Genomic DNA, 143,639 nt, shown 5'->3' on the forward strand with positions numbered 1-143,639 from the left:
CGCTCTGGATAAGAGCGTCTGCTAAATGACTTAAATGTAAATGTAAATATAATAGGATACTATATACCACTAGTATAATATTAATATATTAATTATATAATAGGATACTATCTACCACTAGTATAATATTAATATATTAATTATATAAATACAAAGTATAATGTTAATATAATAGTATAATGTTAGTATAATATTAATATGTTAATTATATAATAGGATACTATATACCACTAGTATAATATTAATATGTTAATTATATAATAGGATACTATATACCACTAGTATTTTATTAACATATTAATTATATAATAGGATACTATATACCACAACCACAACATTTCTAATTTTTGTTGTAGGTTTTGTTCCGTCATTAAATCCTTGTGAAAGAAAAATGTTCTCCATTTGGTGGTTAGTCTCTAATGTGTTAATGCTAAGTACTAACTTGTCAATAATCAGAACCAGTCATGCAGAACAATGAGTTCAACGTTTCCAACGTTTGCTGTAGCACGTAACCCTTTTTTTTTTTATGTCCCGCCCCATCCAGGCTGTGATTGCTCGGTTCACGAAAAGTGACATTGACGAGCGTTTGTTTCAACAAAAAGGCACCCAATATATAGCTAAATAGCCAGCTAGCCAAACCCAAACGTTGCTTATCTTATCCCTATTGTCTTCTGTCTTACCACTTCAGCTGCAAAATCCTTTAACTGACAGTTGAACTGGTATCGCTGGGCTCAATGGGTTGCTCTCTCTGCTCTCTCTCTCTCCTCTCTGCTGCCAGTGCCTTCAGGCTCACTAGGCTGAGATGATTGATTGGTAACGGCGCCAAATGAATAATTTGCCATTTTAAAACTGGATCAGCCTCAAGGGACTGCAACCTCTTTTCTCTCATATTAGGGTATGGAACCAGTAGAGCCACAGAAATAGTTCAGAAATAGACCTGTACTCGCCTTAAGCCAGGTTCATGCATGTAGGAACCATAATAACAATCCTTGGCACTTTACAGAAATAACCATACGTGTTATCCTGCTAACTCCTCTGAAAGGGACACCCATGTTCTGGAAAAGACCCAAGAGGTGTAACCATAGCAACAGTACATAGTTGGCCACAACACAGTTACAAGAACAACCAGTCATGTCTACACCCCAGACAGGTGCATGTCTAATGGTGTCTAATGACACAGAGCACATATATCTAATGACACAGAGCACATATATCTAATGACACAGAGCACATATATCTAATGACACAGAGCACATATATCTAATGACGCAGAGCACATATAGAGTGCACTAGTGTCACCTCCTGACCATAGAGAGCTTGTATTTTTCTATGGTAGAGTAGGTCAGGGCGTGACTGGGGGGTTTGGTCTAGTTTATTTTTTCTATGTTGGGTTTTTTGTCTAGTTTAAATGTTCTATGTTGTGTTCTAGGTTATTTTTTCTAGGTTGGGGTTTACGTATGATTCCCAATTAGAGGCAGCGGGTCATCATTGTCTCTAATTGGGGATCATATTTAAGTTGTTGTTTTTCCCACTAGTGTTTGTGGGAGATTATTTTGAGTTTGTGTATGTTGCACCTCTTAGTCACGTTTTTGTTTTTGTTTTTGTTTATTCGTTTATTGTATGTCTTGCATAGTTTCACAGTTAAATAAAGATGTGGAACGATACACACGCTGCGCTTTGGTCTCATTCATATGACAACCGTGACAACTAGTTTTGCTGGCTCCTTCTGAAATAAATAATTGCCACATATGTACTGAAAAATTCACAATACACCACCTTTAAGTTTCTCTTTTTGTTTTGTCCATCTTGCTCCACTGTTTATCCAAATGTCACCATTTAAACAGAGATGGGAAAGGGGCGGGGCCCAGGTAAAGTTAGAATGGACTGGTCAGTCAGACACACAGCACTTGGTTGTTTATATTTTGCATTGTATCGGCCCCAATTGTCAAGCAGCCCACCGGGAAAACTCCCAATGCTCCAGATGGCAAGTCCGTTATTGGTTCTGAGAGAAGATGTCGCAGCTGGACCCTATATAGGGCATAGAGAGTTAGACTACTCTGAGGTATGACTGCTCTGAGAGAAGACGTCGCAGCTGGACCCTATATAGGGCATATAGAGTTAGAGACCCTGAGGTATGACTGCTCTGAGAGATGACGTCGCAGCTGGACCCTATATAGGGCATAGAGAGTTAGAGACCCTGAGGTATGACTGCTCTGAGAGATGACGTCGCAGCTGGACCCTATATAGGGCATAGAGAGTCAAAGTGCTCTGAGAGAAGACGTCGCAGCTGGACCCTATATAGGCCATATAGAGTTAGAGACCCTGAGGTATGACTGCTCTGAGAGATGACGTCGCAGCTGGACCCTATATAGGGCATAGAGAGTTAGACTGCTCTGAGAGATGACGTTGCAGCTGGACCCTATATAGGGCATATATTTACATTTACATTTAAGTCATTTAGCAGACGCTCTTATCCAGAGCGACTTACAAAATGGTGCATTCACCTTATGATATCCAGTGGAACAACCACTTTACAATAGTGCATCTAAATCTTTTAAGGGGGGGGGTTAGAAGGATTACTTTATCCTATCCTAGGTATTCCTTAAAGAGGTGGGGTTTCAGGTGTCTCCGGAAGGTGGTGATTGACTCCGCTGTCCTGGCGTCGTGAGGGAGCTTGTTCCACCATTGGGGTGCCAGAGAAGCGAACAGTTTTGACTGGGCTGAGCGGGAACTGTGTTTCCTCAGAGGTAGGGGGGCCAGCAGGCCAGTGGTGGATGAACGCAGTGCCCTTGTTTGGGTGTAGGGCCTGATCAGAGCCTGAAGGTATGGAGGTGCCGTTCCCTTCACAGCTCTGTAGGCACTCACCATGGTCTTGTAGTGGATGCGAGCTTCAACTGGAAGGCATAGAGAGTTAGACTGCTCTGAGAGATGACGTCGCAGCTGGACCCTATATAGGGCATAGAGAGTTAGACTGCTCTGAGAGATGACGTCGCAGCTGGACCCTATATAAATTATTTTTCTTTTCGGTGACACATACCAACTTGACGTCATAACAAAATGGCAGCCTACTTGAGCCGGTTGCACCACATTTCACTCCACGTTACAAACGTGGATAAAATAGCGTATGAACTTGTTTCTAAATTTAAGTTTAATTTATTTGTTGCGAGGCTGACGGAGAAGTCTAAACAGTTGGCTTTCAGAAAAGGAGCGGCAGTTTTCGTCGTCAATGAAAGACCAAACAAGTCCCCTCTTGAATTGAACGGAGTAACGCTATCGACCGAGAGAGGGATATCTCCTTCACAATCGGAACCGGGACGGACTAACAACATTCAACAGGGGGAAAACAACGACAATGATCCGAACTGTCTTTACGATGTCCACCCACATTATCCCGTCGATACCGCGTCTAACGTCTGTTTCGAAGTGGAAGATGTGGAAAGGTCATTTAAGTCTCTTCGAAACCTCGGCTGCGATTTCTTGGTTCCCCCGACAGAGGTGTGTGACGAGAAGGGACTTGTCACCTATTCAGTCGTCAAATCAATCTTGGGAAATGTGAACCACACGCTCGTTGACACGAGTAAATATAACGGGAGCTTCTTACCCGGGTTTCAGGAGTTTGAAAACGTGGCTAAGAGTACAGAGTCATGTCCAATCACTCATTTTGATCACATTACCTATGCTTGTCCAACACGGTGCACACCGCAGGTGATGAGCTGGTATGAGCGACACTTTGGCTTCCAGAGGTTCTTCATTGACAGGTTAAGTGGCTTTGTTAAAAAATGGTTCTGCAATTGAAAATATGAATTGTTAGATGATTATTGATCATGCATCCCTATACAAAGTGATATGAATAAAAGTTACTGTAAGTTATTGTGAGTATAGAACATGTTTGTTTGGGTTGGACACCAGACCTGTTAGTGCTGTCATGCCACTCTGTGTCATAAGCCAAACATATGACAGAGTGGAATGATGGCACAAACCGGGTTTGGTACCCAGGCTAAGTTATAAGGATAAACCATATCATTAGGCATTTTAATACTAATTAAATAGTATGTCTATGGGATCAACAATTAAGAAAAATAGATACTCTTTCTGTAAGTGTTTTTTTTCTTCATCTGGGACAAATAAATGGATTCTGTCTGTTTCCCTGAGCAGTAATGAGGATGTGGATGAGGGCTATGTTCTGAACAAGGAGGGCATTGGACTGCGTCTCACAGCCATGGAGTATTGGAAATGCAGCGAAACAGGAATCAAGCTTCCCTTCACAGATAGGAAACAACCGGACTGCAAGTTTGTCATTGCAGAGTCGCTGCCTGAACAAGGTCATTGCTTTCAAATAGTTATACTGCTCATTTCTTCATATTTTTTTTTCTTTTTCCCACGGTTCCTCAAATCCTCTCTTCTCCTCTTTCTCACCTGTTTTGGAAGAGAAGGTCAAAGGTCTCTCGTCTTCAATTTGATTTGAGCAGGTTAGGTATAGAGGTTGACACGGGAATGAAAATTCAATTTAAAAAAATTCCCCCTGTACTGCCCTGACCCGGCAACAGTTCTATAACCCCAGAACTTTCCTGTCCCTTCCTGATAAAAGTCCGTCCCGTGCGCAGAAATATGTAGGCTATTTTGTTTGTTTAGGAAGTATTACAAATAATGTAATATTACGACTGTGATATGTGGTTGTATTGCCTAATTTTAGTTAAATGTTCAGACTGTAGGCCTAAATCTCTCTGGATGAGAAGGTATTCTATATGACCTAAATGGATGGATGAGGACAGCGCCCCCTGCAGGATGGTCTGTTCACTAGTGTAAATCTGTAGCCTGACATCTGAGCACTGCACACAATTAACATTTACGTCAACCTAAAAAAAAAAAAAACATTAAAATACAAGAACACCTAAACCGACAGTACAGCACAAGTCAATCTATTTTCATTTCACTCTTCACCTTAAATGTCACTGGTTTTTAGTTAAATACTCAAACAATTGGTCTTGATGGTAAAGTTGTTGTGGGTAGAGCAGCTCTGCCGCTTGTCCCGCTCTGCGGTTGGTAGACTATTTGATTGAAACGCAGCATTTGTGGGGTTTTTTTTTTACAAGCCGTGTACTCGGGTTTCTTTGTTGTCAAAGACAACTCCCATCAAATTTAGCTTAAACGTCGCTCTTTCCTTGGCTGTAATGTTAGCGATGGGACCTTGTTATGCAACAAGACATTGTAATTCCTTCATGGAAGACTTCATAATTTAGCCTGCTAATCGGTTAGCATCTGAGGTAACCTAATGACTTACGCGAGCGTGAGCCGCGGGGGAAATTACCTTATTTTAAATTTTACTCAAATTGCTACACTGTTGTTGTTTTGAAGAAATGCTCCACACATGACATATTTCTGCCCCCAAAAAAACTCAGTTTATAACTATTTGTATAGACTGTCGATCCTGTCCCGAAATGGACTCGAGAACTTCACTTCCTGTTCCGGTGTCAACCTCCTAGTTAGGAGAGATGATGTGAGGAATAGATGGATTGCGAGAAAGAGGTTTTACATTTACCCATGACCAATTTTCATTCTAATGAATTCCCACCAGGCGAGACCTGAATCTTGTCTATCTCTGTCTGTGTGCCAGGCAGGAACCAGGTGGACACCTTCCTGGAGCAGCACAGAGGCCCAGGGATCCAGCACATTGGATTGTACACACAGGACATAGTATCCACAGCACAGACCATGGGCCAGGCAGGAGTACACTTCTTCTCTCCTCCACCTGCCTACTACACGGAGGTTTGTCTCACTCAGTCACCATAGCACCCAATGGCTCATCCCAAATGGAACCCCTAGAGGATTTGATTGGTATAAGCAATATGGTGAAACTTCCACTTAGCCTATCAGAGAGCAGGGTGGAGCTACTACCATATTGATTGCAGCTATAAATAAATAAATAAATAATTGAAATTTTATAGCACTTTTCATAATAATCTAAAATCTCTCACTCATGTCCGTCCATCTCTCTCTCACGTCCCCCTCTCACTCATGTCCGTCCCCCTCTCACTCATGTCCGTCCCCCTCTCTCTCACGTCCCCCTCATGTCCCCCTCTCTCCCTCATGTCCCCCTCTAACTTGTGACTGAAACAGGTGTGTGAGATGCCCCAATGCATTGTGGTTCCAGTACATGTATCATTCAAAGGAACCCAAACAGTCCTCTGTAGCTCTACATGCATCTACAGGAAGTTGTTTTCTGGAAGTAGGAAGTTGTAGTGTGATTGAACACTACAGGAACTTGTTTTCAGGAAGTAGGAAGTTGTAGCGTGATTGAACACTACAGGAACTTGTTTTCAGGAAGTAGGAAGTTGTAGCATGATTGAACACTACAGGAAGTTGTTTTCTGGAAGTAGGAACTTGTAGCGTGATTGAACACTATTAGTGTTGTTGGTTGATTTCCTCTAGACTACATTGCGGACGCGTCCCAGATCTTACAGCTCCTTGGTAGGTATTTAACATGTCAGCTAACCACATCGTATGACGTAGCCATCTGATGCCCGTCTGCACAATGGATGACGTGGCACGCAACCATTGGTTAAAACCTGTTTAGGATAGGGGGCAGTATTTTCACGGCCGGATAAAAAACGTACCCGATTTAATCTGGTTATTACTCCTGCCCAGAAACTAGAATATGCATATAATTGTTTGATTTGGATAGAAAACACCCTAAAGTTTCTAAAACTGTTTGAATGGTGTCTGTGAGTATAACAGAACTCATATGGCAGGCCAAAACCTGAGAAGATTGCATACAGGAAGTGCCCTCTCTGACCATTTCTTGGCCTTCTAGGGCATCTTTATCGAAAACAGAGGATCTCTGCTGTAATGTGACATTTTCTAAGGCTCCCATAGGCTCTCAGAAGGCGCCAGAACATTGAATGATGACTCTGCAGTCCCTGGCTGAAAAACAGTAGCGCATTTGGATAGTGGTCGATCTGAGAACAATGAAACAGGTGCGCGCGTGTACGTGAAGAGTCCATTTTACATTTTCAGTCTTTGAACGAAAACAACGTCGCCCGGTCCGAATATTATCGCTATTTTACGAGAAAAATCGCATAAAAATTGATTTTAAACAGCGTTTGACATGCTTCGAAGTACGGTAATGGAATATTTTGAATTTTTTTGTCACGATACGCGCCGGCGCGTCACCCTTCAGATAGTGTCTTGAACGCAAGAACAAACGCAGCTATTTGGATATAACTATGGATTATTTGGAACCAAACCAACATTTGTTGTTGAAGTAGAAGTCCTGGGAGTGCATTCTGACGAAGAACAGCAAAGGTAATCCAATTTTTCTTATAGTAAATCTGAATTTGGTGAGTGCCAAACTTGGTGGGTGTCAAAATAGCTAGCCATGATGGCCGGGCTATCTACTCAGAATATTGCAAAATGTGCTTTCACCGAAAAGCTATTTTAAAATCGGACATAGCGATTGCATAAAGGAGTTCTGTATCTATAATTCTTAAAATAATTGTTATGTTTTTTGTGAACGTTTATCGTGAGTAATTTAGTAAAATGTTAGCGAATTCCCCGGAAGTTTGCGGGGGGTATGCTAGTTCTGAACGTCACATGCTAATGTAAAAAGCTGGTTTTTGATATAAATATGAACTTGATTGAACAAAACATGCATGTATTGTATAACATAATGTCCTAGGAGTGTCATCTGATGAAGATCATCAAAGGTTAGTGCTGCATTTAGCTGTGGTTTTGGTTTTTGTGACATTATATGCTAGCTTGAAAAATGGGTATGTGATTATTTCTGGCTGGGTACTCTCCTGACATAATCTAATGTTTTGCTTTCGTTGTAAAGCCTTTTTGAAATCGGACAATGTGGTTAGATAAAGGAGAGTCTTGTCTTTAAAATGGTGTAAAATAGTCATATGTTTGAAAAATTGAAGTTTTGGGATTTTTGAGGAATTTGTAATTCGCGCCACGCCCTATCATTGGATATTGGAGCGGTGTTCCGCTAGCGGAACATCTAGATGTAAGAGGTTAATGAAACGCCTGCACATCTAGTCAGGCAGGAAGTCAAGCGTAATGTCTACTACCACTGTGCTCGTTAACCCCCTGTGTCTGTTCTGTGGCAGGAAGTCAAGCGTAACGTCTACTACCACTGACCTCGTTGACCCCTGTGTCTGTCCTGTGGCAGGTGGGTAAGCAGCAGGAGATGGAGGACGTAGGTTACGACCCCCAGATGCTGTCTCAGCACGGCATCCTCCTTGACACAGACCTGCGCCAGGCCCAGACGGACCCTTCCTGTCAGACTACGGACACGCAGAAGAAAAGGTACCAGATTCATTAGCTAGCCTGTAGGTATCAAATGCTAGTGTTCCTCAAAGACTGTCAAGGGTTTTCAATATAGTACTTTATTTCACTTCATTTAACCGATGTTTTCCTCTCTTCTCATTCCCTCTCAACAGATACAGTTGAAGTCGGAAGTTTACATACCCCTTTAAACTCAGTTTTTCACAATTCCTGACATTTAATCATAGTAAAAATGCCCTGTCTTAGGTCAGTTAGGATCACCACTTTATTTTAAGAATGTGAAATGTCAGAATAATAGTAGAGTGATTTATTTCAGCTTTTCTTTCTTTCATCACATTCCCAGTGGGTCAGAAGTTTACATTCACTCAATTAGTATTTGGTAGCATTGCCTTTAAATTGTTTAACTTGGGTCAAATGTTTCAGGTAGCCTTCCACAAGCTTCCCACAATAAGTTGGGTGAATTTTGGCCCATTCCTCCTGACAGCTGGTGTAACTGAGTCAGGTTTGTAGGCCTCCTTGCTCCCACATGCTTTTTCAGTTCTGCCCACATATTTTCTATAGGATTGAGGTCAGGGCTTCGTGATGGCCACGCCAATACCTTGACTTTGCTGTCCTTAAGCCATTTTGCCACAACTTTGGAAGTATGCTTGGGGTCATTGTCTATTTGGAAGACTCATTTGCGACCAAGCAGTAACTTCCTGACTAATGTCTTGAGATGTTGCTTCAATATATCCACATAATTTTCCATCCTCATGATGCCATCTATTTTGTGAAGTGCACCAGTCCCTCCTGCAGCAAAGCACCCCCACAACATGATGCTGCCACCCCTGTGCTTCGCGGTTGGGATGGTGTTCTTCGGCTTGCAAGCCTCCCCCTTTTTACTCCAAACATAACGATGGTCATTATCTCCAAAAAGTATGATCTTTGTCCCCACGTGCAGTTGCAAACCGTAGTCTGGCTATTTTATGGCGGTTTTGGAGCAGTGGCTTCTTCCTTGCTGAGCGGCCTTTCAGGTTATGTCGATATCGGACTCGTTTTATTGTGGATATAGATACTTTTGTACCTGTTTCCTCCAGCATCTTCACAAGGTCCTTTGCTGTTGTTCTGGGATTGATTTGCACTTTTCACACAAAAGTATATTCATCTCTAGGAGACAGAACACGTCTCCTTCCTGAGCGGTATGACGGCTGCGTGGTCCCATGGTGTTTATACTTGCGTACCATTGTTTGTACAGATGATCGTGGTACCTTCAGGCGTTTGGAAATTGCTCCCAAGGATGAACCAGACTTGTGGAGGTCTACAATTTTTTTTCTGATGTCTTAGCTGATTTCTTTGATTTTCCCATGATGTCAAGCAACGAGGAACTGAGTTTGAAGGTAGCCCTTGAAATACATCCACAGGTACATCTCCAATTGACTCAAATGATGTCAATTAGCCTATCACAAGCTTCTAAAGCCATGTCATCATTTTCTGGAATGTTCCAAGCTGTTTAAAGGCACAGTCAACTTAGTGTATGTAAACTTCTGACCCACTGGAATTGTGATGCAGTGAATTATAATTGAAATAATCTGTCTGTAAACAATTGTTGGAAAAATTACTTGTGTCATGCACAAAGTAGATGTCCTCACCGACTTGCCATAACTATAGTTTGTTTACAAGAAATTTGTGGAGTGGTTGAAAAACGAGTTTTAATGACACCAACATAAGTGTATGTAAACTTCCGATTTCAACTGTACCTGTTCCAGGTGTTCACCAAGTCCATCTTCTCATTCCCTCTAAACAGATACCTGCTTCAGGTGTTCACCAAGCCCATCTTCTCAGAGGACACTTTCTTCCTGGAGCTAATAGAGAGGAGAGGTGCGTCAGGGTTCGGAGAGGGGAACATCCAAGCCCTGTGGAGGTCTGTCCAGGCATACATGGACACAGAGAGGGCAGAGACTGAGGCACAAGGAGAGAACACAACTCAACCACAGAACATAACCCCAGAACCAAAGCACTGCCACAACGCGTAACATCTTACAGCGAACACTGCAGCAGAAGCGAACTCCTTCCTTCCTCCTACTCTTTCGTCTGTTTGAGGCTACAATACACTGAGGTTCCCCGGGAAGCTGTGAAGCGCTGGGGAAGCATGATTGAATGATTGTGTTTGAGTCTGTTATTAAATGTTTATGTTTAATGATTTTTTTCATTAAATCATGTATGACTACAAATATTTGTGTGGTTTATATAAATTATTATACAGTACCGGTCAAAAGTTTGGGTTTTTCTTTATTTTTACTATTTTATACATTGTATAATAATAGTGAAGACATCAAAACTATAAAATAACACATATGGAATCATGTAGTAAACAACAACAAAGTGTTAAACACATTAAAATATATTTTAGATTCTTCAAAGTAGCTTCCATTTGCTTTACCTCTACTAAAAAGAAGAGGATCCTATCAGCTTTCTATAGGCTAGGCCTACTATATTTATTTCTCAACTTTCCTAATATTAAGCACATTGATCATATTTACAACAGGAGTATAGCCTACCAAGCTCGCATGAAAATGAACCACAGGAAAAGCGTCCTCCATTCGCTATTTAAGTGCGTAGATGAGATTTATTTTTTCCCTTGCCCCTGTTTTGAGGCAGGTGAATGATAATGGTCTATTCTAAATCAAAACTAATTCCACATGGTCATGGCTCATATCAACACCATCATCCCAGAAACCCTAGACCCACTCCAATTCGCATACCGCCACAACAGATCCACAGATGATGCAATCTCAGTCGCACTCCACACTGCCCTTTCCCACCCGGACAAAAAGGAACACCTATGTGAGAATGCTGTTCATTGACTACAGCTCAGCGTTCAACACCATAGTGCCCACAAAGCTCATCACTAAGCTAAGGACCCTGGGACTAAACACCTCCCTCTACAACTGGATCCTGGACTTCCTCACGGGCCACCCCCAGGTGGTAAGTTTATACAACAACACATCTGCCAGTCCCATCCTGTCCATCGTAGTCCCATCCTGTACTCCCTGTTCACCCACGACTGCGTTGCCAAGCACGACTCCATCACCATTAAGTTAGCTGACGACACAAGTGGTAGGCCTAATCCCTGACAACGATGAGACAGCCTATACGGAGGAGGTCAGAGACCTGGCAGTGTGGTGCCAGGACAACAACCTCTCCCTCAATGTGAGCAAGACAAAGATTGTGGACAAAAGGAAAAGGAGGGCCGAACAAGCCCCCATTAACAATGACAAGTTTATTTATATAGCCCTTTTTACATCAGCTGATATCTCAAAGTGCTGTACAGAAACCCAGCCTAAAACCCCAAACAGCAAGCAATGCAGGTGTAGAAGCACGGTGGCTAGGAAAAACTCTCTTGAAAGGCCAAAACCTAGGAAGAAACCTAGAGAGGAACCAGGCTATGAGGGGTGGCCAGTCCTCTTCTGGCTGTGCCGGGTGGAGATTATAACAGCACATGGCCTAGATGTTCAAATGTTCATAAATGACCAGCATTGTCAAATAATAATCATAGTAGTTGTTGAGGGTGCAACAAGTCAGTAACACAAGAGTAAGTGTCAGTTGGCTTTTTCATAGCCGATCTTTGAGAGTATCTCTACCGCTCCTGCTATCTCTAGAGAGTTGAAAACAGCAGGTCTGGGACAGGTAGCACGTCCGGTGAACAGGTCAGGGTTCCATAGCTGCAGGCAGAACAGTTGGAACTGGAGCAGCAGCATGGCCAGGTGAACTGGGGACAGCAAGGAGTCATCAAGCCAGGTAGTCCTGAGGCATGGTCCTAGGGCTCAGGTCCTCCGAGAGAGAGAAAGAAAGAAAGAAAGAAAGAAAGAGAAAGAGAGAATTAGAGAGAGCATATTAAAATTCACACAGGACACCGGAAAAGACAAGAGAAATACTCCAGATGTGACAGACTGACCCTAGCCCCCCGACACATAAACTACTGCAGCATAAATACTGGAGGCTGAGACATCACCAACAAACTATCATGGTCCAAACACACCAAGACAGTCGTGAAGAGGGCACGACAACACCTTTTCCCCCTCAGGAGACTGAAAAGATTTGGCATGGGTCTCCAGATCCTCAAAAAGTTCTACAGCTGCACCATCAAGAGCATCTTAACCGGTAACTGGCAACTGCTCGGCATAAATGTAGATAAAATGTAGCATTGTTTTGTTTGATAAAATCTATTTTTATGTTCAAATGTAGGAACTGGGGTCTACAGTTTGAACCCCAATGCTGTCTCTGGCTCCACACCCACCCCGCCCGGCCATCTAGATGTGTGAAAGTTAGTCTATAAGCTAATGATCCATCACGTACGACATTCCTGGGAGTGTGTAAACATACATTTTTTTATGAACATAGCATTTTGTATGTTCTCTGTAGTTATGTACTTGAAAATGTATCATGTTGACTAATTCGTCACATTTGGGCAAACTCCTGGCAGACTAATTCTTCACTGGATCAGTCTGAAACTTTGCACACATACTGCTGCCATCTGGTGGCTAAAATCTAAATTACACCTAGACTCCTATCTGAAGGTATGGCCTTTCTCTTGCATTTCAAAGATGATGAGAAAAAAAAATAGAAAACGCATGTTTTTTTGGTTTGTATTATCTTTTACCAGATCTATATTCTCTTACATTAATTTCACATTTCCACAAACTTCAAAGTGTTTCCTTTCAAATGGTATCAAGAATATGCATATCCTTGCTTCAGGTCCTGAGCTACAGGCAGTTAGATATGGGTATGTCATTTTAGGCGAAAACTGAAAATAAGGGTACGATCCTTGGGTAAGCACGGTAAGGTCTACACCTGTTGTATTCGGCATCCTTGGGTAAGCACGGTAAGGTCTACACCTGTTGTATTCGGCATCCTTGGGTAAGCACTAAAGTGGTACCTGTTGTATTCGGCACATGTGACAAATAAAATTTGATTTGAGGGCAGACACAACAGGGACAGAGCACTCCTAACATTACAATGCAAATGTGTCAATATTAACTACCTGCAAAGCCTTTTAACTTAAACAAAATATTCCACTATCATTTTATCTAGTTACCCAGAGTCCGATGAACTCATGGATTCCATTTTTATGTCTTTACATGCGGTATGAAGGAAGTTACAGGTAGTTTTGCGCTCCAATGTTCACAAGCTTACAGCAATGACAGGAAGTCTACCGGTACAGAGAAGGCAGAGACACAACAAGGACGGGGACAGAGCACTCCTAACGTTACTAGCCAAACTAGTCAACATTAACAATCAAACTATTTATAAAAACACATATTTACACTTTGTGACCAGTTGTAATTTTTAAATAAATACAATACCATAAATAAATCATTTATCATCTATAAGTTATAAATGTGTTTTTATAAATTGTACTTTATGAATTCAATGTCATTTCACTGCATCTCAATTATACACTGAACAAAAATATAAACACAACATGTAAAGTGTTGGTTCCATGTTTCATGAGCTGAAATAAAAGATCCCAGAAATGTTCCATACGTACAAAAACCTTATTTGTCTCAAATTTTGCACACAAGTTTGTTAACATCCCTGTTAGTGAGCATTTCTCCTTTGCCAGCATGATCATTACACAGGTGCACCTTGTGCTGGAGACAATAAATGTGCAGTTTTGTCACACAACACAATGCCACAGATGTCTCAAGTCTTGAGGGAACATGCAATTGGCATGCTGACTGCAGGAATGTCCACCAGAGCTGTTGCCTGAGAATTTAATATTAATTTCTCTACCATAAACCACATCCAACCTCGTTTTAGAGAATTTGGCGGTACGTCCAACCGGCCTCACAACCGCAGACCACATTTATGGTGTTGTGTTGCTGATGTCAACGTTGTGAACAGAGTGCCCCATGGTGGCGGTGGGGTTATGATGTGGGCAGGCATAATCTACGGACAATAATCACAATTGCATTTTATTGATGGTAATTTGAATGCACAGAGATACCATGACGAGATCCTGAGGCCCAGTGTTGTGCCATTCATCAGCCGCCATCACCTCATGTTTCAGCATGATAATGCACGGCCCCATGTCGCAAGGATCTGTACACAATTCCTGGAAGCTGAAAATGTCCCAGTTCTTCCATGGCCTGCATGCCCACCAGACATGTCACCCATTGAGCATGTTTGGGATGCTCTGGATCGACCTGTACGACAGCGTCTTCCAATTCCCGCCAATATCCAGCAACTTCGGACAGCCGTTAAAGAGGAGTGGGACAACATTCCACAGGCCACAATCAACTCACAGGCCTGATCAACTCAATGCGAATGAGATGTGTCGCCCTGCATGAGGCAAATGGTGGTCACACCAGATACTGACAGTTTTTTTTTATCCACGCCCCTACTTTATGAAATCCATAGATACATTTATTTCAATTGACTGATTTCCTTATATGAACTGTAACTCAGTAAAATCTTTGAAATTGTTGCATTTTCTATTTGTTTTGTTGTTCGGTATACAATGAACACATTCAGAAGATGAATTTTCTAATTTGATTTGATTTGTGTCAAAAACCAATTTAGAGGTCGGTACTCTATGTTATTGTATATGAGGAGGACTGACTTGACCAAAGAAATGCAGCCACACTGAAACTGTAAACAAATAGTGGTACCTCAAGTCATTACTGTAATTGATCATAGTGGTACCTCAAGTCATTACTGTAATTGATCATAAAGTGGTAGCGCAAGTCATTACTGTAATTGATCATAAAGTGGTAGCGCAAGTCATTACTGTAATTGATCATAAAGTGGTACCTCAAGTCATTACTGTAATTGATCATAAAGGGGTACCTTAAGTCATTACTGTAATTGATCATAAAGTGGTACCTCAAGTCATTACTGTAATTGATCATAAAGTGTTACCGCAAGTCATTACTGTAATTGATCATAGTGGTACCTCAAGTTATTACTGTAATTGATCATAAAGCGGTACCTTAAGTCATTACTGGAATTGATCATAAAGTGGTACCGCAAGTCATTACTGTAATTGATCATAAAGTGGTACCTCAAGTCATTACTGTAATTGATCATAAAGTGGTACCTTAAGTCATTACTGTAATTGATCATAAAGTGGTACCTCAAGTCATTACTGTAATTGATCATGAAGTGGTACCGCAAGTCATTACTGTAATTGATCATGTCTTTGGTCAACTGTTTCCATGACAACAGTTGAACGCTAGTACATTTCCCATTTGGTCAACTGTTTCCATGACAACAGTTGAACGCTAGTACATTTCCCATTTGGTCAACTGTTTCCATGACAACAGTTGAATGCTAGTACATTTCCCATTTGGTCAACTGTTTCCATGACAACAGTTGAACGCTAGTACATTTCCCATTTGATCAATTGTCAAAACTACTAATTGGTGATTCCACTCAGCAAAAAGAGTTGCTCAACAGATGTCATTCATATGGATGTAGTTCTGCAACTCTGCCAGTTGGTGTCCCTGTTTTCCTTTCACTTAAATGTTGTCTTGTCTGTAGTAGCCTGCCTTGTCTCGATTTGTAATAAAAGAGATTATACTTAGCTTTGATGGTCTAATACGGGTAAGGGCCCTTTATTGGTAGATGGCTAACTGCAACACACAATCCTCAGTTAGCACCAGTACACCGGCTACGGTAGTGAAGATTAGTGTGTCACGTCCTGACCCTAGTAAGATGTCATTTTCTATAGTAGAGTTGGTCAGGGCGTGACAGGGGGTGCTTTGGGGTTTTCTATGTTTTCTATTTCTATGTTTAAGTTCTAGTTTTTCTATTTCTATGTTGGGATTGTTTGGGTTGATCTCTAATTGGAGGCAGCTGAACCTCGTTACCTCTAATTAGATATCATATTTAAGTAGGGGTTTTTCTTCCTGGGTTTTGTGGGTAGTTGTTTGCTGTGTAGTGTATGTTCACCTGACGGAACTGTTGTTGGTTGTTTTGTTCTAGTGTCTTCATAATAAAAGTGAATATGAGCACTATACACGCTGCGCCTTGGTCCCCTTTATACGACTAGTGACAGTTTGTGCATTCAAAATTTGTAACCTGGACCGCAAATTACTTACAGTGCAATAAAATGTTTGTTACAGCAAAGACAAGACACCAAGACAGACATGAAATGGCAAGAATGACCGTGTAGAATTGTATCAACTTATTTTAAATAGGTTTTTGTTTTTTGCTTTTGTTTTATTGATGAGAGGTGGATTGCTTTTTTTGAGAGCTTTTAGATCAAAAATAGGCTCCTGTATGTTTCAATTAATGATTAATGAGGTTCTGGAGCTAGGATCATTACTTCCTGCATGAGGCTCGAGCTAGGATCATTACTTCCTGCATGGGGTTCTGGAGCTAGGATCATTACTTCCTGCATGGGGTTCTGGAGCTAGGATCATTACTTCCTGTATGGGGTTCTGGAGCTAGGACCATTACTTCCTGCATGGGGTTCTGGAGCTAGGATCATTACTTCCTGCATGATGACAATCGTTGAACCTGTTTTTCTTTTACACAAAGTGCACAGTTGGGTTCCAGACTGATCCCCTGGTCATGAACGGATGCTGGGACCTAGCAGAAGAAGCAAAGGTGGGTATCATAACATGTCCAGCAATGTGATTTGCAATGGTTTATAGCGACCTCCAAAAAATTATTTAACTCACTCTTCACTTGCTATTTTCATAGCTTGTCAGGCGAGACCTCAGAATACAAGTGTGTCATGCGACACAAGTATCCTTGTGACACCTCCTCCGCCCTCGACTCCTATGAAAAGGAAACATCATGGCCTCTGATAGTGACCTGAGTTTACTGCCCCTGATGACACATACAGCTTCATCAACAACGACAGGTAAATGCTTGTTATATGAAAAGTTGTATTAATATAAATACCCAGCTTGATAAAATAGTAGGCTAATTCCCCAGCCAAGCAACTATGCAGCGTATAGAAGATCAGCAAAGGGGAACTCTCCTCATTAGCATCATGCAGACATGCCCTCGCTGTGAACATTCCTATGAATGGAAGTCAGCCACATGTTTGCACAGTATCCGTCCAGCAACCATCACCTGTCAGCGGCAACAGCTTTCACAGGCTCATCATTTGTACAAATACAGAAGGTAACCCACTCCATTATTTTGATACGTTTGATAACATAATTGTGAAACGCTAATTGATGTAAACTGACATTATTTGTTGCTTATTTTGTACTTCTTAGATGATATAATGTCAAGGGTATAACCTAGCCTGGTGGAACCAGCCTGATCGCTGTGTTCACCATATAATGTCCAGGGTATAACCTAGCCTGGTGGAACCAGCCTGATCGCTGTGTTCACCATATAATGTCCAGGGTATAACCTAGCCTGGCGGAACCAGCCTGATCGGTGTGTTCACCATATAATGTCCAGGGTATAACCTAGCCTGGCGGAACCAGCCTGATCGCTGTGTTCACCATATAATGTCCAGGGTATAACCTATCCTGGCGGAACCAGCCTGATCGCTGTGTTCACCATATTATGTCCAGGGTATAACCTAGCCTGGTGAAACCAGCCTGATTGCTGTGTTCACCATATAATGTCCAGGGTATAACCTAGCCTGGCGGAACCAGCCTGATCGGTGTGTTCGCCATATAATGTCCAGGGTATAACCTAGCCTGGCGGAACCAGCCTGATCGGTGTGTTCACCATATAATGTCCAGGGTATAACCTAGCCTGGCGGAACCAGCCTGATCGGTGTGTTCGCCATATAATGTCCAGGGTATAACCTAGCCTGGCGGAACCAGCCTGATCGCTGTGTTCACCATATAATGTCCAGGGTATAACCTAGCCTGGCGGAACCAGCCTGAACCAGCCCGAAATACAATTCTATCACATTAACATCAGTACAATAGCATCTCATGTGTATTATAAAAGCTTTATCCTTATTAATACATTCTATACAACCATTATGTTGCAAGTCTCAAGCTGATGCTATTATATAAACAGTTTTATGGTAATATGGCTATATTGTCTCTTCTGAGTATCACAAAATTGTACCAAGCGGATCAGTTCGTAGCTGGATTCTTAACCAATCTTCCATACCTTCTCCAGCACACACATGTCGCTCGGTTCTCCAATTCTATGAGTTGGAAGAATTTCCTTTGTCTCTCTATGGGCCATGTGGCCAGAGACTCTCCTGGAATTTTAGAGTTTTTACAACCCTTTACACACCGGGTGGATTGGGGGGAAGATAGGTCGGGTGGTGGTGCAAAAGGGAGGGGGTCAACTGTCCTCCCTGTACCAAAAGAGGCCAACGTCATGACACCATGCAGGAAGTAATGATCCTAGCTCCAGAACCCCATGCAGGAAGTAATGGTCCTTGCTCCAGAACCCCATGCAGGAGGTAATGGTCCAAGCTCCAGAACCTCATGCAGGAAGTAATGATCCTAGCTCCAGAACCCCATGCAGGAAGTAATGGTCTTAGCTCCAAAACCCCATGCAGGAAGTAATGGTCCTTGCTCCAGAACCTCATGTAGGAAGTAATGATCCTAGCTCCATGTATGGAGCCAGCACATGGAGACTAGCAAGATGATGTGATGAAGTTCAGACTGACAGATGGGTCTGATACTGATGTCTCTGAATGGACAGAGACCTGGTACTCTGTGTGTTCACCATATAATGTCCAGGGTATAACCTAGCCTGGCGGAACCAGCCTGATCGGTGTGTTCACCATATAATGTCCAGGGTATAACCTAGCCTGGCGGAACCAGCCTGATCGCTGTGTTCACCATATAATGTCCAGGGTATAACCTAGCCTGGCGGAACCAGCCTGATCGCTGTGTTCACCATATAATGTCCAGGGTATAACCTAGCCTGGCGGAACCAGCCTGACCAGCCTGATCAGGCTGGTTCCGCCAGGCTAGGTTATACCCTGGACATTATATAGGAACACAGTGATCAGGCTGGTTCCACCAGGCTAGGTTATACCCTGGACATTATATGGTGAACACACCGATCAGGCTGGTTCCGCCAGGCTAGGTTATACCCTGGACATTATATGGTGAACACAGTGATCAGGCTGGTTCCACCAGGCTAAATTATACCCTGGACATTATATGGTGAACACAGCAATCAGGCTGGTTCCACCAGGCTGGGTTATACCCTGGACATTATATGGGAACACAGTGATCAGGCTGGTTCCACCAGGCTAGGTTATACCCTGGACATTATATGGTGAACACACCGATCAGGCTGGTTCCGCCAGGCTAGGTTATACCCTGGACATTATATGGTGAACACAGCGATCAGGCTGGTTTCACCAGGCTAGGTTATACCCTTGACATTATATGGTGTACACAGCGATCAGGCTGGTTCCACCAGGCTAGGTTATACCCTGGACATTATATCATCTAAGAAGTAGAAAATAAGCAACAAATAATGTCAGTTTACATCAATTAGGGTTTCACAATTATGTTATCAAACGTATCAAAATAATGAAGTGGGTTACCTTCTGTATTTGTACAAATGATGAGCCTGTGAAAGCTGTTGCCGCTGACAGGTGATGGTTGCTGGACGGATACTGTGCAAACATGTGGCTGACTTCCATTCATAGGAATGTTCACAGCGAGGGCATGTCTGCATGATGCTAATGAGGAGAGTTCCCCTTTGCTGATCTTCTATACGCTGCATAGTTGCTTGGCTGGGGAATTAGCCTACTATTTTATCAAGCTGGGTATTTATATTAATACAACTTTTCATATAACAAGCATTTACCTGTCGTTGTTGATGAAGCTGTATGTGTCATCAGGGGCAGTAAACTCAGGTCACTATCAGAGGCCATGATGTTTCCTTTTCATAGGAGTCGAGGGCGGAGGAGGTGTCACAAGGATACTTGTGTCGCATGACACACTAGTATTCTGAGGTCTCGCCTGACAAGCTATGAAAATAGCAAGTGAAGAGTGAGTTAAATTATTTTTTGGAGGTCGCTATAAACCATTGCAAATCACATTGCTGGACATGTTATGATACCCACCTTTGCTTCTTCTGCTAGGTCCCAGCATCCGTTCATGACCAGGGGATCAGTCTGGAACCCAACTGTGCACTTTGTGTAAAAGAAAAACAGGTTCAACGATTGTCATCATGCAGGAAGTAATGATCCTAGCTCCAGAACCCCATGCAGGAAGTAATGGTCCTAGCTCCAGAACCCCATACAGGAAGTAATGATCCTAGCTCCAGAACCCCATGCAGGAAGTAATGATCCTAGCTCCAGAACCCCATGCAGGAAGTAATGATCCTAGCTCCAGATCCCCATGGAGGAAGTAATAGTCCTAGCTCCAGAACCCCATGCAGGAAGTAATGGTCCTAGCTCCAGAACCCCATTGTCGTGTCTTTGGGGGTACCATTAAACTGAAGATATGTTTATCAATTAGCACCCTGTAATTATTATCACGCGATTAAACTGATTAATCGTTTAATTGTAATTAACTAGGAGATCGGGGCACCAAGGAGAATATTCAGATTACAAAGCTATAATTTTCCTACTATAACTTTCCTGTACTATAATATTATATCCTATTATAGTATAGGCCGATTATCTTCTGGTTTAAATGGTGTATTTTACCTCGAGTCCAGTCTCATTCCAAACGTCGTAAATTGTTGTATCTGCACGAACCCAGTCTTTACTAAAATCATCCATACATCAATTGTCTTAAAATCATTTATTTACTACACTAAGTAATTAACAGAAAACATACAAACAGTAATTATCGTCACAAAGGATTGGTAGAGGAATGTGCCCTTGTGGGCTAAACAGGCAGGTCGGCCTGTTGAACAATGGATCATAAAAGGTCAGCTGTGGCACACAGAGTTCATTAATATTAACAATTGACAATTGAAGGCTCACTCATTCGGGAACAATTGCAATCAATATATATTTACGCTCAGTGTGTCGTTCTGATTCTTGTTGGAGAGTTGTTCTGATGGAGAGTCTCTCTCTCGGTTAGAATGGATCTTTCAAAGCGACATTCATTAATGTCGTTGTAGAATGGATGTTTCGTTGGTCTTCGCGTTCAATGATATAATTTACTTAGCTGCAGACTAATAATTAATATCAAAGACTTGTTCTTATTCTGTCAGTATCAATAGCCTAAAGGTTAACCACGTGGTATAGTTCACTTTCAGTAGAGTACTTGGATGGTCAAACCTATTGGCCCACTTCTCGCAATGGAGTGGAGGCCTGGTCTGAAGAAATGTAAATCAGGGGGTGTTTTATAGTGCCCATCGAACAGGCTTGTCAAATGACGCCTGGTCCTGTATGTGTCCCTGGGGCGTGCCTATGACTGAGCTAGACTTGGTTACAGAAATACAATTCTATCACATTAACATCAGTACAATAGCATCTCATGTGTATTATAAAAGCTTTATCCTTATTAATACATTCTATACAACCATTATGTTGCAAGTCTCAAGCTGATGCTATTATATAAACAGTTTTATGGTAATATGGCTATATTGTCTCTTCTGAGTATCACAAAATTGTACCAAGCGGATCAGTTCGTAACTAGATTCTTCACCAATCTTCCATACCTTCTCCAGCACACACATGTCGCTCGGTTCTCCAATTCTATGAGTTGGAAGAATTTCCTTTGTCTCTCTATGGGCCATGTGGCCAGAGACTCTCCTGGAATTTTAGAGTTTTTACAACCCTTTACACACCGGGTGGATTGGGGGGAAGATAGGTCGGGTGGTGGTGCAAAAGGGAGGGGGTCAACTGTCCTCCCTGTACCAAAAGAGGCCAACGTCATGACACCATGCAGGAAGTAATGATCCTAGCTCCAGAACCCCATGCAGGAAGTAATGGTCCTTGCTCCAGAACCCCATGCAGGAGGTAATGGTCCAAGCTCCAGAACCTCATGCAGGAAGTAATGATCCTAGCTCCAGAACCCCATGCAGGAAGTAATGGTCTTAGCTCCAAAACCCCATGCAGGAAGTAATGGTCCTTGCTCCAGAACCTCATGTAGGAAGTAATGATCCTAGCTCCATGTATGGAGCCAGCACATGGAGACTAGCAAGATGATGTGATGAAGTTCAGACTGACAGATGGGTCTGATACTGATGTCTCTGAATGGACAGAGACCTGGTACTCTGACAGACAGGCTTGATACTGATGTCTCTGAATGGAGAGAGACCTGGTACTCTGACTGACAGGCTTGATACTGATGTCTCTGAGTGGAGAGAGACCTGGTACGCTGACAGACAGGCTTGATACTGATGTCTCTGAATGGAGAGAGACCTGGTACTCTGACAGACAGGCTTGATACTGATGTCTCTGAGTGGAGAGAGACCTGGTACTCTGACAGACAGGCTTGATACTGATGTCTCTGAATGGAGAGAGACCTGGTACTCTGACAGACAGGCTTGATACTGATGTCTCTGAGTGGAGAGAGACCTGGTACTCTGACAGATGGGTCTGATACTGATGTCTTTGAATGGACAGAGACCTGGCACTCGGCATAAAATAATTTACTGGGCAACTTTTACTTGTATTCTGTTTTTTTAAATTATTATTGAATTTAATTTTATCAGTCAGTATGGGGAGGGAGAAACCCTGTGTATTCTGAACCAGGATCAGAGAACTCCTGTGATATGGGACACCAGACAGGAAGGTATGACCACTCTGACATGTTACCATGGTAACCCCATTACCACCAGACAGGAAGGTATGACCACTCTGACATGTTACCATGGTAGCCCCATTACCACCAGACAGGAAGGTATGACCACTCTGACATGTTACCATGGTAGCCCCATTACCACCAGACAGGAAGGTATGACCACTCTGACATGTTACCAAGGTAACCCCATTACCGCCATATAAAATGCAGATAGGCAGAGCATCAGGGAATGGCAATGAAAGGTGAAAGGTGCACATTGTTATATAAGTAGATCACTGATTCTATGGTATTCTGTAAAGGGTTGTTTATTCTTCATGGACCTTAGTTTAGATTCAGCAATTGCATTCTCATATTACTGTTGGCTACTGACCTATTCAAAGCTTCCGCCGGCATCTCGCCACACATCTGCTTGTCAAAAGTAGTGCACTACATAGGGAATAGGGTGCCATTTTGGATGCATTCCATGACTCACGCTATGAGGACCAATGATGTATATAAACCCTGGATTTCTGATGCTATGCATTGGCCAATAAGATGTTTTGAAAGCTATCGGTCAGCCATGTTGGAACTCAGAAAAGCAGTCCTTCATAGGAATTAATGGAAATCTACAGTATTTCATTGAAATGTTTCAAGGATAAAATTACATGCATTTTAAGTATTTCTGTTGTTGTAGTGGGGACAATAATTTTCGTACTTTCTAAAAATTATAGGTTTTTATATATTTTATTTGTATGTTTAGCTCACATAATATAATTTTAAAGTATGTATTAAGGTGTCTATAACCAAATAAACGTGTCAAGAACAAATGTAGACATTAATAAATGTATTTCTATAGGTTTCTAAATATTCTTTACGTCTGGTGGGGGAGTGGCAAGATGGAGGCATGGTGGATTCAAAACAGCGCTCCCTGGCAAGTCTTCTAGTGTAATTTATAAATCATTGATTAGGACACATCTCATCATTCTGGACAGCAAAAACTGGTCATTCACAAGACCTTTCTATTCAAATCAAACTTTATTTGTCACATGTGCCGAATACAACAGGTGTAGACCTTACAGTTAAATGCTTACCTACAAGCCCATAACCAACAATGCAGTTTTAAGAAAATTAAAAAAAAATATAAATATTACAAATAGTTAAGGAGCAACAATAAAATAACAATGGCGAGGCTATATATACAGGGGGTTCCGGTACAGAGTCAATGTGGAGGCTATATACAGGGGGTTCCGGTACAGAGTCAATGTGGAGGCTATATACAGGGGGTTCCGGTACAGAGTCAATGTGGAGGCTATATACAGGGGGTACCGGTACAGAGTCAATGTGGAGACTATATACAGGGGGTTCCGGTACAGAGTCAATGTGTGGGGGCACCGGTTAGTCAAAGTAATTGAGGTAATATGTACATGTAGGTAGAGGTAAAGTGACTTTGCACAGATAATAAACAGACAGTAGCAGCAACGTAAAAATGGGTCGGTGGGGTGGGCACAATGCAAATAGTCCGCGTAGCCATTTGATGAACTGTTCTAGAGTCTTATGGCTTTGGGGGGTAGAAGTCTTTTAGGACCTAGAATTGGCGCCCCGCTACTCCTCTAATCCGACAATTAGAATATATAATCAAACATGACTAGTGGTGAAATGCAGTTAACCCTCAAATAAATTGGACCACATTTGCAACTTTTCCTGGACCAAAAACAAGTGTTCTATTGACATACTACATTATATTATGCAAATATCTGGTGGTATTCCAGTGACATCATCCCAACCCATAATGCTTTTAGGTTATTTGAAAACACTTTAAAATAAACTTCCACTGTCAGACTATTTGCTCAGAAAGTAAAAAAAAAAAACACATTTCAGTAGTTTTGGCAATATAACTATGGTTATTAACCAATCCTTCATCGTGGTTTACACATACTTGTGCATTGTGTAATCTTTGTACATATTACCACATTTTTCACAAAGTTGCTTACGGTCAGACAACAACTATTACAAACATTAAATCTGACTTATTTTTTGTATATGTGCTTTCGATTACAGCGGTGTGGATGAGACCATAGTTTAGGTGAGGCGGCCGCTATGTGATTGGTAAACGTCTGGTACAGTATCTCTCACTATCTTTACAAAAGTTTTGATTATTGACCGTATCAAAACTTTCATAACCACATAATGTATCGCTAAATGGTGCGACAGCCTTGTTGATGATATTAATCAGTAGACCGACCACCCCCCCTACGAGTTATAAACGGTTCGCTCCAAAGTGCATGTTGTCACATGTAGACTCTGGCTCAGTGTCTGGTAGTTGTGAGTTCAGTCTCCTGCTTGTGTGCAACACGGGAACTTTCAACTCACTGCTTAAGTCTTTTTTTTGTTGGTTTGGTTGTTGTTGCAGTAGCTATGTTTTTGCAACAGAAAAACAACAACTTAAAAGACGATTTAGCATTTCTAACTTTAAGTTGGTGTGTTAGTTTGTCAGGTATTGGACCATCGAGGTGTGCAGCTTGATTCTCGTGAGTTATAACACTGTTTAGCTACTATAGTAACATTGTTTAGCTACTATAGTTACACTGTTTAGCTACTATAGTTACACTGTTTAGCTACTATAGTTACACTGTTTAGCTACTATAGTTACACTGTTTAGCTACTATAGTTACACTGTTTAGCTACTATAGTTATAACACTGTTTAGCTACTATAGTTACACTGTTTAGCTACTATAGTTACACTGTTTAGCTACTATAGTTACACTGTTTAGCTACTATAGTAACACTGTTTAGCTACTATAGTAACACTGTTTAGCTACTATAGTAACACTGTTTAGCTACTATAGTTACACTGTTTAGCTACTATAGTTACACTGTTTAGCTACTATAGTAACACTGTTTAGCTACTATAGTAACACTGTTTAGCTACTATAGTTACACTGTTTAGCTACTATAGTAACACTGTTTAGCTACTATAGTTACACTGTTTAGCTACTATAGTAACACTGTTTAGCTACTATAGTTACACATTTGAGCTAGTATAGTTACACTGTTTAGCTACTATAGTTACACTGTTTAGCTACTATAGTTACACATTTGAGCTACTATAGTTACACTGTTTAGCTACTATAGTAACACTGTTTAGCTACTATAGTTACACTGTTTAGCTACTATAGTTACACTATTTAGCTACTATAGTAACACTGTTTAGCTACTATAGTAACACTGTTTAGCTACTATAGTTACACTGTTTAGCTACTATAGTTACACTGTTTAGCTACTATAGTAACACTGTTTAGCTACTATAGTAACACTGTTTAGCTACTATAGTGACACTGTTTAGCTACTATAGTAACACTGTTTAGCTACTATAGTAACACTGTTTAGCTACTATAGTTACACTGTTTAGCTACTATAGTAACACTGTTTAGCTACTATAGTTACACATTTGAGCTAGTATAGTTACACTGTTTAGCAACTATAGTTACACTGTTTAGCTACTATAGTTTCACATTTGAGCTACTATAGTTACACTGTTTAGCTACTATAGTAACACTGTTTAGCTACTATAGTAACACTGTTTAGCTACTATAGTTATAACACTGTTTAGCTACTATAGTAACACTGTTTAGCTACTATAGTAACACTGTTTAGCTACTATAGTTACACTGTTTAGCTACCATAGTAACACTGTTTAGCTACCATAGTTACACATTTGAGCTACCATAGTTACATGTTAGCTAGGAGAGTCTAGGTTAGCATGCTAGGTAGCTGTGCTGCTAGGCTACCAAGCCATCTAGCTGGCTGCATAGAAAGCTAGCTAGTAGTAAACGTGCTTACCCCGAGGTAGGCTTATGTCAAAGACAAATATTTGTGTGTTTGTATGATTTAACAAGTTATTATTCAGTCATTAAGCTTGCTATGTAACTATGTCTGATAGGAAGGAAACTGTTACAGCTACAAAGTTTGCTACTTTGCTCCCTTTTGTCTAGCCAGTTGTTCAGCCCTAGTTAGTAAGCATAGAAAAACAACTGGTATACTAGCAAAGATGTTCATGAGATAACTGGTTGATTAAAATGGTCTCATTTGTCAAATTAGTTAGCAATTGATGTGTGAAAATGTTGCTACATTTCATCACAACTGTCAAAGAAATGGAGGTTGAATGTTCTTTATTGTACTGCGGATAACACTTTTCTGTAAAACTAACTAAAATGTGTTTACTAGCTCTGCCTTCGAGGAACATGGCTTGGACTCAGTAGTAGCTAGTTTTTATGGGTATCTACTACTACCAACTAGCCTCTACTATAGCAGTCTGCTAGCTAGTGGTGTTATGTTGGAAAGTCCTGCTCTGCGAAATGCCTTTCTCTTTTCAAAACCATGTCATTGTGTTAAGCGACTTTATCCAGGAGAGATTTTGTCGGGTCTGAACTTGGCTTTTGTACTGCTGCGTTGCTGTCCCCTTAAATCAAATCAATCCAGAATGAACTGTAGGAAATAGGGGAGTTGTTGGTAACTTTTTAATGGCTGTTGTAATTAATTGGGCGCATTGTTACTATCATTTTCATCCCATGACTTTAACAAGCAGATCCTGTGGCAGGAATATGTATCTTTGAGCTATAAAGTATCAAGCAGCATTTATAGATCTTAACATTTCACTTATTCAGAACTTATTTTACCATAAGAGAATGTTCATAATGACTAATGTTCCTCTCAGGTAGGTCGGGTTGACATGCTATCCAATATAACGTGGACCCATAATGTGGTCAACGACAGGATGTTGGCTTGCTATTTAACTTTCTCTATTAACAATGTGTAGGACCATGATATTTAGCCTGTATCTCAATACTGTACTATTTCTTGCTGATCAACATCAGTTGTCAGATGAGAGAGCGAGGGATCCAATAAGGTGATTGCTACGCCAACTAGATTTTAGAAGCAGGTCTCTTCATATTGTGTTATTACTGTATATAGCAGTTTGTGGCCTTTTCCCCCCCAAGGTTAAAACGCGTGTGTGTGTGTGTGCGGGTGGGTGTGTGTGTGTGTGTGTGTGTGTGTGTGTGTGTGTGTGTGTGTGTGTGTGTGTGTGTGTGTGTGTGTGGGTGTGTGTGTGTGTGTGTGTGTGTGTGTGTGTGTGTGTGTGTGTGCGTGTAACATTCGGTGGTCTTCTGCAACACCAACCTGCCTGCCAAACTCCTTTCCTTTTCAGAGGGACTTTGGAAACAACCAGACCTAGATAGTTTATGTGTGTTGCTTGGGCCATATTTAGATAGTTAAGCCTTATCATAGTCATTTGAGGAAGTGGAGCCAGAGAAGGGGATCGTTCATGGTAAACAGTCAGGCGTTTTGAGTCATACGTTAACATGTGGTATTACACCTCTTGATCTTTATCACAACTGGATGTGAGAATATGTCGACAGTTGTGGTTTAGTTATTACAGTCACAGGGCTCCGTTTAGCTGAGGCAGCAGGACAGAGTGTTGCGATGACTCTTGCGGTTATTGTCCATGTACGCTATTAAATAGCTCAGTGACAATGCAGTTAGACGTGTTTTATTTTTTTTAATTTAAGGTTGATTGGGAGTGTCTCGAGATTACTCACAGAACCTCACCTTCCCGTGGACTAGATATTTGGCCTAATGCTGACAAGCCTAACATTTTAGAAAAGGGACTTTTAAGACTGTGTCCTAAGTCGTTCCCTATTCCCTTTATAGTGTACTACTTTTGGGCCCATAGGGGCTCAAAGTAGTGGACGATATAGGGAATAGGATGCCGCTTGGGATGCAACCTTCTTCCCATGTTATCTTATGACATTCAATAGGCCTGCCCTACCTGCAGTGTAGGTTGGCCCTGTTACTTTAATGGGCATGCATATTCATGTCGACATTGACAGGGCTGGTGGAAAGACATGTTGTTTAAACACCTCCACCATTCTCTCGTTTCTGAACCATGGAGGCCTGTATAGACGTCAACCAACCCGGTGCTGTTGTTTCCTAACCCACGGTGTTGTTGTTGTTTCCTAACCCACAGTGTTGTTGTTGATTCCTAACCCACGGTGGTGGTGTTGTTGTTTCCTAACCCACGGTGCTGTTGTTTCCTAACCCACGGTGTTGTTGCTGTTTCCTAACCCACGGTGTTGTTTCCTAACCCACGGTGTTGTTGTTGTTTCCTAACCCACGGTGTTGTTGTTGTTTCCTAACCCACGGTGCTGTTGTTGTTTCCTAACCCACGGTGGTATTTCCTAACCCACGGTGGTGCTGTTGTTGTTTCCTAACCCACGGTGTTGTTTCCTAACCCACGGTGGTGTTGTTGTTGTTTCCTAACCCACGGTGGTGTTGTTGTTGTTTCCTAACCCACGGTGCTGTTGTTGTTGTTTCCTAACCCACGGTGCTGTTGTTGTTGTTTCCTAACCCACAGTGTTGTTGTTGTTTCCTAACCCACGGTGTTGTTGTTGTTTCCTAACCCACGGTGCTGTTATTGTTTTCTAACCCACGGTGGTGTTTCCTAACCCACGGTGGTGTTTCCTAACCCACGGGGGTGCTGTTGTTGTTTCCTAACCCACGGTGTTGTTTCCTAACCCACGGTGGTGTTGTTGTTGTTTCCTAACCCACGGTGCTGTTGTTGTTGTTTCCTAACCCACGGTGGTGGTGTTGTTGTTGTTTCCTAACCCACGGTGCTGTTGTTGTTTCCTAACACACGGTGCTGTTGTTGTTGTTTCCTAACCCACGGTGGTGTTTCCTTACCCACGGTGGTGGTGTTGTTGTTTCCAAACCCACGGTACTGTTGTTGTTTCCTAACCCACGGTGTTGTTGTTGTTTCCTAACCCACGGTGTTGTTGTTGTTTCCTGACCCACGGTGCTGTTGTTGTTTCCTAACACACGGTGTTGATGTTGTTTCCTAACCCACGGTGCTGTTATTGTTTTCTAACCCACGGTGGTGTTTCCTAACCCACGGTGGTGTTTCCTAACCCACGGTGGTGCTGTTGTTGTTTCCTAACCCACGGTGTTGTTTCCTAACCCACGGTGGTGTTGTTGTTGTTTCCTAACCCACGGTGCTGTTGTTGTTGTTTCCTAACCCACGGTGTTGTTGTTGTTTCCTAACCCACGGTGTTGTTGTTGTTTCCTAACACACGGTGGTGTTTCCTAACCCACGGTGGTGCTGTTGTTGTTTCCTAACCCACGGTGCTGTTGTTGTTGTTTCCTAACCCACGGTGGTGGTGTTGTTTCCTAACCCACGGTGCTGTTGTTGTTTCCTAACCCACGGTGTTGCTGTTGTTGTTGTTTCTTAACCCATGGTGTTGTTGTTTCCTAACCCACGGTGTTGTTGTTGTTTCCTAACACACGGTGCTGTTGTTGTTGTTTCTTAACCCACGGTGGTGTTGTTGTTGTTGTTTCCTAGCCCACGGTGCTGTTGTTGTTTCCTAACCCACAGTGTTGCTGTTGTTGTTGTTTCTTAACCCACGGTGCTGGTGCTGTTGTTGTTTCCTAGCCCACGGTGCTGTTGTTGTTTCCTAACCCATGGTGTTGTTGTTGTTATTGTTTCCTAACCCACGGTGCTGCTGTTGTTGTTTCCTAACCCATGTATACGGTGCTGTTGATGTTTCCTAACCCACGGTGCTGTTGTTGTTTCCTAACCCACGGTGCTGTTGTTGTTTCCTAACCCACGGTGCTGTTGCTGTTTCCTAACCCACGGTGGTGGTGTTGTTGTTGCTGTTTCCTAACCCACTGTGGTGTTGTTGTTGTTGCTGTTTCCTAACCCACGGTGTTGTTGTTGTTTCCTAACCCACGATGCTGTTGTTGTTTCCTAACCCACGGTGTTGTTGTTGTTTCCTAACCAACAGTGCAGTTGTTGTTTCCTAGCCCACGGTGGTGGTGTTGTTGTTGTTGTTTCCTAACCCACGGTGTTGTTGCTGTTTCCTAACCCACGGTGGTGGTGTTGTTGTTTCCTAACCCACGGTGTTGTTGCTGTTTCCTAACCCACGGTGGTGGTGTTGTTGATTCCTAACCCACGGTGTTGTTGCTGTTTCCTAACCCACGGTGGTGGTGTTGTTGTTTCCTAACCCACGGTGCTGTTGTTGTCTCCTGACCCACGGTGTTGTTGTTTCCTAACCCACGGTGTTGTTGCTGTTTCCTAACCCACGGTGCTGTTGTTGTTTCCTAACCCACGGTGTTGCTGTTGTTGTTGTTTCTTAACCCATGGTGTTGTTGTTGTTGTTTCCTAACCCACGGTGTTGTTGTTATTTCCTAACACACGGTGCTGTTGTTGTTGTTTCTTAACCCACGGTGGTGTTGTTGTTGTTGTTTCCTAGCCCACGGTGCTGTTGTTGTTTCCTAACCCACGGTGTTGCTGTTGTTTCTTAACCCACGGTGCTGGTGCTGTTGTTGTTTCCTAGCCCACGGTGCTGTTGTTGTTTCCTAACCCATGGTGTTGTTGTTGTTTCCTAACCCACGGTGTTGTTGTTGTTATTGTTTCCTAACCCACGGTGCTGCTGTTGTTGTTTCCTAACCCATGTATACGGTGCTGTTGATGTTTCCTAACCCACGGTGCTGTTTTTGTTTCCTAACCCACGGTGCTGTTGTTGTTTCCTAACCCACGGTGCTGTTGCTGTTTCCTAACCCACGGTGGTGGTGTTGTTGTTGCTGTTTCCTAACCCACTGTGGTGTTGTTGTTGTTGATGTTTCCTAACCCACGGTGTTGTTGTTGTTTCCTAACCCACGGTGCTGTTGTTGTTTCCTAACCCACAGTGCTGTTGTTGTTTCCTAACCCACGGTGTTGTTGTTGTTTCCTAACCAACAGTGCTGTTGTTGTTTCCTAGCCCACGGTGGTGGTGTTGTTGTTGTTGTTTCCTAACCCACGGTGTTGTTGCTGTTTCCTAACCCACGGTGGTGGTGTTGTTGTTTCCAAACCCATGGTGTTGTTGTTGTTTCTTAACTCACGGTGGTGGTGTTGTTGATTCCTAACCCACGGTGTTGTTGCTGTTTCCTAACCCACGGTGGTGGTGTTGTTGTTTCCTAACCCACGGTGCTGTTGTTGTCTCCTGACCCACGGTGTTGTTGTTTCCTAACCCACGGTGTTGTTGCTGTTTCCTAACCCATGGTGGTGGTGTTGTTGTTTCCTAACCCACGGTGTTGTTGCTGTTTCCTAACCCACGGTGCTCTTGTTGTTTCCTAACCCACGGTGGTGGTGTTGTTGTTGTTGTTGTTTCCTAACCCACGGTGTTGTTGTTGTTTCCTAACACACGGTGCTGTTGTTGTTGTTTCTTAACCCACGGTGGTGTTGTTGTTGTTGTTTCCTAACCCACGGTGCTGTTGTTGTTTCCTAACCCACGTTGTTGTTGTTGATTCCTAACCCACGGTACTGTTGTTGTTTCCTAACCCACGGTACTGTTGTTGTTCCCTAACTCACGGTGCTGTTGTTGTTTTCTAACCCACGGTGCTGGTGTTGTTTCCTAACCCACGGTGTTGTTGTTGTTTCCTAACCCACGGCGTTGTTGTTTCCTAACCCATGTATACAGTGCTGTTGTTGCAGTCTGTAGGCCTTCTTTATATAAAGTAAACCCACTAAAAAGCAGGCCTCTTTGCCTTGGCTGCCATGCATAGGCTTGCTAGGTGGGTCTTTGTGTTTATGGTAAGTGGCTGGGGCAGCTGCATGCTTATGAAACCATTACTGTGTCCCACTAGTCTCTCAGACACGGCTCAGGGTCTCCTAAACCCTAAACCATTACTGTGTCCCACTAGTCTCTCAGACACGGCTCAGGGCCTCCTAAACCCTAAACCATTACTGTGTCCCACTAGTCTCTCTGACACGGCTCAGGGCCTCCTAAACCCTAAACCATTACTGTGTCCCACTAGTCTCTCAGACACGGCTCAGGGCCTAAACCCTAAACCATTACTGTGTCCCACTAGTCTCTCAGACACGGCTCAGGGCCTCCACAACCCTAAACCATTACTGTGTCCCACTAGTCTCTCAGACACGGCTCAGGGCCTCCACAACCCTAAACCATTACTGTGTCCCACTAGTCTCTCAGACACGGCTCAGGGCCTCCTAAACCATTACTGTCTCCCACTAGTCTCTCAGACACGGCTCAGGGCCTCCTAAACCCTAAACCATTACTGTGTCCCACTAGTCTCTCAGACACGGCTCAGGGCCTCCTAAACCCTAAACCATTACTGTGTCCCACTAGTCTCTCAGACACGGCTCAGGGCCTCCTAAACCATTACTGTGTCCCACTAGTCTCTCAGACACGGCTCAGGGCCTCCTAAACCCTAAACCATTACTGTCTCCCACTAGTCTCTCAGACACGGCTCAAATTGTTTTTGACGCACAAAACAATTTAGGCAACAGGGGATCTTGATTCAGAAGGGGGTTGAATATCTGCTGTAACCATGAAGCTTGATCTTGACATGTAGCCGCTTAGCTAGCAAGTTAGCAAACCAGATGCATAGCTGGAACCCTCTTAGATGTCCTATAGTTTTATAAAGCAGTAGTGTAGCTCGCAGTACCGCATGATGAGGGTGCACCCAACCTAGATGTTTCAGTATGGTAGAATGGCACTCCAATGGGAGAATTATAGTGTCATGTCCCCAAGTCAACTTCAGGGAAACCTAAGACGATGCCTAGTCGTCTCCTGTCTGTAATGTGGTCATCTCCTCTCTGTAATAAGCCTTTAGCCGGCCAAAAATAGGACTAATTGATGTACTGTTATCTCCAGAGCACTTTAACCACCAAAATCCTGCTTTGACAAATTTGAATACTTTTCACCAACCCAGGCCTAGCTGTCAAGGTTCTGTATCGTACAACCCGTTCACCAACCCAGGCCTAACTGTCAAGGTTCTGTATCGTACAACCCGTTCACCAACCCAGGCCTAACTGTCAAGGTTCTGTATCGTACAACCCGTTCACCAACCCAGGCCTAACTGTCAAGGTTCTGTATCGTACAACCCGTTCACCAACCCAGGCCTAACTGTCAAGGTTCTGTATCGTACAACCCGTTCACCAACCCAGGCCTAACTGTCAAGGTTCTGTATCATACAACCCGTTCACCAACCCAGGCCTAACTGTCAAGGTTCTGTATCGTACAACCCGTTCACCAACCCAGGCCTAACTTGTCAAGTCTCAAGGTTCTGTATCGTACAACCCGTTCACCAACCCAGGCCTAACTGTCAAGGTTCTGTATTGTACAACCTGTTCACCAACCCAGGCCTAACTGTCAAGGTTCTGTATCATACAACACGTTCACCAACCCAGGCCTAACTGTCAAGGTTCTGTATCATACAACCCGTTCACCAACCCAGGCCTAACTGTCAAGGTTCTGTATCGTACAACCCGTTCACCAACCCAGGCCTAACTGTCAAGGTTATGTATCGTACAACCCGTTCACCAACCCAGGCCTAACTTGTCAAGTCTCAAGGTTCTGTATCGTACGGGTATTTTAATAGTGAAGATTTTGTGATGTAGCAACAAGAGTTCTGAACCGGTTTTCTTTTCTCAGTCTTTTTAGTGTTCCCACTGTTCCTGTCCTGTCCTGTATACCATGTCAACATAGACCATCAGGACATAGGAAGACGTCTAGGGCATATGAACCGAGGTACATGAGATGCCGTGTGGATCATTTCCAAGCTGAATGCAGCGCTGAAAGGAATGTCCCAGCAGCCAATAGCTAAGGGACAGAGTTAGCTAGTAGAGCCATTTCAAGAACATGACTGGTTCTTCTCAAGCACTAGCCTCTGGTCCCAGATCTGTTTCTGCTGTTTTGCCAACTCCTATGGTCATTCTCACATGCATGACAATGACCATAGAGGTTGGCAAGACAGCAGAAACTGATCTGGGACCAGGCTACTTGATCACCAGCTAGCAGTAGTATAAATGGGTGATTTGGGCTAGACTTCATCCCCGGGGTGGAGTTGTTGGGCCTGCCTCAGGTGCTCACTGCCTAGCTAGCAGACACTAGGATTAAGCTACAGTACAGACGAGGGCTACAATCCTGAGACCATTTGACCCAGTCCCTGGGGCCCTGGTGGAACACAGCCGGGTCTTTGTTGGAACACAGCCGGGTCTCTGGTGGAACACAGCCGGGGCCCTGGTGGAACACAGCCGGGTCTCTGGTGGGACACAGCCGGGGCCCTGGTGGAACACAGCCGGGTCTTTGTTGGAACACAGCCGGGTCTCTGGTGGGACAGCCGGGTCTCTGGTGGAACACAGCCGGGTGTCTGGTGGAACACAGCCGGGTGTCTGGTGGGACACAGCCGGGTGTCTGGTGGGACACAGCCGGATCTCTGGTGGGACACAGCCGGGGCCCTGGTGGGACACAGCCGGGTATCTGGTGGAACACAGCCGGGTCTCTGGTGGGACACAGCCGGGTCTCTGGTGGGACACAGCCGGGTCTCTGGTGGAACACAGCCGGGGCCCTGGTGGAACACAGCCGGATCTCTGGTGGAACACAGCTGGGTCTCTGGTGGAACACAACCGGGTCTATGTTGGGACCCAGCCGGGTCTCTGTTGGGACCCAGCCGGGTCTCTGGTGGAACACTTACCCAGCGTCAGATGAACTAGTGGATACTGTTTGTATATGTCTCTGTGTGCAGTATGAAGGAAGTAAGGGGTAGTTTTGCGAGCCAATGCTAACTAGCCAGAATCTCACATTTATCCCTTTTTTAAAAGTTGTACATTAGATCTGATGCTTACAGCTTCTGGTCACCAATAAGCTTCCTACTAATGACCAGTGGAGTTATCCTACTGTAGACCTATATAGGCTACTTTATTGTCCCATCGATTTCAGTTAGGGGGCTATTGTCAAATGTGGAGTCAGAGTATCACGGGCTCTGGTCAAAAGTAGTGCACTATATTGGGAAAAAATACGGTGCCATTTTGGGCCTCAGACGTTGTATGTAGGTCAGTTCTCAGTTTGAAATGGTTTCAGAATATTGAATGATTTGATCCTGTGAACTAGTCTGTTGGGTGTTTTCTAATAAGGTAATCACAGAAATCCAGTAGGTTCTGGGGAGAGATGAGGGGGGGATCTGAACTGAATGACTACCGACCGGGTAGCGCTCTCTTCCGTTGTCATGAAGTGCTTCGAGAGGCTAGTCAAAGACCACATCACCTCCTCCGTCCTCCCCGACACACTCGACCCTCTCCAATTCATCTACCGCCCTGGCAGCTCCACTGATGACACAATCGCAATATCACTGCACGCTGCCCTCACCCACCTGGATAAAAGGAACGTATATGTGAGGATGCTGTTCGTTGACTTCAGCTCGGCCTTCAATACCATAGTGTCCTATCGGTTCGTTACAAAGCTCATGGCCCTGGGTCTGAACTCCTCCCTGTGCAACTGGGTCCTGGGCTTCCTGACGGGCCGCCCCCAGGTGGTGAAGGTAGGAAACATTACCTCGTCTACACTGATCCTCAACACGGGGGCCCCACAAGGTTGTGTCATCAGTCCCCCCCTGTATAACTACGACTGCGTGGCCTCACACCGTTCCAACTCCATCATCAAGTTGGCTGACGACGTGACAATAGTAGACCTGATTACCAACAATGACCAGACGGCCTACAGGGAGGAAGTAGGCACTCTGACGGCGTGGTGCCAGGTAAACAACCTCTCTCTCAACGTTAACAAAACAAAGGAGCTGATTGTGGACTTCAAGAGGAACAAAGCTGGACACGCCTCCATCCTCATCAACGGGGCCACCGTGGAAACGGTCAATAACTTCAAATTCCTCGGCGTACACATCTCAGAGAAGCTGAAATGGTCTAACCACACGGACACCGTAGTAAAGTGACAACAGCGACTCTTCAACCTCTGGATGCTGAAGAATTCCGGCCTGTCCCTGAGGGCCCTCAGTGTTCTACAGGAGCACCATCGAGAGCATACTGTCGGGCTGCATCACAGCCTGGTACGGCAACTCTACCTCCGCGGATCGTAAGGCTCTTCAGAGGGTTACACGTGCAGCCGAACACACCATTGGTCCCTACAGGACACCTACAACACCAGGTGTCACAAGAAGGCCAAGAACATCATCAGGGACCCCAGCCACCAGAGCCACGCCCTGTTCTCCCTGCTTCAATCACTCAGACAAGGGCAGTACAGGAGCATCATGGCAAAAACTGAAAGACTGGCCAATAGTTTCTACTCTCAGACCATCAGACTGCTGAATAGCCACCACTATCTGTCTCCTAGAGATGAACATACATTGGTGCGAAAAGTGCAACTCAATCCCAGAACAACAGCAAAGGACCTTGTGAAGATGCTGGAGGAAACAGGTACAAATGTATCTATATCCACAGTAAAATTTGTCCTATATTGACATAACCTGAAAGGCCACTCAGCAAGGAAGAAGCCAATGCTCCAAAACTGCCATACTACGGTTTGCAACTGCACATGGGGACAAAGGTCGTACTTTTTGGAGAAATGTCCTCTGGTCTGATGACACAAAAATATAACTGTTTGGCCATAATGACCGTCGTTATGTTATAGGAAAAAGGGGGAGGCTTGCAAGCCGAAGAACACCATCCCAACCATGAAGCACGGGGGTGGCAGCATCATGTTGTGGGGGTGCTTTGCTGCAGGAGGGACTGGTGCTCTTCACAAAATAGATCACATTATGAGGAGGGAAAATTATGTGGATATATTGAAGCAAAATCTCAAGACGTCAGTCAGGAAGTTAAAGCTGGTCGCAAATGGGTTTTCCAAATGGACAATGAGGTAGGCCTTGAAATACATCCACAGGTACACCTCCAATTGACTCAAATTATGTCAATTAGCCTACCAGAAGGTTCTAAAGCCATGACATAATTTTCTGGAATTTTCCAAGCTGTTAACAGGCACGGTCAACTTAGTGTATGTAAACTTCTGACCCACTAGAATTGTGATACAGTGAAATAATCTGTCTGTAAACAATTGTGCATGACAAGTCATTTTTCCAACAAAAGTAGATGTCCTAACCGACTTGCCAAAACTATAGAAATTTGTGGAGTGGTTGAAAAACAAGTTTTAGTGGTTAGAGCGTTGGGCCAGTAACCGAAAGGTTGCTGGATCAAATCCCCGAGCTGACAAGGTAAAAATCTGTCGTTCTGCCCCTGAACAAGGCAGTTCTGTTCCCTGGTAGGCCGTCATAGTAAATATGAATTAGTTGTTAAGTGGCTAAATAAAGGTTAAAAGTTGGGGGGTTTTGTAATTATTTTACCCCTTTTTTCTCCCCAATTTTGTGCTTGTTACAGTCTTGTCTCATCGCTGCCACTCCCGTACGGACTTGGGAGAGGTGAAGGTCGAGAGCCATGTGTCCTCCGAAACACAACCCAACCTAGCCGCACTGCTTCTTGACACAATGCCCATCCAAACCGGAAGCCATCCGCACCAATGTGTCGGAGGAAACACCGTACACCTGGTTAGCGTGCACTCCGCCCGGCCCGCCACAGGAGTCGCTAGTGTGCGATGAGACAAGGATATCCCTGCCGGCCAAACCCTCCCTAACCCGGACAACAGGGCCTGGGCTCAAACCCACAATCTCTGGTGGCACAGCTAGCACTGCGATGCAGTGCCTTAGACCACTGCACCACCCGGGAGGCCAAGGATAAGAAAGTTAGGCAGTTCTAGAGCAATAATAAACTTAAAGGAAAGATTTAACCATTTTTTATTATTATCATTGCATCATATGATGCAAAACATCATACGACTGTATTTCTGCCTGCTAGCTCAGATACCATGAGACCATGAGATGACCCTGGGAATCGATGCTAGCTCAGATACCATGAGATGACCCTGGGAATCGATGCTAGCTCAGATACCATGAGACCATGAGATGACCCTGGGAATCGATGCTAGCTCAGATACCATGAGACCATGAGATGACCCTGGGAATCGATGCTAGCTCAGATACCATGAGACCATGAGATGACCCTGGGAATCGATGCTAGCTCAGATACCATGAGACCATGAGATGACCCTGGGAATCGATGCTAGCTCAGATACCATGAGATGACCCTGAGAATCGATGCTAGCTCGGAGACCATGAGATGACCCTGGGAATCGATGCTAGCTCAGATACCATGAGATGACCCTGGGAATCGATGCTAGCTCAGATACCATGAGACCATGAGATGACCCTGGGAATCGATGCTAGCTCTGATACCATGAGACCATGAGATGACCCTGGGAATCGATGCTAGCTCAGATACCATGAGACCATGAGATGACCCTGGGAATCGATGCTAGTTCAGATACCATGAGACCATGAGATGACCCTGGGAATCGATGCTAGCTCAGATACCATGAGACCATGAGATGACCCTGGGAATCGATGCTAGCTCAGATACCATGAGATGACCCTGGGAATCGATGCTAGCTCGGAGACCATGAGATGACCCTGGGAATCGATGCTAGCTCAGATACCATGAGATGACCCTGTGAATCGATAGAACATTTCTGAGACACAAATATGATGTAACATTTTTTTTTAAGGCTCTCTTAAACTGCAGTCTCAACTTGTTCTCTACAGGATCACACTAACGCATAATGCAATTCTTCTAACTGAATAGCCTACCCATTTCTCAATTTGTTCTGTACTGAACACAGAAACCTTGCAGCTCTCCTCCCATCAGCCCCAGAACAGCTCAGAGTGACCCAGCTCTGCTCCTATCAGTTCCAGAACAGCTCAGGGCAACCCAGCTCTGGTCCTATCAGCCCCAGAACAGCTCAGGGTGACCCAGCTCTGCTCCTATCAGCTCCAGAACAGCTCAGGGTGACTCAGTTCAGAGTATTCTACACTGTTGTGTATATCCATACTCCTGTCCTCATTTGGCACTGTGGTTTCCTCTAGACCCAGTTGTTTCTCTCTGGTGTTTTAATGCACAAGATGGCCTTAGCTGTTTCAGCAACTTTATACACCTCAGAAATGCCACTGTTGAAAGGCTGACTGTGACCACAGAGGAAGTCTTTGTCTCTGTTCTCCATCACTAATCAAGCCCAATACTGCAGAGAGACGTCGCAACTTCTAACACCCCAAAATAGTATTCCGCGGTCGAGAGGCTCGCTGGTTAAAACTGGCACATTTACAGACCTGTTTATTAATGTGCACTGTCCCTGTAAAAACTAAATAAAGTAACAGACAGCACTAGCAGCATGTCTAGGTACTCCTGGGACAGCCAGACTGTCACTAACTTTAAGCATCAGCTGTCAGAGCAGCTTACAGATCATTGCACCTGTACATAGCCCATCTGTAAATAGCCCATCCAACTACCTCATCCCCATATTGTTATTTATTTTTGTTGCTCCTTTGCACCCCAGTATCTCTACTTGCACATTCATCTTCTGCACATCTATCACTCCAGTGTTTAATTGCTAAATTGTAATTACTTCGCCACTACGGCCTATTTATTGCCTTTCCTCCCTTATCTTACCTCATTTGCGCACACTGTATATAGATTTTTTTTTCTATTGTGTTATTGACTGTACGTTTGTTTATTCCATGTGTAACTCTGTGTTTGTGTCGCACTGCTTTGCTTTATCTTGGCCAGGTCGCAGTTGTAAATGAGAACTGTCCTACCTGGTTAAATGTACATTTTAAAAAAGACAGGACTAGCAGCATGTCTAGGGACTCCTGGGACAGACAGTAGTTAGCTTTAAAGTTTCGTCCCTGCATGAGAAACCAGAGGCCCTGCTAAACTGTAACCAGGCAGGGGGTCAGAGCCGTGTTGCTAACCAGGCAGGGGGTCAGAGCCGTGTTGCTAACCAGGCTGGGGGTCAGAGCCGTGTTGCTAACTAGGCAGGGGGTCAGAGCCGTGTTGCTAACCAGGCAGGGGGTCAGAGCCGTGTTGCTAACCAGGCAGGGGGTCAGAGCCGTGTTGCTAACCAGGCTGGGGGTCAGAGCCGTGTTGCTAACTAGGCAGGGGGTCAGAGCCGTGTTGCTAACCAGGCAGGGGGTCAGAGCCGTGTTGCTAACCAGGCAGGGGGTCAGAGCCGTCACCTGCTGTGTGATTTTATGTGCCTGATTCATCCAGTCACTTACTGAGGGCCCATGTTACCAGCTAGTGTCCAGTCCAGAGCCTTATGGGTAATGTATTACATGGACCTCCTCAGCTCCAACTAGTCCAGAGCCAATTTAGCTCTTTTTAAAGCATTCCAAATATTAAAGCTGCAAATATGTAACTTTTTTTCGGACCTGATCAAATTCTCATAGAAATGTGAGTTATAGATCTGTCGTTCTTATTGAAAGCAAGTCTAAGAAGCGGTAGATGTGTTCTATGTGCACAATTTCTAGGCTTCACGTTCTTAAGTTTCATTTTTGTGTCTTTTTGGTTTTGTTTCAAACAGATGAAAATACAATATTTTTTGTTTATTGACAAGATATTTCCCAGCGGTTAAGATGGTACAAACCCTAACCCGGACGACGCTGGGCCAATTGTGTGCCGCCCTATGGGACTCCCAATCACGGCCGGTTGTGATACAGACCACTGCACCAATCGGGAGCCCAATTAGGCAACCTATTAGAATTTTAGCAACCAGGAAATGGCGTGACGTCCTGTCTCAAGTTGCTGTGACTTGATGTGATCACTGTTAGGCCTAGTGATGGAGATCATGCGGTATGGTCACGATGGTCAGTCAGCCCCCTGCAGTCTTGTGATGAGTTTATATTCTGACTTCTCTCCTCTCTGTCAGCTCGTATTGTTTCCCCTCTCTGTTCATTATGATCAAGACAAAACGCCTTTGTTCCACAGACAACAGCTCTCTCCCCTTCCTCCTCGCTCTCTCCCCTTCCTCCTCGCTCTCTCCCCTTCCTCCTCTCTCTCCTGCCTCCCTGCTCTCTCCTCTTTCTCCTGCCTCCCTGCTCTCTCCTCTCCCTCCTCACTCTCTCCTCCCTCCTCGCGCTCTCCTCCCTCCCAGCGCTCTCCTCCTCTCTGCAGTTGTTCTGTCATTCATCTGACCCTCTCTTCACCCAACCCCTCTTCACACCCTCTGTGCAGTCCTCATCTCATCTCCTACTATCTTCAGACCCTCTGTGCAGTCCTCATCTCAGCTCCTACTATCTTCAGACCCTCTGTGCAGTCCTCATCTCCTCCTATCTTCAGACCCTCTGTGGAGTCCTCATCTCAGACCCTCTGTGCAGTCCTCATCTCAGACCCTCTGCAGTCCTCATCTCAGACCCTCTGTGCAGTCCTCATCTCAGACACTCTGTGCAGTCCTCATCTCATCTCCTACTGTGGTTCTGGATTGAATGGATCTTGTCCAACCACTGACTTTCTCCTTTTGGTATCTGCAAGAGCGTGTCGTTGGAAAACTCAAATTCTGATGAGACTCTGACTGTGTCTGTCTGAGCTGAGCTGCCAGAGAGCTTAAAACAGCACTGCGCCTGGGTCTGGAGAGATGCAGTAGCCTGGTCCCAGATCTGTTTGTACGGTATCGCCGACTCCCATGATCATTGTCATTTCCATTGCAAACAGATCTTGGATCAGGCTTATGAGAGAGCCCCTTCAGGGATTCTTACTGACCGCCCCACAGTTCAGCTGGAACATGAGATCTGGGTTGAGGGTTGTTGAGAAATTAAGGTCCTAAACTCCAGGAATGGACAGAATTCTAATCCCTTTGATCGTCTGTGTGTTTCTGCGACAGACGGAGTGACAGGAAGTAGACATTCCAGGAGGTGCTGAGGATCGTCAAGATGGCCTCCATCACCAACCCCATTCACAGCCCAATGCGCTGGAATAGAGTGTGGCGGCGGAGATGTGGGGCGGCGTTGCCATGGTGATCATTTACGCACAAATTACTAGAAAAGAAACCGGGTGTCGACGATGTGAAGTCCAAAGTCAAGAGACGGATTTGGAGCTGGTGAGAAGTTCTCCCCAAGCACACACACACCTTTGTATATGACTTTGTTATTTGCGTATATTCTATGTGATTGTATGTTTGTACTGTGTTTAGTCAGTATGCTGATGTTAACCATCCTGTCAGTCGGTAGGAAACACCAAGCCCAGTGTTTAGTCAGTATGCCGATGTCAACCATCCTGTCAGTCGGTAGGAAACACCAAGCTCAGTGTTTAGTCAGTATGCTGATGTCAACCATCCTGTCAGTCGGTAGGAAACACCAAGCCCAGTGTTTAGTCAGTATGCTGATGTCAACCATCCTGTCAGTCGGTAGGAAACACCAAGCCCAGTGTTTAGTCAGTATGCTGATGTCAACCATCCTGTCAGTCGGTAGGAAACACCAAGCTCAGTGTTTAGTCAGTATGCTGATGTAAACCATCCTGTCAGTCGGTAGGAAAACACCAAGCTCAGTGTAGAATAACGTCTTGATGCTGTCTAATCTAACTGCCACGTTCTTCACCATCCCAAAGATGGAACAGTTTACTGCCTTACAGTATAATAAATGATTGTCCTATTCAATATAAAGACTATCTATCAACCTATTCCACTATAAAGGGGAATATGGCTGTTCCATTTGGGATGCGTCCTGTGACTACAGAGGTTGGGTTTGATGCTGTAAGCCTTTACTAATGGACTTAGGCCTGACTTCACTCCAACTCAAATGCATTGCTTTCAACTGCTATCGTTTCCATTCAGGAAGTGATGGAAAACACTCTTACATTATTTGAACATTACTCACTTGATTAAAATGATAGTTTTTATTACATTGAATCATGATTGAATGGTAAAAGCTCAGCATGTTATCACGAGGGACTGAAGGAAGGCTGTGTCATGTAGTTCCTTCCATTCTGGAGGCCTCTTGTTTCCTTCCGTTCTGGAGGCCTCTTGTTTTCTTCCGTTCCGGAGGCCTCTTGTTTCCTTCCGTTCTGGAGGCCTCTTGTTTCCTTCTGTTCCGGAGGCCTCTTGTTTCCTTCCGTTCTGGAGGCCTCTTGTTTTCTTCCGTTCCGGAGGCCTCTTGTTTCCTTCCATTCCGGAGGCCTATTGTTTCCTTCCATTCCGGAGGCCTATTGTTTCCTTCTGTTCCGGAGGCCTCTTGTTTCCTTCCATTCCGGAGGCCTCTTGTTTCCTTCTGTTCCGGAGGCCTCTTGTTTCCTTCTGTTCCGGAGGCCTCTTGTTTCCTTCCGTTCTGGAGGCCTCTTGTTTTCTTCTGTTCCGGAGGCCTCTTGTTTCCTTCTGTTCCGGAGGCCTCTTGTTTCCTTCCGTTCTGGAGGCCTCTTGTTTTCTTCCGTTCCGGAGGCCTCTTGTTTCCTTCCGTTCCGGAGGCCTCTTGTTTCCTTCCGTTCCGGAGGCCTCTTGTTTTCTTCCGTTCCGGAGGCCTCTTGTTTCCTTCCATTCCGGAGGCCTCTTGTTTCCATCCATTCCGGAGGACTCTTGTTTCATTCCATTCATTACTCTTCTGAAAAACAAAGGGCCGTTATCTATAAAGTCCACTACTTTTGACCATGGCCCATAGGGTTCTGGTCAACAGTAGTGGACTATATCACTCAACCTTTAGAAACAACAAGGCTGGTCAACTCTGACTCGTGTTTCTCACCGGAGAAGAGAAGTGTTCAGAGTGAAAATTCTCCCTGTAATGTGGACTGAGTTTGCTCTCTGTCCACGTGAAACGTCATCATCATGCCCAATCTCAAGACTGATCCTCAGTTTAAAGTCGAGACTGGACTGACTATGACTGTGTCTTTTAAAGGGCACCCTATTTCTAATACAGTCACATGACTTTGGTCCAGAGCTCTATAGGCCAATATGTAGTGGATAAGAGGCCATTTTAGATGTCCCCAGGGGGAATCCATTCCACAGTCACAGCTGCAGTCACCCTCTCTAACGTCCTCTTTCATGCCACATTTACATAGACCTACAAAAACACACGCACACACACACACACACACACACACACACACACACACACACACACACACACACACACACACACACACACACACACACACACACTGGTAGAGACTATTGTTTTTGTGGTTTGCAGTAGACCCATCTTTGCATTACATATCTAGGGGGTAGGTGATGCTAGCTTACACTTCCTGTTTCATTATGTAGAGTTCTGTGTATGTACAGACAGAACATTAGGCTACAGTGGTGAGGTGACTTGGTGACGGAACGTTAAGCTCCAGTGGTGAGGTGACTTGGTGACAGAACATTACGCTACAGTGGTGAGGTGACTTGGTGACGGAACGTTAAGCTCCAGTGGTGAGGTGACTTGATGACAGAACGTTAAGCTTCAGTGGTGAGGTGACTTGGTGACAGAACGTTAAGCTCCAGTGGTGAGGGGACTTGGTGACAGAACATTAAGCAGCCGGTGGTGAGGTGACAGGACGTTAAGCTCCAGTGGTGAGGTGACAGAACGTTAAGCTCCAGTGGTTAGGTGACTTGGTGACAGAACGTTAAGCTCCAGTGGTGAGGTGACTTGTTGACAGAACGTTAAGCTCCAGTAGTGAGGTGATGGAACGTTAAGCTCCAGTGGTGAGGTGACTTGGTGACAGAACATTAAGCTCCAGTAGTGAGGTGACAGAACGTTAAGCTCCAGTGGTGAGGTGACTTGGTGACAGAACGTTAAGCTCCAGTGGTGAGATGACTTGGTGACGGAACGTTAAGCTCCAGTGGTGAGGTGACTTGGTGACAGAACGTTAAGCTCCAGTGGTGAGGTGACTTGGTGACAGAACGTTAAGCTCCAGTAGTGAGGTGACAGAACGTTAAGCTCCAGTGGTGAGGTGACTTGGTGACAGAACGTTAAGCTCCAGTAGTGAGGTGACAGAACGTTAAGCTCCAGTGGTGAGGTGACTTGGTGACAGAACGTTAAGCTCCAGTGGTGAGATGACTTGGTGGCGGAACGTTAAGCTCCAGTGGTGGGGTGACTTGGTGACAGAACGTTAAGCTCCAGTGGTGAGGTGACTTGGTGACAGAACATTAAGCTCCAGTGGTGAGATGACTTGGTGACGGAACGTTAAGCTCCAGTGGTGAGGTGACTTGGTGACAGAACGTTAAGCTCCAGTGGTGAGGTGACTTGGTGATAGAACGTTAAGCTCCAGTAGTGAGGTGACAGAACGTTAAGCTCCAGTGGTGAGGTGACTTGGTGACAGAACGTTAAGCTCCAGTGGTGAGATGACTTGGTGACGGAACGTTAAGCTCCAGTGGTGAGGTGACTTGGTGACAGAACGTTAAGCTCCAGTGGTGAGGTGACTTGGTGACAGAACGTTAAGCTCCAGTGGTGAGTTAGGGTGACTTGGTGACAGAACGTTATGCTCCAGTGGTGCGGTGACTTGGTGACAGAACGTTAAGCTCCAGTGGTGAGGTGACTTGGTGACAGAACGTTAAGCTCCAGGTTGAGGTGACTTGGTGACAGAACGTTAAGCTCCAGTGGTGAGGTGACTTGGTGACAGAACGTTAAGCTCCAGGTTGAGGTGACTTGGTGACAGAACGTTAAGCTCCAGTGGTGAGGTGACTTGGTGACAGAACGTTAAGCTCCAGTGGTGAGGTAGGCTGACTTGGTGGAGGGGCTTTCCAACCCAAAGGGAGATGTTGTTTCCTGATGTCATGTCTTGTGTTTCCACAGATCAAGGCAGAGACCATGAGCCTCCAGGGGGCAGCACTCTTCTCTTGCGGAGTCATGGGTGAGTGTGGATATAATGGCTCTAGGAGTGGCCCATGGACTAGGTCTAATGTCTCTAGGAGTGGCCCATGGACTAGGTCTAATGTCTCTAGGAGTGGCCCATGGACTAGGCCTAACGTCTCTAGGAGTGGCCCATGGACTAGGTCTAATGGCTGTAGGAGTGGCCCATGGACTAGGCCTAATGTCTCTCGGAGTGGCCCATGGACTAGGCCTAATGGCTGTAGGAGTGGCCCATGGACTAGGCCTAATGGCTGTAGGAGTGGCCCATGGACTAGGCCTAATGTCTCTAGGAGTGGCCCATGGACTAGGCCCAATGGCTCTAGGAGTGGCCCATGGACTAAGCCCAATGGCTCTAGGAGTGGCCCATGGACTAGGCCCAATGGCTCTAGGAGTGGCCCATGGACTAAGCCCAATGGCTCTAGGAGTGGCCCATGGACTAGGTCTAATGGCTGTAGGAGTGGCCCATGGACTAGGCCCAATGGCTGTAGGAGTGGCCCATGGACTAGGCCCAATGGCTCTAGGAGTGGCCCATGGACTAGGCCCAATGGCTGTAGGAGTGGTTCATGGACTAGGCCTAATGGCTGTAGGAGTGGCCCATGGACTAGGCCTAATGTCTCTAGGAGTGGCCCATGGACTAGGCCCAATGGCTGTAGGAGTGGCCCATGGACTAGGCCCAATGGCTGTAGGAGTGGCCCATGGACTAGGCCTAATGGCTGTAGGAGTGGCTCATGGACTAGGTCTAATGGCTCTAGGAGTGGCCCATGGACTAGGCCCAATGGCTCTAGGAGTGGCCCATGGACTAGGCCCAATGGCTGTAGGAGTGGCCCATGGACTAGGCCCAATGGCTCTAGGAGTGGCCCATGGACTAGGCCTAATGTCTCTAGGAGTGGCCCATGGACTAGGCCTAATGTCTCTAGGAGTGGCCCATGGACTAGGCCCAATGGCTGTAGGAGTGGCCCATGGACTAGGCCCAATGTGTTGTCGGCTATGTGTTCCCCCCTGACTATTTCCATGTTGTGTTTCAGAGACCGGCAGCAGGTGGGGTGACGTGGATCTGGGCCTGGGGTGTTATGGAGCCCTGCATCACCAGAGACCCTCAGTGGAGTCCAGTTGCCTGGAGAACCTGTGGAATGTCCTGCCCTCTGAGGTTCTACCCCCACACTACTACCAGAGCCCAGTCCGCTGGGGGGACAGAGACGCAGGACTGGGTCCCACCAGCATCACCTCCATCCCAGGCACCATCACCAGTCTGCTACAGGACCTGAGCCTGGGTGAGGCGTCAGCCGCTTCAGCCTTCTCACCCTCCACCACTCCACCCTCCAAGCGCCAGTGCCGCTCCCTCTCCTGCTCAGAGGACCTGGGAGGCTGTCGGTCGGCCTGGAGGCCCCAGGGGTCCGGGGTGTGGACAGCTGTGGCGAAGAGGCGATGCCACAGCGGAGGAAGTGTCCAGAGAGGATTTGCAACAGGAGGAGGGACACGCTGTCAGCAGCTAGGGTTCCCTGCCATGCAGCGTAGCTCCAGCTTCAGCCTGCCAGCTCGCTCCAACACCCTCTCCCTGGATCTCCCTGGCTTTACCCCCTGCCCTTCTTACTCTTTAGCCCCCCCCTCTTACTCCTCCCTGTCCTCAGAGCCCCCCAGGCCCTTCCTCTACCTCTCTCATGAACAGATCTGCCTCCCAGAGATCCAGGGAGGCCCAGCGTTGCCCCTGAGCTCCCCAGACTCCACCCCAGAGATGAAGCGTCGTGCTGGGCAAGGGGGGCTGGCCCGGAGTCGCTCTCAGCCCTGCGTCCTCAACGACAAGAAGATGGGTATGAAGCGGAGGAGACCAGCCGACTCACACAAACAGAGGCCTTCTCTGGACCTGACCAAGATGACACAGGTTAGAGGGTCTGGTCTGCTAGCTAGCTCAGTCAGTCAGCCACACTCCCAGCTGGAGGGTCTGGTCTGCTAGCTAGCTCAGTCAGTCAGCCACACTCCCAGCTGGAGGGTCTGGTCTGCTAGCTAGCTCAGTCAGTCAGCCACACTCCCAGCTGGAGGGTCTGGTCTGCTAGCTAGCTCAGTCAGTCAGCCACACTCCCAGCTGGAGGGTCTGGTCTGCTAGCTAGCTCAGCCAGTCAGCCACACTCCCAGCTGGAGGGTCTGGTCTGCTAGCTAGCTCAGTCAGTCAGCCACACTCCCAGCTGGAGGGTCTGGTCTGCTAGCTAGCTCAGTCAGTCAGCCACACTCCCAGCTGGAGGGTCTGGTCTGCTAGCTAGCTCAGTCAGTCAGCCACACTCCCAGCTGGAGGGTCTGGTCTGCTAGCTAGCTCAGTCAGTCAGCCACACTCCCAGCTGGAGGGTCTGGTCTGCTAGCTAGCTCAGTCAGTCAGCCACACTCTCAGCTGGAGGGTCTGGTCTGCTAGCTAGTGTTAATGTTGCGACAGTTCGTTTCTGGTAACAGAACAAATAGTCAGCACATAGTAACTTCTGATTTAGCTGTACTTTAATTAATGCAAACACGTGTGTGGTAAATGGGTTGTTCGTATATACGGTCTCGCTGTTTTACCTCGCAGGGCAAAACAGAGAAGAGAACGACACCTCCTTTGTTCTCTCTTTTATTCTCTGACAGAGTTAGTTCCCGCTCAATGCTGGCCTGTCAGAGGGAGGAGGAGCGTGGTTTAAACTTGCTCCTCCTGTCGTCGGCGTGTAGGCTGATCCCAGCGTCGTGACGCACTTCCTGTTGCCGGTTCTAGTTCTTGTCTTCAACAGATGATTTACTCGTAGTTTATGTACTTAGCATAGCTTCCCCAGTATTATAAAGGTTATGCATATAAATAGCCAGTTCAACCCTAACATTAGCTCAGCCAGTCAGCCACACTCCCAGCTGGAGGGTCTGGTCTGCTAGCTAGCTCAGTCAGTCAGCCACACTCCCAGCTGGAGGGTCTGGTCTGCTAGCTAGCTCAGCCAGTCAGCCACACTCCCAGCTGGAGGGTCTGGTCTGCTAGCTAGCTCAGTCAGTCAGCCACACTCCCAGCTGGAGGGTCTGGTCTGCTAGCTAGCTCAGTCAGTCATCCACACTCTCAGCTGGAGGGTCTGGTCTGCTAGCTAGCTCAGTCAGTCATCCACACTCCCAGCTGGAGGGTCTGGTCTGCTAGCTAGCTCAGTCAGTCAGCCACACTCCCAGCTGGAGGGTCTGGTCTGCTAGCTAGCTCAGTCAGTCAGCCACACTCCCAGCTGGAGGGTCTGGTCTGCTAGCTAGCTCAGTCAGTCAGCCACACTCCCAGCTGGAGGATCTGGTCTGCTAGCTAGCTCAGTCAGTCAGCCACACTCCCAGCTGGAGGATCTGGTCTGCTAGCTAGCTCAAATCTTTCCTGTACTGTTAGGTAAACCAAACAAAAAGGTCAAGGTGTGTGCGCGTGTGTGCGCGTGTGCGCGTGTGTGTGTGTGTGTGTGTGTGTGTGTGTGTGTGTGTGTGTGTGTGTGTGTGTGTGTGTGTGTGTGTGTGTGTGTGTGTGTGTGTTCTTCTTCAACCACTATTATTGAACAAGTCCAATACTGTCCATGTAGCCAGCGAAATATAGCATCTCCATGGAAACCAACTGTAGAGTAACTGCCAATGCTGCTCATGGGGACTGACTGAGTATGTCTGTTCAATATCCTGCATGTTGTGTAAATCTCTCTCCTCTCTACCCCAGTCCAGTCCTGGTTTGATTTAGTTTCTGCTTTTTCCTGTGTGACCAAAATAAATATTCATAACAAAAATGTTGTTTTGTTGTTGTTGTTTTTATCCACAGAAACTTCGGAATTTCCAAAGCCTCAGCTGCCCTGGGATCACTGGGAACGACAGCTATCAATCAACCCAGTGCCTGATCCCTCTGAGGACCACTGACCAATGTGAGACTGACTTCACCTCCGCAGGCGATCAGGGATTGGACGATCCAACCGCCAGCTCCAAAGAGGGCGGAGTCGTCACCGGTGTCTCTAGGGAGGAGGATCCAGCCATCTCCATCGAGGAGCTGGATTGGCTGAGCTGCCCGGTCTGCGATGACGTGACAGCCACTGGCATTAGGAAGGATGTGTATCAGCTGGGAGGAGATCTGGACATTGATCAGATCGAGAGGAACTGAACCGGGTCGTGTTCATTAGGCACCGAACGGAAGAAAACAGACTGAAACGGGGAGGGAGAACCTGGATATGTCCAATGAGAAATGCTGCAAAATATTACTGCATATTGTTTTTCTCATGTTCCCGAATGAATATGACCCTGAACTATACTTACCACCCTCAGGGGAATGGGACTGAATGAATATGACCCTGAACTATACTTACCACCCTCAGGGGAAAGGGACTGAATGAATATGATGCTAATAGCGTTTAATATTCTTTATTTTTTAACAAGTTGTTACTACAACGCTATGTCAGTAAAACATGAACATATTTCTATTGGAATAAACATGGTTGTTTTACATGTTAATCTACTGTCTTCAGATATATGAATATAAACTCAGTAACAACAAAAAAGCCGTCCTCTCACTGTCAACTGTGTTTATTTTCAGCAAACTTAACGTGTGTAAATATTTGTATGAACACAACAAGATTCAACAACTGAGACATAAACTGAACAAGTTCCACAGAAATGGAAAATTCCAGAAAATGACGTCATGGCTTTAGAAGCTTCTGATAGGCTAATTGACATCATTTGAGTCAATTGGAGGTGTACCTGTGTATGTATTTCAAAGGCCTACCTTCAAACTAAGTGGCTCTTTGCTTGACATCATGGGAAAATCAAAAGAAATCAGCCCCCCCAAAAAAATTGTAGACCTCCACAAGTCTGGTTCATCCTTGGGAGCAATTTCCAAACGCCTGAAGGTACCACGATCATCTGTACAAACAATGGTACGCAAGTATAAACACCATGGGACCATGCAGCCGTCATACCGCTCAGGAAGGAGACGTGTTCTGTCTCCTAGAGATTAATGTACTTCGGTGCGAAAAGTGTAAATCAATCCCAGAACAACAGCAAAGGACCTTGTGAAGATGCTGGAGGAAACAGGTACAAATGTATCTATATCCACAGTAAAATGAGTCCTATATCAACATAACCTGAAAGGCCGCTCAGCAAGGAAGAAGCCACTGCTCAAAAACCGCCATAAAAAAAAGCCAGACTACGGTTTGCAACTGCACATGGGGACAAAGATCGTACTTTTTGGAGAAATGTCGTCTGGTCTGATGAAACAAAAATAGAACTGTTTGGCCATAATGACCATCGTTATATTTGGAGGAAAAAGGGGGATGCTTGCAAGCTGAAGAACACCCTCCCAACTGTGAAGCACGTGGGTGACCGCATCATGTTGTGGGGGTGCTTTGCTGCAGGAGGGACTGGTGCACTTCACAAAATAGATGGCATCATGAGGATGGAAATGTATGTGGATATATTGAAGCAACATCTCAAGACATCAGTCAGAAAGTTAAAGCTTGGTCGTAAATGGGTCTTCCAAATGGACAATGACTCCAAGCATACTTGCAAGCAAAGTTGTGGCAAAATGGCTTAAGGACAACAAAGTCAAGGTATTGGAGTGGCCATCACAAAGCCCTGACCTCAATCCCATAGAAGATTTGTGGGCAGAAGTGAAAAAGCGTGTGCGAGCAAGGAGGCCTACAAACCTGACTCAGTTACACCAGCTCTGTCAGGAGGAATGGGCCAAAATTCACCCAACTTATTGTGGAAGGCTACCCAAAACGTTTGACCCAAGTTAAACAATTTAAAGGCAATGCTACCAAATACTAATTGAGTGTATGTAAACTTCTGACCCACTGGGAATGTGATGAAAGAAATAAAAGCTGAAATAATTCTCTACTATTATTCTGACATTTCACATTCTTAAAATAAAGTGGTGATCCTAACTGACCTAAGACAGGGACATTTTTACTATGATTAAATGTCAGGAATTGTGAAAATGAGTTTAAATGTATTTAGCTGAGGTGTATGTAAACAGGCCAGGGGGGGGGATGACAGGCCAGGGAATATGACAGGCCAGGGAATATGACAGGCCAGGGTGGGATGACAGGCCAGCGGAGGAAGTCCTCTTGTCCCTTTTAAACGGTGGGTTGCATGGTGGAAGTGCAGCCTAGAAACCTCCCTTCCTCTCTCTTTCTCTCCCTCCCTTCCTCTCTCCCTCCCTCCCTTCCTCTCTCCCTCCCTCCCTTCCTCCCTCCCTCCTGGGAAACAAAGGGGCTTTTTATCTGAAGAGCAACAGTGACATGGGAGGAGTGGACGGAGAGGAGAAGCGATGGGATGAGAGGACGGGGAGGGAGGAGAGGAGAGGGCAGACGGACGGACAGCTGTGAAAGTGTCAGGACTGTTGGTGCTGCTTCTCTCCGTTGCTCTCTAGTCCTGTCTCACCTCCCTCCCTCCCCACTGGGCTCTCTAGTCCTGTCTCACCTCCCTCCCTCCCCACTGGGCTCTCTAGTCCTGTCTCCCCTCCCTCCCTCCCTCCCCACTGGGCTCTCTAGTCCTGTCTCCCCTCCCTCCCTCCCTCCCCACTGGGCTCTCTAGTCCTGTCTCACCTCCCTCCCTCCCTCCCCACTGGGCTCTCTAGTCCTGTCTCACCTCCCTCCCTCCTCCCCACTGGGCTCTCTAGTCCTGTCTCACCTCCCTCCCTCCCTCCCCACTGGGCTCTCTAGTCCTGTCTCACCTCCCTCCCTCCCCACTGGGCTCTCGAGTCCTGTCTCACCTCCCTCCCTCCCTCCCTCCCTCCCTCCCTCCCTCCCTCCCTCCCTCCCTCCCTCCCTCCCTCCCTCCCTCCCTATCTCCCTCCCTCCCTCCCTCCCTCCCTCCCTCCCCACTGGGCTCTCTAGTCCTGTCTCACCTCCCTCCCTCCCCACTGGGCTCTCTAGTGCTGTCTCACCTCCCTCCCTCCTCCCCACTGGGCTCTCTAGTCCTGTCTCACCTCCCTCCCTCCCCACTGGGCTCTCTAGTCCTGTCTCACCTCCCTCCCTCCCCACTGGGCTCTCTAGTCCTGTCTCACCTCCCTCCCTACTGGGCTCTCTAGTCCTGTCTCACCTCCCTCCCCTCCCTCCCTCCCTCCCTCCCTCCCTCCCTCCCTCCCCACTGGGCTCTCTAGTCCTGTCTCACCTCCCTCCCTCCCCACTGGGCTCTCTAGTCCTGTCTCACCTCCCTCCCCACTGGGCTCTCTAGTCCTGTCTCACCTCCCTCCCTCCCCACTGGGCTCTCTAGTCCTGTCTCACCTCCCTCCCTCCCCACTGGGCTCTCTAGTCCTGTCTCCCCTACCTCCCTCCCTCCCTCCCTCCCCACTGGGCTCTCTAGTCCTGTCTCACCTCCCTCCCTCCCTCCCCACTGGGCTCTCTAGTCCTGTCTCACCTCCCTCCCTCCCTCCCCACTGGGCTCTCTAGTCCTGTCTCACCTCCCTCCCTCCCTCCCTCCCTCCCTCCCTCCCTCCCTCCCTCCCTCCCTCCCTCCCTCCCTCCCTCCCTCCCTCCCTCCCTCCCTCCCTCCCCACTGGGCTCTCTAGTCCTGTCTCACCTCCCTCCTCCCCACTGGGCTCTCTAGTCCTGTCTCACCTCCCTCCCTCCTCCCCACTGGGCTCTCTAGTCCTGTCTCACCTCCCTCCCTCCCTCCCCACTGGGCTCTCTAGTCCTGTCTCACCTCCCTCCCTCCTCCCCACTGGGCTCTCTAGTCCTGTCTCACCTCCCTCCCTCCCTCCCCACTGGGCTCTCTAGTCCTGTCTCACCTCCCTCCCTCCCTCCCCACTGGGCTCTCGAGTCCTGTCTCACCTCCCTCCCTCCCTCCCTCCCTCCCTCCCTCCCTCCCTATCTCCCTCCCTCCCTCCCCACTGGGCTCTCTAGTCCTGTCTCACCTCCCTCCCTCCCTCCCTCCCTCCCTCCCTCCCTCCCTCCCCACTGGGCTCTCTAGTCCTGTCTCACCTCCCTCCCTACTGGGCTCTCTAGTCCTGTCTCACCTCCCTCCCTCCCTCCCTCCCTCCCTCCCTCCCTCCCTCCCTCCCTCCCTCCCCACTGGGCTCTCTAGTCCTGTCTCACCTCCCTCCCTCCCCACTGGGCTCTCTAGTCCTGTCTCACCTCCCTCCCTCCCTCCCTCCCTCCCTCCCTCCCTCCCTCCCTCCCTCCCTCCCTCCCTCCCCACTGGGCTCTCTAGTCCTGTCTCACCTCCCTCCCTCCCTCCCCACTGGGCTCTCTAGTCCTGTCTCACCTCCCTCCCTCCTCCCCACTGGGCTCTCTAGTCCTGTCTCACCTCCCTCCCTCCCTCCCCACTGGGCTCTCTAGTCCTGTCTCACCTCCCTCCCTCCCCACTGGGCTCTCGAGTCCTGTCTCACCTCCCTCCCTCCCTCCCTCCCTCCCTCCCTCCCTCCCTCCCTCCCTCCCTCCCTCCCTCCCTATCTCCCTCCCTCCCTCCCTCCCTCCCTCCCTCCCCACTGGGCTCTCTAGTCCTGTCTCACCTCCCTCCCTCCCCACTGGGCTCTCTAGTGCTGTCTCACCTCCCTCCCTCCTCCCCACTGGGCTCTCTAGTCCTGTCTCACCTCCCTCCCTCCCCACTGGGCTCTCTAGTCCTGTCTCACCTCCCTCCCTCCCCACTGGGCTCTCTAGTCCTGTCTCACCTCCCTCCCTACTGGGCTCTCTAGTCCTGTCTCACCTCCCTCCCTCCCTCCCTCCCTCCCTCCCTCCCTCCCCACTGGGCTCTCTAGTCCTGTCTCACCTCCCTCCCTCCCCACTGGGCTCTCTAGTCCTGTCTCACCTCCCTCCCCACTGGGCTCTCTAGTCCTGTCTCACCTCCCTCCCTCCCCACTGGGCTCTCTAGTCCTGTCTCACCTCCCTCCCTCCCCACTGGGCTCTCTAGTCCTGTCTCCCCTACCTCCCTCCCTCCCTCCCTCCCCACTGGGCTCTCTAGTCCTGTCTCACCTCCCTCCCTCCCTCCCCACTGGGCTCTCTAGTCCTGTCTCACCTCCCTCCCTCCCTCCCCACTGGGCTCTCTAGTCCTGTCTCACCTCCCTCCCTCCCTCCCTCCCTCCCTCCCTCCCTCCCTCCCTCCCTCCCTCCCTCCCTCCCTCCCTCCCCACTGGGCTCTCTAGTCCTGTCTCACCTCCCTCCTCCCCACTGGGCTCTCTAGTCCTGTCTCACCTCCCTCCCTCCTCCCCACTGGGCTCTCTAGTCCTGTCTCACCTCCCTCCCTCCCTCCCCACTGGGCTCTCTAGTCCTGTCTCACCTCCCTCCCTCCTCCCCACTGGGCTCTCTAGTCCTGTCTCACCTCCCTCCCTCCCTCCCCACTGGGCTCTCTAGTCCTGTCTCACCTCCCTCCCTCCCTCCCCACTGGGCTCTCGAGTCCTGTCTCACCTCCCTCCCTCCCTCCCTCCCTCCCTCCCTATCTCCCTCCCTCCCTCCCCACTGGGCTCTCTAGTCCTGTCTCACCTCCCTCCCTCCCTCCCTCCCTCCCTCCCTCCCTCCCTCCCCACTGGGCTCTCTAGTCCTGTCTCACCTCCCTCCCTACTGGGCTCTCTAGTCCTGTCTCACCTCCCTCCCTCCCTCCCTCCCTCCCTCCCTCCCTCCCTCCCTCCCTCCCTCCCTCCCTCCCTCCCTCCCTCCCTCCCTCCCTCCCCACTGGGCTCTCTAGTCCTGTCTCACCTCCCTCCCTCCCCACTGGGCTCTCTAGTCCTGTCTCACCTCCCTCCCTCCCCACTGGGCTCTCTAGTCCTGTCTCACCTCCCTCCCTCCCCACTGGGCTCTCTAGTCCTGTCTCACCTCCCTCCTCCCCACTGGGCTCTCTAGTCCTGTCTCACCTCCCTCCCTCCCCACTGGGCTCTCTAGTCCTGTCTCACCTCCCTCCCTCCCCACTGGGCTCTCTAGTGCTGTCTCCCCTCCCTCCCTCCCTCCCTCCCTCCCTCCCTCCCTCCCTCCCTCCCTCCCTCCCTCCCCACTGGGCTCTCTAGTTCTGTCTTACCTCCCTCCCTCCCCACTGGGCTCTCTAGTCCTGTCTCACCTCCCTCCTCCCCACTGGGCTCTCTAGTCCTGTCTCACCTCCCTCCCTCCCCACTGGGCTCTCTAGTCCTGTCTCACCTCCCTCCCTCCCTCCCTCCCTCCCTCCCTCCCTCCCTCCCTCCCTCCCTCCCTCCCTCCCTCCCTCCCTCCCCACTGGGCTCTCTAGTCCTGTCTCACCTCCCTCCCTCCTCCCCACTGGGCTCTCTAGTCCTGTCTCACCTCCCTCCCTCCCCACTGGGCTCTCTAGTCCTGTCTCACCTCCCTCCCTCCTCCCCACTGGGCTCTCTAGTCCTGTCTCACCTCCCTCCCTCCTCCCCACTGGGCTCTCTAGTTCTGTCTTACCTCCCTCCCTCCCCACTGGGCTCTCTAGTGCTGTCTCCCCTCCCTCCCTCCCTCCCTCCCTCCCTCCCCACTGGGCTCTCTAGTCCTGTCTCACCTCCCTCCCTCCTCCCCACTGGGCTCTCTAGTCCTGTCTCACCTCCCTCCCTCCCTCCCCACTGGGCTCTCTAGTCCTGTCTCACCTCCCTCCCTCCCCACTGGGCTCTCTAGTCCTGTCTCACCTCCCTCCCTCCTCCCCACTGGGCTCTCTAGTCCTGTCTCACCTCCCTCCCTCCCCACTGGGCTCTCTAGTCCTGTCTCACCTCTCTCCCTCCCCACTGGGCTCTCTAGTCCTGTCTCCCCTCCCTCCCTCCCCACTGGGCTCTCTAGTCCTGTCTCACCTCCCTCCCTCCCCACTGGGCTCTCTAGTCCTGTCTCACCTCCCCCTCCCCACTGGGCTCTCTAGTCCTGTCTCACCTCTCTCCCTCCCCACTGGGCTCTCTAGTCCTGTCTCACCTCCCTCCCTCCCTCCCTCCCTCCCTCCCTCCCTCCCTCCTCACTGTGCTATCTAGTCCTGTCTCACCTCCCTCCCTACTGGGCTCTCTAGTCCTGTCTCACCTCTCTCCCTCCCCACTGGGCTCTCTAGTCCTGTCTCACCTCCCTCCCTCCCCACTGGGCTCTCTAGTCCTGTCTCACCTCCCTCCCTCCCCACTGGGCTCTCTAGTGCTGTCTCACCTCCCTCCCTCCCTCCCTCCCTCCCTCCCTCCCTCCCTCCCTCCCTCCCTCCCTCCCTCCCTCCCTCCCCACTGGGCTCTCTAGTGCTGTCTCACCTCCCTCCCTCCTCCCCACTGGGCTCTCTAGTCCTGTCTCACCTCCCTCCCTCCCTCCCTCCCTCCCTCCCTCCCTCCCTCCCTCCCTCCCTCCCTCCCTCCCTCTCCACTGGGCTCTCTAGTCCTGTCTCACCTCCCTCCCTCCCTCCCTCCCTCCCTCCCTCCCTCCCTCCCTCCCTCCCTCCCTCCCTCCCTCCCTCCCTCCCTCCCTCTCCACTGGGCTCTCTAGTCCTGTCTCCCCTCCCTCCCTCCCTCCCTCCCTCCCTCCCTCCCTCCCTCCCTCCCTCCCCACTGGGCTCTCTAGTCCTGTCTCACCTCCCTCCTTCCCCACTGGGCTCTCTAGTCCTGTCTCACCTCCCTCCCTACTGGGCTCTCTAGTCCTGTCTCCCCTCCCTCCCTCCTCACTGTGCTATCTAGTCCTGTCTCACCTCCCTCCCCACTGGGCTCTCTAGTCCTGTCTCACCTCCCTCCCTCCCCACTGGGCTCTCTAGTCCTGTCTCACCTCCCTCCCTCCTCCCCACTGGGCTCTCTAGTCCTGTCTCACCTCCCTCCCTCCTCCCCACTGGGCTCTCTAGTCCTGTCTCACCTCTCTCCCTCCCCACTGGGCTCTCTAGTCCTGTCTCACCTCCCTCCCTCCTCCCCACTGGGCTCTCTAGTCCTGTCTCCCCTCCCTCCCTCCTCACTGTGCTATCTAGTCCTGTCTCACCTCCCTCCCTCTGGGCTCTCTAGTCCTGTCTCACCTCTCTCCCTCCCCACTGGGCTCTCTAGTCCTGTCTCACCTCCCTCCCTCCCCACTGGGCTCTCTAGTCCTGTCTCACCTCCCTCCCTCCCCACTGGGCTCTCTAGTGCTGTCTCACCTCCCTCCCTCCCTCCCTCCCTCCCTCCCTCCCCACTGGGCTCTCTAGTGCTGTCTCACCTCCCTCCCTCCCTCCCTCCCTCCCTCCCTCCCTCCCTCCCTCCCTCCCTCCCTCCCTCCCTCCCTCCCTCCCTCCCTCTCCACTGGGCTCTCTAGTCCTGTCTCACCTCCCTCCCTCCCTCCCTCCCTCCCTCCCTCCCTCCCTCCCTCCCTCCCTCCCTCCCTCCCTCCCTCCCTCCCTCCCTCCCTCTCCACTGGGCTCTCTAGTCCTGTCTCACCTCCCTCCCTCCCTCCCTCCCTCCCTCCCTCCCTCCCTCCCTCCCTCCCTCCCTCCCTCCCTCCCTCCCTCCCTCCCCACTGGGCTCTCTAGTCCTGTCTCACCTCCCTCCTTCCCCACTGGGCTCTCTAGTCCTGTCTCACCTCCCTCCCTACTGGGCTCTCTAGTCCTGTCTCCCCTCCCTCCCTCCTCACTGTGCTATCTAGTCCTGTCTCACCTCCCTCCCCACTGGGCTCTCTAGTCCTGTCTCACCTCCCTCCCTCCCCACTGGGCTCTCTAGTCCTGTCTCACCTCCCTCCCTCCCCACTGGGCTCTCTAGTCCTGTCTCACCTCCCTCCCTCCCCACTGGGCTCTCTAGTCCTGTCTCACCTCCCTCCCTCCCTCCCTCCCTCCCTCCCTCCCTCCCTCCCTCCCTCCCCACTGGGCTCTCTAGTGCTGTCTCACCTCCCTCCCTCCCTCCCTCCCTCCCTCCCTCCTCCCTCCCTCCCTCCTCCCCACTGGGCTCTCTAGTCCTGTCTCACCTCCCTCCCTCCCTCCCTCCCTCCCTCCCTCCCTCCCTCCCTCCCTCCCTCCCTCCCTCCCTCCCTCCCTCTCCACTGGGCTCTCTAGTCCTGTCTCCCCTCCCTCCCTCCCTCCCTCCCTCCCTCCCTCCCTCCCTCCCTCCCTCCCTCCCTCCCTCCCTCCCTCCCTCCCTCTCCACTGGGCTCTCTAGTCCTGTCTCACCTCCCTCCCTCCCTCCCTCCCTCCCTCCCTCCCTCCCTCCCTCCCTCCCCACTGGGCTCTCTAGTCCTGTCTCACCTCCTCCCTCCCTCCCTCCCTCCCTCCCTCCCTCCCTCCCTCCCTCCCTCCCTCCCCACTGGGCTCTCTAGTCCTGTCTCCCCTCCCTCCCTCCCCTCCCTCCCTCCCTCCCTCCCTCCCTCCCTCCCTCCCTCCCTCCCTCCCCACTGGGCTCTCTAGTCCTGTCTCCCCTCCCTCCCTCCCTCCCTCCCTCCCTCCCTCCCTCCCTCCCTCCCTCCCTCCCTCCCCACTGGGCTCTCTAGTCCTGTCTCCCCTCCCTCCCTCCCTCCCTCCCTCCCTCCCTCCCTCCCTCCCTCCCTCCCTCCCCACTGGGCTCTCTAGTCCTGTCTCCCCTCCCTCCCTCCCTCCCTCCCTCCCTCCCTCCCTCCCTCCCTCCCTCCCTCCCTCCCTCTCCACTGGGCTCTCTAGTCCTGTCTCCCCTCCCTCCCTCCCTCCCTCCCTCCCTCCCTCCCTCCCTCCCTCCCTCCCTCCCTCCCTCCCTCCCTACTGGGCTCTCTAGTCCTGTCTCCCCTCCCTCCCTCCCTCCCTCCCTCCCTCCCTCCCTCCCTCCCTCCCCACTGGGCTCTCTAGTCCTGTCTCACCTCCCTCCCTCCCCACTGGGCTCTCTAGTCCTGTCTCACCTCCCTCCCTCCCCCCCTCCCTCCCCCCCTCCCTCCCCACTGGGCTCTCTAGTCCTGTCTCCCCTCCCTCCCTCCCTCCCTCCCCCCCTCCCTCCCCCCCTCCCTCCCCACTGGGCTCTCTAGTCCTGTCTCACCTCCCTCCCTCCTCCCCACTGGGCTCTCTAGTCCTGTCTCACCTCCCTCCCTCCCTCCCTCCCTCCCTCCCTCCCTCTCCACTGGGCTCTCTAGTCCTGTCTCACCTCCCTCCCTCCCTCCCTCCCTCCCTCCCTCCCTCCCTCCCTCCCCACTGGGCTCTCTAGTCCTGTCTCCCCTCCCTCCCTCCCTCCCTCCCTCCCTCCCTCCCTCCCTCCCTCCCTCCCTCCCTCCCTCCCTCCCTCCCTCCCTCTCCACTGGGCTCTCTAGTCCTGTCTCACCTCCCTCCCTCCCTCCCTCCCTCCCTCCCTCCCTCCCTCCCTCCCTCCCTCCCTACTGGGCTCTCTAGTCCTGTCTCCCCTCCCTCCCTCCCTCCCCACTGGGCTCTCTAGTCCTGTCTCACCTCCCTCCCTCCCCACTGGGCTCTCTAGTCCTGTCTCACCTCCCTCCCTCCCCCCCTCCCTCCCCCCCTCCCTCCCCACTGGGCTCTCTAGTCCTGTCTCCCCTCCCTCCCTCCCTCCCTCCCTCCCTCCCTCCCCCCCTCCCTCCCCACTGGGCTCTCTAGTCCTGTCTCACCTCCCTCCCTCCTCCCCACTGGGCTCTCTAGTCCTGTCTCACCTCCCTCCCTCCCTCCCTCCCTCCCTCCTCCCTCCCTCCCTCCCTCCCTCCCTCCTCCCCACTGGGCTCTCTAGTCCTGTCTCCCCTCCCTCCCTCCCTCCCTCCCTCCCTCCCTCCCTCCCTCCCTCCCTCCCTCCCTCCCCACTGGGCTCTCTAGTCCTGTCTCCCCTCCCTCCCTCCCTCCCTCCCTCCCTCCCTCCCTCCCTCCCTCCCTCCCTCCCTCTCCACTGGGCTCTCTAGTCCTGTCTCACCTCCCTCCCTCCCTCCCTCCCTCCCTCCCTCCCTCCCTCCCTCCCTCCCTCCCTCCCTACTGGGCTCTCTAGTCCTGTCTCCCCTCCCTCCCTCCCTCCCCACTGGGCTCTCTAGTCCTGTCTCACCTCCCTCCCTCCCCACTGGGCTCTCTAGTCCTGTCTCACCTCCCTCCCTCCCCCCCTCCCTCCCCCCCTCCCTCCCCACTGGGCTCTCTAGTCCTGTCTCCCCTCCCTCCCTCCCTCCCTCCCTCCCTCCCTCCCTCCCCCCCTCCCTCCCCCCCTCCCTCCCCACTGGGCTCTCTAGTCCTGTCTCACCTCCCTCCCTCCCTCCCTCCCTCCCTCCCTCCCTCCCTCCCTCCCTCCCTCCCTCCCTCCCTCTCCACTGGGCTCTCTAGTCCTGTCTCACCTCCCTCCCTCCCTCCCTCCCCCCCTCCCTCCCTCCCTCCCTCCCTCTCCACTGGGCTCTCTAGTCCTGTCTCACCTCCCTCCCTCCTCCCCACTGGGCTCTCTAGTCCTGTCTCACCTCCCTCCCTCCCTCCCTCCCTCCCTCCCTCCCTCCCTCCCTCCCTCCCTCCCTCCCTCCCTCCCTCCCCACTGGGCTCTCTAGTCCTGTCTCCCCTCCCTCCCTCCCTCCCTCCCTCCCTCCCTCCCTCCCTCCCTCCCTCCCTCCCTCCCTCCCTCTCCACTGGGCTCTCTAGTCCTGTCTCCCCTCCCTCCCTCCCTCCCTCCCTCCCTCCCTCCCTCCCTCCCTCCCTCCCTCCCTACTGGGCTCTCTAGTCCTGTCTCCCCTCCCTCCCTCCCTCCCTCCCTCCCTCCCTCCCTCCCTCCCTCCCTCCCTCCCTCCCTCCCTCCCTCCCCACTGGGCTCTCTAGTCCTGTCTCACCTCCCTCCCTCCCCACTGGGCTCTCTAGTCCTGTCTCACCTCCCTCCCTCCCCCCCTCCCTCCCCCCCTCCCTCCCCACTGGGCTCTCTAGTCCTGTCTCCCCTCCCTCCCTCCCTCCCTCCCCCCCTCCCTCCCCCCCTCCCTCCCCACTGGGCTCTCTAGTCCTGTCTCACCTCCCTCCCTCCTCCCCACTGGGCTCTCTAGTCCTGTCTCACCTCCCTCCCTCCCTCCCTCCCTCCCTCCCTCCCTCCCTCTCCACTGGGCTCTCTAGTCCTGTCTCACCTCCCTCCCTCCCTCCCTCCCTCCCTCCCTCCCTCCCTCCCTCCCTCCCTCCCTCCCTCCCTCCCTCCCTCCCCACTGGGCTCTCTAGTCCTGTCTCCCCTCCCTCCCTCCCTCCCTCCCTCCCTCCCTCCCTCCCTCCCTCCCTCCCTCCCTCCCTCCCTCCCTCCCTCCCTCCCTCCCTCTCCACTGGGCTCTCTAGTCCTGTCTCACCTCCCTCCCTCCCTCCCTCCCTCCCTCCCTCCCTCCCTCCCTCCCTCCCTCCCTCCCTACTGGGCTCTCTAGTCCTGTCTCCCCTCCCTCCCTCCCTCCCCACTGGGCTCTCTAGTCCTGTCTCACCTCCCTCCCTCCCCACTGGGCTCTCTAGTCCTGTCTCACCTCCCTCCCTCCCCCCCTCCCTCCCCCCCTCCCTCCCCACTGGGCTCTCTAGTCCTGTCTCCCCTCCCTCCCTCCCTCCCTCCCTCCCTCCCTCCCTCCCTCCCCCCCTCCCTCCCCACTGGGCTCTCTAGTCCTGTCTCACCTCCCTCCCTCCTCCCCACTGGGCTCTCTAGTCCTGTCTCACCTCCCTCCCTCCCTCCCTCCCTCCCTCCCTCCCTCCCTCCCTCCCCACTGGGCTCTCTAGTCCTGTCTCCCCTCCCTCCCTCCCTCCCTCCCTCCCTCCCCCCCTCCCTCCCTCCCTCCCTCCCTCCCTCCCCACTGGGCTCTCTAGTCCTGTCTCCCCTCCCTCCCTCCCTCCCTCCCTCCCTCCCTCCCTCCCTCCCTCCCTCCCTCCCTCCCTCTCCACTGGGCTCTCTAGTCCTGTCTCACCTCCCTCCCTCCTCCCTCCCTCCCTCCCTCCCTCCCTCCCTCCCTCCCTCCCTACTGGGCTCTCTAGTCCTGTCTCCCCTCCCTCCCTCCCTCCCCACTGGGCTCTCTAGTCCTGTCTCACCTCCCTCCCTCCCCACTGGGCTCTCTAGTCCTGTCTCACCTCCCTCCCTCCCCCCCTCCCTCCCCCCCTCCCTCCCCACTGGGCTCTCTAGTCCTGTCTCCCCTCCCTCCCTCCCTCCCTCCCTCCCTCCCTCCCTCCCCCCCTCCCTCCCCACTGGGCTCTCTAGTCCTGTCTCACCTCCCTCCCTCCCTCCCTCCCTCCCTCCCTCCCTCCCTCCCTCCCTCCCTCTCCACTGGGCTCTCTAGTCCTGTCTCACCTCCCTCCCTCCCTCCCTCCCTCCCTCCCTCCCTCCCTCCCTCCCTCCCTCCCTCCCTACTGGGCTCTCTAGTCCTGTCTCCCCTCCCTCCCTCCCTCCCCACTGGGCTCTCTAGTCCTGTCTCACCTCCCTCCCTCCCCACTGGGCTCTCTAGTCCTGTCTCACCTCCCTCCCTCCCCCCCTCCCTCCCCCCCTCCCTCCCCACTGGGCTCTCTAGTCCTGTCTCCCCTCCCTCCCTCCCTCCCTCCCTCCCTCCCTCCCTCCCCCCCTCCCTCCCCACTGGGCTCTCTAGTCCTGTCTCACCTCCCTCCCTCCTCCCCACTGGGCTCTCTAGTCCTGTCTCACCTCCCTCCCTCCCTCCCTCCCTCCCTCCCTCCCTCCCTCCCTCCCTCCCTCCCTCCCCACTGGGCTCTCTAGTCCTGTCTCCCCTCCCTCCCTCCCTCCCTCCCTCCCTCCCTCCCTCCCTCCCTCCCTCCCTCCCTCCCTCCCTCCCTCCCTCCCCACTGGGCTCTCTAGTCCTGTCTCCCCTCCCTCCCTCCCTCCCTCCCTCCCTCCCTCCCTCCCTCCCTCCCTCCCTCCCTCCCTCCCTCCCTCCTCCCTCCCTCCCTCCCTCCCTCCCTCCTCCCTCCCTCTCCACTGGGCTCTCTAGTCCTGTCTCACCTCCCTCCCTCCCTCCCTCCCTCCCTCCCTCCCTCCCTCCCTCCCTCCCTCCCTCCCTCCCTACTGGGCTCTCTAGTCCTGTCTCCCCTCCCTCCCTCCCTCCCCACTGGGCTCTCTAGTCCTGTCTCACCTCCCTCCCTCCCCACTGGGCTCTCTAGTCCTGTCTCACCTCCCTCCCTCCCCCCCTCCCTCCCCCCCTCCCTCCCCACTGGGCTCTCTAGTCCTGTCTCCCCTCCCTCCCTCCCTCCCTCCCTCCCTCCCTCCCTCCCCCCCTCCCTCCCCACTGGGCTCTCTAGTCCTGTCTCACCTCCCTCCCTCCCTCCCTCCCTCCCTCCCTCCCTCCCTCCCTCCCTCCCTCCCTCCCTCCCTCCCTCCCTCTCCACTGGGCTCTCTAGTCCTGTCTCACCTCCCTCCCTCCCTCCCTCCCCCCCTCCCTCCCTCCCTCCCTCCCTCTCCACTGGGCTCTCTAGTCCTGTCTCACCTCCCTCCCTCCTCCCCACTGGGCTCTCTAGTCCTGTCTCACCTCCCTCCCTCCCTCCCTCCCTCCCTCCCTCCCTCCCTCCCTCCCTCCCTCCCTCCCTCCCTCCCTCCCTCCCTCTCCACTGGGCTCTCTAGTCCTGTCTCACCTCCCTCCCTCCCTCCCTCCCTCCCCCCCTCCCTCCCCACTGGGCTCTCTAGTCCTGTCTCACCTCCCTCCCTCCCCACTGGGCTCTCTAGTCCTGTCTCACCTCCCTCCCTCCCCACTGGGCTCTCTAGTCCTGTCTCACCTCCCTCCCTCCTCCCCACTGGGCTCTCTAGTCCTGTCTCACCTCCCTCCCTCCTCCCCATTGGGCTCTCTAGTCCTGTCTTACCTCCCTCCCTCCCCACTGGGCTCTCTAGTCCTGTCTCACCTCCCTCCCTCCTCCCCACTGGGCTCTCTAGTCCTGTCTCACCTCCCTCCCTCCCTCCCTCCCTCCCTCCCTCCCTCCCTCCCTCCCTCCCTCCCTCCCTCCCCTCCCTCCCTCTCCACTGGGCTCTCTAGTTCCACCCTGGTGTGACTGATAGTATGATTCCTGGGTCTCTCTCTGTTTTCTTCACTCCTACACAAGTAGTACTTTAAAGTCATTTTACTTAAGTAATTTTTTGGGGTATCTGTACTTTACTTTTTATATTTTGGACAACTTTTACTTCACTACATTCCCAAAGAAAAAAGTCAAATTCACACACTTATTAAGAGAACATCCCTGGTCATCCCTACTGCCTCTGATCTGGAGGACTCACTAAACAGAGAACATCCCTGGTCATCCCTACTGCCTCTGATCTGGAGGACTCACTAAACAGAGAACATCCCTGGTCATCCCTACTGCCTCTGATCTGGAGGACTCACTAAACACAAATGTTTTGTTTGTAAATGATGTCTTCGTGTTGGAGCGTGCCCCTGGCTATCTGTAAACGTAACGAAAAAACAAGAGATTGGTGTTCCGGTTTGCTTAATATAAGGAATGGGAAATGATTCATACATTTTACTTTAGATACTTCAGTATATTTAAAACCAAATACTTTTAGACTTTTACTCAAGTAGTATTTTACTGGGTGACTTTCACATTTTATTTAGATATCTTAACTTTTACTCAAGTATGAGATTTGGGTACTTTTTCCACCACTGCTCCTACAGCTGTATGTCACCAGCCATGGCTTCGGGCCGCCGCTGTCCCTCCCTCGCAGTTCGGACCTGCTACCACAACGTCTTTTACTCATTCTTGTCATGAAATACTACATGAGTCTCAGCCTGCCGTGTGGCTGGAACAACATTCCTCCTCCAGTAGTCCAAGCGGTTAACTTCACCTCCGGTTAACACGCTGTACACCGGGCATGTCAAACACAACACACAATAATTGGAGACTTTAACTACACTAAAAAGGGGGGGGGACGATCGGTATTTATTTAATGGATTGGATTATGTTATGTTGTCGCCTGAGAGGAATCTGTCCACTTGCACAATGACCTTTTTCAAACTTGGCCTTGTCAGAGAGAGAGAGAGAGAGAGAGAGAGAGAGAGAGAGAGAGAGAGTGAGAACTTGGCTGTTCTGTACAAGGAGGCTTGTTTTGGCTGAGTCGACCTCGTTGGGGCAGTGAGTTCAGAAGGAAACGAGTGGAGACACACACACACCCTCTCCGACCTCCACAGCCTTTAATCTGCCTAGCGACAGAAATTACACACCCTCTCCGACCTCCACAGCCTTTAATCTGCCTAGCGACAGAAATTACACACCCTCTCCGACCTCCACAGCCTTTAATCTGCCTAGCGACAGAAATTACACACACTCTCCGACCTCCACAGCCTTTAATCTGCCTAGCGACAGAAATTACACACCCTCTCCGACCTCCACAGCCTTTAATCTGCCTAGTGACAGAAATTACACACCCTCTTCGACCTCCACAGCCTTTAATCTGCCTAGTGACAGAAATTAAAGGAGTCTGTGTTCTGGGGTTAGATGGGACTACAGGAGGGACTGTTCTGGGGTTAGATGGGACTGTTCTGGGGTTAGATGGGACTATAGGAGGGACTGTTCTGGGGTTAGATGGGACTGTTCTGGGGTTAGATGGGACTATAGGAGGGACTGTTCTGGGGTTAGATGGGACTGTTCTGGGGTTAGATGGGACTATAGGAGGGACTGTTCTGGGGTTAGATGGGACTGTTCTGGGGTTAGATGGGACTATAGGAGGGACTGTTCTGAGGTTAGATGGGACTATAGGAGGGACTGTTCTGGGGTTAGATGGGACTACAGGAGGGACTGTTCTAGGGTTAGATGGGACTACAGGAGGGACTGTTCTGGGGTTAGATGGGACTGTTCTGGGGTTAGATGGGACTATAGGAGGGACTGTTCTGGGGTTAGATGGGACTGTTCTGGGGTTAGATGGGACTATAGGAGGGACTGTTCTGGGGTTAGATGGGACTGTTCTGGGGTTAGATGGGACTACAGGAGGGACTGTTCTGGGGTTAGATGGGACTATAGGAGGGACTGTTCTGGGGTTAGATGGGACTATAGGAGGGACTGTTCTGGGGTTAGATGGGACTGTTCTGGGGTTAGATGGGACTATAGGAGGGACTGTTCTGGGGTTAGATGGGACTGTTCTGGGGTTAGATGGGACTACAGGAGGGACTGTTCTGGGGTTAGATGGGACTGTTCTGGGGTTAGATGGGACTATAGGAGGGACTGTTCTGGGGTTAGATGGGACTGTTCTGGGGTTAGATGGGACTACAGGAGGGACTGTTCTGGGGTTAGATGGGACTATAGGAGGGACTGTTCTGGGGTTAGATGGGACTATAGGAGGGACTGTTCTGGGGTTAGATGGGACTATAGGAGGGACTGTTCTGGGGTTAGATGGGACGTGTTGTGTCCCTGTGCAGGGCTGGGACCTCTAACCAGCTCAGACAGAAACATGTTCATTAAATTCTCATTTGCTGTTGTTGCTCTTCCACTTCCTTGGTCATACACAGCACCGTTCTCCTCAACCTAACACACTCACACCGCAACGCTAGGCAGCTTGTTTCTGTATCTAATACTCACACACAAACAAACAACGTTAGACATTTGAAGCTTACAGACACAAAGCACACAGACAGATAGACACAAAGCACACCACAAACAAACAACATTTGAGTCTGAAAGCAGCAGGCCCTGTTAGGCACAGCTCCCTGGAAGTAAGAGAGAAACCTAAGTAACAAATATATATATATATATATATATATATATATATACATACATACACACACCACAGAGCTGAGCCTACTGCCTAGTACCTCCCAGTACCTCCAGAGGCAGTTCATGTGGTTGAATCTGAGAAACAGTCCCTTGGTCTCAGTTAAAGCCACAGAACATTTCCAGTTGAGTAAATGCAACACTGGAGGCTTGGTCTCAGTTAAACTTTCTCTCACATGCTGTTGCTTGTTTCCTAGGTTACCAGGGACATGGTGTACACACACACGTTACGTTGCCTTGGCTACAGCGGAGGTCTTGTTTCCTAGGTTACCAGGGATATGGTGTACACACTCGTTACGTTGCCTTGGCTACAGCGGAGGTCTTGTTTCTTAGGTTACCAGGGATATGGTGTACACACACGTTACGTTGCCTTGGCTACAGCGGAGGTCTTGTCAGTTGTTGCCATTTATGTAGGCCGGCATAGTAGCTAAGACGTTGAACCATCGACATCCTATTAAATGACTAGATGTGTTAAACTCTCGATGTTCAAGAATGGAGTGTGAAAATGGCAGCCATTTTGGTCAGGGAGGAATACAAACCAGTCTAACTGGAATGAATGACAGGAGAGGAATTTCCCAGTTTTACTTATACAGGAAAGTAAAAAATAAGTTATGTGATGTATCAGAAATTGTGTAATAGAATTATAGTCAACCTAAAATATTGTAATTTAAATATAGTTTTACAAGTTTTATACCAATTTTCTGTCCTCTCAACTGATGTCAGCCAGTCTGTCCTATCAACTGATGTCTGCCAGTCTGTCCTATCAACTGATGTCAGCCAGTCTGTCCTATCAACTGATGTCAGCCAGTCTGTCCTATCAACTGATGTCAGCCAGTCTGTCCTATCAACTGATGTCAGCCAGTCTGTCCTATCAACTGATGTCAGCCAGTCTGTCCTATCAACTGATGTCAGCCAGTCTGTCCTCTCAACTGATGTCAGCCAGTCTGTCCTATCAACTGATGTCAGCCAGTCTGTATAGCTGTGGCTCGACTGCATTGTTTCAATAGAATGTTGGCAGTTAATTTGAAGAACAATATTGTATCATCTCTCTAAAACTGGCCGGCTGGCTGATTGGCTGGCTGACTGGCTGGCTGACTGGCTGGCTGATTGGCTGGCTGACTGGCTGGCTAGCTGATTGGCTGGCTGGCCGGCTGATTGGCTGGCTGGCTGGCCGGCTGGCTGATTGGTTGGCTGACTGGCTGGCTGGCTGGCCGGCTGGCTGATTGGTTGGCTGACTGGCTGGCTAGCTGATTGGCTGGCTGGCCGGTTGACTGGCTGGCTGGCTGGCTAGCTGGCTGACTGGCTGGCTGATTGGCTGACTGGTTGGCTGACTGGCTGGCTAGCTGATTGGCTGGCTGGCCGGCTGATTGGTTGGCTGACTGGCTGGCTGATTGGCTGGCTGGCCGGCTGGCTGATTGGTTGGCTGACTGGCTGGCTGATTGGCTGGCTGGCCGGCTGGCTGATTGGTTGGCTGACTGGCTGGCTAGCTGATTGGCTGGCTGGCCGGTTGACTGGCTGGCTGGCTGATTGGCTGGCTAGCTGGCTGACTGATTGGCTGGCTGGCTGACTGGCTAGCTGATTGGTTGGCTGACTGGCTGGCTGATTGGCTGGCCGGCTGGCTGATTGGTTGGCTGACTGGCTGGCTAGCTGATTGGCCGGTTGACTGGCTGGCTGGCTGATTGGCTGGCTGGCTGATTGGCTGGCTAGCTGGCTGACTGGCTGGCTGATTGGTTGGCTGACTGGCTGGCTGGCTAGCTGATTGGCTGGCTGGCTGGCTGATTGGCTGGCTGGCCGGCTGGCTGATTGGCTGGCTGACTGGCTGATTGGCTGCCTGGCCGGCCGGCTGGCTGATTGGCTGGCTGGCTGACTGGCTAACAAACATAAGGTGTAAATAAATTAATCAAATTCATTGTTTTACAGAGTCGAATCACAGCACTGGCAGACCATGGTTGACCAACTCCCTGAGCAAAATGTCTGACCTTTCATCCCATCATAGGAAGGTTCATGTCCATTCTACTATTCTATACAGAACACAACATGGTCCCATGTTTACTGAGCATTTCTTCTTTGCCAAGATAATCCATCCACCTGACAGGTGTGACATATCAAGAAGCTGATTATACAGCATGATCATTACAAAGGTGCACCTTGTGCTGGGGACGACAAAAGGCCACTCTAAAATGTGCAGTTTTGTCACACAACACAATGCTACAGATGTCTCAAGTTTTGAGGGAGTGTGTAATTGGCATGGTGACTGCAGGAATGTCCATCAGAGCTGTTGCCCGATAATTTAATGTTAATTTCGCTACCATAAGCTGCCTCAGGTCGTTTTAGAGAATTTTTGACAGGATGTCCGACCGGCCTCACATCCGCAGACCACGTGTAACCACGCCAGCCCATGACCTCTACATCCTGCTTCTTCACCTGCAGGATCGTCTGAGACCAGCCACCTGATGAAACTGTGGGTTTGCACAACCAAAGAATTTCTGCAGAAAGTGTCAGAAACCGTTTCAGGGAAGCTCATCTGCGTGCTCGTCGTCCTCACCAGGGTCTTGACCTGACTGCAGTTCTGTGTCGTAACGGACTTCAGTGGGCAAATGCTGACCTTCGATGACCTCTGGCACACTGGAGAAGTCTTCTCTTCACGAATTAATCCCGGTTTTAACTGTTACGGGCAGATGGCAGATAGCTGACGTCAACGTCGTGAACAGAGTGCCCCGTGGTGGAGGTGGGGTTATGGTATGGGCCCCATGGTGGAGGTGGGGTTATGGTATGGGCCCCATGGTGGAGGTGGGGTTATGGTATGGGTCCCATGGTGGAGGTGGGGTTATGGTATGGGCCCCGTGGTGGAGGTGGGGTTATGGTATGGGCCCCGTGGTGGAGGTGGGGTTATGGTATGGGCCCCGTGGTGGAGGTGGGGTTATGGTATGGGCCCCGTGGGGGAGGTGGGGTTATGGTATGGGCCCCGTGGTGGAGGTGGGGTTATGGTATGGGCCCTGTGGTGGAGGTGGGGTTATGGTATGGGCCCCGTGGTGGAGGTGGGGTTATGGTATGGGCCCCGTGGTGGAGGTGGGGTTATGGTATGGGCCCCGTGGTGGAGGTGGGTTATGGTATGGGCCCCATGGTGGAGGTGGGGTTATGGTATGGGCCCCATGGTGGAGGTGGGGTTATGGTATGGGCCCCATGGTGGAGGTGGGGTTATGATGTGGGCAGGAATAATCTACAGACAACAAACACAATTGCATTTTATTGATGGTAATTTGAATGCACAGAGATACCGTGATGAGATCCTGAAGTCCATTGTCGTGCCATTCATCCACCACCATCACCTCATGTTTCAGCATGATAATGCATGGTAATGGCATGATAATAATGCGATAATGCATGAGGTCTGTCATAGGGGTAGTGTGTCCCTGGGGTAGAGGTCTGTCTTAGGGGTGGTGTGTATCTGGGGTAGATGTCTGTTTTAGGGGTGGTGTGTATCTGGGGTAGAGGTCTGTCTTAGGGGTGGTGTGTGTCCCTGGGTAGAGAGGTCTGGCTTAGGGGTGGTGTGTATCTGGGGTAGAGGTCTGTCTTAGGGGTGGTGTGTATCTGGGGTAGAGGTCTGTTTTAGGGGTGGTGTGTGTCTGGGGTAGAGAGGTCTGTCTTAGGGGTGGTGTGTGTCCCTGGGGTAGAGAGAGCTGTTTCAGGGGTGGTGTGTATCTGGGGTAGAGGTCTGTCTTAGGGGTGGTGTGTGTCTGGGGTAGAGGTCTGTCTTAGGGGTGGTGTGTGTCTGGGGTAGAGGTCTGTCTTAGGGGTGGTGTGTGTCTGGGGTAGAGGTCTGTCTTAGGGGTGGTGTGTATCTGGGGTAGAGGTCTGTCTTAGGGGTGGTGTGTGTCCCTGGGTAGAGGTCTGTTTTAGCGGTGGTGTGTGTCCCTGGGGTAGAGATCTGTCTTAGGGGTGGTGTGTGTCTGGGTAGAGGTCTGTTTTAGGGGTGGTGTGTATCTGGGATAGAGGTCTGTCTTAGGGGTGGTGTGTGTCCCTGGGGTAGAGGTCTGTCTTAGGGGTGGTGTGTGTCCCTGGGGTAGAGGTCTGTTTTAGGGGTGGTGTGTGTCTGGGGTAGAGGTCTGTCTTAGGGGTGGTGTGTCCCTGGGTAGAGGTCTGTTTTAGGGGTGGTGTGTATCTGGGGTAGAGATCTGTCTTAGTGTGGGCAGCTGCTGTTCCAAATACACTGAAGGGATGGAAGGGGTGGGGAGAATTCAGGCTGTCGTTCCAAACAGGGAGAACTCCCAGAGAACCTCCCTCCCAAACCACAGAGCGCTGTGAAAACTAGCAGTGTTGTCATAGCTGTCCACGGGGGGACTGGTAGTGATGAAACCAGGGGAGGCCTGCCTCCACTCTGCAGTCCACACAGACCGCTGCTCAACTCCACACACAAAAAGGGAGAGGGGAAACGGACACTTTAATGGGACTGCTCGTATCAAAACAAGTGGTTGCACGTGTGTGCTGTATAGTAAAGTCTGGTTGGTCAGCTGGCGTAACCATTTCCTGTGGAACAGGAAGTGCTTTAAAGAGGAGATGAAAGCTTCAAGGTAACACAGCTGGCAGTCGGTTAGGTGGGCCAACCCAACACAGGTGTCCTACAACAACGGCAGTCTGGGTACAGGGTGTAGTGTACAGGGTGTAGTGTCTAGGCAGACCCGTGTAAGAGGATCTGTATGCAAACAGATGACATACTAGAAAGAAACATCTAGGCTATGTATCTGTTGGAGAGAGAGAGAGAGAGTGTGTCTCTGTACCCTGCAGACTTAGTCAGGACTGTTGGAGAGAGAGAGAGAGAGAGTGTGTCTCTGTACCCTGCAGACTTAGTCAGGACTGTTGGAGAGAGAGAGAGAGAGAGTATGTCTCTGTACCCTGTAGACTTAGTCAGGACTGTTGGAGAGAGAGAGAGTATGTCTCTGTACCCTGTAGACTTAGTCAGGACTGTTGGAGAGAGAGAGAGAGAGAGAGAGAGTATGTCTCTGTACCCTGCAGACTTAGTCAGGACTGTTGGAGAGAGAGAGAGAGAGAGAGAGAGAGAGAGAGAGAGAGAGAGAGTATGTCTCTGTACCCTGTAGACTTAGTCAGGACTGTTGGAGAGAGAGAGAGTATGTCTCTGTACCCAGTAGACTTAGTCAGGACTGTTGGAGAGAGAGAGAGAGAGAGTATGTCTCTGTACCCTGTAGACTTAGTCAGGACTGTTGGAGAGAGAGAGAGAGAGAGAGAGTATGTCTCTGTACCCTGTAGACTTAGTCAGGACTGTTGGGAGAGAGAGAGAGAGAGAGAGAGTATGTCTCTGTACCCTGTAGACTTAGTCAGGACTGTTGGAGAGAGAGAGAGAGTATGTCTCTGTACCCTGCAGATAATACTGTTAAATGACTATAGATAATACTGCTAAATGACTATAGATAATACTATTAAATGACTATAGATAATACTGTTAAATGACTATAGATAATACTGTTAAATGACTATAGATAATACTGCTAAATGCCAATAGATAATACTGTTAAATGACTATAGATAATACTGTTAAATGACTATAGATAATACTGTTAAATGACTAGATAATACTGCTAAATGACTATAGACAATACTGCTAAATGACTATAGATAATACTGTTAAATAACTATAGATAATACTGTTAAATAACTAGATAATACTGCTAAATGACTATAGATAATACTGTTAAATAACTAGATAACTGCTAAATGACTATAGATAATACTATTAAATGACTATAGATAATACTGTTAAATGACTATAGATAACTGTTAAATAACTAGATAATACTGTTAAATAACTAGATAATACTGTTAAATGACTACAGACAATACTGTTAAATGACTATAGATACTACTGCTAAATGACTATAGATAATACTGTTAAATGACTATAGATAACACTGTTAAATAACTAGATAACTGCTAAATGACTATAGATAATACTGCTAAATGACTATAGATAATACTGTTAAATGACTATAGATAACACTGTTAAATAACTAGATAACTGCTAAATGACTATAGATAATACTGCTAAATGACTATAGATAACTGTTAAATGACTATAGATAATACTATTAAATAACTATAGATAATACTGCTAAATGACTATAGATAATACTGCTAAATGACTATAGATAATACTGTTAAATGACTATAGATAATACTGCTAAATGACTATAGATAATACTGTTAAATGACTATAGATAATACTGTTAAATGACTGTAGATAATACTGTTAAATGACTATAGATAATACTGTTAAATAACTAGATAATACTGCTAAATGACTATAGATAATACTGTTAAATAACTATAGATAATACTGTTAATTGACTATAGATAATACTGCTAAATGACTATAGACAATACTATTAATTATAGATAATACTGTTAAATGACTATAGATAATACTGCTAAATGCCTATAAACAATACTGCTAAATGCCTTATTTCAACCTTTGGTTTCAGGTATAGACCTGAAACTAAACAAGTAGAGGCCTTGAATGACACACACCCTGTTCCTCATAGACTGCTATGTATAGTGTACCTCAGGTAGAGCCAGCAGACCCAGGTATCAGCAGAAGACTATCTACCCATCACCTTGAACATCCCCTCAGTGAATAAAGTCATATCTCCACTTCATAAAGTATGAAGGTGACAGACAGACTAATGGGAATATCATTCACTCTGAAAGAAAGACAACAAACCACCAGCCATAAAGGGGAAGGCTAGTAGTCAGCAAATCATTGACAGAATGAGACTAGAATCCTATGGGGAATAGGGGTTCCTTTGGGACAGAGACTAGAATCCTATGGGGAATAGGGGGCACTTTGGGACAGAGACTAGAATCCTATGGGGAATAGGGGGCCTTTTAGGACAGAGACTAGAATACTATGGGGAATAGGGGGCCTTTTAGGACAGAGACTAGAATCCTATGGGGAATAGGGGGCCCTTTGGGACAGAGACAGTATAAAGGAGACTGGCTGTCAATAAATCCCTAGTGATAACGAAATGCTGAGGTAATACAGGCCCAGGCTTGTCCCCTGAATTAGCTCATCACTGTTATTGGAAAGGTAATCCAGCCTGTGTGGGGAAATAGTCAAGTAACCAATTAGCTGCACTTAGAAAGAAGTAAATCAACAGCCAGTCTACCTGTCATGGACAAACCTCCAGGGAGATGGATTCCTACTGACTGGCTGTCATGGACAAACCTCCAGGGAGATGGATTCCTACTGACTGGCTGTTATGGACAAACCTCCAGGGAGATGGATTCCTACTGACTGGCTGTTATGGACAAACCTCCAGGGAGATGGATTCCTACTGACTGGCTGTCATGGACAAACCTCCAGAGAGATGGATTCCTACTGACTGGCTGTTATGGACAAACCTCCAGAGAGATGGATTCCTACTGACTGGCTGTCATGGACAAACCTCCAGGGAGATGGATTCCTACTGACTGGCTGTCATGGACAAACCTCCAGGGAGATGGATTCCTACTGACTGGCTGTTATGGACAAACCTCCAGGGAGATGGATTCCTACTGACTGGCTGTCATGGACAAACCTCCAGAGAGATGGATTCCTACTGACTGGCTGTTATGGACAAACCTCCAGAGAGATGGATTCCTACTGACTGGCTGTCATGGACAAACCTCCAGGGAGATGGATACCTACTGACTGGCTGTCATGGACAAACCTCCAGGGAGATAGATACCTACTGACTGGCTGTTATGGACAAACCTCCAGGGAGATGGATTCCTACTGACTGGCTGTCATGGACAAACCTCCAGGGAGATGGATACCTACTGACTGGCTGTCATGGACAAACCTCCAGGGAGATGGATTCCTACTGACTGGCTGTCATGGACAAACCCCCAGGGAGATGGATTCCTACTGACTGGCTGTCATGGACAAACCTCCAGGGAGATTGATTTGTTATTTGTTAGTTTACCAGCTGGGTGAAATGGTGTCATACCTGACTAACCTTGGGATCAGGTCAGGTTGCTATAGAAACAGCTCCAGTGTGTGTAGTGCCATGGGGGTGATGGACTGGGTTCACTCTGTGTGTCATACGGAGGAACATCTGTGTGAGGTTTTGTGTTGGAAACTTTGGCCTGTGTCTATATCCCTCAATGTGACCCAAGGTGAACTAAAGGACCTGGAAAACAACTCTCTGAATGTGACCCCAGGTGAACTAAAGGACCAGGAAAACAACTCTCTGAATGTGACCCCAGGTAAACTAGAGGACCAGGAAAACAACTCTCTGAATGTGACTCCAGGTGAACTAGAGGACCAAGAAAACAACTCTCTGAATGTGGCCCCAGGTGAACTAGAGGACCAGGAAAACAACCCTCTGAATATGACCCCAGGTGAACTAGAGGACCAGGAAAACAACTCTCTGAATGTGACCCCAGGTGAACTAGAGGACCATGAAAACAACTCTCTGAATGTGACCCCAGGTGAACTAAAGGACCAGGAAAACAACTCTCTGAATGTGACCCCAGGTGAACTAAAGGACCATGAAAACAACTCTCTGAATGTGACCCCAGGTGAACTAGAGGACCAGGAAAACAACTCTCTGAACCTGACCCCAGGTGAACTAGAGGACCTGTAAACAACCCTCTGAATGTGATCCCAGGTGAACTAGAGGACCTGGAAAACAACTCTCTGAATATGACCCCAGGTGAACTAGAGGACCTGGAAACAACCCTCTGAATATGACCCCAGGTGAACTAGAGGACCTGGAAACAACCCTCTGAATATGACCCCAGGTGAACTAGAGGACCTGTAAAATAACTCTCTGAATGTGACCCCAGGTGAACTAGAGGACCTGTAAAATAACTCTCTGAATGTGACCCCAGGTGAACTAGAGGACCAGGAAAACAACTCTCTGAATATGACCCCAGGTGAACTAGAGGACCAGGAAAACAACTTTCTGAATATGACCCCAGGTGAACTAGAGGACCAGGAAAACAACTCTCTGAATGTGACCCCAGGTGAACTAGAGGACCAGGAAAACAACTCTCTGAATGTGACTCCAGGTGAACTAGAGGACCAGGAAAACAACTCTCTGAATGTGACCCCAGGTGAACTAGAGGACCAGGAAAACAACTTTCTGAATATGACCCCAGGTGAACTAGAGGACCAGGAAAACAACTCTCTGAATGTGACCCCAGGTGAACTAGAGGACCAGGAAAACAACTCTCTGAATGTGACCCCAGGTGAACTAGAGGACCAGGAAAACAACTCTCTGAATATGACCCTAGGTGAACTAGAGGACCAGGAAAACAACTCTCTGAATGTGACCCCAGGTGAACTAGAGGACCTGTAAAACAACTCTCTGAATGTGACCCCAGGTGAACTAGAGGACCAGGAAAACAACTCTCTGAATGTGACCCCAGGTGAACTAGAGGACCTGTAAAACAACCCTCTGAATGTGACTCCAGGTGAACTAGAGGACCAGGAAAACAACTCTCTGAATGTGACCCCAGGTGAACTAGAGGACCTGTAAAACAACCCTCTGAATGTGACTCCAGGTGAACTAGAGGACCAGGAAAACAACTCTCTGAATGTGACCCCAGGTGAACTAGAGGACCTGTAAACAACCCTCTGAATGTGACTCCAGGTGAACTAGAGGACCAGGAAAACAACTCTCTGAATGTGACCCCAGGTGAACTAGAGGACCTGTAAAACAACCCTCTGAATGTGACCCCAGGTGAACTAGAGGACCAGGAAAACAACTCTCTGAATGTGACCCCAGGGTGAACTAGAGGACCTGGAAAACAATTCTCTGAATGTGACCCCAGGTGAACTAGAGGACCTGTAAACAACAGTCTGATATCTTGTTCCTTGACATTGTCTGAGCTGGAGGTCTATCTGAGGTCATGTATAATATGTCCATATCTTGGAGCACAACGAACCAAACACAAGGTCAAACAAAGTGTCAAGTGTTGAAACACTGTGGACCTCTGGATACACTTCTGCTAGTTTCTCAGATATAACCTCAATATATATTTCACTATCCCCAAATAGGACTGAGGCTTTGGTCTAGGGTTACCAACTGGAGTCTGTTAAGATTGAGTCCCAAATGGCACCTTATTCCCTATATAGTGCACTACTGTTGACCAGAGCCCTATGGCACCCTATTCCCTATATAGTGCACTACTTTAGACCAGAGCCCTATGGGACCCTATTCCCTATATAGTGCACTACTGTTGACCAGAGCCCTGGGACCCTATTCCCTATATAGTGCACTACTGTTGACCAGAGCCCTATGGGACCCTATTCTCTATATAGTGCACTACTATTGACCAGAGCACTATGGGACCCCTATTCCCTATATAGTGCACTACTGTTGACCAGAGCCCTATGGGACCCTATTCCCTATATAGTGCACTACTGTTGACCAGAGCACTATTCCCTTTAACTGTGTCAAAGGTTCTGTCCTGCCCTTTAACTGTGTCAAGGTTGTGTGTGAGAGAGGGTGTGTGTGTGAGTGAGTGAGAGAGGTTGTGTGTGTGTGTGTGTGTGTGTGTGTGTGTGTGTGTGTGTGTGTGTGTGTGTGTGTGTGTGTGTGTGTGTGTGTGTGTGGGTGTGTGTGTGCGTGTGTGTGTGTGTGTGTGCAGTGTGTGTGTGAGAGAGGCGTGCTGTCCCGTGTGACAGTGTTGTGTGAGCAGAGGGTCCGTGTCGTCGTGACCCAGTGTGTGTGTAGGCATGACGAGGCAGAGGCAGTCAACACCAACTTCAGTGGATCAGCGGATCCCTCTTCCTTTCCACTTGCCCACAACGTCCCTTCCACTCAACCCAGTCCCTAACCTCTAGTCCCTGACCCATGTCCACTATACCCATGTCTACATATCCCGTCCACTTCCATTCCACTATAGACCCATCCACTGCCCAGTCCACTAAACCCAGTCCACTAGACCCAGTCCACATAGACCCAGTCCACTAGCCCAGTCCACTATAACCCAGTCCACTATAGACCCAGTCCACTAGACCCAGTCCACTATAGACCCAGTCCACTAGACCCAGTCCACTATAGACCCAGTCCACTATAGACCCAGTCCACTAGACCCAGTCCACTATAGACCCAGTCCACTAGACCCAGTCCACTATAGACCCAGTCCACTATAGACCCAGTCCACTAGACCCAGTCCACTATAGACCCAGTCCACTAGACCCAGTCCACTATAGACCCAGTCCACTAGACCCGCCACGTGCCCGCCACTATAGACCCAGTCCACTATAGACCCAGTCCACTATAGACCCAGTCCACTATAGACCCAGTCCACTATGCCCAGCCACGCCCAGTCCACTAGACCCGTCCCAGTCCAGCCACTAGACCCAGTCCACTAGACCCAGTCCACTATAGACCCAGTCCACTATAGACCCAGTCCACTAGATCCAGTCCACTAGACCCAGTCCACTATAGACCCAGTCCACTATAGACCCAGTCCACTATAGACCCAGTCCACTAGATCCAGTCCACTAGACCCAGTCCACTATAGACCCAGTCCACTATAGACCCAGTCCACTATAGACCCAGTCCACTATAGACCCAGTCCACTATAGACCCAGCCCACTAGACCCAGTCCACTAGATCTAATCCATCTCAGGTTTTTATTACAGTAATGGTGTCCCAGTGTGTAGACAGACTCCTCAGAGCTGTGGGGCTGTACCTGGTGGGTTGCTGATTGGCTGATACTTTAAAGCAGTTGACTATGTAAAATATAGGATGGTTTTCAATATACTCTTAATACCCTGCCTGCCTGCCTGCCTGCCTGCCTGCCTGCCTGCCTGCCTGCCTGCCTGCCTGCCTGTCTGTCTGTCTGTCTGTCTGTCTGTCTGTCTGTCTGTCTGTCTGTCTGTCTGTCTGTCTGTCTGTCTGTCTGTCTGTCTGTCTGTCTGTCTGTCTGTCAAGAGGCTACAGGCTTTAGGCACCTTCAGGTAAACATTATGTTATTAACTTACCTAACTAGCTGCCCTCTGACCATGAGGTTATTAACTTACCTAACTAGCTGCCCTCTGACCATGAGGTTAATAACTTACCTAACTAGCTACCCTCTGACCATGAGGTTATTAACTTACCTAACTAGCTGCCCTCTGACCATGAGGTTATTAACTTACCTAACTAGCTGCCCTCTGACCATGAGGTTATTAACTTACCTAACTAGCTACCCTCTGACCATGAGGTTATTAACTTACCTAACTAGCTACCCTCTGACCATGAGGTTATTAACTTACCTAACTAGCTACCCTCTGACCATGAGGTTAATAACTTACCTAACTTGCTACCCTCTGACCATGAGGTTATTAACTTACCTAACTAGCTGCCCTCTGACCATGAGGTTATTAACTTACCTAACTAGCTGCCCTCTGACCATGAGGTTATTAACTTACCTAACTAGCTACCCTCTGACCATGAGGTTATTAACTTACCTAACTAGCTGTCCTCTGACCATGAGGTTATTAACTTACCTAACTAGCTGTCCTCTGACCATGAGGTTATTAACTTACCTAACTAGCTACCCTCTGACCATGAGGTTATTAACTTACCTAACTAGCTACCCTCTGACCATGAGGTTATTAACTTACCTAACTAGCTACCCTCTGACCATGAGGTTATTAACTTACCTAACTAGCTGCCCTCTGACCATGAGGTTAATAACTTACCTAACTAGCTGCCCTCTGACCATGAGGTTATTAACTTACCTAACTAGCTGTCCTCTGACCATGAGGTTATTAACTTCTATCTCCTCTAAGACTGTGTTCTTCTATCTCCTCCATCTTGGCTCCAACATGGCTCTATCTTCTCTAAGACTGTGTTCTTCCATCTCCTCCATCTTGGCTCCAACATGGCTCTATCTTCTCTAAGACTGTGTTCTTCCATCTCCTCCATGGCTCTATCTCCTCTAAGACTGTGTTCTTCTATCTCCTCCATCTTGGCTCTATCTCCTCTAAGACTGTGTTCTTCCATCTCCTCCATCTTGGCTCCAACATGGCTCTATCTCCTCTAAGACTGTGTTCTTCCATCTCCTCCATCTTGGCTCTATCTCCTCTAAGACTGTGTTCTTCCATCTCCTCCATCTTGGCTCCAACATGGCTCTATCGCCTCTAAGACTGTGTTCTTCCATCTCCTCCATCTTGGCTCTATCTCTTCTAAGACTGTTCTTCTATCTCCTCCATCTTGGCTCTATCTCCTCTAAGACTGTGTTCTTCCATCTCCTCCATCTTGGCTCCAACATGGCTCTATCTCCTCTAAGACTGTGTTCTTCCATCTCCTCCATCTCCTCTAAGACTGTGTTCTTCCATCTCCTCCATCTTGGCTCTATCTCCTCTAAGACTGTTCTTCTATCTCCTCCATCTTGGCTCTATCTCCTCTAAGACTGTGTTCTTCCATCTCCTCCATCTTGGCTCCAACATGGCTCTATCTCCTCTAAGACTGTGTTCTTCTATCTCCTCCATCTTGGCTCCAACATGGCTCTATCTCCTCCATCTTGGCTCCAACATGGCTCTATCTCCTCTAAGACTGTGTTCTTCTGTCTCCTCCATCTTGGATCCAACATGGCTCTATCTCCTCTAAGACTGTGTTATTCTATCTCCTCCATCTTGGCTCTATCTCACCATGGCTCTCTATGTTAGTGGGTTACTCCCTGTTGTCAGATCGTACTAGAGTAAGTAGTTGTGTGTGTGTGGTGTATTGTGGTGGTGAAGGTGGTTCTTCCTGGTCCTCTCCTCACTGGCCCCGGAGCTTCAGGATGGTTTCCACAGCCTCCGCCAGGTTGTCCACATAGCCATCAGCTGTTACTGTGGGGTGCTTCTCATCACTGGGCCTGCAGAGAGACAGAGACAGAGAGACGGAGCAGCAGACAGACAGACAGACAGAGAGACAGAAAACATAATTAAAGAATAATTTTAAAAAGAATTAAAGAGCAGCAGTAAAATAACAGTAGTGAGGTTATATACAGGGGGTACCGGTACAGAGTCAATGTGGAGGCTATATACAGGGGGTACCGGTACAGAGTCAATGTGGAGGCTATATACAGGGGGTACCGGTACAGAGTCAATGTGGAGGTTATATACAGGGGGTACCGGTACAGAGTCAATGTGGAGGCTATATACAGGGTGTTACGGTACAGAGTCAATGTGTAGGCTATATACAGGGGGTACCGGTACAGAGTCAATGTGGAGGCTATATACAGGGGGTACCGGTACAGAGTCAATGTGGAGGCTATATACAGGGGGTACCGGTACAGAGTCAATGTGGAGGCTATATACAGGGGGTACCGGTACAGAGTCAATGTGGAGGCTATATACAGGGGGTACCGGTACAGAGTCAATGTGGAGGTTATATACAGGGGGTACCGGTACAGAGTCAATGTGGAGGCTATATACAGGGTGTTACGGTACAGAGTCAATGTGTAGGCTATATACAGGGGGTACCGGTACAGAGTCAATGTGGAGGCTATATACAGGGGGTACCGGTACAGAGTCAATGTGGAGGCTATATACAGGGGGTACCGGTACAGAGTCAATGTGGAGGCTATATACAGGGGGTACCGGTACAGAGTCAATGTGGAGGCTATATACAGGGGGTACCGGTACAGAGTCAATGTGGAGGCTATATACAGGGTGTTACAGTACAGAGTCAATGTGGAGGCTATATACAGGGTGTTACGGTACAGAGTCAATGTGGAGGCTATATACAGGGGGTACCGGTACAGAGTCAATGTGCTGGGGCACCAGTTAGTAGAGGTAATTGAGGTAATATGTACATGTAGGTAGAGTTAAAGTGATTATGCAGAGATAATAAACAGAGAGTAGCAGCAGCGTAAAGAGGGGTTTGGGTAGCCATTTGATTAGCTGTTCAGGAGTCTTATGGCTTGAGGGTAGAAGCTGTTTAGAAGCCTCTTGGACCTAGACTTGGCGTTCCGGTACCGCTTGCCGTGCGGTAGCAGAGAGAACAGTCTATGACTGGGGTGGCTGGAGTCTGACAATTTTTAGGGCCTTCCTCTGTCACCGCAGGTGTTCTGCACTGAGAGATGTGAGGGTTATGTGAGCTGGCCAGCTAATGGGGTGTTGTGTGTGTACAGGGTGTTATGTGTGTATGTGTGTGTGGGCAGGGTGTTATGTGTGTGTGGGCCGGGTGTTATGTGTGTATGTGTGTGTGGGCAGGGTGTTATGTGTGTGTGGGCCGGGTGTTATGTGTGTGTGGGCAGGGTGTTATGTGTGTGTGTGTGTGGGCAGGGTGTTATGTGTGTGTGTGTGGGCAGGGTGTTATGTGTGTGTGTGTGTGTGTGGGCAGGGTGTTATGTGTGTGTGTGTGTGTGTGGGCAGGGTGTTATGTGTGTGTGTGTGTGTGTGTGGGCAGGGTGTTATGTGTGTGTGTGTGTGGGCAGGGTGTTATGTGTGTGTGTGTGTGGGCAGGGTGTTATGTGTGTGTGGGCAGGGTGTTATGTGTGTGTGTGCAGGGTGTTATGTGTGTGTGGGCAGGGTGTTATGTGTGTGTGTGCAGGGTGTTATGTGTGTGTGGGCAGGGTGTTATGTGTGTGTGTACAGGGTGTTATGTGTGTGTGTGTGTGTGGGCAGGGTGTTATGTGTGTGTGTGTGTGGGCAGGGTGTTATGTGTGTGTGGGCAGGGTGTTGTGTGTGTGTGTGTACAGGGTGTTATGTCTCCTGTGACAGGATTACTGCCTCAGTCCCTCACCTTTCCCCCCACCAGTGGCCTGATTGAGTTCACACACACACACACACACACACACACACACACACACAGTGTTAGCAGCGTTGGTGATGAGACAATTACACCTTCTGTCACTCTCTCTATCTGTCCTCAAGTCACCTCTTCTTAAAATCTGCCCTGGTCTTCTCTCACCTAGTTATGCATGTGTGTCTGCCTGTCTGCCTGTGTGTGTGTCTGCCTGTGTGTGTGTGTGTGTGTGTGTGTGTGTGTGTGTGTGTGTGTGTGTCTGCCTGTGTGTGTGTGTGTCTGTGTGTGTGTCTGCCTGTGTGTGTGTGTGTGTGTGTGTGTGTCTGCCTGTGTGTGTGTGTGTGTGTGTGTGTGTGTGTGTGTGTGTGTGTGTGTGTGTGTGTGTGTGTGTGTGTGTGTGTGTGTGTGTGTGTTCATTAAGCAGCCTTTGTCATCTGCTCTGCCATGAATAATGTAGGGTAGCCAGGTCAATGAGCATAAAGTATTCAGGACAGGGCAGTTAGTGGTACTGCTAAGGTAATGGACTGACTGGTACTGCTGAGGTAATGGACTGACTGGTACTGCTGAGGTAATGGACTGACTGGTACTGCTGAGGTAATGGACTGACTGGGCCTGGTACTGCTGAGGTAATGGACTGACTGGTACTGCTGAGGTAATGGACTGACTGGTACTGCTGAGGTAATGGACTGACTGGGCCTGGTACTGCTGAGGTAATGGACTGACTGGCACTGCTGAGGTAATGGACTGACTGGTACTGGTAGTGCTGAGGTAATGGACTGACTGGTACTGGTACTGCTGAGGTAATGGACTGACTGGTACTGCTGAGGTAATGGACTGACTGGTACTGCTGAGGTAATGGACTGACTGGGCCTGGTACTGCTGAGGTAATGGACTGACTGGTACTGCTGAGGTAATGGACTGACTGGTACTGCTGAGGTAATGGACTGACTGGCACTGCTGAGGTAATGGACTGACTGGTACTGGTAGTGCTGAGGTAATGGACTGACTGGTACTGGTACTGCTGAGGTAATGGACTGACTGGTACTGGTAGTGCTGAGGTAATGGACTGACTGGTACTGGTAGTGCTGAGGTAATGGACTGACTGGTACTGCTGAGGTAATGGACTGACTGGCACTGCTGAGGTAATGGACTGACTGGTACTGCTGAGGTAATGGACTGACTGGTACTGCTGAGGTAATGGACTGACTGGTACTGCTGAGGTAATGGACTGACTGGTACTGGTACTGCTGAGGTAATGGACTGACTGGTACTGCTGAGGTAATGAACTGACTGGTACTGCTGAGGTAATGGACTGACTGGTACTGGTACTGCTGAGGTAATGGACTGACTGGTACTGCTGAGGTAATGAACTGACTGGTACTGCTGAGGTAATGGACTGACTGGTACTGGTACTGCTGAGGTAATGGACTGACTGGGACAAGGGATAGGACTGGGACTGAGAGTAGGACTGGGAATAGGACTTGGCCTGGGGACAGGACTGGGAATAGGACTGCGACTGAGAATAGGACTGGGAATGAGAATAGGACTGGGAATAGGACTGTGGACTGGGGATGTGGATAGGACTGGGACTGAGAATAGGACTGGGAATAGGACTGGGAATAGGACTGGGCCTGGGGACAGGACTGGGAATAGGACTGGGGATAGGACTGGGACTGAGAATAGGACTGGGGATAGGACTGGGACTGAGAATAGGACTGGGAATAGGACTGGGAATAGGACTGGGAATAGGACTGGGCCTGGGGACAGGACTGGGAATAGGACTGGGACTGGGGCTAGCACTGGGATAGGGAACTGGGAATAGCACTGGGATAGGGGATAGGACTGAGATAGGGAACTGGGGCTATGACTGGGATAGGGAACTGGGGCTAGGACTGGGATAGGGAACTGGGAATAGCACTGGGAACTTGGGCTAGGACTGGGATAGGGAACTGGGGCTAGGACTGGGATAGGGAACTGGGGCTATGACTGGGAATAGGGGATAGGACTGAGATAGGGAACTGGGGCTAGGACTGAGATAGGGAACTGGGGCTAGGACTGGGCACTGGGAATAGGACTAGAAACTGGGGATGGGACTGAAGATATCTGAATATACTAACTACTGTGATATGTGGTTGTCCCACCTAGCTATCTGAAGATGAATATACTAACTACTGTGATATGTGGTTGTCCACCTAGCTATCTGGATATACTAACTACTGTAATATGTGGTTGTCTCATCTAGCTATCTGAATATACTAACTACTGTAATATGTGGTTGTCCACCTAGCTATCTGAATATACTAACTACTGTGATATGTGGTTGTCCCACCTAGCTATCTGGATATACTAACTACTGTAATATGTGGTTGTCCCGCCTAGCTATCTGAATATACTAACTACTGTGATAGGTGGTTGTCCCACCTAGCTATCTGAATATACTAACTACTGTGATATGTGGTTGTCCCACCTAGCTATCTGAATATGCTAACTACTGTGATATGTGGTTGTCCCAACTAGCTATCTGAATATACTAACTACTGTAATATGTGGTTGTCTCACCTAGCTATCTGAATATGCTAACTACTGTAATATGTGGTTGTCCCACCTAGCTATCTGAATATGCTAACTACTGTGATATGTGGTTGTCCCACCTAGCTATCTGAATATGCTAACTACTGTAATATGTGGTTGTCTCACCTAGCTATCTGAATATGCTAACTACTGTAATATGTGGTTGTCCCACCTAGCTATCTGAATATACTAACTACTGTGATATGTGGTTGTCCCACCTAGCTATCTGAATATACTAACTACTGTGATATGTGGTTGTCCCACCTAGCTATCTGAATATACTAACTACTGGGATATGTGGTTGTCCCACCTAGCTATCTGAATATACTAACTACTGGGATATGTGGTTGTCCCACCTAGCTATCTGAATATACTAACTACTGTGATATGTGGTTGTCCCACCTAGCTATCTGAATATGCTAACTACTGTAATATGTGGTTGTCCCACCTAGCTATCTGAATATACTAACTACTGTGATATGTGGTTGTCCCACCTAGCTATCTGAATATACTAACTACTGTGATATGTGGTTGTCATACGTAATTTAAGCAAGTTCATACAGCTGCTATGTTTCAATATGTTGCTACATAGTTGAAAAGGCTATGCAAGGCAAGGGTAGAACAGAGTTCACAGGAGAGTTCATCAGATCAGATTGTTCCCATGCTATTTTCTGTATCAACATCAGCAGTCAGATCTCAGAGGTATTCTAATGTCCCAGCACTCTGCTGGGAGTCCCAGTGCAAACCTGTTCTACATTAAAAGAACACAGTCCTAGGAGCTTCCCCGTGGGAGCGCTCTCTCTGCTTGCTTTTGGTAGCTCATTATATTAGCAAGTTGCCTGCTAGTTAGCATGACAATCCCATCTCCACCAGCTAGCTAGCATGACAATCCCACCTCCACCAGCTAGTTAGCATGACAATCCCACCTCCACCAGCTAGTTAGCATAACAATCCCACCTCCACCAGCCAGCTAGCATAACAATCCCACCTCCACCAGCTAGTTAGCATGACAATCCCACCTCCACCAGCTAGCTAGCATAACAATCCCACCTCCACCAGCTAGCTAGCATAACAATCCCACCTCCACCAGCTAGCTAGCATGACAATCCCACCTCCACCAGCTAGCTAGCATAACAATCCCACCTCCACCAGCTAGCTAGCATGACAATCCCACCTCCACCAGCTAGCTAGCATGACAATCCCATCTCCACCAGCTAGCTAGCATAACAATCCCACCTCCACCAGCTAGCTAGCATGACAATCCCACCTCCACCAGCTAGTTAGCATGACAATCCCACCTCCACCAGCTAGCTAGCATAACAATCCCACCTCCACCAGCTAGCTAGCATAACAATCCCACCTCCACCAGCTAGCTAGCATAACAATCCCACCTCCACCAGCTAGCTAGGATAACAATCCTCACCTCCACCAGCTAGCTAGCATGACAATCCCATCTCCAGCAGCAACCTAGCATGATAATCACACCTCCACCAGCTAGCATCCACCAACTGGCTAGCTAGCATGACAATCATGCAGGATGGAGCCATGTATCTGTTAAGGAGGGGGGGGGGGGGGGGGTTACATTGGGTCTATTATGAGGATGGAGCCATGTATCTGTTAAGGAGGAGGGGGGGGTTACACTTGGTCTATTATGAGGATGGAGCCATGTATCTGTTAAGGGGGGGGGTTACACTTGGTCTATTATGAGGATGGAGCCATGTATATGTTAAGGAGAGGGGGGGGGGGGTTACACTTGGTCTATTATGAGGATGGAGCAATGTATCTGTTAAGGAGGAGGGGGGGGGGGTTACACTTGGTCTATTATGAGGATGGAGCCATGTATCTGTTAAGGGGGGGGGTTACACTTGGGCTATTATGAGGATGGAGCCATGTATCTGTTAAGGGGGGGGGGTTACACTTGGTCTATTATGAGGATGGAGCCATGTATCTGTTAAGGAGGGAGGGGGTTACACTTGGTCTATTATGAGGATGGAGCCATGTATCTGTTAAGGAGGGGGGGGGGGTTACACTTGGTCTATTATGAGGATGGAGCCATGTATCTGTTAAGGAGGAGGAGGGGGGGGTTACACTTGGTCTATTATGAGGATGGAGCCATGTATCTGTTAAGGAGGAGGGGGGGGGGGGGGTTACACTTGGTCTATTATGAGGATAGAGCCATGTATCTGTTAAGGGGGGGGGGGGGTTACACTTGGTCTATTATGAGGATGGAGCCATGTTTATGTTAAGGAGGAGGGGGGGGGGGTTACACTTGGTCTATTATGAGGATGGAGCCATGTATCTGTTGAGGAGGGGGGGGGGTTATACTTGGTCTATTATGAGGATGGAGCCATGTATCTGTTAAGGAGGGGGGGTTACACTTGGTCTATTATGAGGATGGAGCCATGTATCTGTTAAGGAGGGGGGTGGGGGGTTAAACTTGGTCTATTATGAGGATGGAGCCATATATCTGTTACGGGGGGGGGGGGGGGCATTACACTTGGTCTATTATGAGGATGGAGCCATGTATCTGTTAAGGAGGAGGGGGGGGGGGGGGGGTTACACTTGGTCTATTATGAGGATGGAGCCATGTATCTGTTAAGGAGGAGGGGGGGGGGGTTACACTTGGTCTATTATGAGGATGGAGCCATGTATCTGTTAAGGAGGAGGAGGGGGGGGTTACACTTGGTCTATTATGAGGATGGAGCCATGTATCTGTTAAGGAGGAGGGGGGGGGGGGGGGTTACACTTGGTCTATTATGAGGATAGAGCCATGTATCTGTTAAGGGGGGGGGGGTTACACTTGGTCTATTATGAGGATGGAGCAATGTATCTGTTAAGGAGGGGGGGGGGTTACACTTGGTCTATTATGAGGATGGAGCCATGTTTATGTTAAGGAGGAGGGGGGGGGGTTACACTTGGTCTATTATGAGGATGGAGCCATGTATCTGTTAAGGAGGGGGGGGGGGGGGTTACACTTGGTCTATTATGAGGATGGAGCCATGTATCTGTTGAGGAGGAGGGGGGGTTAGACTTGGTCTATTATGAGGATGGAGCCATGAATCTGTTAAGGGGGGGGGGGGGTTACACTTGGTCTATTATGAGGATGGAGCCATGAATCTGTTAAGGAGGGGGGGGGGGGGTTACATTTGGTCTATTATGAGGATGGAGCCATGTATCTGTTAAGGAGGGGGGGGTTACACTTGGTCTATTATGAGGATGGAGCCATGTATCTGTTAAGGAGGGGGGGGGGGGTTAAACTTGGTCTATTATGAGGATGGAGCCATATATCTGTTAAGGGGGGGGGGGGGGGGCATTACACTTGGTCTATTATGAGGATGGAGCCATGTATCTGTTAAGGAGGAGGGGGGGGGGGGGGTTACACTTGGTCTATTATGAGGATGGAGCCATGTATCTGTTAAAGAGGGGGGGGGCGGGTACACTTGGTCTATTATGAGGATGGAGCCATGTATCTGTTAAGGAGGAGGGGGGGGTTACACTTGGTCTATTATGAGGATGGAGCCATGTATCTGTTAAGGAGGAGGGGGGGGCGTTACACTTGGTCTATTATGAGGATGGAGCCATGTATCTGTTGAGGAGGGGGGGGGGGCGTATACTTGGTCTATTATGAGGATGGAGCCATGTATCTGTTAAAGGGGGGGGGGGGGTACACTTGGTCTATTATCAGGATGGAGCCATGTATCTGTTAAGGGGGGGGTTACACTTGGTCTATTATGAGGATGGAGCCATGTATCTGTTAAGGAGGAGGGGGGGTTACACTTGGTCTATTATGAGGATGGAGCCATGTATCTGTTAAGGAGGGGGGGTTACACTTGGTCTATTATGAGGATGGAACCATGTATCTGTTAAGGAGGGGGGGGTTACACTTGGACTATTATGAGGATGGAGCCATGTATCTGTTAAGGGGGAGGGGGGTTACACTTGGTCTATTATGAGGATGGAGCAATGTATCTGTTAAGGAGGGGGGGGTTACACTTGGTCTATTATGAGGATGGAGCCATGTTTATGTTAAGGAGGAGGGGGGGGTTACACTTGGTCTATTATGAGGATGGAGCCATGTATCTGTTAAGGAGGGGGGGGGTTACACTTGGTCTATTATGAGGATGGAGCCATGTATCTGTTGAGGAGGAGGGGGGGTTACACTTGGTCTATTATGAGGATGGAGCCATGAATCTGTTAAGGAGGGGGGGGGGGGGGGTTACATTTGGTCTATTATGAGGATGGAGCCATGTATCTGTTAAGGAGGGGGGGTTACACTTGGTCTATTATGAGGATGTAGCCATGTATCTGTTAAGGAGGGGGGGGGGGGGGGTTAAACTTGGTCTATTATGAGGATGGAGCCATATATCTGTTAAGGGGGGGGGCATTACACTTGGTCTATTATGAGGATGGAGCCATGTATCTGTTAAGGAGGAGGGGGGGGGGGGGGTTACACTTGGTCTATTATGAGGATGGAGCCATGTATCTGTTAAGGAGGAGGGGGGGTTACACTTGGTCTATTATGAGGATGGAGCCATGTATCTGTTAAGGAAGAGGGGGGAGGTTACACTTGGTCTATTATGAGGATGGAGCCATGTATCTGTTAAGGAGGGGGGGGGGGGCGGTTACACTTGGTCTATTATGAGGATGGAGCCATGTATCTGTTAAGGGGGGGGGGGTTACACTTGGTCTATTATGAGGATGGAGCCATGTATCTGTTAAGGAGGGGGGGGGGTTACACTTGGTCTATTATGAGGATGGAGCCATGTATCTGTTAAGGAGGGGGGGTTACACTTGGTCTATTATGAGGATGGAGCCATGTATCTGTTAAGGAGGGGGGGTTACACTTGGTCTATTATGAGGATGGAGCCATGTATCTGTTAAGGGGGGGGGGTTACACTTGGTCTATTATGAGGATGGAGCCATGTATCTGTTAAGGAGGGGGGGGTTACACTTGGTCTATTATGAGGATGGAGCTAATGTATCTGTTAAGGAGGGGGGTTACACTTGGTCTATTATGAGGATGGAGCCATGTATCTGTTAAGGAGGAGGGGGGGGGGGGGTTACACTTGGTCTATTATGAGGATGGAGCCATGTATCTGTTAAGGAGGGGGGGGTTACACTTGGTCTATTATGAGGATGGAGCTAATGTATCTGTTAAGGAGGGGGGTTACACTTGGTCTATTATGAGGATGGAGCCATGTATCTGTTAAGGAGGAGGGGGGGGGGGGGGTTACACTTGGTCTATTATGAGGATGGAGCCATGTATCTGTTAAGGAGGAGGGTTGGTTACACTTGGTCTATTATGAGGATGGAGCCATGTATATGTTAAGGAGGAGGGGGGGGTTACACTTGGTCTATTATGAGGATGGAGCCATGTATCTGTTAAGGAGGGGGGGGTTACACTTGGTCTATTATGAGGATGCAGCCTTGTATCTGTTGGGGGTGGGTTACACTTGGTCTATTATGAGGATGGAGCCATGTATCTGTTAAGGAGGAGGGGGGGTTACACTTGGTCTATTATGAGGATGGAGCCATGTATCTGTTAAGGAGGAGGGGGGGTTACACTTGGTCTATTATGAGGATGGAACCATGTATATGTTAAGGGGGGGGTTACACTTGGTCTATTATGAGGATGGAGCCATGTATCTGTTGGGGGGGTTACACGTGGTCTATTATGAGGAAGGAGCCATGTATCTGTTAAGGGGGGGGGGGTTACACGTGGTCTATTATGAGGACGGAGCCATGTATCTGTTAAGGAGGAGGGGGGAGGTTACACTTGGTCTATTATGAGGATGGAGCCATGTATCTGTTAAGGAGGGGGGGGGGTTACACTTGGTCTATTATGAGGATGGAGCTAATGTATCTGTTAAGGAGGGGGGGTTACACTTGGTCTATTATGAGGATGGAGCCATGTATCTGTTAAGGAGGAGGGGGGGTTACACTTGGTCTATTATGAGGATGGAGCCATGTATCTGTTAAGGAGGAGGGTTGGTTACACTTGGTCTATTATGAGGATGGAGCCATGTATCTGTTAAGGAGGGGGGGTTACACTTGGTCTATTATGAGGATGGAGCCATGTATCTGTTAAGGAGGAGGGGGGGGGGGTTACACTTGGTCTATTATGAGGATGTAGCCATGTATCTGTTAAGGGGGGGGGGGGGGGGTTACACTTGGTCTATTATGAGGATGGAGCCATGTATTTGTTAAGGGGGGGTTACACTTGGTCTATTATGAGGATGGAGCCATGTATCTGTTGGGGGGGTTACACGTGGTCTATTATGAGGACGGAGCCATGTATCTGTTAAGGAGGAGGGGGGAGGTTACACTTGGTCTATTATGAGGATGGAGCCATGTATCTGTTAAGGAGGGGGGGTTACACTTGGTCTATTATGAGGATGGAGCCATGTATCTGTTAAGGAGGGGGGGGTTACACTTGGTCTATTATGAGGATGGAGCCATGTATCTGTTAAGGAGGGGGGAGGGGTTACACTTGGTCTATTATGAGGATGGAGCCATGTATCTGTTAAGGAGGAGGGGGGAGGTTACACTTGGTCTATTATGAGGATGGAGCCATGTATCTGTTAAGGAGGGGGGGGTACACTTGGTCTATTATGAGGATGGAGCCATGTATCTGTTAAGGAGGGGGGGGGTTACACTTGGTCTATTATGAGGATGGAGCCATGTATCTGTTAAGAAGGGGGGGGGGGGGGTTACACTTGGTCTATTATGAGGATGGAGCCATGTATCTGTTAAGGAGGGGGGGGGGGGTTACACTTGGTCTATTATGAGGATGGAGCCATGTATCTGTTAAGGAGGGGGGGGGTTACACTTGGTCTATTATGAGGATGGAGCCATGTATCTGTTAAGGGGGGGGTTACACTTGGTCTATTATGAGGATGGAGCCATGTATCTGTTAAGGAGGGGGGTTACACTTGGTCTATTATGAGGATGGAGCCATGTATCTGTTAAGGAGGGGGGGGGGGGGGGTTACACTTGGTCTATTATGAGGATGGAGCCATGTATCTGTTAAGGAGGGGGGGGTTACACTTGGTCTATTATGAGGATGGAGCCATGTATCTGTTAAGGAGGGGGGGTTACACTTGGTCTATAATGAGGATGGAGCCATGTATCTGTTAAGGAGGAGGGGGGGGGTTACACTTGGTCTATAATGAGGATGGAGCCATGTATCTGTTAAGGGGGGGGGGGGGTTACACTTGGTCTATTATGAGGATGGAGCCATGTATTTGTTAAGGGGGGGGTTACACTTGGTCTATTATGAGGATGGAGCCATGTATCTGTTAAGGAGGAGGGGGGGGGGTTACACTTGGTCTATTATGAGGATGGAGCCATGTATCTGTTAAGGAGGAGGGGGGGGGGGGGTTACACTTGGTCTATTATGAGGATGGAGCCATGTATCTGTTAAGGAGGAGGGTTGGTTACACTTGGTCTATTATGAGGATGGAGCCATGTATATGTTAAGGAGGAGGGGGGGGTTACACTTGGTCTATTATGAGGATGGAGCCATGTATCTGTTAAGGAGGAGGGGGGGGGGGGTTACACTTGGTCTATTATGAGGATGGAGCCATGTATCTGTTGGGGGGGTTACACTTGGTCTATTATGAGGATGCAGCCATGTATCTGTTGGGGGTGGGTTACACTTGGTCTATTATGAGGATGGAGCCATGTATCTGTTAAGGAGGAGGGGGGGGTTACACTTGGTCTATTATGAGGATGTAGCCATGTATCTGTTAAGGAGGGGGGGTTACACTTGGTCTATTATGAGGATGGAACCATGTATATGTTAAGGGGGGGGTTACACTTGGTCTATTATGAGGATGGAGCCATGTATCTGTTAAGGAGGGGGGTTACACTTGGTCTATTATGAGGATGGAGCCATGTATCTGTTAAGGAGAGGGGGGGGGGGGTTACACTTGGTCTATTATGAGGATGGAGCCATGTATCTGTTAAGGAGGGGGGGGGGGGGGTACTCTTGGTCTATTATGAGGATGGAGCCATGTATCTGTTAAGGAGGAGGGGGGGGGTTACACTTGGTCTATTATGAGGATGGAGCCATGTATATGTTAAGGAGGGGGGGGGGGGGTTACACTTGGTCTATTATGAGGATGGAGCCATGTATCAGTTAAGGAGGAGGGGGGGGTTACACTTAGCTACCAAACATTCCATCCACACAACAAAGTGTTGGAGCCATGTATCTGTTAAGGAGGGGGGGGTTACGCCTGGTCTATTATGAGGATGGAGCCATATATCTGTTAAGGAGGAGGGGGGGATTACACTTAGCTACCAAACATTCCATCCACACAACAAAGTGTTCTCCGACAAACAAGGATTTATCATCACCGGGAGAAAAAAAAAAAAGTGCGTGTTTTTTTTCTCCATTCCGTATTTCTTATAGCCATAAACATGGCCTTTATTTCCTAATCGGCTTTTTGGCATCATGATTCCATAACCCCAAAGGAGGACGAGGAGGAGGTCAAGAACAGGGTCATTAATATCACATCTGGCTGGAGATATGAATAAGTACTTTTTATCTCCCTCCGTGTTCTCCCTCAGTAGGGTACAATACAGCCATTTGAAGCAGGCAGCCATATTGGAAGGCCTGGTAACAGATTTACGGTGTTATAGCAGCCATATTGGAAGGCCTGGTAACATATTTACGGTGTTATAGCAGCCATATTGGAAGGTCTGGTAACAGACTTAGGATGTTATAGCAGCCATATTGGAAAGTCTGGTAAAAGATTTAGGATGTTATAGCAGCCATATTGGAAGGTCTACTAACAGATTTAGGATGTTATAGCAGCCATATTGGAAGGCCTGGTAACAGATTTAGGATGTTATAGCAGCCATATTGGAAGGCTGGTAACAGATTTAGGGTGTTATAGCAGCCATATTGGAAGGTCTGGTAACAGATTTAGGATGTTATAGCAGCCATATTGGAAGGTCTGGTAACAGATTTAGGGTGTTATAGCAGCCATATTGGAAGGTCTGGTAACAGATTTACGGTGTTATAGCAGCCATATTGGAAGGTCTGGTAACAGATTTAGGATGTTATAGCAGCCATATTGGAAGGTCTGGTAACAGATTTACGGTGTTATAGCAGCCATATTGGAAGGTCTGGTAACAGATTTAGGATGTTATAGCAGCCATATTGGAAGGCCTGGTAACAGATTTAGGATGTTATAGCAGCCATATTGGAAGGCCTGGTAACAGATTTAGGATGTTATAGCAGCCATATTGGAAGGTCTGGTAACAGATTTACGGTGTTATAGCAGCCATATTGGAAGGTCTGGTAACTGATTTAGGATGTTATAGCAGCCATATTGGAAGGTCTGGTAACAGATTTACGGTGTTATAGCAGCCATATTGGAAGGCCTGGTAACAGATTTAGGATGTTATAGCAGCCATATTGGAAGGTCTGGTAACAGATTTACGGTGTTATAGCAGCCATATTGGAAGGCTGGTAACAGATTTAGGATGTTATAGCAGCCATATTGGAAGGCCTGGTAACAGATTTAGGATGTTATAGCAGCCATATTGGAAGGCTGGTAACAGATTTACGGTGTTATAGAAGCCATATTGGAAGGTCTGGTATCAGATTTACGGTGTTATAGCAGCCATATTGGAAGGTCTGGTAACAGATTTACGGTGTTATAGCAGCCATATTGGAAGGTCTGGTAACAGATTTAGGATGTTATAAGCAGCCATATTGGAAGGTCTGGTAACAGATTTAGGGTGTTATAGCAGCCATATTGGAAGGTCTGGTAACAGATTTAGGATGTTATAGCAGCCATATTGGAAGGCTGGTAACAGATTTAGGATGTTATAGCAGCCATATTGGAAGGTCTGGTAACAGATTTAGGATGTTATAGCAGCCATATTGGAAGGTCTGGTAACAGATTTAGGATGTTATAGCAGCCATATTGGAAGGTCTGGTAACAGATTTAGGATGTTATAGCAGCCATATTGGAAGGTCTGGTAACAGATTTAGGATGTTATAGCAGCCATATTGGAAGGTCTGGTAACAGATTTAGGATGTTATAGCAGCCATATTGGAAGGTCTGGTAACAGATTTAGGATGTTATAGCAGCCATATTGGAAGGTCTGGTGGGAACTACACAGAAGGCCTGAGACAGAGCACTGACAGAGCAGCACCTGGTTGACTTGGTCTCGTCCCAAATGGCATCCTATCCCCTAGAGAGTGTACTACTACTTTTGAACTACTAAAGTAATAGGGTTCCATTTGGAACGTAACCTTGGAGACAGCCAGCTGTCTTTTCCCACATCTCGCTGTGGTTTATGGCTGTTCCCTGCTCTCCACAGAATTTACGGGTCATGCAAGGCTAAACAAGGCTAAATCTCACGTCTCACACTCACAATAAAAGTAGCAGACAGTGTTTGTGTGAGGCTGAACAGCCTTCTGGACATCAGTTACATGACGCCACAAACACACCGTCGGCCCCCCTTGGCTCAGATCAGTGCCAATTTGTCACTGTGTGTGTGTGTGTGTGTGTGTGTGTGTGTGTGTGTGTGTGTGTGTGTGTGTGTGTGTGTGTGTGTGTGTGGGTGTATGTGTGTGTGTGTATACACTACCGTTCAAATGTTTGGGCTTACTTAGAAATGTCCTTGTTTTTGAAAGAAAAACTATTTTTTTGTCCATTAAAATAACATCAAATTGATCAGAAATACAGTGTAGACATTGTTAATGTTGTAAATGACTATTGTAGCTGGAAACGGCAGATTTTTTTTATAGAATATCTACATAGGGGTACAGAGGCCCATTATCAGCAACCATCACTCCTGTGTTCCAATGGCATATTGTGTTTGCTAATCCACGTTTATCATTTTAAAAGGCTAATTGATCATTAGAAACCCTTTTGCAATTATTTTAGCACAGCTGAAAACGGTTGTGCTAATTAAAAAGCATAAATCTGTCCGTCTTTAGACTACTTGAGTATCTGGAGCATCAGCATTTCAGGGTTCGATTACAGGCTCAAAATGGCCTGAAACAAAGACCTTTCTTCTGAAACTCGTCAGTCTATTCTTGTTCAGAGAAATTAAGGCTATTCCATGTGAGAAATTGCCAAGAAACTGAAGATCTTGTACAACGCTGTGTACTACTCTCTTCACAGAACAGTGCTCTAACCAGAATAGAAAGAGGAGTGGGAGGCCCCGGTGCACAACTGAGCAAGAGAACAAGTACATTAGAGTGTCTAGTTTGAGACACACTCCTCAACTGACAGCTTCATTAAATATTACCCGTAAAACACCAGTCTCAACGTCAGCAGTGAAGAGGCCACTCCGGAATGCTGGCCTTCTAGGCAGAGTTGCAAAGAAAAAGCCATATCTCAGACTGGCCAATAAAAACAAAAGATTAAGATGGGCAAAAGAACACAGACACTGGACAGAGGAACTCTGCCGTTAAGGCCAGCATCCCGGAGTCTCCCTTTCACTGTTGAACCAGTGGGACTCTTAGACCAGGCTAACCCAGTGGGGGGACTCTTAGACCAGGCTAACCCAGTGGGGGACTCTTAGACCAGGCTAACCCAGTGGGGGGACTCGGAGACCAGGCTAACCCAGTGGGGGGACTCGGAGACCAGGCTAACCCAGTGGGGGGACTCGGAGACCAGACTAACCCAGTGGGGGACTCTTAGACCAGGCTAACCCAGTGGGGGGACTCGGAGACCAGGCTAACCCAGTGGGGGGTATAATACCGTTCATTATACAAGAATACATCTCAAAGTACAGAAAATAAAAGATAAACTCAAATAAAAAAAATATATAAAATCTATATACAGTATAATATGTAAAACCAATATAGATGTTGTTGTGTTGGTTGTGTGACGGACTCCCCTGGGGTCCTGTGTTGTATGGCTGACTGTCCTGGGGTCCTGTGTTGTGTGACTGACTGTCCTGGGGCCCTGTGTTGTGTGGCTGACTGTCCTGGGGCCCTGTGTTGTGTGGCTGACTGTCCTGGGGCCCTGTGTTGTGTGGCTGACTGTCCTGGGGCCCTGTGTTGTGTGGCTGACTGTCCTGGGGTCCTGTGTTGTATGGCTGACTGTCCTGGGGTCCTGTGTTGTATGGCTGACTGTCCTGGGGCCCTGTGTTGTGTGGCTGACTGTCCTGGGGTCCTGTGTTGTGTGGCTGACTGTCCTGGGGTCCTGTGTTGTGTGGCTGACTGTCCTGGGGTCCTGTGTTGTGTGGCTGACTGTCCTGGGGTCCTGTGTTGTATGGCTGACTGTCATGGGGTCCTGTGTTGTGTGGCTGACTGTCCTGGGGCCCTGTGTTGTATGGCTGACTGTCCTGGGGTCCTGTGTTGTGTGGCTGACTGTCCTGGGGTCCTGTGTTGTGTGGCTGACTGTCCTGGGGTCCTGTGTTGTATGGCTGGCTGTCCTGGGGTCCTGTGTTGTGTGGCTGACTGTCCTGGGGTCCTGTGTTGTGTGGCTGACTGTCCTGGGGTCCTGTGTTGTGTGGCTGACTGTCCTGGGGTCCTGTGTTGTATGGCTGACTGTCCTGGGGTCCTGTGTTGTGTGGCTGACTGTCCTGGGGCCCTGTGTTGTATGGCTGACTGTCCTGGGGTCCTGTGTTGTGTGGCTGACTGTCCTGGGGTCCTGTGTTGTGTGGCTGACTGTCCTGGGGTCCTGTGTTGTATGGCTGGCTGTCCTGGGGTCCTGTGTTGTGTGGCTGACTGTCCTGGGGTCCTGTGTTGTGTGGCTGACTGTCCTGGGGTCCTGTGTTGTGTGGCTGACTGTCCTGGGGTCCTGTGTTGTGTGGCTGACTGTCCTGGGGTCCTGTGTTGTGTGGCTGACTGTCCTGTGTTGTGTGGCTGACTGTCCTGGGGTCCTGTGTTGTATGGCTGACTGTCCTGGGGCCCTGTGTTGTGTGGCTGACTGTCCTGGGGCCCTGTGTTGTACAGTACCAGTCAAAAGTTTGGACACCTACTCATTCAAGGGTTTTTCTTTATTTTTACTATTTTCTACATTGTAGAATAACAGTTTAGACATCACAACTATGAAATAACACATATGGAATCATGTAGTAACCAAAAAAGTGTTAAACAAATCAAAATAAATGTTATATTTTATATTCTTCAAAGTAGCCAACCTTTGCCTTAATGACAGCTTTGCACTCTTCCATATGTGTTATTTCATAGTTTTGATGTCTTCACTGTTATTCTACAATGTAGAAAATAGTAAAAATAAAGAAAAACCCTTGAATGAGTAGGTCAAAACATTCGACTGGTAGGTTCCACAGTTGACAGCGCATGTCAGAGCAAAAACCAAGCCATGAGGTCGAAGGAATGGTCGGTAGCAGTAATCTAGTCAGACTACAGACTAATACAGAGAGGTAGCAGTAATCTAGTCAGACTACAGACTAATACAGAGAGGTAGCAGTAATCTAGTCAGACTACAGACTAATACAGAGAGGTAGCAGTAATCTAGTCAGACTACAGATTAATACAGAGGTAGCAGTAATCTAGTCAGACTACAGACTAATACAGAGAGGTAGCAGTAATCTAGTCAGGCTACAGACTAATACAGAGAGGTAGCAGTAATCTAGTCAGGCTACAGACTAATACAGAGAGGTAGCAGTAATCTAGTCAGACTACAGACTAATACAGAGAGGTAGCAGTAATCTAGTCAGGCTACAGACTAATACAGAGAGGTAGCAGTAATCTAGTCAGGCTACAGACTAATACAGAGAGGTAGCAGTAATCTAGTCAGACTACAGACTAATACAGAGAGGTAGCAGTAATCTAGTCAGACTACAGACTAATACAGAGAGGTAGCAGTAATCTAGTCAGGCTACAGATTAATACAGAGAGGTAGCAGTAATCTAGTCAGACTACAGACTAATACAGAGGTAGCAGTAATCTAGTCAGACTACAGACTAATACAGAGAGGTAGCAGTAATCTAGTCAGGCTACAGACTAATACAGAGGTAGCAGTAATCTAGTCAGACTACAGACTCATAAATCATCCTAAAAGGGGAAGAGTATGGATGGGATTGTGGCAGAGCTGTATTTAACATTTGGATAACATAAAGATATTTTCAGCATCTTCTTAATGAAATAAACAAAACTCTAATGGTCAGTTTCACAGACACAGAGTAAACCTTGGACCAAAAAGTTCTCAATGGGGACTCTCCATCGAAAATAGTATTTTTAGTCCTTAGACTTAATCTGTGTCCAGGAAAATGCCCCTAAAAATGGAGGTAAAACAGGCCTATAGTAAAAGAGATAGCCTTTTGCAGTTATTGTAGTGTTAGACTGTCCTCTTGTGGTCGTTGATGGGACAGTTGGTTTCTGCCTGCATTCATTTCAACGATGTGAAGCCAAACATACGGACGTCAACATACATAAACAAACACCTACCTGTATTTTCCTGTCCTCACTTGGACACCCTTCATTCCACAGTGTTGCGCCCCGCCCACATCATTCACCAGATCGTCACCAATCATCAGAGTCTGAGAGAGAGACAGAGACAGAGACAGAGACAGAGACACAGACAGACAGACAGACAGACAGACAGACAGACAGACAGACAGACAGACAGACAGACAGACAGACAGACAGACAGGCACAGAGACAGACAGACAGACAGACAGACAGACAGACAGACAGACAGACAGACAGACAGACAGACAGACAGACAGACAGACAGACAGACAGACAGACAGACAGACAGACAGACAGACAGACAGACAGACAGACAGACAGACAGACAGAGAGAGAGAGAGAGAGAGACAGAGAGAGAGAGAGACAGAGAGAGAGAGAGAGAGAGACAGAGAGAGGGAGGAGGATAGCTCAGAATCCTTATTAAATGAATGTATATGCGCTGGATTTGTTTTTAAAACCTACCTGGTGTGACTGAATCCCCATGTCATCCAGAACTTTCTGAAAGAACATGGGGTCTGGCTTCCCAATGACCTCAGCTTCTACATCACAGGCATACTGATGGAGAGAAACACAAAGACCGTTGACAAACAGAGATGACTACAAGTTCCCACAAAGGTCTGGGGGAGATATCAACGGGCTTTGACTTAAAAATAAATACAAATTTAAAAAAAATAATAGGTGAGTTTATTAATTATTGTATTTTTGTATATATATAATTATAATTATTTTATACGCTCGTCTGTTACTGTCACTTTGTCATATTGTTGTCTAATATATTTTCATTTTTGTTTTGAATGTTCATAATTGGAAAATGCAAAAATAAAATATATATATTTTTAAAACTCACCAACTCTGTGTGTGTAGCATAAAACCACCCACCTCCAATGCCTTCATGTAAACCCCAACATCCAGTTTCAAGCCATCGTCCTCTTTGTAGTACTTCCTATAAAGATCACACAGTGGACCTCAGGGTTAAAGTAGAGCTGAAGGTAACTACCTATAAAGATCACACAGTGGACCTCAGGGTTAAAGTAGAGCTGAAGGTAACTACCTATAAAGATCACACAGTGGACCTCAGGGTTAAAGTAGAGCTGAAGGTAACTTCCTATAAAGATCACACAGTGGACCTCAGGGTTAAAGTAGAGCTGAAGGTAACTACCTATAAAGATCACACAGTGGACCTCAGGGTTAAAGTAGAGCTGAAGGTAACTTCCTATAAAGATCACACAGTGGACCTCAGGGTTAAAGTAGAGCTGAAGGTAACTACCTATAAAGATCACACAGTGGACCTCAGGGTTAAAGTAGAGCTGAAGGTAACTTCCTATAAAGATCACACAGTGGACCTCAGGGTTAAAGTAGAGCTGAAGGTAACTACATATAAAGATCACACAGTGGACCTCAGGGTTAAAGTAGAGCTGAAGGTAACTTCCTATAAAGATCACACAGTGGACCTCAGGGTTAAAGTAGAGCTGCAGGAATATCTTTCTGAATAAATCAGGCCTTTATTACTGGGTTGTTACTACACGATAATAGCATTATTATCCGAGAATAAAGGGGGTAAATGAGTGTGTATAGTGTGTGTATGACTGCACCTACCCTCGGCCCAGAGAGAACAGTACTGGTTTCTCCAGCGCTATGAGAACTCTGAAGGCATCGTTGAGGTTCCGGTAGGAGAACTTCTCTGCTGCGTCTCCTATGACAACACAGTTTGGGTTGGTCTTCTCAACACTGTCGAACTCAGGGAGGACACCTGGAACGAACCAAACAAACACAGTATACATGATCACTTTGCATAGAAACAGACAAATTCAAACAACATTCAAAAAAACTTTATTATCCATTAAGTAACACAGAATGGAAAATTGTCTTCCATTAAAAGGAGAACAGACATAAGAACACAGACATTGAGCATGTTCATGTCAGTTCAGGAACTTATTTAGGATCTCAGTGATTTATCCCGGGAAAAGGGGAGTGGTTTTAGGCAGTAAATCCGGGTAAGTGGGTTCCCGCAATTCAACCCTAGTCTCCGACCAGACGGCAGCATATTGAAGGATGCTTGCAGTTAGTGGCTGTGGTCATTGAAGACCCGGGTTGCTTTCCTTGTGAGGTTCTGTGTGTAAAGTTCCAGGGAGTTGTAGCTGTTTGTTGCCGACTAGATCTGCCCTGACTACGTGTGCCAGTTTACTCCTGTTCCGGACTGAGGGGTTCCCTCATACCAGGAGGGGACGTTGAAGATGACAACACTCTGGGTAGCCTTCCTAAAGTCACACAGGGAGGCAGAATCAGGAAGAACAAATGACAGGGTAACTTAGAACCAGGCTAGGTAAGAGTAACTGAGTGTGTATGAAACTTGTGAGCTGTGGAACGATTCTCTTAATGTACAATAAACATCATTTGGGGTCTCCCGAGTGGCACAGCAGTCTAAGGCACTCCATCTCAGTGCTCGAGGCATCACTGTAGACACCTTGGTTCAATTCCAGGCTGTATCACAACCGGCCGTGATTGGGAGTCCCATAGGGCGACGCACAATTGGCCCAGCGTCGTCTAGGTTTGGCCAGTGTAGGCCCGTCATTGTAAATAAGAATTTGTTCTGAAACTGACTTGCCTAGTTAATAAATAAAAAGTTAGATTTAAAAATCATTAACATGATGAATTCATTACCATTGTAGACCAGCAGGTGGGGTCGTAGCCCCCTCTCCTTCAGGACAGCCACGGCAGCCGGGGCTGGGGAGAACACCTCACACACAGAGATATCAAAGCCCATCCTCTGCAGCTCGGCTACAAACACCTCCCGTGTGGCCTGGGTCTCGTTGGTACAGAAACGCAGCTGCAGATCCGAGGCCTTTAGCCTGTATGGAGAAAGATTTTGACATAATCATTTTTTACATTTAACATTTTTTTGTTATTTGGCAGATGTTCTTTATCCAGAGCCATTTACAGTAAGTGTATTCATCCTAAATTAGCTAGGTGAGACAACCACATATCTCAAGTCATAGTCAGGAAATGTTCCTCAACACAGTCAGTGATAGTATGAAAAGACAAGTCGAATGTAAAATTATAAAAAAATGTTTTTGCGTTATGGGATTTAATCAAGACATTTTGATAACCTCATTAATCTCATTCGCCAAACACTTCCTTATATGCGCTATGCAAATGTATCCATGGGATGAGGTTTGATTACCAGTGGGTTGGAGTTCTTCCGTTTTAATCAAGGATACTATTCCTCCATACACCTGCTGGGAGTAAGTCCAGGTGAGTTTACTGTACTAATAGGGGTTGATATTATAACCTTGTTAGACTGCAGAACAGATACATTACTAATAGGGTTGATATTATAACCTTGGTAGACTGCAGAACAGATACATTACTAATAGGGGTTGATATTATAACCTTGGTAGACTGCAGAACAGATACATTACTAATAGGGTTGATATTATAACCTTGGTAGACTGCAGAACAGATACATTACTAATAGGGTTGAAATTATAACCTTGGTAGACTGCAGAACAGATACATTACTAATAGGGTTGAAATTATAACCTTGGTAGACTGCAGAACAGATACATTACTAATAGGGGTTGATATTATAACCTTGGTAGACTGCAGAACAGATACATTACTAATAGGGTTGAAATTATAACCTTGGTAGACTGCAGAACAGATACATTACTAATAGGGTTGAAATTATAACCTTGGTAGACTGCAGAACAGATACATTACTAATAGGGTTGATATTATAACCTTGGTAGACTGCAGAACAGATACATTACTAATAGGGTTGATATTATAACCTTGGTAGACTGCAGAACAGATACATTACTAATAGGGGTTGATATTATAACCTTGGTAGACTGCAGAACAGATACATTACTAATAGGGTTGATATTATAACCTTGGTAGACTGCAGAACAGATACATTACTAATAGGGTTGAAATTATAACCTTGGTAGACTGCAGAACAGATACAGTAAAACCACATTCTCTACTTGACTCTGAACCAAAAAACAACCCCAGTAAAGAAATAGAAACAAATCCAATCATTAGGCTACAATGAATCTATGCATGCGTCGTCCCCGAAAGGACATTCAACTGATCTGCACGTTTACACATTGCATTTATTTGGTATTTTATTGGATTGTAGAAATAATGTATTCAGTGCTTCAGTGAGTAACAGCTCTGGAGCAATCTTGCCACCAGTTTTGAATGTTTGACATTAGGTTACACAGACTGATCCAAAACCAGACTCACACTGAGACACCCCATTCCATAGTTAAACAACATTCAGAACCTAACTCGACCCATGTAATAGAAGTGTCATATAGCTGTTGTAGAGATGTAATAAACTGTAATAGAGCTTCCTGTTTCTGCAGTATATCATGTGTTCTGTTGCTACATTTCAATATGAATTTCATCTAAAGGCTAAATTGTTGTACCCCATCGTTGCTGATGTATAAACCTCACTTTCTCACTGCTTCTACCTATAAAACGCCACACGTCTAAAGACTTTGAATAGAAGCTTTCCAACTGGATTCGGCCATCCCGAAAAAGAGTGAAAACTCAAAAAGAGTTGGCTAGAAACTGATGAGATCAATCCCAAAAAAGAACAACCACACGGCCGCTTCACTGCTGGCTGCCGGTCGGCAATAGATTTGCCCCGTTCAGGCATGTAAATTATTAGATTAGAACATGTAACATTTCTATCTGAAGGAGTCTAGTTAATATGTTTTCACTCGGACCCACTGTCCCGAAACAGTGTCCGTCCTCTGAATGCCATTGGGTACAGCTCTACCTAGAAGCCAACCTAACCTCCTCACCTTTTCACCGCTTCTACGGAGCCTGGAATTGGAGAGCCGCCGTCTTCTCCGGCATCATATAACACGCCGCACATGTCTAAAATCACACCTTTCAAACTTTTGACGGAGTCTTCCCAGGTGGTAGCTGCCATGACGAAAAAAGTGACACAGTGAAAGAGCTGATTCTTCTTCTTCTACTTCTGGCGGATCGCATCCAACTTTTAGATGTTTACATCGCCACCTACTGTACTGGAGTGTGAGGCCAGTCACAGCCTACCTACATTAAATTATCTTTATTATTCCTGTTCCTCTAAGAAATTGAAATAGCGCCCTAGACACCATCACCTACACTCATTAAAACCCACTACCCCCATTCCACTACTTTGATCCTATCTGTTCCTGCACCATGCCAACGGCCAGGGAGGACAGGACACCACCACTCATTAAAACCCACTACCCCATTCCACTACTTTGATCCTATCTGTTCCTGCACCATGCCAACGGCCTGGGAGGACAGGACACCACCACTGATTAAAACCCACTACCCCCATTCCACTACTTTGATCCTATCTGTTCCTGCACCATGCCAACGGCCTGGGAGGACGGGACACCACCACTCATCATAGGCGGAAATCCCAGGGGGGACGGTGGGGACATGGCTCCCGCATCCTGGGAAAAATATGATTTGTCCCCCCCAATATATCACTGTAAACATAACTATGTAATTTCAATAATATTAATAATACGCAATGAAAGCACTTGTGCTGATTATAGACACTTAATAGCGCGTTTTTTAAGTTTCAAAAGATTGCGACACCCCCCCTTTGCATCACAATGGTTTGATCCACTGCCAGTTCCTTAGCTGGCCAGGTAACAGAGGGTTAGTGTCTACTGTCTGAAAGGCACTCAATGCACATAACTGACCTGAGGTTAATCCAGTCAATCGTGCCATATCAATGTTTTGTTTTATGTTGGCAAGGTTCACACACATACAAGCTGACTATGCAGAGCTAGCGCGCAAACTAAAGCAAACATTAACTATCAAGCTAGTTAATAACTTAAAAACATATCTATTCCATTTAATGTGGCGTTGTCAAAGATGGAATCTTTGCTATTGTCAGTTTATTCCAAGGTCAGTGTAGTAGAGTGATGTTGTTCCCCTAGATTATGCACCAAGTTGCACGCAAGGACAGTTCAAGTAGGCCAGGTCAAGAGGGGATGTTAATAAGTTAATAACAATAATAATAATTCAATGTGTTTTCTTTATTTAATTACAGCAGCATAGTTAATGTTATTTTTCGGTGTACAAACATTTTTTGATATCTATATTGTAAATACACCTAATTGTAAAAGTTTGTATATTTTGGTTTGGTCCATCGCGGGTTATCCGTACTTACGGACCCTTTTATCGTTCTCTTTTGGCCGGACCTTCAGCTAGCAAGGTATGTTGTCCTTGGCGCCGTAATTTGGCAATATAAAACTGTGGTAAAGTTACTTAAAGTGCTGTTACGCAATTATATGTTTTGTTACAATGTGAACAATTATAAAGATTTATGTTAACTTTCACCAAGCTCGCTAATTAGGGTACCTATTGTAACTCGGGAGTATTTGGGACCGTGTTTGAGTGAGTTGCTATGTGCTCACGCAGGTGCCCGAGAGCTGTGACTGCACCGAGGGCTAACATATTGTGTGTTGTCTCTTCGTGTGCAGGTATGTCTTTTATTTTGTTCCGAATATGTTGTATATAATTTTAATTGTATTGTATAGTGTGCTGTTGGGCACTGAATGTATGTATGCAGTTCCCGCTCTTTTGGCCGGACCTTCAGCTAGCAAGGTGCCCGAGAGCTGTGACTGCACCGAGGGCTAACATATTGTGTGTTGTCTCTTCGTGTGCAGGACCAATAAACATGATTCAACCATCATAATTCCAGTTGTGGCAGTGTCCTGATTAAAAGTACACAACGCAGAACGAACCACGCTACAAACTGGTGCCGTGACCTGCCGACTGGTCAGCTCAAGCCGACCCCCGGGAGCTGTGCATGTGGCTGAGGTGCACGACCTGCGCATGCGCATTTGTTGATGGTTTGCTGTAAGCTAATATATACTGTGAACAGTGAATGTGAGTGTAGCATACTCATTAGATACAGGTATTCGTGCTTATTTGTATGTTTTTGATGAATTTGTTTATTGCAACAAAAAAAAATGTATTTGAATGCAGTAAATTACATTGTATTTTAGTGCTCTGTTGAGCCATGGAAGACTCTCAAGTCCACAAATGTAGTTATGCTGGGGATTTTAGTGTGGGTAGAGGGAGGGGTGTCCTTGCATTTACACCACTTGTACAGTCAGCTCCTGGGAGTAGAGCGTTTGCTAGTCCTGAGTTTGCAAGCGCTGGGAGGGGTAGGCTGTTTGTTCCACCTGACCAGGGTATCCCACCTCTGTCTTTTGATGTACCGTCATCCACAGTCCTCAGTGATAATGGGACGCCTCCGAGTCAGCTTAGTGACATTATTAAGCAGATTGGTTCAGAGATAGGTGAATCTATCAGAGCGAGTTTACTGCAGTCTGGGGTTTCAAGTCTTGCTCCTGCCTGTCCCCCTCACCAACCCCAGCAGTTTCCCCTGCCTGAGCAGTGTGGGTCAACCTTTATTGATGCGTCCAAGCTGAATCTGGTTGTGAAGTCCGATGTTAGTCCTCCACCTTTCTTTAGGGGTGATGGCTCAGATAAGTACTCTGTCCTGGAGTGGGAGGAGTTAATGGGAGTCTACTTAGAGAAGAGGGGTTACACTGGGTCTGAGAATGTTGGGGAGGTGATGTCTAGGCTCATGGGGAGGGCACGGGATGTGACCAAAGTCTGGATGCGTAACAACCCTGTAGTCACAGATGTTAAGGCGGTGTTCAGTGTTCTCAAGCAACACTTTGGGGATACTGTCTGCTCAGGTATGCCATTAGCTGATTTCTATTCAATCAAACCATATGCTAATGAGGGTCCAATAGATTTCTGGATTAGGCTTAACAAAGCTGCAGAGGCAGCCAAACAGTACCTTGTGAGTGAGGGCAGGACCCTACCCAATGAGTGCTCAGAGTTGGCAGTCATGTTTGTACGCAACTGTCCTGATAAAGAGTTGGCCCAAGTGTTCAAGAGCAAAGCCCTTCGTGACTGGACAGCCAGTGAGGTACAGAATCAGTTGGATGAACTGTTAAGGGAACGTAAAGCATGTAGAACACAACTTTCACAGCAGGTGGCTGCCGTCTTTGACTCCCCCCAGGAGGGAGTGGGTCCTGTGAACAGACCTAAGGTGTCATCCTTTTCTCAATGTGGCCGTGAACCAGACCAGGCACCATCTATATCTGAGGTTGAGACATTAGAGAAGGTTTTGACTTTGTTAGAGAAGGCTCTGGTCAGCAATACTCAGTCTGTGAACAGAGGGCCCCGTAAACAGTTCCACAAACGTCAGCGTGAGTGCGCCGTCTGTGGAAGCACTAATCACTGGACCAAAGCTCACTGTCAGATGCACCAGCTGTGCTTCAAGTGCTTCTCTCCGGGCCACATGAGCTTTGACTGTAGTGAGGCTGGGCAGCGACAGAGCCCTGGATGTGGACAGACTGGCAGGTCTCAGGAAAACTAGAATGCCTCCATTCTGAGGAGGGCAATGTGGGGCAGTCTTATTTTTCCTCCACTGATGATGATATCCAATCTGTTTATTCTTACTTTTGTGAGTCAGTACCCAAGAACAACACAGTCATTTTTCAGAACACAATGAGAATTACGCAGAATGACAGTTTGTTTTACACCTCCGTGCTAGTACAGGATAAAGTTGAGCTGAAGGGGATGTTAGATAGTGGGTCCATGGCTACTACTCTGCGCGCAGATATTGTACCTCGGTTGAGGGAGGCAGGAGTGGTAGAGGGGAACTTTCTAGCTCCTTCAGACATCATCCTGGTGGGTTGTGGTGGGAAGCAAACTAGCCCAGTGGGCATGTGTGATTTAAAAATGCAGCTTTATGGTTTCAGCTATGTTGTCCCAGTGCTTATTGTAGATGGGCAGGTTGATGAACTCATTGTGGGCACTAATGTGTTGAAGTCTTTGATTAGACAGTTCAAATCAAATGACAGCTACTGGCGGGTGGTGGGTACACCAGGTTCCTCTAGCCAGTGCGATGACAGCCACTTCCTGCGTCTTCTGTCAAATCTGGAGAGATGGAGAGGAGACTCTATCCCAGATAAAGTAGGCACCATTAAGTTGAAGAGGGCAGTAACACTCCAACCCATGAGTGAGCATCTGGTGTGGGGCCGCCTACCCCCAAAGACAAAACTTTCTGTGGGCAGTACTGTTGTTGTCGAGCCCAGCACGTCTCGTTGTGTGAATCGACACATACTAGTGGGGAGAGTAGTTACGCCTCTGTGGGGGGATGGATGGCTACCTGTGAAGATAGTGAATCCAACAACATCACCAGTTACCCTGAGACGAAATGCTAAAGTGGCGGATGTGTATCCTTGCATTGCATTAGAGGATTTTGATGATGTCAAGCAGCAAGCAGCTTACCAGAACGTGGCTAAAGTTCAATGTGACAGCTCACACGGCAGTCTGACAGCTAAGAGTTCAGTTGGTGGCAGTGTAGTTCATGGCAACAGTACACTGAGCAATCTTGGACTTCAAGGCCTGTCTGTTGAGGAGTGTCCAGTTTCACAGTTCTGGAAGGATAAACTTGTCAATTTAATTGGGAAGTATGACACAGTGTTCTCTAGACATAGCCTAGATTGTGGTGAGGCAAAGGGGTTCTGCCATCGCATACGGCTAACTGATGACCGCCCATTTCGATTACCTTATCGTAGGCTTTCTCCAGCTCATTACCAAAAACTCAGGGAAACACTGGATGATATGGAGGAAAAGGAAATCGTCAGAAAATCCAGCAGTGAGTATGCCTCACCTTTGGTGCTGGTATGGAAAAAGAATGGGGACTTGCGCCTATGTACTGACTTTAGGTGGTTAAATGCACGCACTGTAAAGGACGCTCATCCCCTGCCTCATCAGGCTGATGTACTGGCCGCGCTGGGAGGTAATGCCTTCTTCAGCACAATGGACTTGACGTCAGGGTATTATAACGTGCCACTGCATGAAGAGGATAAGAAATACACTGCCTTTTCCTCTCCTTTAGGTCTGCACGAGTACAATCGGTTGCCTCAGGGCCTATGCAACAGCCCGGCTACGTTTATGAGAATGATGCTGACCATCTTTGGTGACCAAAACTTTCTAAGTCTCCTTTGTTATTTGGATGATCTGATGGTTTTTGCTAAGACTGAGGAAGAGAGTCTGCAGAGACTTGAGATGGTTTTTCAGCGGTTGCAGGAGCACAATCTTAAACTGTCTCTGTCTAAGTGCAAGTTTTTGAGGAGGTCTGTTAAGTTTTTGGGTCACATCATTTCTAGGGAGGGTGTAGCCACTGACCCTGCTAAAGTTCAAACTATTTTGAACGTGACTGAGAGCGAGATGATGGAAGCTGATGGTGTCACTCCGTCTCCTAGCAAAATCCGTTCTTTTCTTGGTATGGTAGTATACTATCAACACTACATTGAGAATTGTTCCATGGTTGCTAGGCCGTTGTTTCAGCTAACTACAGGTCAGAAGAAGCCTAGGGGAGGCAAGGGTAGGAGGAGGCCTGGTCCCTCTCGCAGGCTCACTGCTGCAGACTGGACTGCCGAATGTCAACTCGCTTTTGAAGCTTTGAAATCAGCACTAGTTGACCAGGCACTGCTGGCTCATCCAGATTTTTCTCAGCCATTTTTACTTTCTGTGGATGCATCTACTAGTGGTTTGGGAGCTGTACTATCCCAAGTGCAAGATGGGATGGCAATAGCCAGGCCAATAGCTTTTGCTAGTAAATCTCTTAATCATGCACAATCCAAGTATCCTGCTCACCGGCTGGAATTTCTAGCCATGAAATGGGCCATTCATGATAAATTCAGCCATTGGCTGCGAGGGCATAAGTTTACTGTGTGGACCGACAACAATCCACTCAAATATATTCTTACAAAGCCGAGACTTGATGCATGCGAGCAGAGATGGGTCGCAAAGCTGGCACCCTTTGACTTTGATATCCAGTACATACCAGGTCCCAAGAATGTCGTTGCTGATGCCTTGAGCAGAGAGCCATTTGTTCGCTCCACAGTTTTGCACCGACTGACAAGAATCCCATATGATGTCCTGCTGGAGGAAACCAGAGGTCTTCGAGTGGGTGATGTTCAAGACATGTTCCGCCTCTCCTGTGAACAGCCCGAGGCTGGCTGTGGAACGTCTATGGCTCCTGGGAGTGAGTTAAGTAGAGCTGGAGACGATGTCAGTGGGTTGGTTTCCTGTGAAGAGGTGTCTGCTGTCCTCCATGCTCACCGCCGATGGGATGATGGTGCCACGGTGAGGGCCATTTCACACGCGCAGCACCTTGAGAAGTTGATGTCCATGGGTCAGAGCCCTTTACCTGTCTTTACACACAAGGAGCTGTATGATAACCAGTCACTGGATCCTGTCATCAGCAGAGTCATGTTCTTTGTAGATAGAGGCCGGCGCCCATCTAGGAGAGAGCGAGTCCTTGAAGCTAATGAAACAGTTTATACTCTAAGACAGTGGGGAAAACTCACCACGCGGTTAAGGATTCTGTATCGTGTCTCAAAACACCCAGTGAGTAAGAAGAAAATATTCCAGTATGTTGTACCTGTGTCTTTGAGAGGCCTTGTGTTGAAGGGAGTTCATGATGATGATGCTGGTCATCAGGGTCAGCAGCGCACATTGTGGCTTACGAGACAGCGGTTTTACTGGGACTCTATGGAAAAGGATGTCAAGGAATACGTGGCCCACTGTAAGAGATGCGTGTTGAGTAAAGCACCTGAGCCTGAAGCAAGAGCTCCACTTGTCTCCATTGTGACAATGGCACCTTTGGAACTTGTGTGTATTGATTTCTGGACTGCAGAAGATTCAAACAACAAGTCTATTGATGTGTTAGTAGTGACTGATCACTTTACTAAGCTGGCATGTGCGTATCCGTGTCCAAACCAGTCTGCTAAGACTGTGGCTCGTGTTCTCTGGAATAATTTCTTTTGCGTTTATGGGTTCGCTGATTGTATCCATTCTGACAGGGGTGCTAACTTTGAAAGTTCACTTATTGCAGAATTACTTCAGTTATCTGGTGTTGGAAAGTCCCACACCACACCTTATCATCCCATGGGGAACGGTCAAGCAGAACGTCTAAATCGCACGCTGGGTGGGATGATTAGAGCTCTGCCAGCTAGGTCCAAGGCTAAATGGCCTCAGATGTTGAACACATTGACATTCTCCTATAACTGCACTGTTCACGAGACTACTGGGTTTCCGCCCTTCTTCTTGATGTTTGGACGCACCCCTAGGCTGCCAGTAGATGTTATGTTTGAAAGTGTGCTGTTGGATGGGGACACGGTCGATGTGGATAAGTATGTCCAGTCTTTGGGTGAGGATCTGAGAGAAGCCATGACATTGGCTCAGCAGCATGCAAGTAAGCAACAAAAGAGACAAGCCGAGGTCTACAACAGACGGTCGAAGGGTCATTCGGTAGAGAAGGGAGACAGAGTTCTACTTGCTAACAAGGGAGAGAGGGGCAAGAAGAAACTGGCTGATCGCTGGGACAGTGCGGTGTACATAGTTGTTGCGAAGAACAGCTCACTGAACACATATCGTATACAGCACCCTACCACTGGACGCATCAAGACGGTGCATAGGAACCTGATTATGCCAGTCAACTTTCTGCCTTTGCCTTCTTGGGAGGAACCTGAGAGTCACGGATATCTATCGAGTGGTGACGTGTTCTCTGAGATGTCTGCAGCGTCCAGCAAAATGGATGGGAGTGACGCAAGGACTGTCCACTGGGTAGCAAGCCTTCCTGAGTCTTCTGGGAGGATATTCCAAGAGGATGGTGTAGTCCCAGTTGATGGAAGTGAAGTGGAACGGCCATATGACGTCCCCTTGAGTGAGGTGTGCTCAGTAGAAGTGGACCAGAGAGAGATCCCCAAAGCCTACAAGAGTTCTGATGGCAAAACTCCATTCAGTGGGGATGGTGCTGTAACAGATGTTGTTAACTTGGTTGAAGATGCTTTGTCAGTGTGGTCTGTGGCAATCTACCAGGATTCTGATCAGTCGTCTGACACTACTAGTGTTGAGTCTGTAACTGAAAGTGTGCTGGCTCCGGATAGGCCGAGTTGTAGTATTCCCCAACCTGAGGTTAGACCTCTGAGCACGGTTAGTGCTGTCCGTGACATTCCTGCTAGGTTTTTGGGTGAGGGTGTTCGGACTAGACTAGGTAGATTTATTAAGCCAGTGAATAGGTTAATCCAAACTATGTCTACACAGGAAATGAAACCGTTCTTGGTTTCTCAGTGACGGTAGGATATTGCCTACCTTTTCATTTTTTGGGGTGTATATGGTCATCTAACTGGGTCTTAGAGTGATTTGTGGGTTGGTCTAATATTCTTGACAATTCATGTAACTTTGTGTGTAGTTCATCAGCATAAAATGTATTTGGCATTTTTTGTATACGGTTGAATAAGGCATTAGCTACCTCTTATTTTTCCTAATCCTTCGCGGGATAGCTTTCCAGCTGATCGACCATTTGTGGGTCTAGATTTAAGGGTCTACACTGGGTTACTCCGTCGCTCTGTGGGTGTGAATTTTTTTTTTTCTTTCTTTGCTTTGTTACCTTAGAGGTAATGTGTTTTGTTTTGTGCCTATAATCTAGTGTAAAACAGTGGGGGTGAATGTAGTAGAGTGATGTTGTTCCCCTAGATTATGCACCAAGTTGCACGCAAGGACAGTTCAAGTAGGCCAGGTCAAGAGGGGATGTTAATAAGTTAATAACAATAATAATAATTCAATGTGTTTTCTTTATTTAATTACAGCAGCATAGTTAATGTTATTTTTCGGTGTACAAACATTTTTTGATATCTATATTGTAAATACACCTAATTGTAAAAGTTTGTATATTTTGGTTTGGTCCATCGCGGGTTATCCGTACTTACGGACCCTTTTATCGTTCTCTTTTGGCCGGACCTTCAGCTAGCAAGGTGCCCGAGAGCTGTGACTGCACCGAGGGCTAACATATTGTGTGTTGTCTCTTCGTGTGCAGGACCAATAAACATGATTCAACCATCATAATTCCAGTTGTGTCAGTGTCCTGATTAAAAGTACACAACGCAGAACGAACCACGCAGAACAAAGTCCCTGCGATAAGGTTAGCGATAAACTGAACTCCAAACTGAACAGAACTACACTCTCTTCTACCATTGTCTTAAATACATTTAATGGTCTCGATGCAAAAGCTAAATTGTCGCTAGGGAACCTTTTTTATTTTATTTTATTTCACCTTTATTTAATAACCAGGTAGCAAAGATTATAGCAAACACCACAGAAACGGAATTGGTGCTCACTAGCTTTGCAAATTCAGCTATTGTTGGAAGCCAGCCCATATGAAACAAACTATATTAAAATTACAAAAGGTTGCAGCATATGTTGTGTAAATGGTGAACTCATACAGCTGTCAACTCTTGTCACTGCAAGAGCTACCTTTTAGATCAAAGCCCATATAGAATGATAGAAGATGATAGAAGCCCATCTCCTACTGTAAATAACCTACACACTGTGTGTGTGTGTGTGTGTGTAGCCAGCCAGCCAGTCAGGAAGAAAAATGGCAGAAAAAAGACAGAGTATTTTTCAGTACACCAAAACGCAAAGTAAGAACCCCAGTAGCCTAATATCTCAGACTAGTTGATAAAATGTTCAGAAGAAAGAAGTGAAATGCTAATGGAAATGTTTCACAATGATGTTTGCGAAGGAAGTCTCATACACATGCAAACTCACACACAGGTGCGCACACACACATAGCAGGAGTATACTTAAGTGATAATGCTCAAGAAGCCGGTGTTTGGAGGATATATTGGCACGGGTGTTGTTAGGCCCAAGACTTCGTCGCTGGCTGGAAAACCGGGCCAATATATCTTCAAAACACCGGCTTCGAGGGCATTATCACTTTTTTACAATGGGTTACCAACATATTCAAATAAAGATTTGACATATTTTCATATTTTTTTAAATTATTTTTAATTAATTTATTCATACTATTTCTTCCTTCCACAAGATATAGTCCCAACACAAAACTAGGGTTGCTACCCAAGCCGGCTGGTCTAACATTCTATTGGTTCGGTTGCCAGAGAAGCGACCCAGTCGTTCATTCTAAATGTTCTATTGCCATACTGGCTGCCAACGTTCTTATCCCTTGTTTGCTAGCCAGCCAGCCAACTACGGCTAACTTAGTCACGTCAAACAGTGCAGCCAGAATAACAGCAAAGTAGCTGCATTTGCGTTTGTTTAAGCTGTTTTCTTGTGACATTTATTTGGATACATCCGTAACAATGCGATAATGATGCTCGATTTCGCCTGGCGTAAAAAATGTGCTCTCTCGTCCGGACACTTACTCAGAGGAGCTAGCCAACAACACAGCTAACACAACCACTTAAACTGAAGATGGAAAGACTGCAAAGTAGCTGCACTTTTTTTGTTTTACCTGTTTTCTACGGGGAAAAAAAGAGAAGGAAATGTATGCATTCACTACTGTAAGTCGCTCTGGATAAGAGCGTCTGCTAAATGACTAAAATGTAAATGTAAATGTCATTAGGCAGAGCAGGCAACAGATGGCACACAGACAGCAGAGTTGGGGACAGATGGGCAGGGACAGACTGGCAGAGACAGGGAGTCTCAGGTAAGTTTGTTGAGTCTTTGTTTGGCAACATTATGAAAGGTTCTCCATTTTTTTTACTTGTAAAATAGGAACATAATTGGAAAATGCCATGGATACTCCCACTCAACTTAAACTGGTGACTGAACTAAGATTTGTTAAAGGCAATGGTATTGCTGTTGTGATTAATTGTGTAGTTTTGGGTACCGGTAGTTAGGAGTACGGCAAAAACCTTATTTCTTTTCTAGGAGACAGACTGTGAGTCAGTGAGGGTGGGGAAAGGGAAAGAGCCAGGGAGAGAGACTTCAGAGGACAGTGTCACAGCTACGGCAGGACCAGGTGTCACCCTTGTTGCCAGCAGCACCAGTATAAGGGGCAGTGGCACAGCATTGTCCAGTTACCTCAGTGATGGCACAAAACCATATCAGCCACACCCACAATTTATAGAACCGCAAACTCTTGCCAACAAGAGTGTTGACATTTCAAGAGAAGTGGTTTCACAATTTCCCCTGGCTACATTATAATCCATCAATAAAAGGAGTGTTGTGTTTTCACTGTAGCCAAGGGTGTCGTAGGGATTGGACCAAAACACAGCGGGAACGTGTGAACTCATCTTCTTATTTTATTAAAGAAGGAAAACATATACAAAAACGACACTAAACAGTCCCGTCAGGTGCACGAACACAAAACAACTACCCACAAATCCCGTAGAAAAAACACCCCTCTTAAATAGGACCTTCAATTAGAAGCAACGAGGAGCAGCTGCTTCAATTTGAAGGTCAACCCAATAAACACCACATAGAAATAGACATACTAGAACTAACATAGCCCAACAAACCCCGAAACACTTTAAACAAACACCCCCTGCCACACCATGACCAAACTACAATAACAAACAACCTCTTTTACTGGTCAGGATGTGACACAAGGGTTTTCAAGCCAGCCATCTTTTGGCCAAAGAGCAGATGCTTGCCTTCATTAGTGCAGGATTTAGGAACGGGAGAAAAGCCATTGAAAAATTCACAGCACATCAAAACTGCCAAACCCACCGCCACTTTGTAACTGTAACGGCACACCAGCTAAATCCGATCAGTGTCCAGTTATCCAGCGCGTGGGGTAAACAGCAGGGGGACGCAAGGCATTGCTTGATGAAAGTTGTTAGTTTGGCGCGGCATGTAGTAAGACAGGGACAAGCCTTTAGAGGCCACACGGATGACAGTGGGAATTTATACCAGCTTTTGAAACTTAGGGCAGAAGAGGATGATCCCATTTTACTGAAGTGGTTAACAGAGTGTACCAACAATGTACACAGGCCCCAAAGCACAGAATGAAATTCTGAACATCATGGCCAATACAGTCATTCAAGGCATTGCAGCTGAGATTAGGTCTCTTCCGATTGTACAATTTTCAGTAATTGTTGATGGGACTCAAGATGTCTCTGGTGCTGAATAGGAGAGTGTCAGCCTGCGTTACGTTGACCATGGCCTTGTCCCTCACGAGGAGTTTATTGGGCTATACAGGGTGTCGGAGACAACAGGCGAGGGCATTGTGAAAGTGACAACTGATGTGTTGTTGAGGCTCAATTTGCCCATGTCTGGCTTACGTGGGCAGAGCTACGATGGTGACTCTAAACATGGCAGGAAAATACACAGGTGCACAGGCAATTGTGGCAGCAGCCATTAGCCCTCTATGTGCATTGTGGTGCACACTGTGTAAATCTGATTACACAGGCTGGCTGCTCAGCCTCCCCACTGATCCGGGATTCCCTTTCTTGGGTCCATCAGTTAGGTGACCTCTATGGCCAGTCAGGAAAGTTTAAGAGCATGTTTGAATCAATTGCCACGTCCAAAGATACAAATCTGACCACCCTGAAACCCCCTATGTCCAACAAGGTGGACTGTGCGGAATACTGCTATTAGAGCTGTGCTAGGGCAGTATGAGCGGGTACTAAGCAGCCTAGAAGGAGATGGCAAAAAACTGCATCCAAGACAGCTTCAACTGCCAGTGGCTTATTCGAGCACTTCAGCAAAGGCAAGACTGTGTTGGGCCTGACACTTGCCTCTGCTGTTCTTGGAGAGCTTGAATGTCTAAACATTTCACTGCAGAAGAAAACTCAGACTGTCTCTGGTATGCAGGCTGCAGTCGAGTGTGTACGGTCATCTCTTAGGGGCAAGAGAAATGACGAAAGCTACCTTGCACTGTATGAGAAGGCAACAACATTGATTAACTCTATTGAATCCATTGAGACGCACTCAAGACGGCAAAGCAGTGGATCACTATAGGGCAGAATCTTTTTAAGTGTTGGATGGTGTGGAGGTTCAGTTTGGTGACCGTTCTGACCAGGACAGTCTAAATGTCCTGCAAAAAGTTGGAAAGAGCGCTTCTCACGGAGGAGTTGGATGAGTTTCTAGATCAGTACCCAGAGCTGAACATAGATTCTCTTTCAGTGCAGTTGTGTCTCTTTCACAACAAATACCCCTGTAGCAGCAGTGGGGAGGCAGCAGAGGTCCTCAGGAGGCTTCTAGTGGAGGTGCGGGGGTTTGTTTGACCAAGTTGAGGTGCTGATCAGAATTTTGTTTGTGGTGCCAGTGTCTTCATGTGAGGCTGAGAGAAGTTTCAGTGCACTCCGCAGGTTAAAGACTTGGCTACGGGCTAGCATGGGCCAAGAGAGACTGAACGGCGTAGTTGTCTGTAATGTACATAAAGACAGGCTGGACAGTCTCAAGAGGGGGGTGGAGGTCCCTGAGGAACGCTCAAAACCTTGCCTGCCTTGCCTCAAAATATGCAGGGGTTCCACCCCCATTCCACTACTTTGATCCTATCTGTTCCTGCACCATGCCAACGGCCTGGGAGGACGGGACACCACCACTCAACACACCCTGTAACTCTTCTGAAGTCAAATCTTGTTTACCCAAATACTTCTCTGCAGCTGCCACCACAACATCTATTCTCCGTGATTTACGTTCCGTTTCTGCAGTACAGTTAATAACTATTGCTATGAACGCTAACAATTCAACCTTACTGAAGCATAACTCACTTGTTGCCCTAATCAACAACCTCTCCCTCAATGTGAGCAAGACAAAGGAGCTGATCGTGGACTACAGAAAAAGGCGGGCCAAACAGGCCCCCATTAACATCGACGGGGCTGTAGTGGAGCGGGTCGAGAGTTTCAAGTTCCTTGGTGTCCACATCACCAACGAACTATCATGGTCCAAACACACCAAGACAGTCGTGAAGAGGGCACGACAACACATTTTCCCCCTCAGGAGACTGAAAAGATTTGGTATGGGTCCCCAGATCCTCAAAAAATTCTACAGCCGCACCATCGAGAGCATCCTGACCGGTTGCATCACCGCCTGGTATGGCAACTGCTCAGTATCTGACCGTAAGGCGCTACAGAGGGTAGTGCGTACGCCCCAGTACATCACTGGGGCCAAGCTTCCTGCCATCCAGGACCTCTATACCAGGCGGTGTCAGAGGAAAGCCCATAAAATTGTCAGAGACTCCAGTCACCCAAGTTATAGGCTGTTTTCTCTGCTACTGCACGTCAAGCGGTACCTAAGAGCAAAGCAAGAAACAGATCTTGACCCAAGTTACGTGACACAGAGCGCCTGCTGCCTCTGTTCAGAAGAAACACAAACAAATATCACAAGTCCTCTAAAGGTTACCTTCACTGATTCAACTGCCCCCAACTCCTTTCTCAAGGGTCCACTTTCTCCAAAAATGTCACTCCTACTGGTCCAGATTGTTCTCTACCCGGACTATTTATATTGACCCCCTGTGTTATGTGACTGTATGTTTGCTTTGTTGAGAAAGAGACGTATGCCTCAAGTGGTGAAGCAAGACCTCTTAAGGTATAATATAAATTAGAACTGTATATAGCTTTATAAGTCATTGTAATATCAACATTTTATGACTGTATTCAGATATAATACTGCAAGAAACGCAAGTAAGCATTTCATTGGAGAGTTCATACACAGTACCATGTGTATCCTGTACATACGACTAATACAAAACTTGTATTCAGATATTTTTTATTTATTTTACCTTTATTTAACTAGGCAAGTCAGTTAAGAACAAATTCTTATTTACAATGATGACCTAGAAACAGTGGGGTTAACTGCCTTGTTCAGGGGCAGAACGACAGAGTTTTACCTTGTCAGTTTGGGGATTCGATCTTGCAACCTTTCGGGTTACTAGTCCAACGCTCTAACCAATAGGCTACTATATAAAATACATTCTAAACTTTAACAAAGGATCACTTTCATAATAATCTCGCCTCTACTAATTTTAGATAAAGCTTTTGCTTTCCCGACGTGTCTCCCTCGTGGTGGGTGAATGCTAGAGACTCAGTGACTCTCAACAGTGAGTTTGGATGGAGCCCGAAGGCCGGCACATGGTGATAATGAGTCGTTTCTTTTTACCGTTCGAAGGGAATCCACGCAGCTGGCTATACATGCAGACTGCTGCAACCTGATTGGCTGAGCACGATACGCAAACATCTGGGACTAGCATAAAACAAAATCTAATGTAATCCATTTTAGAATGGGAGGACTGTGCAAGGGGTGTGTGTTAGACTTTCACTATCGACTGTATATAGGCCACAGTATTTCACCCCTAATCCTGCCACCTTTCAATCACAATCAAATCGGACCATTTAGTTATACTTATCAATAAAGACATTTTGATTGATTTGATCAGACCATACTGTATGCACGTTTAGTTTTTTTAAACACCTCACTTCACATTTATCAAATAGCATACATGTATGATTCAATCTATTCAAGGGACATCTACAATTTTTATGGTAATGGTGCTCTTGTGCAATCCTGATTAGTCACCGTCCACTAAACCTGATACCACTGTGTTTTGCTGAATGTCCCAGGGGCCCAGCTGCTGTTCAAACACACGTAGATTATGTTAGGTAACTCTTGCAGCTTCACTGGCTGTGTCAACATGTAGGGCTGGATATTGGTCAATTTCTGTCTTTGAAACAGCGAAGCCAGTTGAGGAGTGAAAAAAATAATCATATTGATCTTTAAAGATAACCAAAACATACATTTAATTGATTTGATATGATTTTTTTCAACATGCAAAATGAAGACTAAGCTATTCAAATCATGAACTTCGCACCTTGACATGTTTCCCATTGATTATGATGAATTTAAAAAAAGAGATCACACTTGCTCTTCTAAAGAACATAATTTAAAAACAAACAAACAAAAAAGCTTTTTTAAATACAACAAAATAGGAAACAAATAGGCAGTAGGCATGACAGTATTTATGCACAAATGAAAACGTAGAAATGTGACCCAACATCATCGCAGTGATTTGTTGATATTGCCTGAGCATATTGCCTATCCACTCAATCCAAAATGAGTTTATGTTATATAGATATGTTATATAGATATAATAGATAGATATATAGATATGTTATATAGATATAGATATAATAGATAGATATATTATATAGATATAATAGATAGATATAGATATAATAGATAGATATAGATATAGAGCGACAACATCTGGGGCGGGTCAGGACAGTGAACCTAAAGCAGTTGACATAGCTGAACTAGTTCACAACAGCGAACCTAAAGCAGGTGACGCAGCTGAACTAGTTCACAACAGCGAACCTAAAGCAGTTGACGCAGCTGAACTAGTTGACGCAGCTGAACTAGTTCACAACAGGGAACCTAAAGCAGTTGACGCAGCTGAACTAGTTCACAACAGTGAACTTAAAGCAGGTGACGCAGCTGAACTAGTTCACAACAGCGAACCTAAAGCAGTTGACGCAGCTGAACTAGTTCACAACAGCGTTCGCTCCTGACTGAACACGGCCGCCGGGGGGATCTGACAAGTGGCTTTGAGGTTTTCTGGACATTCAAAAAACCACGTTATTTTTCAACAGGTAAGGTAATATTTTTTAATTGTCATTCGAGTGAAAGTACACGTTAATTTTGAGTGATTAGTTAACTAGCTTGGTGGCAGGAGTTTCTCCGGTTAGACAGCTCTAGCAGGCAGGGTAGGTATCGGTTGCTAGGCGGCGTTTTATCACGTAACGTAGTTACAGCTAGTAGTTAGCTAGCTAGCTAGCTAAAGTGGCGTTTGCAATACCATTTGGTTTAGCTGACGAATGTAGTTAGTTAAAACTACAATTTCCAACCCAAAATAAACCATATTTCGTCGATAGCGCACAAACTGGTGAAGTTGGCTAGCAAGTTAGCATGTCATAGCTAGCAACAGTAGCTAGCCACCTCGTAACAACAGCGGCTCAGGTAGCTTCATCCCGCAACTAACTATAAATTACAATTTATATTAGCTAACAATTTAGACTAACTTTTAATGTTACCGATGGCTATCTGTTACAGATGTCAGGAGTCAAAATTGTTAATATAAATGGTAATATTAAATGAAGGATGAAGTAACCGCTCAGGTAATTTTCCATGAACTGTGACAGATAACTTTAGGGTTGGTTGGTGAGGAGGGCAGTTAGCTAAATTAGACTTGTTTTCATGCTAACTAGCTAGGATTAGTACTCTCTCTGTGTCAACAGGCTAGACCTGTTTTAATTGAAAAGACAGATGGTTGTTGACAATGCTTATTAATTAGTGAATTGGGAGATGCCGGAACACATAGTGAGAGCTAGACGGGGTGCTCTGAGGTGAGGTACCCGGAACGTGTGAAGGGGGGAAAAAAGAAAGCTGACAACGTAGCAGCGCAGAGTGAACAGCCACGTCTCTTACTATCTATGGTGGTGAAATGGACAGCGCTCTCCAAGGTGCTGTTTAATCCATAGCAGTTTAGACGTCACAGCAGAACACCCGGTCATATGCCAATATACTGTAATATAGAGGTGGGGTTGACACAAGTCCTTACTTCTGATGGCACATTTTTAAAGCATCAATGTGCTGCAACATTTTTTTTTAGACGTCACAGCAGAACACCCGACCATATGTAAACATACTCAACTGTGGCGCTTACAAGACCCGAATTTCATGTAATTTAATACATCGATGGCCGCTGCCTACCTACAGACTTGAAATCATTGGCCACTTAAATAAATGGATCACTAGTCACTTTAAGAATGTTTACATATCTGACATTACTCATCTCATATGTACAGTTGAAGTCAGAAGTTTACATACACTTATGTTGGAGTCATTAAAACTCGTTTTTCAACCACTCCACACATTTCTTGTTAACAAACTATAGTTTTGGCAAGTCGGTTAGGACATCTACTTTGTGCATGACAAATGTCATTTTCCCAACAATTGTTTACAGACAGATTATTTCACTTATAATTCACTGTATCACAATTCCAGTGGGTCAGAAGTTTACATACACATAGTTGACTGCCTTTAAACAGCTTGGAAAATTCAAGAAAATGATGTCATGGCTTTAGAAGCTTCTGAGGTGTATCACTTGAAATATATCCACAGGTAAACGTCCAATTGACTCAAATGATGTCAATTAGCCGAAGACGCTTCTTCAACTGTCAGGATTAGCAGCGCTGCTAGCCAGTAGGACAACTAGCTAGTGGAGGTGGTGACGCTGAACTGTCAGGATTAGCAGCGCTGCTAGCCAGTAGGACAACTAGCTAGTGGAGGTGGTGACGCTGAACTGTCAGGATTAGCAGCGCTGCTAGCCAGTAGGACTACTAGCTAGTGGAGGTGGTGACGTTGAACTGTCAGGATTAGCAGCGCTGCTAGCCAGTAGGCCTACTAGCTAGTGGAGGTGGTGACGCTGAACTGTCAGGATTAGCAGCGCTGCTAGCTAAGGCATCTCCATCAGGAGCAGTTTGCCTTATACTCCTCTCCGGCGCTGACTGTTCTCTGGCTCGTTTTCGGGTTCGATTCACCATTTTTCTCTGGATATTTGTACTTGGAAAAACGTCAACAAACTCGGTTTTGCTTTTTCTTGTCCATTTTTTTTTTTTAAATTTGATTTTCCCAGATTTCAATTTCAGTAAGCCTAAGCAAGTAGTCTCCTATGTGAAGATGTCCCTACGTAAATCACTAGCTGACCACCATTACCAAGACCTGTGTCAAGATCAGTTACTTACCCCACCGCCCCTCCCCATAACCTCTATGTACAAATAAGAGAGCAGGTCTGGAATCAGTGTGGCAGGATAGGATGACTACACAGGATCCTTATGCTTTTTACCCAATGGTTTTTCTGGGGGGTGGGGTGGGGGAGAGGATAAATAACGAGTAGGCAACTTGATTTTAACTCTGTTTTTGTTAGAATGTATACAGTGAAACAATTAGTAAATCATGCCGCAATGGGGGACGGATCCGGGCGACGCGGGGGACGGATCCGGGCGACGCGGGGACCAGGAATGAACAGTCAAAATCTGAGAGGTGCTGATCCTGGTAAAATTAAGCACTGGTTGTTGAACAAGTGATGGCTAAGAAGCCTTGCCAGACGAGTTGTTAAAACACTTCAAGAGTCAATCACTTAAACCAAACAATGTTATATTTTGATTATTCACCTGCCCTGAGCTAGCTATAACTGTGGGTTCATTACATTACACATAAGAGTCATTGGACAAAGGAGTCTTCTCTACAGCGGAGTTTTGTTAAGAGTCCCGACGCTCAATCTGAACGTTAACACTCGTTGCTTGCGGTACGGTTTTGGAAGCATAAGGACTTTATCTTTCATATCAGCCACAAATATTTTTCTAAAAACTAAATATTAAATTGATACACACCTTGTCAGGGTTAGTGTTCCCACAAGCCCATATCTGGCTCCAGGTCATCTACAAGTCTCTGCTAGGTAAACCCTCGCCTTATCTCAGCTCACTGGTCACTATAGCAGCACCCACCCGTAGCACGCGCTCCAGCAGGTATATTTCATTGGTCACCCCCAAAGCCAATTCCTCCTTCGACCGTCTCTCCTTCCAGTTCTCTGCTGCCAATGACTGGAACGAACTTCAAAAATCACTGAAGCTGGAGACTCATATCTCCCTCACTAGCTTTAAGCATCAGCTGTCAGAGCAGCTCACAGATCACTGCACCTGTAAACAGCCCATCCAACTACCTCATCCCCATACTGTATTTATTTATCTTGCTCCTTTGCACCCCAGTATCTCTATTTGCACATTCATCTTCTGCACGTCGACCATTCCGGTATTTAACTGCTATATTGTAATTTCTTTGCCACCATGGCCTATTTATTGCCTTACCTCCCTTATTCTACCTCATTTGCACACTGTATATAGACTTTTTACTGTATTTTTGACTGTTTGTTTATTCCATGTGTATTTCTGTGTTTTTTGTGTCGAACTGCTTTGCTTTTTCTTGGCCAGGTCACAGTTGTAAATGAGAACTTGTTCTCAACTTGCCTACCTGGTTAAATAAAGATAACATAAATATCTCCATGTTATAACACTTGGGTAGGAGCCTTGGGCCAGTAGCCAGTGAATGCATTTCTGGTGAGACTGATTGATTGGTAATTACAGCTTTTCATAAGCTGTGAGAATAGATAATAGCAACATATAAGCATAGATACTGGGTCATGCTGCTACTGCTGCTGTGGTAGTCAGCTGACCTGAGGGATAGAGGGAGGCGAACTCTTGGTCGTATTAATTAGTGCTTAACTGTAGCAAAAACACATTTTGCAACGGAATAATAAAATGTGTTTTTCCCCTTATTGGACAAGTTGAGGTAGTGAGTGAGTCCCTCCCTGTTTCAGTCTGTGAACTCTGGTCTTGTGGTGGGTCACATGGCCTGTGAGTTGGCCTGGTCTTAATTTAGCTGTGGCTTGTAATGTACATGGGGTGTGTTTTGGGAGGCGGTGCCGCCACAACCTATCGCCTTCCATGACCAATTTGGACAGGCTAGAGTGGCAAATCAAACATTGTCTCATGGGACAGACATTAACCTTGATGGAACTGGCTCCTGACTGACTCACTTTGTTTACCGTCTGTACTAGAGGTCGACCGATTATGATTTTTACACGCCGATACGAATTATTGGAGGACCAAAAAAAGCCAATTCCGATTAATCGTCAGATTTTAATTTAAAATTTTTAAATAATTTATTATTTTATATATTTATTTGTAATGACAATTACAACAATACTGAATGAACAACGAACACTTATTTTAACTTAATATAATACATAAATAAAATCAATTTAGTCTCAAATAAATAATGAAACATGCTCAATTTGGTTTAAATAATGCAATGTTGGAGAAGAAAGTAAAAGTGCAATATGTGCCATGTAAAAAAAGCTAACGTTTAAGTTCCTTGCTCAGAACGTATGAAAGCTGGTGGTTCCTTTTTAACATGGGTCTTCAATATTCCCAGTTAAGAAGTTTTAGGTTGTAGTTATTATAGGACTATTTCTCTCTATACCATTTGTATTTCATATACCTTTGACTATTGGATGTTCTTATAGGCGCTATAGGATTGCCAGCCTAATCTCAGGAGTTGATAGGCTTGAAGTCATAAACAGCCAATGCTTGAAGCATTGCTAAGAGCTGCTTGATAACGCAGTAAAGTGCTGTTTGAATAAATGCTTACGAGCCTGCTGCTGCCTACCACCGCTCAGTCAGACTGCTCTATTAAATATCAAATCATAGACTTAATTATATTAAACACACAGAAATACAAGCCTTAGGTCATTAATATGGTCAAATCCGGAAACTATAATTTCGAAAACAAAACGTTTATTCTTTCGGTGAAATACAGAACTGTTCTGTTTTTTATTGAACGGGTGGCAACCTAAGTCTAAATATTGCTGTTACGTTGCACAACTTTGAATGTTATGTCATAATTATGTAAAATTCTGGCAAATTAATTACGGTCTTTGTTAGGAAGAAATGGTATTCACACAGTTCGCAACGAGCCACGCGGCTCAAACTGCTGCATATACCCTGATTCTGCTTGCACAGAACGCAAGAGAAGTGACACGATTTCTGTTACCGCATTGATTATATGCAACACAGGACAAGATAGTTAAACTAGTAATATCATCAACCATGTGTAGTTAACTAGTAATTATGTTAAGATTGTTTTTTTTTATGTGACGATCGTCGTAAGGAGTAGACCAAGGTGCAGCGTGTTGAGTGCTCATGATAAATATTTATTATTAACTCAGAACACTACAAAAACAATAAACAAAGAAACACGAACGTCACGTTCTGCAGGCTTCACTGAGCAATACAAAAACAAGATCCCACAACACCAGGTGGGGGGAAAAAAAACTACTTAAGTATGATCTCCAATTAGAGACGGCGAGGACAAGCTGCCTCTAATTGGAGATCATCCCAAACAAACCCAACATAGAAATACAAAACATAGAAAAACACCCTGTCACGCCCTGACCAATCTACCATAGAAAATAACAGCTTACCATGGTCAGGGCGTGACATTTTATAAGATAAGTTTAATGCTAGCTAGCAATTTACCATGGCTCCTGGCTGCTGCCTGCACTCGCGTAACAGGTGGTCAGCCTGCCACACAGTCTTCTCATGGATTGCAATATATAATCAGCGTCCAAAAATGCAGATTAACGATTTTTGTTACGAAAACTTGAAATCGGCATCTATGAATCGGTCGACCTCTAGTCTGTCGTAGTTGATTACTGATTACTCCATAGTGGTGTTGAGCTTCTGTCTCCCTACTGTTCAATCCACGTGGATTTAGTTGTCCTGTAGATAAAATATGTTATTTTTTATTTTTTTTTGTAACTGGAAGTGAACTGAAGCATTAAACTATCTAGTGAACGACAAGCTCTTAGAATTGGTCAAATGTTAACTGGTGTTTTTTTATAGGTAAGGTTTGTCCCTATTTCTCAGCTAGGAAGTTTTGATAATATCATGAAGAGCCACGTGTAAAGAGGTGTAACTTAGAGCCCTATAAAGCCTTTCCAATGTGTCGGTCAGACTCATTCAATTTGTAGTGTCACTTGATCATCTCATCTAGATCAATGAATCAGACTCAAGTCATGTGATTGCCTGTTCTCTTTAACTGCAGTGTAGTATCTCTCCTTTTATTGCAGCATACCAACTCAGTCTAGCCTGCACTCTTTCACTAGACCTTCCTGGACTCCTACGTTGTTTCCATAGCAATAGTGCTGCCAATCAGAGAGAGAAAAGGTCAGGAACAAGTGAACACTACAGTTCATTAAATAGTATGGGGTTAGTTGATGTGAACCCAGTTCATCCAGAGGTCAGGTCTTCTATTGTGCAGCTGTGTCTGAAAGAGAAGTGCAGCTCAGCATTTCCTGCCTGCTGAATAAACACTGAGTGGAGGATCACATACTGATGCCAGGCTGGCATATCATTATCACAGCATGTATCCACCACCCTTTGTGGCCAGGGTTGGACGAGGACAGGCTGTACCAACCACCCTTTGTGGCCAGGTCAGTTTTGTGAGTTCACCCCCTGATGGTTAAGGTCTGAATTAGGGGGAGGGGGTGCTGATCTTTGATCTGTTCCTATGACCAATGTGATCACAGCTACCAGGAGCTCTGTGTCCCATTGCCATTGAGACTTCTGCTTAAGGTTTTATGTTACTCTAGAACCTGGGTGATCTCTTGTTATCGTTAACTTGTGGGCTGTGTTCAGTAGGAACGAAACGGAATAAAACGGTCTGATACGGAGTGAAACGGGGAACTTTGTAGACTGTAGCAGACGTTCCAGTGCATTTTCTTCTGTTTTGTGCCTAATGACCTAGGAATGTGACCAATGTAAAACAATTCTTAATATTACATTTTTTTTAAATCATTTTAAATGTTTTCTTTTTTTTAAATGACGGGAATTCACAATCCAAATATGGTTCTGTGTATAACTACTACGGGGCAGTGCAGTTGAATCACCCACTGTCCTGGCAACCTACCTACCTACCTACCTACCTACCTACCTACCTACCGGTCCTCACTAGTTACCACAGTCATAAAGCCTATTTCAACAATTTATCTTCTTAAAATGTGATTTTAAACATAACCGTAACCACACTGATAACCTTATGCCTAACCTTAAAATAAGACCAAAAATATACTTTTTGTGTTTTTGTGAATTTTTTTATAATAAAGCCAGTTTTGACTTCTTGGCTGTGGTAACTAGTGGAACCCCTACTGCTGTCCCCCGCCCACTCAGCAACGATGGTACTTACTGCTGTCCCTCGCCCACTCAGCAACGATGGTACTTACTGCTGTCCCCCGCCCACTCAGCAACGATGGTACTTACTGCTGTCCCCCGCCCACTCAGCAACGATGGTACTTACTGCTGTCCCCCGCCCACTCAGCAACGATGGTACTTACTGCTGTCCCCCGCCCACTCAGCAACGATGGTACTTACTGCTGTTTTAGGTTCTCTGCTGTGTGCCTCTTCTCCATGTTGTCAGTACATGGGACTTCATGTCCCACTTCTCATCAGTGTGATGGCTCATTGCAGTGATGTATGACGGCGTGATCATAGACGTTGAACAATCTGTTAACGTCACGTTATGGTGTTTGAGAGCTTGGCTCACGCTTTGTACTTGCAGTGCAATCATTGTACAATTTCTCCATCAGGGCCGTCATGGTTTGTCGAAATGGCATCTTGTAGTCTGGTTCTAGATAGCCGTTAAGGTATTGAAGCGGACTTCTTCTACCATTTGACAATTGTTGCATATCAACTCCAATCGTTTCTGTAATCAGCACTGTGATTTTTCTCCCTCCGTCCCTCATTGCACTGCTGGGTCTCACGGTGCCTTACTTTCAGCGGTGGGTTGGGTCTCACGGTGCCTTCCTTTCAGCGGTGGGTTGGGTCTCACGGTGCCTTCCTTTCAGCGGTGGGTTGGGTCTCACGGTGCCTTCCTTTCAGCGGTGGGTTGGGTCTCACGGTGCCTTCCTTTCAGCGGTGGTTTGGGTCTCACGGTGCCTTCCTTTCAGCGGTGGGATGGGTCTCACGGTGCCTTCCTTTCAGCATTGGACCTGTACTGCCAGTCTAGCTCATTTCCAACTCCCAAAAGTTTGCATTTCATCACCTTCTCATGTAATTTCTCAAAGTATTGCCATACAGGATTTCCCTGCTGTCTCTTCCCTGTCTCACTCTCGTGCCATTTTTTCCCCCAACTGTTAGCAACGATGACGTGCGGAGCGCTTTATATCTGATGACGTGCGGAGCGCTTTATCTATGGCAAATCATTTGAAAGATGCATCTCTCCTTGTTGCATTACGTATTTGTAAAAAAATAAATATTTGTCCCTTGATGATGATTTGGACCTGTTAATGGTCATTTTTGTAATAACTAAACTTTTCGGTATGGGATTTTTTTTCTTCTAAATGTTAACGATGCCTAATGAATACACCTCTACTAGGAGGTGTATTCATTAGGCACCAAAAGGTAGAAAATGTACTGGGACGTCTACACAGGGAAAGAGATGGGTGTATTCATTAGGAGACGTCCCAGTACATTTTCTTCCGTTTGGTGCCTAATGAATACACCACCTATCCCAAATGTTTTTTTGAGCTGTGCATGATAAGAGGACAACGTTTCCAATCTACTATGTTTAATGAGCACAAACAAAGCAACTGGGCTCGATAACGTTCCTGCAAGATTAATAAAGGATAGTGCTTGTGTCACTGCTAAAATGATAACGCTTACAATATGGGTTTTCTATTAGTAGTGGTACATTTCCCGGGTGGTTCTGCTCCACAAGAGCAGTAAAAAAAAAAAAGGTACAAAACTACAGGCCTGTGTTGATCCTCAGCACCTTATCCAAAGTTGAGAGATTTGTTTTTAATCAACTTGAGGGATACCTTCTGTAGAACAAACTTCTATCTGTATTCCAATCTGGCTTTAGAACAGCTAATTCCACTGATACTTGTGTTATCCACCTTTTTGACCACATTAAGTAGGAAAGTGAGAAGGGGGAACTATACAGGTATGGTCATGTTAGACTTACAGAAAACTTTTGACACTGTGGACCAATGATATTCTCCTGATGAAACTGAAATGCATGGGTCTAAATGATGCTGCAGGGAATTGGTTTAGGTCTCATCTGACCAACAGAACAGATGAGATGTTCTTTCAGAGGCCAAAGAAATATCCCGTGGAGTACCGCAGGGATCCGTTTTAGGGCCACTCTAATTTCTTATATACGTTAATGATATGCCAGATACAGTAAAGTGCAAACTCCTGATTTATGCTGATGATTCAGCCATACTGGTATCAGCGAAGGATACAGTTTACATAGAGGAGACCCTGAGTAAGGTTTTTTTTTTGTTGAGATTGGTTGACTGACGACAAATGTCGCTATATTTGCGAAAAACAATCAATTTTGTTTGGAACAAAACGTAGATTGCTTAGGGCTAACAAGATGTGCAGGCGAGGAGATTGAATCTAAAACAAGTAACTTATCTTGGTGTGTCCCTAGATCAATCCCTTCCTTTCTGGAGACCTGATTGCTGAAAAAAAATTATCTAAAATGACGGAACAAATTTAATTGTTTTTATTGTAACATCAAAGTTAAGAAACTGCGTGTCTCAACCTTGATTCAGTGTCATTTTGATTATGCCTGCTCTGCTTGGTATAGTCGGCTATCAAAACAGCTGATCAAGAGAATCCAGGTCATTCAAAATAATGTTATCTGGTATATGCTGAATGTCCCCCCCTAGGACCCACAATGTTATCCGGTATATGCAGAATGACCCCCCCCCCAGGACCCACATAATGTTATCCGGTATATGCTGAATGTCGTCCCCCCCCCCCACTAGGACCCACATAATGTTATCCGGTATATGCTGAATAAGACCCACATAGGGGTACAGGAGTTCTGGGAGGTGGGCTTGTTGCCTTTGGAGACCAGAGTGGATCAACTTAAACTTCATTATATGTTTGACATCTTAAATGATCGTTCCCCAGGTTATATGGAAAAACCACGTTGATATGGTCTATAACCAACACCGTTACAATACCAGAGTCAGTATTTTATGTCTTGTAAAATCCCAAGTGTAAACAGTACGTTTTTCTATACAGGCATTAGTCTATGGAATAACCTCCCCTTGGAGATCAAGCAAAGGAAAAAAGTAGAAATGGCTTTAAAAGCTTTTCATTTGGACAAGATTGTCTAAGTAGGAGAAACCATCCCACTGCCCCTTCTGCTCCCTACTGCTGGTCAGGTGTATCTATGTCAACGATAGGTAGGATGTGCAATGAATTTTTTATATATATATATGTGGCACTTTTTAGGATGTCAATATAAATTAATGTATTTATGGTTGTTTGTCGTCTTGTCTTTTTTAAAATCGTTATATTTGTTATTGTTTTCCACTTTGGAAACGAGCATTTTAATTAATACTTTCAAGTGATATCCTCTGGGTCCACATTTGTACATTTTTGTTCTATATGTCTGTTAACCAAAATAAATTCAATCCCTTCCTGTGTTGACTGTAGCAGACCTACTTGTTTCAGTCTATTTTCTTCTGTTTGGTGCCTAATGAACACACCTCTCTCTGTCTCTCTCTCTCTCTCTGTGCAGACTGTAGAAGACATTAATCCAATTGCAAAGATGATTTCCAAACTGAGCCACAGCCTGAGGAGCGCTGCCCCGGCCCTGACCAGAGCTGTCCACTCTGGGACGCGTCCTGCCTCTACCGCTGCCTCCAAACTGAAGATGGACCAGCCGCTCACCGCTGAGGAGGTGTATGCCAGAGAGGAGAAGTATGGAGCACACAACTACCACCCACTTCCTGTGGCGCTGGAGAAGGGAAAGGGTGAGTGAGTGAGCCCACAGAGATCCTGTGTTAAAAGGTGGACTCTGTGTCGGGGCGTTAAAGGTAGACTGCGTTATGGCTTTGCCACGAACAGCACTGCAGTTATTGTGATCATTGCTCTCAAACACACTCGTACACAGTATCTGCGCATGTGTTCTAGTACCTGACAGACTAGTGTCCTGTCTACTGTACATCAAGCTGCCTCAGGCTACTGCCCTATGGGTCGTTCTGGTTCGGGACAAGGCTTGATTCCAGTAGCTGTTCCCAACCCCCCCCCCTCTGCTCTGTCTCATCTCCTCCCCAGGTCTGTATTTGTGGGACGTGGAGGGCAACAGATACTATGACTTCCTGAGCGCCTACAGCGCAGTGAACCAGGGCCACTGCCACCCCAAGATCATCGCTGCTCTGAACGCCCAGGCCTCCAAGCTCACCTTGACCTCCCGGGCCTTCTACAACGACATCCTGGGGGCCTACGAGGAGTACATCACCACCCTGTTTGGATACGACAAAGTACTGCCCATGAACACAGGTTAGGAGGTCTGATATGTACTGCCTGTGAACACAGGTAAGGAGGCCTGATATGACCTGCCCATGAACACAGGTTAGGAGGCCTGATATGTATTTCCCGTGAACACAGGTTAGGAGGCCTGATATGTACTGCCCGTGAACACAGGTTAGGAGGCCTGACATGTACTGCCCGTGAACACAGGTTAGGAGGTCTGATATGTACTGCCCGTGGAACACAGGTTAGGAGGCCTGATATGAGGTCTTATATGTACTGCCCGTGAACACAGGTTAGGAGGCCTGATATGAGGTCTTATATGTACTGCCCGTGGAACACAGGTTAGGAGGTCTGATATGTACTGCCCGTGGAACACAGGTTAGGAGGCCTGATATGAGGTCTTATATGTACTGCCCGTGAACACAGGTTAGGAGGTCTGTTATGTACTGCCCGTGGAACACAGGTTAGGAGGTCTGATATGTACTGCCCGTGGAACACAGGTTAGGAGGCCTGATATGAGGTCTTATATGTACTGCCCGTGAACACAGGTTAGGAGGTCTGTTATGTACTGCCCGTGAACACAGGTTAGGAGGTCTGTTATGTACTGCCCGTGGAACACAGGTTAGGAGGCCTGATATCTGGTGTTCAGGACCAGTTCCATGACACAACATGACTTCCAGTGCGTCCTGAGAGCAACATCTCTCCCCTTGACAAGGTGTGGAGGATGGAGAGACTGCTCACTAGCTGTCTGATATCTGCTGTGGCGGTCCGTGGTATACAACATGTCAATTCTAAGTATAGTAGTGACGTAACTAATGTTCTTTCCCTTTTTGTGGACCAGGTGTGGAGGGCGGCGAGACGGCCTGTAAGCTGGCCCGTAAGTGGGCCTACACTGTGAAGGGCGTTCCCAAGAATCAGGCGAAAATTATCTTTGCAAGTAAGTCAATATACAGCATCTTTTTTTTGGTTTCCCATCATGTCCTGAGATACAGGGTGTTTGTCCCTGTCTATTCTACCTGTGCATTCCTGTAATACACTTTTTCTAGTGCAGTACAATCATTGCTACGGTGGTGCCATAGGGCTTGAACCCCGCCATGGCTGCTTGCAGCTAGATTTGTTACAATGTTATTGAATTCCATATTTCCTGTAATCGTATTCGAGTTCATTTAGTTCCCTCACATGGCAGAATGCATTGGAACTCTGACTTGTGTGATGAACACCATAGAAGAAAGGATACTAATTGTAACGTGGCTAACCTTCTCCTCTGTAGATGGTAACTTCTGGGGACGAACCATGGCGGCCATCTCTAGCTCTACAGATCCTAGCAGTTACGAGGGCTTCGGTCCCTTCATGCCCGGCTTTGGGCTCATCCCTTATAACGATATCCCTGCTCTGGAGGTACGGGGCTGGCGTGACTATACCTTCTATAATACTGAACCTTAATGTTACTACTCTACAGGCCAGGTTTCCTGGAGACAGATCAGGCCTAGTCCTGTTTGAAGGATGCTTAGTCCAGACAAAGTCTAGGTCTGGGGAAATTGTCCTTCTATATTGTGTTAGTGTGTGTATGTGTGTTTATACATACATACATACATACATACATACATACATACATACATACATACATACAGCGAAGGGAGTGTCTCCAGCCCTTGTAAATCCATTGAGATGATCATGGGTAACTTGTTATGTGTTATCACTGACTGTGTGCTGCTGGTTGTTCCAGAAAGCTCTTCAGGACCCGAACGTAGCAGCCTTCATGGTGGAGCCCATTCAGGGAGAGGCTGGTGTGGTAGTTCCTGATGCTGGGTATCTCACTACTGTCAGACAGCTCTGCACTCAGAACAACGTGAGTACGAGACGTTTCAGCATTAACACACAAACGCACACACTGTACTGTTAAGCCTTGAGAATCAACGGTTGATCTTTTGTCTTTGGAAACGGACATTTTCCCCCCCCACACTTTTGGTTGATTGTTCCATCTGTCCATTTTTTGTTTTTTGTAAAATAAAATACTGATATAGCTTTTTCCTTATAACTGTGCTTCCCTGTGCTTGGGTCTAGAGACCAGGTTATTATAAATCACTTTGTGGCAACTACTGTTTTTTTTTAATAAAAAGAGCTTTATAAATTAAATGTGATTGATATTTCCTGCTGCATGGTGTTTAGGTGCTGTTCATAGCTGATGAGGTACAGACTGGACTAGAGCTGGCTGTAGTGTAGAGACCCAGTCATACATAGACTCTACTAATATCTCTCTGTTCCATGTCTAGGTGCTGTTCATAGCCGATGAGGTGCAGACTGGACTGGCCCGTACGGGCAGACGGCTGGCCGTGGACCATGAGGAAGTACGGCCGGACATCGTGATCCTAGGAAAGGCTCTGTCAGGAGGAGTCTACCCTGTGAGTAACACAACGCTGTTACACTACTTTCTCTGCCATGTTGTACTCATTTGATTTACTGAATGAAAAATGCCGTCTAATAATTTAGTATGGGATGGGTCGCATCAATACATGAATATTCATTGTTTAATTCACTTCCTTTTGTGACTGACTCACTGCTTATTCAGCATGTTGGGACTGTTGGGTCATGTTGGGACTGTTAGGTCATGTTGGGACTGTTGGGTCATGTTGGGACTGTTGGGTCATGTTGGGACTGTTGGGTCATGTTGGGACTGTTGGGACTTGGTCATGATGGGACTGGGTCATGTTGGGACTGATGGGACTGGGTCATGTTGGGACTGATGGGACTGGGTCATGTTGGGACTGGGTCATGTTGGGACTGGGTCATGTTGGGACTGGGTCATGTTGGGACTGGGTCATGTTGGGACTGGGTCATGTTGGGACTGATGGGACTGGGTCATGTTGGGACTGATGGGACTGGGTCATGTTGGGACTGATGGGACTGGGTCATGTTGGGACTGATGGGACTGGGTCATGTTGGGACTGATGGGACTGGGTCATGATGGGACTGGGTCATGTTGGGACTGATGGGACTGGGTCATGTTGGGACTGATGGGACTGGGTCATGTTGGGACTGGGTCATGTTGGGACTGATGGGACTGGGTCATGTTGGGACTGGGTCATGTTGGGACTGATGGGACTGGGTCATGTTGGGACTGGGACTGGGTCATGTTGGGACTGGGTCATGTTGGGACTGATGGGACTGGGTCATGTTGGGACTGGCTCATGTTGGGACTGATGGGACTGGGTCATGTTGAGACTGGGTCATGTTGGGACTGGGTCATGTTGGGACTGATGGGACTGGGTCATGTTGGGACTGGGTCATGTTGGGACTGATGGGACTGGGTCATGTTGGGACTGATGGGACTGGGTCATGTTGGGACTGGGTCATGTTGGGACTGATGGGACTGGGTCATGTTGGGACTGGCTCATGTTGGGACTGATGGGACTGGGTCATGTTGAGACTGGGTCATGTTGGGACTGATGGGACTGATGGGACTGGGTCATGTTGAGACTGGGTCATGTTGGGACTGATGGGACTGGGTCATGTTGGGACTGATGGGACTGGGTCATGTTGGGACTGATGGGACTGATGAGACTGGGTCATGTTGAGACTGGGTCATGTTGAGACTGGGTCATGTTGAGACTGGGTCATGTTGAGACTGGGTCATGTTGAGACTGGGTCATGTTGGGACTGATGGGACTGGGTCATGTTGGGACTGATGGGACTGGGTCATGTTGGGACTGATGGGACTGGGTCATGTTGGGACTGGGTCATGTCAGTCTCTGATCATGTGGTGACTGGTTCATGTTGACTGGGTCATTTGGGTCATGTTGGGACTGATGGGACTGGGTCATGTTGTGACTGGATCATGTCAGTCTCTGATATAAACCTTGTCCTGCCAGGTATCTGCGGTGCTGTGTGATGATGAGGTGATGCTGACCATCAAGCCTGGAGAGCACGGCTCTACCTACGGAGGAAACCCTCTGGCCTGTGGCGTTGCCATGGCAGCTCTAGAGGTAGCTTTTATTTACTTAGTTAGCTAGTTAGTTATTTGGCTATGATAGATTCAGCTAGTTAGTTATTTGGCTATGGACAGATTCAACCATTAGGAGAGATGGAGACCCCGCACACTTGAAAATGTGGACAAATCCAAAACGGAGGTATAGATTCAAACATTGACACGTTGAAGAAACAACAGTCCCACTTTAGCTTTGGCTAGGCTGGATGTCTTGGGTGACTCCATCCATCAGTCCAGGCAGTCATATACACTGCATGGCCAGAAGTATGTGGACGCCCCTTCAAATTAGTCGATTTGGCTATTTCAGCCACACCCGTTGCTGACAGGTGTATAAAATCGAGCACAAAGCCATGTCATCTCCATAGACAAACAGTGGCAGTAGAATGGCCTTACTGAAGAGCTCAGCGACTTTCAATGTGGCACCGTCATAGGATGCCACCTTTCCAGCAAGTTAGTTCATAAACTTTTTGCCCTGCCTGATCTGCCCTGGTGAATTGTAAGTGCTGTTATTGTGAAGTGGAGAACGTCTAGGAGCAACAACGGCTCAGCCGCGAAGTGGTAGGCCACACAAGCTCACAGGACCGCCGACTGCTGAAGCGCGTAAAAAATAGTTTGGAATTCGGTAGTGAGTGTTGCAACCGAGGACAAACTGCCTCTGGAAGCCACATCATGACAAGCACTGTTCGCCAGGAGCTTGATGAAATGGGTTTCCATGGCCGAGCAGCCACACACAATGCTTAGATCACCAGGCGCAATGCCAATCACGCTTAACCATTGGCAGTCCGACAGACAAATCTGGCGGATGGCGGATGCCAGGAGAACGCTACCTGCCCCAATGCATCGTGCCAACTGTAAAGTTCGGTGGAGGAGGAATAATGGTCTGGGACTGTTTTTCATGGTTCGGGCCCCTTAGTTCCATTAAAGGGATCTCTTAACGCTACAGCATACAATGATGTTCTAGACAATTCTGTGCTTTGTGGAAACAGTTTGGAGAAGGCCCTTTCCTCGTTTCAGCATTATAATGCCCCCGTGCAGAAAGTGAGGTCCATACAGAAATGGTTTGTCGAGGCAGGTGTGGAAGAACTTGACTGGCCTGCACAGAGCCCTGACCTCAACTCCATCAAACAAGTTTAGGATGAATTGGAACACCGACTGCGAGCCAGGCCTAATCGCCCCAACATAAGTGCCCGACCTCACTAATGCTAAAGTCCCCGCAGCAATGTTCCAACATCTAGTGGAAAGCCTTCCCAGAAGAGTGGAGACTGTTATAGCGGCAACGGGGGGACCAACTCCATATTAATGCCCATGATTTTGGTTTGAGATATTGGACCAGAATGTAGTGTCTCATTCATTCCCTCAAGCAGTCAAGTCATCGTATCTGTATCTGACTAGTTGGTTTAGTAAGACGGGATACTCCCCAGAGCAACAGACAGCATCTGACTAGCTGGTTTAGTAAGACGGGATACTCTCCAGAGCAACAGACAGCTGAGAGTGCTTCAAAGCAGTGGGTGGGATCATCCTATCTGCTCTGAACACAGAACTTGGGCTCCTATCTCCTCTGAGTGATTGCTAACACGCCGCGGTCAACCGCTGCTTTCACACGAAGTTATCTCTCATTAAACCCTCCAATATGGACTAAGATATACAACTATAAATGAGATTTGTGGCTGTTCATGGCACTGTTTATTGTGTTGTGCGTACACTAGTTCACTGTGTTGGGTCACTGAATATGTAGTTAACAATACTGGCTGCAATAGAACCCTTAAAATCAAATCAAAGTTTGTCACGTGTGCCGAATACAACAGGTATTAGACCTTACAGTTAAATGCTTACTTACAGGCTCTAACCAATAGTGCAAAAAAGGTATTAGGTGAACAATGGGTAAGTAAAGAAATAAAAACAACAGTATAAAGACAGTGAAAAACAGTAGCGAGGCTATATACAGTAGTGAGGCTATATGCAGACACCGGTTAGTCAGGCTGATTTGAGGTAGTAACAGACCTAACAGTATGTTGTCCTCTCTGACAGGTTCTGGAGGAAGAGAAGCTGGCGGAGAACGCTGAGAAGATGGGCCAGTTGCTGAGGTCAGAACTGTCAAAGCTTCCTAAAGAGATCGTCCCCATCGTCCGGGGAAAGGGCCTCCTCAATGCCATCGTCATCAAGGAGACTAAAGGTATGGCTGTATCTGATGTGAAATCACTTAGATATCATATTCAAAACTGCAAACATTTCTCTTCACCCCATGGCAAAATGAGTAGAATTGCAGGAAACTTGATATAATAATCTCACTGACCTGTTGCATGTCTTCACTAGCTAACTTAACGCTCTTAAAGAGACGCTGTATCATTTTCTGTAATGCATCTCAATAGGTAGTGCTTTTACACAATGTAAAAACCTAATATTCCAAATGACTGTCATTTTAATGTCAGGTATTTTGGATCAACAGTTTAGTATAAAAAGCTAAACAAATTTATTTACACATGAGCTTTAAATTGGCTATATCGCAATCAATTTAAATATCAGAGATATATAGAAATCTGTTGTGCTCCTCACTTTTTAAACAATAAATTGTTCTAGAGCCCTGCTTGGGTTTTGTAATTGTTTCTCTGTAGGCTGAAGCTTTGACCCCTGACACGTGTGTGTGTGTGCTCACTTTTCTTCCCACTCAGACTATGATGCCTGGAGAGTGTGCATCCGTCTCCGTGACAACGGACTGTTGGCCAAGCCCACCCACGGTGACATCATCCGTCTGGCCCCTCCCCTCATCATTAAAGACCACGAGGTCAGAGAGTGTGCTGACATCATCCAGAGAACCATCATGTCCTTCTAGAACCACCTAGAACTTATTCTAGAACACTGGAACCAACTATCATCTGCTGTGAACTATCATCTATTGGAATGCGTTACTAATTCTAAACATTTAGCAAATGAGTGTTATTGTATTGTAAGCAGTACTCTCTTAAGTTAATTTACTGTGAAAATGTATGTGGAGAATAGATTTTTTTTTCACAGTACTGCTATTTTGTAGTAATGTCAATCTAAGCATCATCCAAGCTGAAGGTTTTTTCTTCTGAAGTGCTGTGACTGAAAAGGGTTACAGGGTTATTCCACTGTTGCTCCAATGCACCTTGGTTTGACCTTAAACCCAGGGATGTTTTTAATTATTGCATCTGGTTAGTTGGAAGACGGTTGAGATACTGATTTAATTTTGTTGTTAATTCTGGCAACTACTACTGCAGCAAAGCTAAAAAAAATAAAATGTAATGTGCTTAAAAAAAAGTTTTCACTTTTTAAAACAAAAACATAACATTTAAATAATTGTAAAGTAATTTATTTGCTTGTTGGTGAAATGAGAAAAAAAAAAAAAACGTTTTACTGAAAGACACAGGTATAACCAATAAGAATATTTTAAGTATTTAAAAGGAAATATTTTAATACCACTATAACTCAGTGAAAGAATTGAACTGCTGTTCTGTTACGTTATTCAAACAAACCACAGAAAACCTTTTCAAAACGGCAGTAGTGAACAACTGTACTCATGCTACTTATGATACAGAAAAGTATTCAGTATGTACAACTACTACCCTATAGGCCCTGGTCTAAAGTAGTGCACTACTACCCTATTAATCCAAATCAAAAGTAGTGCACTAAGGAAATAGGGTGCCATTTCAGAGACGACCTCTAATTAAGCAATGACGCCCGAGGAGGTGTGATATATGGCCAATATACCACGGCTAAGGGCTGTTCTTATTGGCCATATCACAAACCCCCGAGGTGCCTTATTGCCATTATAAACTGGTTACCAACATAATTAGAACAGTAAAAATAAATGTTTTATCATACCCGTGGTATACGGGTCTGATATACCACGGCTTTCAGCCAATCAGCATTTTAAGGCTCGACCCATCCAGTATTTTTTATAATTTGTGATATTATACTTCCTCCAGCGACGATGCGTTTTATGAGTGACATCGTTTAGGAGTCATCTGTTCCCCTGCTAAGGTCCGTTCGGTCAGGGGCCTCTTCAGTATTAATCTGTACACTCTGTGGCTGCCTCTCAAATGGTTCTCTATGGGAGCTGGGCAACTATTGCATCAATGTAGGAAATACGGGACCATTTGAAATGCATCCCAGTGTTTGTTGGGAACTTGCTAAAGAGAACAACATTTTTAAAACAAACTGGAAACTGTTGCTGGCTGAACATAATTTTGGATTCTATTGCAATACGAATATTTTAAGTTGTTACATAATGTTCATAATAAATAGTTGGAGTCTTATTCTGATGTCCTGTCAATTCTTTTTTTTTTTTTTACTTTTTTTATTCACTTTATCTAGTTGTGGCAATTTTAAGATCTAGAATTTTTGAAGTAGAAGGTTCCCAGTCTATAACAGCTTGATTTGGTTTAAACCTCATTTGGTCTCGTTTAACAATTACCAATAGGATACAACAGTTTAATTATCCTCTGTTAAATACACTCACATAATCATTAAGAGGACATTCTAAGGCTCATTAAAAACCACAGACTGGTCTATTACCAGTAATGTAATTACAATGTTCAGTCGTGCATAAATCAAGTTTATGAAATAGTTTAAAAAAGTCACTAAATATCAAGTCTTACCACTTGTTCCAGTGATGTGGTCCTCACTAGTTATCACATCCACAAAATAATTATGGCTAAACCCTGTCTTCTACAATTTAATCTACTTAAAAGTTTAGGCAATAATATTAGCAGTGTGGTTAGGGTTAAAAACAGATTTTAAGACCAAAAAGCTATTTACATTTTTTTTTGGAATGATTTAGCCCATTTTGACTTTGTGGTTGTGATAACTAGTGACAACCCAGTAGTGTATTAAGTTGATCAGAGCATGGTGTCAGAAATCAGACCTCGGGGCAACGGCACTGTGTATGCTGGAACATAGCACGAGACAACTGAAAACACAAGTCCCATTCGGCCTTGTAACGGATAATTGTGAATTAATCATGAATAATGATCAGTGAGGAAGTTACAGATGGTTAGCATTTTATATCATACCCTCAAAACATGCTAACCTCTCACCATTACAATAACCAGGGAGGTTAGCATTTTATATCATACCCTCAAAACATGCTAACCTCTCACCATTACAATAACCAGGGAGGTTAGCATTTTATATCATACCCCTAAGACATGCTAACCTTTCTTGGGGAGTATGATGCTGGAGCATCTGTAATTCTCCCTCTCTCTCTCAAACACAATCAGTGCAGCTTCATTAAAACTCTGATGATTAAGAGATGGCAGGCAACCTGTTGTTTTTCTGTCAATACTCAATACTGTATAATTTTAGCAACATGTTATCCACTGATCTGGCCCCAATGAGAGCTGGTCCACTGAGGCCGTGGCCCAATGAGAGCTGGTCCACGAAGGTGGAAACAGTCTGAGCCTGTTTTATAAAAGACTGGGGGGGATAGCCATACGATCACTTTATGAATTATACATTCTCTTAGAACAGGACAACTTTGTTTTCCTTCAGTTGTGGTTTTGAAGCTGGGATGCTTGACCTAAACCACAGTCAGCGGGCTGTGTGCGCATCCGTTGGACCGGGTGCGCGCGCGCACACACACACACAGAAATTCTGTCTGGCAAGAGATGTGAGGGTTGTTGTGGTCATGGAACGACTGAAGTTTGCGTCACAAATGGCACGCTATTCCAGATATAGTGCACTACTTTTGACCAGAACCCTATGGGCCTTGTGGTTGTGTCTTCCTGATCTTTGTATTCGGAGAGGGACTCTGATTGGCATCCCACCACCCTAACTCTGATTGGAAGACCTACTGTTGGCTATAATCTACAAATGAGCTGAATATTTGGCATGGCGGTGGCAAGCCAAGGGGTCTATGAATATCCAAGAACACTGTTACATTCCAAATAGCACCCAATTCCCTAAATAGTGCACTACTTTTGACCAGGACCCATAGCTAGTGAACTATAGGGAATGGGGTGACATTTCTGGTCCAGTGGCCTGGCTGCATAGCTGTGATGGCCCAGGGCCTTGGTTGGCAGTCTGTCACAGATCCAGGCAACCCTAACCTCTTGCGTCTGGCTACTGGTTCTAGACCATGCCAAGCCAAAGTACAGTTTATTCCACCATGTGGTGGTTGAGCATCTTCCTCTCCACACCTTCATATTTCTTTTTGGGAACCGAGATGAGTGTCTCTCTTCTCGTTATCTCTGTCTCTCTTCTCATTTTCAATTCAATTCAAAGGGAAACATACAGTACCAGTCGAAAGTTTGGACACACCTACTCATTCCGGT

At 47.2% G+C, this 143,639-nt stretch overlaps 4 protein-coding genes and 1 long non-coding RNA gene across 9 annotated transcripts; 4 read left to right on the forward strand and 1 right to left on the reverse strand.

The window, feature by feature from the left end:
* The first annotated feature begins 3,029 nt into the window (after positions 1 to 3,029).
* LOC106560323 (4-hydroxyphenylpyruvate dioxygenase-like protein) lies at positions 3,030 to 10,496 on the forward strand. The gene is made up of 5 exons (XM_014123128.3): positions 3,030 to 3,758; positions 4,156 to 4,322; positions 5,615 to 5,766; positions 8,171 to 8,307; positions 10,070 to 10,496. Exons 1-5 carry the CDS (start codon positions 3,058 to 3,060, stop codon positions 10,296 to 10,298), a joined length of 1,386 nt encoding a protein of 461 aa, XP_013978603.2. The 5' UTR covers positions 3,030 to 3,057; the 3' UTR covers positions 10,299 to 10,496.
* A 14,722-nt stretch (positions 10,497 to 25,218) lies between these two features.
* On the forward strand, positions 25,219 to 50,951 carry fa53b (FAM53B). 3 transcript variants are annotated; one of them, XM_082973586.1, is made up of 6 exons: positions 25,219 to 25,441; positions 34,401 to 34,496; positions 42,519 to 42,734; positions 46,396 to 46,453; positions 47,478 to 48,331; positions 50,225 to 50,904. In XM_082973586.1, the coding sequence occupies exons 3-6, from the start codon at positions 42,630 to 42,632 to the stop codon at positions 50,555 to 50,557; spliced, it is 1,350 nt and encodes a 449-aa protein (XP_082829712.1). In that variant the 5' UTR covers positions 25,219 to 25,441; positions 34,401 to 34,496; positions 42,519 to 42,629; the 3' UTR covers positions 50,558 to 50,904.
* A 29,835-nt stretch (positions 50,952 to 80,786) lies between these two features.
* LOC106592890 (phospholysine phosphohistidine inorganic pyrophosphate phosphatase) lies at positions 80,787 to 105,604 on the reverse strand. The gene is made up of 7 exons (XM_082978778.1): positions 105,420 to 105,604; positions 103,267 to 103,454; positions 102,202 to 102,355; positions 101,485 to 101,548; positions 101,068 to 101,160; positions 100,582 to 100,673; positions 80,787 to 81,744 (listed from the first exon to the last, which is right to left on the reverse strand). Exons 1-7 carry the CDS (start codon positions 105,548 to 105,550, stop codon positions 81,648 to 81,650), a joined length of 819 nt encoding a protein of 272 aa, XP_082834904.1. The 5' UTR covers positions 105,551 to 105,604; the 3' UTR covers positions 80,787 to 81,647.
* Positions 105,605 to 106,544: 940 nt separating this feature from the next.
* Positions 106,545 to 114,573, forward strand: LOC106592891 (uncharacterized). The gene is made up of 2 exons (XR_014394465.1): positions 106,545 to 106,840; positions 107,047 to 114,573. It is a non-coding gene; the product is annotated as an uncharacterized LOC106592891 (long non-coding RNA).
* Positions 114,574 to 121,798: 7,225 nt separating this feature from the next.
* LOC106608869 (ornithine aminotransferase, mitochondrial) lies at positions 121,799 to 141,623 on the forward strand. Of its 3 annotated transcripts, none has more exons than XM_014207060.3 (10): positions 121,799 to 122,060; positions 132,625 to 132,859; positions 133,164 to 133,388; positions 134,203 to 134,298; positions 134,632 to 134,759; positions 135,088 to 135,210; positions 135,635 to 135,763; positions 137,231 to 137,344; positions 139,375 to 139,519; positions 140,016 to 141,623. In XM_014207060.3, the coding sequence occupies exons 2-10, from the start codon at positions 132,655 to 132,657 to the stop codon at positions 140,174 to 140,176; spliced, it is 1,326 nt and encodes a 441-aa protein (XP_014062535.1). In that variant the 5' UTR covers positions 121,799 to 122,060; positions 132,625 to 132,654; the 3' UTR covers positions 140,177 to 141,623. The 3 variants fall into 3 exon arrangements, with proteins under 3 accessions (XP_014062535.1, XP_014062541.1, XP_082834903.1); XM_014207066.3 differs by having other exon boundaries at positions 121,926 to 122,065; positions 140,016 to 140,664; XM_082978777.1 differs by lacking the exons at positions 121,799 to 122,060; positions 132,625 to 132,859; positions 133,164 to 133,388 and adding an exon at positions 133,448 to 133,460 and having other exon boundaries at positions 140,016 to 140,664.
* Positions 141,624 to 143,639: the final 2,016 nt, after the last annotated feature.

Source organism: Salmo salar, chromosome 01, assembly GCF_965601325.2.
Source record: "Salmo salar chromosome 01, fSalSal1, whole genome shotgun sequence".
Taxonomy (NCBI): Eukaryota; Metazoa; Chordata; class Actinopteri; order Salmoniformes; family Salmonidae; genus Salmo; species Salmo salar.

What these genes read in the sequence shown, in the direction of transcription:
- LOC106560323 (XM_014123128.3), top strand. Translation starts at nt 3,058, where the DNA reads ATGGCAGCCTACTTGAGCCGGTTGCACCACATTTCACTCCACGTTACA. An exon ending in CACCTGCCTACTACACGGAG is followed by an intron (nt 5,767 to 8,170) that starts GTTTGTCTCACT and finishes GTCCTGTGGCAG; the next exon opens with GTGGGTAAGCAGCAGGAGAT. An exon ending in ACGGACACGCAGAAGAAAAG is followed by an intron (nt 8,308 to 10,069) that starts GTACCAGATTCA and finishes CCCTCTAAACAG; the next exon opens with ATACCTGCTTCAGGTGTTCA.
- fa53b (XM_082973586.1), top strand. Translation starts at nt 42,630, where the DNA reads ATGTGGGGCGGCGTTGCCATGGTGATCATTTACGCACAAATTACTAGA. An exon ending in AAGAGACGGATTTGGAGCTG is followed by an intron (nt 42,735 to 46,395) that starts GTGAGAAGTTCT and finishes GTGTTTCCACAG; the next exon opens with ATCAAGGCAGAGACCATGAG. An exon ending in CTTCTCTTGCGGAGTCATGG is followed by an intron (nt 46,454 to 47,477) that starts GTGAGTGTGGAT and finishes GTTGTGTTTCAG; the next exon opens with AGACCGGCAGCAGGTGGGGT.
- LOC106592890 (XM_082978778.1), bottom strand. Translation starts at nt 105,550, where the DNA reads ATGGCAGCTACCACCTGGGAAGACTCCGTCAAAAGTTTGAAAGGTGTG. An exon ending in CCACCTGCTGGTCTACAATG is followed by an intron (nt 102,356 to 103,266) that starts GTAATGAATTCA and finishes GGTTCGTTCCAG; the next exon opens with GTGTCCTCCCTGAGTTCGAC. An exon ending in GTGAGGACAGGAAAATACAG is followed by an intron (nt 81,745 to 100,581) that starts GTAGGTGTTTGT and finishes GTCTCTCTGCAG; the next exon opens with GCCCAGTGATGAGAAGCACC.
- LOC106608869 (XM_014207060.3), top strand. Translation starts at nt 132,655, where the DNA reads ATGATTTCCAAACTGAGCCACAGCCTGAGGAGCGCTGCCCCGGCCCTG. An exon ending in GGCGAAAATTATCTTTGCAA is followed by an intron (nt 134,299 to 134,631) that starts GTAAGTCAATAT and finishes TCTCCTCTGTAG; the next exon opens with ATGGTAACTTCTGGGGACGA. An exon ending in TGTCAGGAGGAGTCTACCCT is followed by an intron (nt 135,764 to 137,230) that starts GTGAGTAACACA and finishes TTGTCCTGCCAG; the next exon opens with GTATCTGCGGTGCTGTGTGA.